Genomic DNA, 112,500 nt, shown 5'->3' with positions numbered 1-112,500 from the left:
GATGACAGAATTACAACAGAAGTATGTAAGCAATAATACACTCGCTTAAATACGATAAATTGTAATCGTAAAATCGCTTTCCGGCAGAGTCGCACACACTTTCACACTCAAAAATGACAAAAACAGTCATTGTTTTGATCAACTCAAAATGACGTATCTCAACAGTTTTATGATTATATGGCGTCTAAAAATCCAAAACTGAGGGTAGAACATTGTTTTGACGTCAAATCAATGAGAGCGTCAAAACTGCGTGGGCGAAATTCAATCGTTTTGTCCATATAACGACGGATGCACAAACACACACACACAAACACGCACACACGCACACAAACACACTCTTTTACCTACCCTACTTCCACCCATGTCAAGAAATCCTTCCTTGCCGGGTACTGGATATGGAAAGTATTTCCAGGGGCTCGCTTCTTTCCTGCCGACATCTTGGCACGTTGTTTCTATGTCAGCTTCTTCAACAACACTCGCTGACTGGCATCGTTATGAACACGTTCTAATCAACACTATTTGCTTTCGCTCATGTGTCATCTGATGTTATTGTGAAGCGTGATTGTTTAATATCCCAGGTTTTCAGTGCTGTAGTCACTGCTCGGGTTGTTTCACATACAGTCGATATCGCCGCTTCTGCAGAAGTTTGTAGCACAGTTGTCACAATGTCACACTTGAATCGTGATAACAGAAATATCAGAGCGTACGCTTGTTACAAGGGGTGTCCGAGCTGCCTTATACCAAAACATCCAACCCACACGGTCAATTGTGCCCGAAGAACTTTGAGGTTGAAAAACGAAAGGACGGTTGCCTTGTACAATGTGTAGGTACTCGTCCGTCAGGCTATGCGTCTGTTCGTCTGTTCGTCTTACAACAGCTTCGTACAACGCTGGTGGTAATTATCACAGTTTATCACAGATCTAACTGTCATAGTTGAATCTGGATGATAAAGACATTTAAGTGCAAATTTGTTTGAAATATTATTCTGCCTACTCTGAAAACCGCAGTCAATCTGGCTGTTCTATTAAAACTGTGATGTTGTAATACGAAATGGAATTTGTTTTCAGTGTGTGTATGGCGTGCGTCGGTCAGTCAGTCCGTCTTAAAACCGTGTTTGTAGAGCTGGTGATACTTTATTTCCGATTACTCTACCCTCTCTGAAATTCGCAGTCAATCCGACTGTTCTTTAAAAACTGTGAATCTGTAGTACGAAAGGGGCAATTGTTTTTAGTGTATTTTAGTGCATTGGTCCATCTTTTTGTTTTGTAGAGCTGGTGATATGTTATTTCTGTCGTCCTTATATATAATATGCGAGCTAAACGCAACTTCAATGAAGATAATTTTCTAGTGCGAGCTCAAAGCAACTTCGATCAATAAAGATAATTTTCTAGTGCGAGCTCAAAGCAACTTCGTTCAATGAAGATAATTTCCAAGTGCGAGCTCAAAGCAACTTCACTGAAAATAATTTTCAAGTTGGGATACAGTGTTGATGCTAACTTGGATTCCGTACATCAGTTTACAATGTCTGCGTAACTACATCTAGGTGCTGTTTCTGTGGTTCCAGACTTGATGAGACGGCATGGGGCTGCGTTCATGTGTTCCACCTCCGTCCTGGCATCCATTTTCTGCAATTCATTAATAAAAATGATTGACTAAATCTATGACTCGGAAAAGGAAGAGCAAAAAGGAAGAAGGAGGATGAGGAGAGAGAGAGAGAGAGAGAGAGAGAGAGAGAGAGAGAGAGAGAGAGAGAGAGAGAGAGAGAGAGAGAGAGAGAAAGAGAGAGAGAAAGAGAGAGAGAGACAGAGAGACAGAGAGAGACACACACACAGAGAGACACAGAGAGAGAGAGAGAGAGAGAGAGAGAGAGAGAGAGAGAGAGAGAAAGAGAGCGAAAGAGAGAGAAAGAGAGAGAGAGAGAGAGAGAGAGAGAGAAATAGAGAAATAGAGAGAGAGGTGATTTAGCGCTGCGGCAGTAAAGCAACAGCAACAACAATTTCCATAGCAACACCATCGGCAACATCCGTTAATTATCAAGAACATCACAGCTTCCTTTGCAGTCATCCCTTGGATCATACTCTGGTCATAAAACCATGAGTTTCTGATACCACACGTGTAGAAAATACCTCAAAGGCACAGTAAGCCTCCCGTAAACCATCACAGAGCTCCCCGAGCGTCTACATATAATACAAGCATACTTCCATTTGAACGCTCACCGAACGGGAACATCCTGGCTGTTTTCTGTCGAGCGTGAGAAATTTTCAAAGAATTTATTTTCGTGGACTTGGTCCTCAACAACAATGGCGCCTCGTTTTGGTGCTGGACGGCTGTTATGAATACCGGAATTCACGCCCGGACAGTAAGCCTCCCGTAAACCATCACAGATAATGTCAGGCTTTTACACACAGTACAAACACCCTTCCATTTGAACGCTCACCAAAACGGGAACATCCTAGGTGCCCTACGTAAAGAGTGAGCAATTGTTAAAGAATTAATTTTGCAGATTGTCTCGAACACTTTTTGGACCCATCTAGATCTATTGTGTGCTATTGTAAATAAGCTCACATCGAGTCGCATTCAAATGACTAACTGACGACTACATTGTGAAAAAGGGAAACTGGATCACACGGGTTCACGATGGCTCAGGGGTAAGATAAACCACGCAAAAATAAATTCTTTGAAAATTGTTCGCTCTTTACGGAGGGCACCTAGGATCTGGATGTTCTCAATCGGTGAGTGTTTAAATGAAAGGGTGTTTGTACTGTGTGTAAAAGCCTGACCGTATCAGTGATGGTTTACGGGAGGCTTACTGTGCCTTTAACAAACTCACGTCGACATTATTTGTTATAAGAGCCTGGTTTTGTCGTACTTATTGAACAGCCTTTATAATACGCTCGTCAATTAATTACTATTATTTTCCCAATGAATCTCGATCAGCAGCCTTGGTCACTATGCTTTAGCCACCAAGTTATATCATACTCGCTGAAGGAAATTGACCCGGTGTAACACCCCTTACTGCATGACCCTAACCCTAACCCATGGTTCTTTCGGTCAAAGGGTAGCATTTTTTAAGTCCAAGATTGGCGCATGCACATTGACCGCAATGAGAGGGATTGTTCAGCAGAGGTTTCAGTTCGTGACACCGGCACACAATTTCCAAGCGTGAAAATGGAAAGTTGAACTGCAAACATACATTACACGTGGGTTCCCGAGCATGTGTCGACACGTCGGTTTCCATCGCTAGAGTTCTTGTGAACTACAGCCGTTTGTTTCGTGCATAATCAGAGGTACATAATAACGTGCTATTGCAGATAAGCTCACATCGAGTCGCATTCAGATTACTAACTGACGACTACATTGTGAAAAGGGGAAACTAGATCACACGGGTTCGCGATGGCTCAGGGGTAAGATAAACCACGCAAAAATAAATTCTTTGATAATAGCTCGCTCTTTGCGGAGGGCACCTAGGATATTCTCAAGCGGTGAGTGTTTAAATGAAAGGGTGTTTGTACTGTGTGTAAAAGCCTGACAGTATCTGTGATGGTTTACGGGAGGCTTACTGTGACTTTAAGTTGATAACTGATCAACACTATGCTCCCGTTCACTTCGTATAAGTTTGGAAAGCAATGTCAAGTAGCGTTAATTTCAAGCGTGACCGACATTATGTTGTTGTCTGGCTCCGAAATGCATTGACCAAACGCCGAAAGGGGCTGTCGTCATTGCATAAAAGGATTTCCCTACCCAGAACGCAATATTTTTGATGACATAATGATACAATGGATTTAGTTCGGGACGACGACGCTCGCTATGGGCGGTTCATTATATAAAGGGAAGCAAGCGGTAAAAAACGGGCGTCGGCAGAGCCAATTGAAGGGGGAAACCAACTTGTAGTTGTCATTCACTTGTGCCTGTATATGTAATGGGTTTTTTAATGCGTCTTGAGTAGGAGCAATGGGACAAATACTGACAAACGTACAGGCTCGAGGCAAGGACAGATTGCTTTTTACATTTGAACTATAAATAGTGATCATGATCTCAAGTTCTTGTGAGTTAGGAAGTGACTGACTAAGTCTAAATGAGTACATTATGGTGTGTGCATAGGTATCTTTATGTCTATATGCGTAAGTGTATCAATGTGTGGGTCTGTCTGTCTGTCCGTCTGTCTGTCTGGCTGTCTGGCTGTCTGGCTGTCTGGTTGTCTGGCTGTCTTTCACTCTCTTTTCATCTCAATTTCTCTCTGTGTGTCTGTCTCAGTTTCTCTCTCAGTTTCTCTGTCTGTCTCTCTCGCTCTTTCTCTGTCTGTCTGTCTGTCTGTCTGTCTGTCTGTCTGTCTGTCTGTCTGTCCGTCTCTCTCTCTCTCTCTCTCGATCTCTCTCTCTCTCTCTCTCTCTCTCTCTCTCTCTCTCTCTCTGTTCATTTTATTTTATTTTATCAAATGTTGTCATTTTCAGCACGATTTGACAATGCGGTGGGGGCCAAATACAGTATGTGGGGTCCATCCGAGATGGTCCCTCTGGGGGTAATGAAAGCGGTCCCCGGGGGACACTTTCACATGAGGGTGAGAACAGGCTGTTACACCGGTAACTATAAAAATACCGCCAGACTGTACGATCGATTCGCACCGGGGTTTCATGACCAAGGCAAGACATAGTCGTAAGCTGGTAAAAAAAAAAACACCCCACCCACATCTGTAGAAAATAAAATAACATTCATGTTAAACATCAAAATGTGTGATTTTGTCATGTTACACAAAGCTGTTACATTTAGTCAAGTTATGACTAAATGTTTTAACATCGAGGGGGGAATCGAGACGAGGGTCGTGGTGTATGTGTGTGTGTCTGTGCGTGTGTGTGTGTGTGTGTAGAGCGATTCAGACTAAACTACTGGACCGATCTTTATGAAATTTGACATGAGAGTTTCTGGGTATGATATCCCCGGACATTTTTTCAGTTTTTCGATAAATTTCTTTGATGACGTCATATCCGGCTTTTCGTGAAAGTTGAGGCGGCACTGTCACGCCCTCATTTTTCAACCAAATTGGTTGAAATTTTGGTCAAGTAATCTCCGACAAAGCCCGGACTTCGGTATTGCATTTCAGCTTGGTGGCTTAAAAATTAATTAATGACTTTGGTCATTAAAAATCTGAAAATGGTAAAAAAAATATTTTTTTTATAAAACGATCCAAATTTACGTTCATCTTATTCTCCATCATTTTCTGATTTCAAAAACATATAAATATGTTATATTTGGATGAAAAACAAGCTCTGAAAATTAAATATATAAAAATTATGATCAAAATTTCTTTTTCGAAATCAATTTAAAAACACTTTCATCTTATTTCTTGTCGGTTCCTGATTCCAAAAACATATAGATATGATACGTTTGGATTAAAAACACGCACAGAAAGTTAAAACGAAGAGAGGTACAGAAAAGCGTGCTATCCTTCTCAGCGCAACGAATACCCCGCTCTTCTTGTCAATTTCACTGCCTTTGCCACGGGCGGTGGAGTGACGATGCTACGAGTATACGGTCTTGCTGCGTTGCGTTGCCTTCAGTTTCATTCTGTGAGTTCGACAGCTACTTGACTAAATGTTGTATTTTCGCCTTACGCGACTTGTTTTCTTTTTCTTTTTAAAACACCGTATTTTTTCAGTTTCTAGTTAATAATGACTCAATTCAGACCTCGTAAGTAATGGCAGTCATATATTTTCTTGACATTCTACCCATGATAATGACAGGTTTTATCGATCATGCAAGTATAGGGCCCATGTATGTTTCCCTTGCACAGACTCACCCAGAACAGTTTGTAGAGAAACACAATATACAAATAATCGGGCCGTGTGTCTGTGTGTGTGTTCAGCCATGCAGAAAGATGTCATTAGATGTAAACCGATGCCGTTTGCTCCGGCTGCTATGCCAGAGTCATTAAGTCATCATCAGAATCAGTGTCACAAGCCAGACATTATTTGAATCACTTTGAGTTTGTTACCATACATATTCAGCTGTATTTGTCTTTAATTTACTGGTCTGTTGTTGATTGCAATGTTAATATCGAGGTCGACTGATTGAAAGAAAAGCTCATATTGTTATCAGATATTACCCAATATTGACGGACTCCGGTCTCGATTTTGATATCACTGTCGAAACAGACCAATAGCAGAAGATATCATCACACAGTCAGTCAATGTTAGATATATTGCTAATTCTCTGGACATTTTGTATTTACTGTAAAGAAATTACAAAAGTATTTGTCTCAGTTTTGGCTGTTCCATATCCTTCCCTCTGATTATTATTTCTTTTTGTTCACTCTTTTCTTGTACTTTTCAGTATTTCAAAATGTCTTTTCTTTCAAAAAGTCTTTAGTCACTTGCTCAACTAAATTCTGGGATCATTACATTTTCATATATATTTGTTCTGTTTTTAAATTTAGGTGTTTTTGTTTTTGAAGTGGGGAAGCAATAAAGAGGTCGTCGATATCAAAACTGATATCGACGGAAATGTCGTCGATATCACTTTTGCACTGAGCTCAGTTTTGCCCAATTGACCAATGGAAATCCACGTAACATATGAAATAGCAATATTCAGCTATATTTTCACCCAACACAGATAGAAGTCGTCTTATCGAAAGAAACGGGTGTCTGGTTTGTGAGGTTTTACATTTCAAAAGTCACCCAATACATGTACTTATTCGAACATGTCACCAAACCAGACAGTTGCAGACTAACCCTACATATTTACATACTTTGTGCGCCTGTTTCGCTTCTTGTCAACTCTCTTTTGAATTATTTATTTTTCGTGCATGTGTGCATACGCGCTAGTACATTCAAACATAAAAGCTGTCTTGCAGAAATATACAGGTAAGGCAAATATAGAATTCCACGTACAGTCTGAAAGACTAACGCCCTCTATCTATCTCTCCCATTCTGTCTCAGTTTGTTCCTGTCTGTTTGCTTGTCTGTCTCTCTGTCTGTCTTTCGCTTTGTCTGTCTCTCCCTCTCTTTTCGATCGACCTCACACACACTTACGCACTCGCACACACACACACACACACACACACACACACACACACACACACACACACACACACACACTACCACACACAAATAAACTCTCCCTCCCTCTATCTCCCTCTCTCCACACACACACCCCCCCCCCCTCTCTCTCTCTCTCTCTCTTCACCACCACAATCCTTGAGCACCTTCCCCGTATACCAATCACCCATCAAAGAAAACAGCGAGCAAAGAGCCAACATCAGCGGATCGAACGTTGGCTTCGATTTCAGCTTACGGTATTGCCCCGCTCTCTTCCTATCCCAAATAATCTGACACTCGACGCTGTTGGTAAGCTCCTTGTGCATGCTGCCGATATAGCTAGATCATTGCTAAGCAAAGAATGGGATGATCGATTGGTTTCGACCAACACTGATTTTTGGTCAGTGACATATGCCTAGAATGATGTGGTCATCTGGTTATGCCGCTGACTGACTTTGGGCCAGTGCTATATGCTTCATGGTGAGGTGATCATCTGGTTATGCCGCTGACTGACTTTGGGCCAGTGTTATATGCTTAATGGTGAGGTGATCATCTGGTTATGCCGCTGACTGACTTTGGGCCAGTGCTATATGCTTAATGGTGAGGTGATCATCTGGTTATGCCGCTGACTGACTTTGGGCCAGTGATATGCTTAATGGTGAGGTGATCATCTGGTTATGCCGCTGACTGACTTTGGGCCAGTGCTATATGCTTAATGGTGAGGTGATCATCTGGTTATGCCGCTGACTGACTTTGGGCCAGTGCTATATGCTTAATTGTGAGGTGATCATCTGGTTATGCCGCTGACTGATTTTGGGTCAGTGCTATATGCAAAAACGTGTTATCATTTTGGCGAAGTCTACTTCACAAAGCTCGTTGCACAACGCTTTGGCACCGAATTATCGGTATAAAGACTTCGCGAGGTCAACTTCGGTTCAATTAAGGACAGTTTGAAAGATGCTGGTCCGTTCAGAGCAACGGTTTCTCGAGAAGTCCAGTTACGTTAACACTGAGTTGGGGCCAGTGCTATATAATTATGCTAAGAATGAGAGGATAGACTGTTTATGCAGCTCACGATCACTGATTTGAGTCAGTGCTATAATGTGCTAAGGTTGACATGGTAAACTGGTTATGCCGCACACTGATTTTAGGTCAGTGCTATAATGTGCTAAGGTTGACATTGTAAACTGGTTATGCCGCACACTAATTTTGGGTCAGTGCTATAATATGCTGAGGATGACATGGTAAACTGGTTATGCCGCACACTGATTTTGGGTCAGTGCTATAATATGCTGAGAATGACATGGTAAACTGGTTATGCCGCACACTGATTTTGGGTCAGTGCTATAATATGCTGAGGATGACATGGTAAACTGGTTATGCCGCACACTGATTTGGGGTCAGTGCTATAATATGCTGAGAATGACATGGTAAACTGGTTATGCCGCACACTGATTTTGGGTCATTGCTATAATATGCTGAGGATGACATGGTAAACTGGTTATGCAGCACAATGATTTTGGGTCAGTGCTATAATATGCTGAGGATGACATGGTAAATTGGTTATGCCGCACCATGATTTTGGGTCAGTGCTATAATATGCTGAGGATTACATGGTAAACTAATTATGCCCCCCCAACACACACACACACACACACACACACACACACACACAATTGACTCCGTGAATTATTTGATATTGCTTGTAGAATTAAGTGTATGTAAGCTGCTATACACTGGCGAATCGAAACTTCCAAAGGAAATGTGTCCGTGAATTTGTTTCTCAATGATCATGCTTCTGAAGCTTACATATTCATGTCAACCATTATGTCAGTCGTACCCGGGGAACACTGACCACCACATGTTTTGACAAGGTTTAAGTGGCAGAAAGAATTTACACAATACACTTGATGGTACATGGAAGAGTTTAGTTTAATAGAGACACTTTCAGTATAACATAATACTATGTGACTGTGAGAAGGTTGTCAAACTTGAGGTCCTGTGTGAGAACAGAATGAACTCCAATCAGTTTTACACTGAAGTAATGGTACCTTTGCATAAACTTCTAAAACATGGAGAAAAAAAATTAACCTACCTTTTTTTTCCAAACTATGACCCTAAACCATAATAGTCCCACGCCGTACACACACACACACACACACTTCCAATAACACTCTAGTATCCATGCCTCTGAGTTGTCACCCTACGGGACCACAGCATGAGCATTGTCAGAGCGCGATATAGTCAGTATACTCTTTCTGTATTGTGCCAGAATTTTCAGGGCTCTATACAAAGACTCTCCTCGCCTTTCTCTCTCTCATTCTTTGGGTAACGACATGGTGTTTTGACGGTGGCTGTACTCACAAAGCCTTTCGCTCCCAACACATTCGGGACACCTTGTCAACAAACGGTGGGGCCTGTACAGTAAACCTAACGCTCCACGCAACCAGTCAGGAAGCCAGATTATAAGTGTTATGTGCATGTGTGTAAACAGTTTTTACATGGAGGATTAACCAGCTGGTCACCTGAAATTGGGACATATCTAGACGATCAAGGCTGACATTCAGGGCCGGTGTAACGATGTGAGATTGGCCCCTCTGTCATCTTACCCCCTCAATATATACTCGAGACTGAAATGTTCTTTCCGCCTGGTAAAATTAAAGAAGTGAACTTATATAATGACGAAAAGCACGTCAGTTTCTTGCATGTGAAGAAAATTGGTTGTGAAATTTAATAGAATTCACCCCAAATTTCGATTTCTTCGGAAACGTGTACCGAGTGGTTACGTCCCTTGAATGAGAAGGGAAACATTTTCGGATTAATCAAATTTCTAAGTTTAAATTAAACAAAAATTGATTGCACAGATTTGACCCCACGAATGTAAGGTACCCAAGGTCGCTCGTCAGTACTATCGAAGGGTGTTTTTTTTGTTCAGTGTGGAGTTTACACAAGATCAAGGAGGCCGAGGGCGAAAGGTGACAGAGGGGCCAATCTCACATCACTACACCGGAATGCAAGAGTCGAGGATAGAGACTTTATTGTTGGGATAAACTGTACCCTCAATGGAGTTTATCCCGGACTAAAGTCTTTAAACTCTACTCCTGGAAACAGTCAATTTAGTGTAGTGAGGCTTGGCTAACCGAAACCAGAAGACCAAGAATGGTGGCTCTTGTCTCCGTGTAGCATGCGAAAATAAGCCCGGGATCTCTGACTTTTAAGCACATTTTCAGAGTAATCGTGGCATACCTGTATATTTTAGGATTCAAGAATTGATAAAGAATAGTATTCTTTCATTTTTGAATCTGGCACTACAATTTCAATTTTAAATAGATTGTTTGAATTTTAAAAAACAAATTGATTGATTTATGTTAAACTTCCAAGCAGGAATGCTTAATTTGCTTAAAAAATACGACCGCCACAGTGTCACTTCCACTTTTCTAAAAACAACAACAACACACACACACACACGCACATACACCCGACCACCTCGTCTCGATTTCCAGTCTATCTGAAAACATTTAGTGAACACTTGACTTAATCTATTGAGTACAGACTTGTATAACCCACAGACATAAAAGAAAAAAATCCATAGATATTTTCATAAAGTTCAATAAATGGAACATCATTAATCGAAAGCATCGTGTGTCCATTCGACCACCCTTCTTTACAGTCTTTCGTGTGCATGCTATGCACTTTCAATTTTTCCGCTCCAAAATCGTCAAACGACCGTATGTAAACCCCTATGGCTAACACCTTTCGACCTCCGAAAAAAACTGATCAACCCAGGGACAAAACAATAGCCCTGTGAGTTAGGTAAAGCAGTTTCTACTGCGCTATACCTGGTCATAAACTCGCTACCTGGTGAAGCCGTCAGGGAAAATTGGTTCTGCCAATTTATCGCATTAATGGGTATATAGCACCATAGGCGCATGGATATTGCCAGGTATATATTTAACGTCAGGCGAGAGAGAGAGAGAGAGAGAGAGAGAGAGAGAGAGAGAGAGAGAGAGAGAGAGAGAGAGAGTGTATGTGTGTGTGTGTCACGGTGTGTGTGTGTGTGTGTGTGTGTGTGTGTGTGTGTCACGGTGTGTATATGTCACAGTGTCACGCTGTGAGTGTGTGTCTCGCTGTGTGTATGTCATGGTGTGTAGGGGAAGGGCTCCTAATATGGACCCCTTTTTGCTTCATGCCGATAACTAGCTTGTTTTCTGCGAAGAAGTTTCATTTTGTGTTTGGTAGTCCTTCTCTCTTAGGTTAACCGTTGGGCCTAATTAGAGTGAACTAGCTCTGATAGACATTCAGCAACAATTAAATACAGAAACATTCACAAATGGTCCATATTAGGAGCCTGGGTGCCAAATATGGACCAGTGAAGCGGCCTTCGCGAATCACTGTAAAAAGCCCCCTATACTTCAAAATAGCATGATTCAACTTAGTGTGCAAGTCAGACTAATCAAAATATGCTTTAGATTTATCTGTTTCGGGTTGATGAGAGCATTATTTGAAGCACACCACGAAACTAAAGAAGCTTATCAAAAACAGAGTGAAAATAAGTGAAATTATCAACTTCCACGAAAAGAAGACTATTTGTTATATTTTTTGGAAATCTCGAGGGATAGTTATAGGTTATTTTCAGCAAGCTTCTTTATGAATTAATGAAAATAGCCTTTACCTTTTATTTTCTTCGATTTGTTGAAGGTGGTCCATATTAGGGGACTCACACATACTTTGAGATTTTGCTATTATTTTTTGTTTGCAGTAGAAAATCGGGGTCAACACGGTCTGAGCTGTCATATATAGCAAGTTTTGTGTGATAAAAGGTTTGGCTGTGGACAGAAACCAGTCCGTTTTAGGCGGCAAATTTAGAGTGAACGCTGCCAAAAGTGAAAAAAGAGAAAAAGCCTAACGGTTTTGAGGTTTGTGTATCTGCAACTGTTTTGACATTTGCAAGTTATCCAGAGAGGGTGAATACAGCGAAGGAAATTGTTTTGAGCGCTCTAGCGCCGTTAGTTTGTCAGAACAGGAGGTGGTCCATATTAGGAGCCGGTCCATATTAGGAGCCTTTCCCCTATGTGCGTGTGTTTGTCAGTAACGACGGAGAAAAATGAGACTTGGGAATTCAGGCAACGAAGGATTCATTCACGAGCACAAATACATTAGATAAGAGTCATTATACAGCCCTATGGTTACTGTTTGAAGCTCAGGGCACGAGGAACGAAGAAGCGAACGAACTGTCGCACGAACTGTCGAACGAACAAACGTTCTAACAAACGAACTGTCTAAAGAACGAACAAACGAACTATTGAACGAAGGAACTATTGAACGAACGAACTATCGAATTACCGAACGAACGAACGAACGAACGAACAAACGAACTGTTGTTTTAACTAAATAACTTACTTATATTAGGGGAAGGTTGCCAAATATGGATCACTTTTTGTTTCTTGCTGATAACTAGCTTGTTTTCTTGCGAAGAAGTTTCATTTTGTGTTTGTTAGTTCTTTGCTCTTAGGTTAACCGTTATGCCTAATTAGAGTCAATTAGCTTTGACAGACATTCAGCAAAAATTAAAAATTCACAAATGGTCTATAGTAACTAACTAACTAACTAACTAACTAACTAACCAATCAACCAACCAACCAACCAACCAACCAAGCAACTATCCAACCAACCAACCAACCAACCAACCAACTAACCAAGTAACTAACTAACAAACAAACAAACAAACAAACAAACAAACTAACTAACTAACTAACGAACTAACGAACGAACGAACGAACGAACGAACGAACGAACGAACGAACGAACGAACGAACGAACTAACGAAATAACTATACTGTTCAAAAAAAGAAACGCATAGTTGCTACTTGCCAAATTTGTTTTATTTTTCGAAAAAATTAACAGAAAATCCAATATTTAGATTATTTGTTTGAAATTTGGTATGGACACAGTTGAATGCACACACAGTTCATTTGCATCTTCAAATCAATCAGTCAATCAATACGATTGGGTGCCGAGGCTGTCAAGTCAGTAGGGGGTGTGACTGCCTTGAGCAGCAACAACTGCCCGGCACCTTCTGGGCATGGACTGGATCAGATGCCGGATATCTTGCTGTGGGATGGTGTCCCACTCCTCCTGAAGTGCCTGCAATAGATCGCGGTGATTTGCCGGCGCTTCTTCTCGCCTGCGCACACGTCTGTCCAATTCATCCCAGAGGTGTTCTATCGGGTTCATGTCTGGCGACATGGATGGCCAGGGAAGCACCTGGACATGGTGGTCGGTGAGGAACTGGGTGGTGAGTCGTGCTGTGTGCGGGCGAGCGTTGTCCTGCTGGAATATGGCATCCTGGTCAGCCAGAAGAGGAAGGGCGTGTGGGCGCAGAATTTCCTCCACGTATCGCTGGGCAGTTATGCGCCCTTGGACGTGCACCAGGGTGCTCCTTCCAGCGGTATTGATCGCCCCCCACACCATGACGCCTCCACCACCATGAACGGGTGCCTCATCCACACAGTTGGGCGCGTAACGTTCGTTTACTCTCCGGTAGACCCTCCTCCGACCATCATGTCGCTGGAGCAGGAAGTAGGACTCGTCGCTGAACCACACGTGTCTCCAGTGATTCCGGACGGTCCAGCGAAGGTGCTGGTTGCCCCACTGCACTCGGTTCTGGCGATGGCGGCGGGTGAGGACAGCTCCTGTGTGAGGTCTGCGAGCTCTCAAACCAGCTACATGCAGGCGGTTCCGCACGGTCTGGTCCGATAATCGGTGTGGCCCGGGGAGAGCCTGGACAGAAGATGAGGCCGACAGGAAACGATTCCGGAGGTGGCGGAGCCGTATGAAGCGGTCGTGAGCAGCAGTTGTCGCCCTTGGTCTTCCCGCTCGTGGCAAGTCAGCAACGGAGCCAGTGGCTTGAAACCTGACCCACAGTCTACTGATGGTGCTCTGGGACACGTGGAAGTGCCTGGCGATTGCACTTTGACTTTGGCCTGCTTGTAAACGACCCAATGCAATTTGGCGGTCTTCTCTGCTCAATCGGGCCATCTTTCGTCGCTGAATTGTCGTCTGATTTCTTTGTGGCGAACAATCCGCTTTTATGGGTTTTGGAAGACATGGTGAGAGCTCAATATTCCCCGAGTTTCACGAGATTACACTGAAGCATGACGAGTGGTCATGCCAAATGAGCAATTTTGACATTGTAGCCACTGATAACGCATGCGTCACGTGCAGAGCTCACTTGTGGCAATGGACGAAAGGTCGACGACCAGATAAACATTTTCTGCAGTTTGGTGGATATCCTTGTAGCCATATAACTAAATTAACCAAATATTACAAGCTATGCGTTTCTTTTTTTGAACAGTATAAATAACTAAATAACTTAATAACTAACTTAATAACTAACGTAATAACTAACTTAATAACTAACTTAATAACTAACTTGATAACTAACTAACTTAATAACTAACTAACTTAATAGCTAACTAACTAACTAACTAACTAACTACCTAACTAACTAAATAACTAACTAACTAACTTAATAACTAACTAACTTAATAACTAACCAACTAACTTAATAACTAAATAACTAACTACTTAATAACTAACTAACTTAATAACTAACTAACTTAATAACTTAATAACTAACTAAGTTGCTAACTAACTAACTTAATAACTAACTAACTTAATAACTAACTAACTTACTTACTTACTTAATAACTAAATAACTAACTAACTAACTTAATAACTAACTAACTTAATAACTAACTAACTTAATAACTAACTAACTAACTTAATAAGTAACTAACTAACTAACTTAATAACTAACTAACTAACTTAATAACTAACTAACTAACTTAATAACTAACTAACTAACTAACTTAATAACCAACCAACCAATTAACTAGGTTACTTAACTTAGGCTACTAATTAACTTACTAACGAACGAACTTTCTCATTGCCGGACTAACGTACTGTACTCAAGTGACCTCAATCCGAGTGTAACGTCCCGTTCCGTCCCCCTTCTAAAAATAGGGAAAACAAGTGTTTTGTGCAAGGGGAATCAAGGGAGATAATTTTGAAGCAAATTTTGTAAAACAATACAATTGCATGGTGATAACCTTCAAAAATAATCAAAAGAAGGAATTAAGATTTTTTACACACTGTGTCTTTCTATTCATTTCTATAGCATTGATTTGAGGGGGAAATCTTTTTTGCTCAGACATTTTCTAAAATGAAAGTTAAGGGAGGCAACTAACAGATAAATGATAGAAAAACATTACACATTCAGTGACGCTTATCTTTTAAATAACTTTAATAAGAAACGATTCACAGGAGATCATTTTTCTAAATCGTTTTTCTATACATGTGTTTTCTTTTTCTGGTAGTTGGAACAATATGTAAGTTTAACGAAACGATAACACCGAACGCCTTGGAGCCTAAGAATATAAGAGAGAGAGAGAGAGGGAGAGAGCGAGAGGGGGAGGGAGAGAGAGGGAGAGAGAGAGAGAGAGGGAGAGAGAGAGGGGGGAGGGAGAGAGAGAGGGAGAGAGAGAGAGAGGGGGAGGGAGAGAAAGAGAGGGGGAGAGAGCTTCGCGAGCGGCTAGCCGAAAGAATATCTCGCCTGAAAGAAACACGCGTCAGGTTCATGTTCCTGCGTGTTCGATCAAAATCAATGACAAAGTGACGTAACCACTCTTAGTAACATAGACAACAACAGTATGTGAAGGCTACGCGGAAACAGTCTGAAGAGAATGATTTATAAGCACTGATTTTAGAGATTGTTTTCGACAAAGGTCATGAGAGAATATGAACCTGAGTCGCAGTGACGTCGTTTTTAAAATGATGTAAGTGTTGCATGACGTCATGAATGACACAATTGTTTTGAAGGAACACAAGATGCAAATATGGAGTCGTGTGACAAGACTCGTTCCTCAACGAAGACGGTCGTCGGACTCCTAGTGGTCTTGGTAATGCTTATATCGAAAGGTAAGTATGAGACCGATCACTGACAAACTCTTTGCTTTTTTTCCATGTCAATATTGCCTATGATCTGCTCCTAAATCTTCGTTTAGGAACGTCTCCCCTAATAGTCATTTGCGTAGACACTCAAAAACCACGAAGAAAAAAACCCACCTGAAAAAACAACAACAACAACAGTCCCCATTAACTTGTGATCTTTTTCTTCTTCTTCTTCAACTCCGTGCGTTTTTGAATAAATCGAATCCGTTGGTAAAATCTGTCGAATTTCATCACAAATCTATTTTACTTGCAAGAACTTGACATGCTTATCTCCATCCAGATATGGGCTACATGTCAATACGTCCCAATACCATTACGTCCCAGTACCATTAATTACGTCCCAGTACCATTACGTCCCAGTACCATTGCGTCCCAGTACCATTGCGTCCCAATACCATTGGGTCCCAGTACCATTGCGTCCCAGTACCATTAGGTCCCAATACAATTACGTGCCATTGCGTCCCCGTACCATTAGGTCCCAATACTAGTGAATTTAATTTCTGAGATGTTACTGTAGCAGTGTAGCGACACGTTTTGTTATAAAAGTGCGTTTTGTAATAAATTTATTACAAATCGTGTTCGGATTACACAAAATTTATTACAAAACGCGTTCAACACGATTTGTAATAAAAAGTGTGTAAGCCGAACACGATTTGTAATAAATTTATTACAAAACGCACTTTTATTACAAAACGTGTCGGTACATTGCAGTATTTCACAAATAAAAATAAAATAAAAAGATGTGTACCGGTGATGTCGGACAAACTTGTGGACGGACATTGACCAAAAAGATGTATCGATAGGTTCCGGGTGCGTATCGCTAGCGCTCCCCCCCCCCCCCCCCCCCCCCCCCGCGGGTTAGGGGGAAGAATTTACCGATGCTCCCCAGCATGTCGTAAGAGGCGACTAACGGATTCTGTTTTTCCTTTTACCTACCCTTGTTAAGTGTTTCTTGTATAGAATATAGTCAATTTTTGTACAGATTTTAGTCAAGCAGTATGTAAGAAATGTTAAGTCCTTTGTACTGGAAACTTGCATTCTCCCAGTAAGGTCATATATTGTTCTTCGTTGCAAGCCCCTGGAGCAATTTTTTTATTAGTGCTTTTGTGAACAAGAAACAATTAACAAGTGGCTCTATCCCATCCCTCCCCCCCCCCCCCCCCCTTCCCCCGTCGCGATATAACCTTGAACGGTTGAAAACGACGTTAAACACCAAATAAAGAAAGAAAGAAAGATGAAACCCTCCCATGGACGAGGGCTGGATGTAAAAAACCCACCTGTTTGCTTATGCCATTACCCTCGTTAATAAAGAATTTGTCTTTGTCTTGTCTTGTCTTGTCTTGTCTTGTCTTGTCTCTCTCTCTCTCTCTCTCTCTCTCTCTCTCTCTCTCTCTCTCTCTCTCTCTCTCTCTCTCTCTCTCTCTCTCTCTGTGACTGGAGAACAATAATTGACAAACACGAATAATCATTGGAAACTGCACAATCAGACAGGGATTTCTTCTTTATGAAAAATCATGAAGGAAAAAAAGGGGTCATAATACTTGTTGCAATATGTTATCTTCTACCTGTCACTTAAAATCAAAATAAATTTTGACTCTTGAATTAAAGGTCTTGCTTAAAAAATGGACCTGTCATCTTTCATCAGATTATAAAATATAATGAATTAAAAATTGTCTGACCAACGAAATATCTCATAAATCAATGTGTTTAACAGATTGTGTGTATGTCTATTCATTTATTTATTTATCTCTTCTCCATCCTTAATCACTGTTCACACCCACCTATCCCTTCTCTCCCCTAGTCTGACCACGATGATCACGTACCCCATCCCCCCTTCCGCGGGTCCCCGCTTCCGCGGCCCACACCTCACTGTGCCCACCTCACCTCCCCATTCACCCCCCCACACACACACACCCACACACACTGCCCACCGCAGCGTTCAAACATTGCTCAAGTAACAATTGTGTTGGGACGTAATGGTACGGGGACGTAATGGGATTCCTTTATGGGACGTATCGAGATGCAATTTTCTTGGGACCTATCGACACGCAATTTTGTTGGGACGCAATGGTACGGGACGCAATGGCACTGGGACCCAATGGTGTTGGGACCCAATGGGATTGCTTAATGGGACGCAATGAGACGGCATTTTGGGGGGACGCAATGGTACTGGGACACAATGGTACTGGGACGTATTGGCATGACCCCCAGATATGTGTACCTGGCGGTTAACACTTTCTACCCCACCTATGTTGACCAAGCTTTTTTTTTTAGCCGAGACCAGCTGTGCTGCAGCAGGTCACTCAGAATTGTAGTAACTGTGTAGGAACTGTGTATCAACACGCTGGAATGCAAACGTTAGATCGACGTTACAGGAAGCGACTGAAGCTAACAGTCTGAGCGGATATATCCGTTCCTGGTCAGATAGAGCCATATGAGTGGGTACGGATATATCCGAACCTGGGAGACAATGAGTTAAACATTCACTGTTCAGCCTGTAGTTTATGTTGGCAGAAGCCCAACTGACGTCCTACATGTAGCCGCATGACTGGGCATGACTGTGTATGCTTGCAGCGTCCTCACACGACTCTGGCGACGAGATGTGGCATTCCGACTCTGCTGAAGAGTCGGATGCCATCCCGACGTGTCGTGGCATATATGTGTCCGGTTGTATGGCCGGTCTGTCTGTCCGGCCGAGGACAAAACACTTAACGTTGAGGTTATCTCGGAAGGTTTTCAAGCAGGACCTCTGAAACTTTGCACACTCTTAGAGTTTGATGATCTCACGAAGTGACCCCAGTTTAGTTGACCCTCGTCAAATTTTGGGGTCACAGCGGGGTCATAGACTGGGCATGACTGTGTATGCTTGCAGCGTCCTCACACGACTGGCGACGAGATGTGGCATTCTCTGCTGAAGAGTCGGGTGCCATCCCGACGTGTCGTGAAAACAAGACGTGCACGGACAAAAAGTTGGCCTGCATCGCTGGAGTATGCAGTGAGTCCAGAGATTCTATGTAGAATGTGTTCTATTTGTCCTGTTTTTACATTTAGTCAAGTTTTGACTAAATGTTTTAACATAGAGGGGGAATCGAGATGAAGGTCGTGGTGTATGTATGTATGTATATATATGTGTGTGTGTGTGTGTGTGTGTGTGTGTGTGTTATACTGTGTATACTTAATCACTTGCTCGGGCGCACGCGCGCGTGTGTGTGTGTGTGTGTGTGTGTGTGTGTGTGTGTGCGTGCGTGCGTGCGTGCGTGTGTGCGTGCGTGCGTGTGTGTGTGTCCCCTATTTAACAGAGGCCAAGAACGGCTATCCATGTAAAGGATCGACGTATGCCAACAACTGCGTGAAGAACCTGAAGTGTGCAGTGACCTGCACATGTTGCGAGGAACGAATCCGTAAATGTGGTGAGTTGACAAGCTGAAAACAATTTTGATTCCCAAGTGGTTGTGTGTGGGTTTTCTTTTATGTGCCCATGTTGCTACGACCGAACCCCCAATGTGGTGAATTGACAAGCTGAAAACAATTTTGGTTCCCAAGTGGTTGTGTTTTTTGTTTTGTTATGTGCCCATGTTGCTACCAATGTGGTGAATTGACGAGCTGAAACAATGTCGGTTCCCAATGGGCTTTGTTTTGTGTGATGATGTACCCATGTTGCGACGACCAACCCCCCCAATGTTGTAAGTTAACAAGCTGAAGGCAACCGTCGGTTTCCAATGGGCAATGTCGGTGATATTTTTGATCAAAATTGTTGACTTTCAATCTTTCAAGACGACAGATAGACTGTTTTGACATCGCTTTTCGCGAATTGTCTTTCTTGTCCATTTGCTTTGTGTATGTTCGTGGGGATGGAACATTGACTGATGCGGCGAGGGAGTGGGTTGCGGGGGGTGGGGTGCTGGGGGTGCTGGGTTGAGGAGTTGGTAGTTGTTCTCGGTGGTGGTGGTGGTGGTGGTATGAGTGTGTATCTGCGTGTCAGTGTGGTGTGTATGTGTGTGTGTGTGTGTGTGTGTGTGTATGCGTGCGCCGGTGCGTGTTGAGCGAGTGTTGTGTTTCGCGTTGGTATTGGTGGTGGCGGCGCGTGTGCGTTATGTGGGTTGGAGGGTGCGTGCGTGCATGTGCGTGTGTTATATTGGTGTGTGTGCTCAAACTGAACTTAATTTCTTTTTTCCTCAGATAAATACGTCAACGTTGGGTATTCTTGCCCAGTTACTGTTCTTCTGGTCATGACCGACTTTCTGGGAGCGCTTCTCCTCTCCGGGACCTCCTTTTACATCGTCTTGGAGTATTTCTAGCCAGCGACTGACCATTGCAACCTCTGCATACGACCCTTACTCAGTACTGTCATCCTACTGGTCCACTATTTACATACAGTACTCATTTTCCTGTGCCTGACTTATCACAGAATCTCAGTGTTTCATTGAACCGCCAACTTCACTGTAGCCTAAATTGAACCGCCAACTTCACTGTAAATTGAACCGCCAATGACGGGCGCAGTGGCGTGGTGGTAAGACGTCGGCCTCCTAATCGGAAGGTCTTGTGTTCGAATCCCGGTCGCTGCCGCCTGGTGGGTTAAGAGTGGAGATTTTTCCGATCTCCCAGGTCAACTTATGTGCAGACCTGCTAGTGACTTAACCCCCTTCGTGTGTACACGCAAGCACAAGACCAAGTGCGCACGGAAAAGATCCTGTAATTCATGTCAGAGTTCGGTGAGTTATGGAAACACGAAAATACCCAGCATGCCTACTCAACGAAAGCGGAGTGAGCTGACTATGCTCTCAGAGTATAGTGTGGGGAACCCAAATGGGCAAACGAGCTCACACGTAACCAGAAAATTCTGGAACGCTGAAGAAGAAGAAGAACCGCCAACTTCACTGTAAATTGAAGTGTTCCACTTTCGAACACATTTTTTGTAACCAGGTGTGAACATTCTTCGACATGCCATATAAATCTACTAAACAAATGTAGCACACATGGTAAACACTAGATAGTGTTTACAAAGTGTAGGGCCTACTACTGTCCCACACGTCTAGTTAAAAGGTGGTGGTGGTGGTGTGTTTGCGTGTGTGTTGAGCGATTCAGAGAAAACTGCTGGACTGATCTTCATGAAACTGTACATGAGAGTTCCTGCAAATGACGAGTCCCCAGACTGTTTCTTCATTTGTTCGATACATGTCTTTGATGACGTCACATCCGGCATTTTGTGAATGTTGAGGCTGGACTGTAACACCCTAATTTTCGATTGTAATTTTGGTCAAGCAATCTTTGACAAAGCCCAGACTTTGGGATTGTGTTTCCGCTTGGAAGCTTAAAAATGAATAATGAGTAAAGTCATTAAAAATCTGAAAATTCTAATTGACTTACTTCCCTTGATTGTGCACGTGATGCTGGTTACAAGGCCGCCGCGCAAATGACGGCGCTTTGCGTCTTGCCACCAGCCAGCGCGGCTGGACTACCATTGTAACCAGCACCGGAGAAAAGCAGCGCCCTGAAGCTCATTCATTCACTATGATTTATTGACAAACATGTCACAGTGGTGCGTTTCCGAGCATATCGTGCCATGTTCGTCTGGATTAAGGTATAGCTAGTGGATTTCACACATTCTTCAGATTCGTCAAATTCCCCAGACACTCCGCCCGCCCCCCCCCCCCCCCCCCCAAACGAACAGATTAATAGTATTCATTTCCTTTAACATACGCAGTACTCTCAGTGACATCTCGGTAGGAAGAGAATAGAACGATAGACAGCAGCTGTCCAAACAACACTTTCGCCGCGACTTTTTTCAGTGTAAACGCACCTGCAGTGCACAACCACACACACACACACGCACACACACACACACACTGACACACACACACCGGCACTGACACACACACTGATATATATATATGACTAAGTGCCAAAAGGTGCGCACGAAAAGCGGACAAAGGGGCTAAAAAATAACAGTTGACAAACACGACTGATATTGTGATTTTTGTTAAGACAACAGATGCTGGAACCCAATTACGAAAAGAAAAGATAAATTTACCCAAATGATTTTACAAATAACGATAATTTTGTTCGTTATATCATTCAAAACGGCACTGAGTCATAGCATTAAGGTTATCTCGCACGTTTTTAAAGCTAGGGCTTTGAAACTTGGCACACAACCAAAGTATAATGACCTCCAGGTATGGTGCACATCACATTAAACAACATTGAATTTCAAGGTCACAGCGAGGTTAAATTTCCTTTGCAAACTGGAAAATTGTCGTTGTCACGTCTTACATGTTTTAATACTAGATCAGTTAGACTTTACATACTTCACATACTTTCAGCATTTTTATAAAACCTCATTAAAAGTGACCTGCTGGTTAATCTTTGTCAAAGTTCAAGGTCACAGCGGGGTCACATCTGGTCCAAATGTGGAATATTTTCAATTTATTCAGCGCGTTTATAGCACGAGCTTTGAAAATACACACAGTTCTAGTGTATAATGTTCACACACGATTAAAGTCTGGTTGAAAAAGTCAAGGTCACAGCAGGGTCGCGTTGAGGTCAAACATATACATTTTTCAATGAGATTTTCTCATATGTTTTTGAAGCTAGGGCCTTGAAACTTGGCACACTACGCAAGTTAAATTAAACCTCATCAAATTCCAAGGTCACAGTAAGGTTAAAGATCCTTTAAGGATATTTTCTAAAAAAGGTGACCGCCTGGTTAATGTTTGTCAAATTTCAAGGTCACAGCAGTGCCATCTGGCTTAAACTTTGAAAAATTGTCAATTTCTTCAACTAGTTTTATAGTGTTTGAAGTCATTCACACATGATGAAAGTCTGGTTGATAAAATCAAACGTCAAGGTCGCAGCGGGGTCGCATTGAAGTCAGACACATACAATTGTCATTTTCACGAACGCCTTTTAAGCAACACCTTTGAAACTTCACACATTCCAAAGTTTTGATGTTGTTTGGTTATAATCAAAGTGTGGTCAATTTCCATGATTGAGAGCATTCAGAGGGGTCAAGTTGAGGTCACACAAAAAGTGATAATCTTTATAAGACTCACGTTTGCTGCTATTGCTCACTTGACATTGGTGAAAGTGCTTATTTTATAATTGTTGATCTTGATGTTTTGACCAATTAATATTACCAGGATCAACCATACCAGATTTCAAAGTCCAGAAGTTGTCAAACCTCAAACCTGTTGGAAGTTTCAAAGATTTAAGCATCAACAAATTTCTATTTGATTTGACCTTAAATAACAGATTTGACCTTAAATCTTAAAACAGATCAACCAGACTCTGGTTTTATATAAATTGAAGTTCAATACAATTTCCTTTTTTTTTTACCCACACGAGACCCTGCTATGACCTTCACATTTCTCAAGGATCAACCTTGAATTCTCCATGTTGAACAATCATTAAGCAAAAGCGTTGTTTGAAGTTTGAAGGTTCTAGCTTCAAAAATCTCTGAAAAAATATGTTTCATCCGTTTTCTGAACCACATGTGACCCAGCCGTGACCTTGAAATCTGACAAGGGTCAACAAGACTTTTACCATGCATGGGGGCGATTAAACCCCAAATGTGTGTGAAGTTTCAAGGTTTCAACTTAAAAATCGTCTGAGAAAAATATACATTTTCCTTTTTGGACAATGTGTTGCACGCAAGACAACACGACAAACGCTCGTGTTATCATTCTTTTACTTTAAGGTCGACTTGCGTGCCCGCTCTTTCGCTAATCTCAATTAAAATTCATCTTGGAAGTTCGGTTTTATTACGCTTTTAATTAAGAAGATTAAACTAAGACAACAAATAGTTAGTTTTACCCATTAAACTCGATAAGGTAGTGACATTTTATGTTGAACGCAAGATGGTGTCGCACGCAAGATCTGAAAAGATGTTGACGACATAATTTCAACACTTGATAGCGCATTCGTGGTTCGTGATTTCTTCACAAATTTTGAACACAGAATGTGTCACGTGGTTCCGTAGATGAAGTAGATCTTTGTACATGTAAATTTTGTTTTTAAAAGAAAATAACCGTTAATTACCGAACATTTTGTCGCACGCAAGATATGACGAAATTTTCAAATCGTTTTCAAAAATGCTGTTCAAAAGTTCTGCAGTCTTTGCTGGATTACTTGAAAGACAGCAGTTTGATACACCGTCATCGCTTGACGTGTCGACATCAATTCCAGAGTTTTTGAAAAAGAAATTTAATAAATATCTGCGATTGAAAAATGTATGCCGTGATGACGACACATCTTGCGTGCGACACCTTAAAATTCGGTTATCGAAAAAAAAAAAATTCTCTCGAGATTTAGATTTGACGTTTGGTCTCGTCTGTAAAGCGATGTTTCAGGCATTCAATCAAACTAAATGCAATTCATTTGTGCTTCTTGTTATTTTTCTGTGGCATATTCAAAACACGAGGTATCACGATGTCCGTTTTCAGATGGCCGGTTTTGGCGTTATTTTTGACTTTAAACAAAGATAACTTCAAAACCGTTCAAGTCAGACACACGAAATTATGTCCACTATCTTTTCGCACATTCATCCACACACACACCAATTTTCAGCAGACACACGTTTTTAGAAACATTTTTATTGTAAAACAAAGTCGTCTTCTGTTCTGTGAGCACCTTTTGGCACTTAGTCATATATATACACACACACACACACACTAACACAAACACACACACACCGTGCAGGCACACACACACACACACACACACACACACACACACACACACACACACACACACACAAACACACACACACACACACACACACACACACACACACGTACGTACAAACACTGACACACACACGTGCGTGCCTCGCGCACACACAGATTATATGTACTACAAACACACAGACACACACACACACACACACACACACACACACACACACACGATATGTACACACAAACTTGTGACAGACACAGACACACAGGTAAGCATACAGAGAGGAGCGAGACTGTGACACACCGTACCGTCACACACACTGGCCGCACACACACACACACACATACACCTCGCACACACCGCACACACACACACTGACACACACACACACACACACTTCACACACACATACAGATAAGCCTACATCGGAGAGAGAGAGAGAGAGCCAGAGGGAGAGAGAGAGAGACATACACACACACCGGCAGACACACACCAACGGCACACACACTTACACGCACACACACAGCCTGGTAAGCCTACAGAGAGAGAGAGAGAGAGAGAGAGAGAGAGAGAGAGAGAGAGAGAGAGAGAGAGAGAGAGACACACACACACACACACGCACGAACACATACACGCGCACACACACACACACACAGTGACACACCTAATTTCAATGACCCCGTATGGCCGTGTGCTATGATCAGGTCACAGTCACAGTGCGTCATACAAGGGCTTTGGATGGAAGTCTTTCGATCGCTTCCTCAGTCATCAACAGGCGCCAGCTTTCAGTGTAAAGAAATAACAAGTCGCGTAAGGCGAAATTACTACATTTAGTCAAGCTGTGGAACTCACAGAATGAAACTGAACGTAGTCCGCCGCTAGTGCAAAAGGCAGTGAAAGTGACGAGCCTGTTTGGCGCGGCAGCGGTTGCGCTGTGCTTCATAGCACGCTTTACTGTAGCTCTCTTCGTTTTAACTTTCTGAGCGTGTTTTTAATCCAAACATATCATATCTATATGTTTTTGGAATCAGGAACCGACAAGGAATAAGATGAAATAGTTTTTGAATCGATTTCGGAAATTTAATTTTGATCATAATTTTTATATTTTTAATTTTCAGAGATTGTTTTTAATCCAAATATAACATATGTATATGTTTTTGGAATCAGAAAATGACGAAGAATAAGATGAAATTGTTTTTGGATCGTTTAATAAAAAAAATAATTTTAATTACAAGTTTCCGATTTTTAATGACCAAACTCACTCATTAGTTTTTAAGCCACCAAGCTGAAATGCAATACCAAACCCCGGCCTTCGTCGAAGAATGCTTTGCCAAAATTTCAATCAATTTAATTGAAAAATGAGGGTGTGACAGTGCCGCCTCAACTTTTACAAAAAGCCGGATATGACGTCATCAAAGGTATTTATCGAAAAAATGAAAAAAAGTCCGGGGATATCATACCCAGGAACTCTCATGTCAAATTTCATAAAGATCGGTCCAGTAGTTTAGTCTGAATCGCTCTACACACACACACAGACAGACAGACAGACACACACACATACACCACGACCCTCGTCTCGATTCCCCCCTCTATGTTAAAACATTTAGTCAAAACTTGACTAAATGTAAAAATCACAGCTGGTGCAACACAATCAGTCACCGTCGTCACATCCTTGTGCAGCCAGAGAGGTGGCACAACGACTCGAAACACTAAGCAAAAAAAAGAATACAGCCGTTCTGGCCTACACTGATCTTCCTCACACACACACACACACGCACACACGCACGCTCGCCCATGCGCGCACACAAACGGTGCCGCACACACCGTCACTACCGTCGCGTGCCGCATTCAAACATGCACACACACAACTTCCCTCGCCCCGGTTTCGACGGTGTTACACCTGTATTCTTCTTTCTCTGATCAAATTCAGACCGAAGTTAATATACGTTATTTGCGTTTTTCAGAATTCTTGAGCGTCACATGGCTCAAAATGAACGAAAATCCAGTGTTCAATCGATACATCTACTGGGTTATGTGCATGTCGTTCCGGCTGTCATGGTGGCCGGTTTATTTGTTTTTTTCATTTTATTTTTTCATTTCAGTGTATCAAATTGTATATATTTATATTATATATATTCATTTGCATGCCGAGGCGTACATGCTTATTTATTGTGTGGGGTTCAAATGTCTCGTGCCGCTGTCCAATATCATGATTTTTGTTTTCAAGTCTTGGCCTCAAAAATGGTATCAAGTGCCTGTGCTTTTGCCGTGAAATACGTCTTTGAAGGGTAAAATGAAAGAAAGAAAAATGATTCGCGCGGTAGGCCTACATATTCCGCCGGAACGCTGCCCACATCATTTCGACCTACATCGGTGTGAGACCCCCCCCCCCCCCTCCCCCCCCCCCCCAAAAAAAAATGTAGAACTGAGTCTGTGACGACATTTGTTTTTCTCAGCCTTGACCTACTTTGAAATGTTTTGCAACGAATAACATCATTCTCCAGTCTCGTTCAGCGACTGGTTGATTTGAACATAAACTACTGCGAGTGCGTGATAGGCCAAGTTCAGTCGGTTCACTATGGCTTTCCCGACTTTGAGAGACAGTCGGTCATGAGGACAGCATTGTAGTATAATTTAGGTACTAGACCTTGCTCTCAGGGGAAAACTTTGACTTCAACATGACCTTCCCTTTCTAGCTACTGCCGGGTTAATTACACTGGCATGCCTATTTCATTCGAATCAGCGAGATGCATAGTAATTTACCGCAGTTTCCCAAGTTTTTCAATAAGAAAAAAACTTCCTAGCTGCCACTGCGATGCATCTTTGGATCCATACCTATTGAAATTATAGGGAATGCGAACATGTCAAACGGTTCGGCAGCTACCGTGCCGCGTTGGGCGACTGAACAACAAGTAGACACAAACATTACGGGAACCAGTACACCATGTGCAGTGTGCCGCAACTTGTGCGCGAGGAATGCGCAGGTGTAACGCGTTACCGTACTTATCACAATACATGCACCGTATGAATGTACGCTGTTTGCAGAGTTGCGTACCTTTGCAAACTTCTATTTCCCCCCCTTTCGCTCTGTAATTGGACACACATTCTGACGTGAGCGGGGGTGGGGGGGGGCGTCTAATGCACCCTAACCTTAGCGGACATGTGGTTTGCAGCCCACTCCCAGCCCCTTCACCTTCTTTCTTTAATTTGAAGCAACCTGCTGGACATTACGCTTCAGTGATTATCATTGAGGACCTGTGGATATATGCCATTATTCGCTTTGCCATGATGGCGTAGAATTCAAGGACCTAATGTTCCACTCTTTCCTTCCAAATTCTAATGCAAACCTATTGGGATAATTAAGGAGTGACGCGAGAATGAGTCTGCGCTGATTGATTATGTGCATCTGTGAAAATTGAGTGTGTGTTAATAGAACATTGCTGGATCCCGGCCCATAACGGTGCAGTGTTCCTACGTTGAGACACCAGTGTGTCACACATTATAATTTTTTTTTTAAAGCACATACGCACACAAACTCTCCACCCCAAGATATTCTTTTCCATCCGACTATATCCAACAAACTAAGCTAACGATCTCCAACAAAAACGTCAACATCATTTTCATTTGAAATACCGCAACAATAGATTCCGGAATAACACACCGTTCCTATATGTGTTTTTTGTCTGTATGTTTGTCTAGTGTTATGTCCCCCCCACATAACATATTAACCCTACCTGTCCCAAGATAGGCCAATGTGTCCCAATAGTCAGTCAGTCGAAGTCAGACCTGTGCGTACGTGCTACTTAAACAGACGTGGGTCCGGACAGCCCGCGAGTGCATACACGACATTCTTTTCCCTTTTTTTTTAAATTGTTTTTTTAATTATTTTTTTAATTATTATATCTTTACTCTCGGCGGGCAAAAGAGCGTAAAGGGGACAAACTCATATTGCGAATTGTCAGTGCATACGACCCATCGAGGTTCAGATGCCGAGTCTCTGCACTAGTAATTATTCAACATACACTTAGCCGAGCGGAACGGCCGTGGCCGGACAAAAAGCAAACAGGGCATATTTAAAGCCTGTTATGAACTTTTATGACACACTGCGGCCATCGGCACCATTTGATAATTCATGATTGTGTCGCGGTTTTGAATTTGATGTTATCGCGCTTGTTGGGGGGCCTCAGCGGGCCGAGTCCTTCATGAGCGTATAACTGAAACGATTTTGCCATCAGGGTAATAAAATACATAAGATGCGTCAGCTGCCTTGAGATGGGATTGTCGCTTGGTGGTCAGTGACCCGGAACGAACACAAGGATAAAGAGCAATCGCTTCCTTAGCCAGCGACTTAACTAGCGAACCAACAAATCAACTCCCTAATGGACCAAGTTCTGTGGGACAGAAGCATCATCGATCATCAGCCAGCGACTTAGTGTGTACAGAAGTTCAGAGGCAAGGGAACCCGATATTGAACAAGGCACATGAATGCCGGAAGAGAACAATTTCGATCTTTTAAGAGTAGGCCGGCACACACACACACCGGCACACACACACACACACACACACACACACCAAGACCCTCGTCTCCATTCCCCGTCTATGTTAACACATGTAATCTAAAATTGACTAAAAGTAAACAAAATAAGACAACATGCACAGACTGACAACAACAAGAACATACAAGCCAGAGCACAGGTGTTTTTCTTGACAGAGCACGACTTCAGTTAAGCAGTCTCGCTGTCTGGTTTGCGAGGAGCTGATGACCCAGTTTGAACACTGGCTGAGATTTTAAAAAATAAAATAAAAATCTGTGCACCACACCGGGCTGACACGTGCGGGGCGATCGAGGTCACTGGGCATGAACATGATTCACGGACTTTTTATTTAAATTTTTTTTCCCCCACGGACTCAGTTAACGCTCGTTTTCATATGAGACCGTTAAGGTTGAACTAGTAAAGTGTGTAACTGATATTCATGAATAGCACTCCAGCAGCGTTTCATGTTAGAGGGTCCAAACTCCCGACGCCCTAAAGTCCCGGGAGTGCTTTTTGCACGTAGTGAGACATTCAGTGAAGGGGTATCAGCGGCAAACACATTTTTAGCTACTGCGGTTTCATTTCTGATTTTAACTGACTGGTATGTTATACATGAGGCCATTATCGAGCCCCTTTCGATAATGAGTTTGTTACCTCGCTTCTTGCCCTGTTCGCACAAACACCCTTATTAAAGGAAATCACTGCCACTCGACGCTTCCGGCGACCGATTGCATCAGATATGCGGACGCAGCTATTAAAACATAAAAAACGCTCGCGCTGGACCCGAGGACTCTTCAGACTGGCTCGCTCCCCCAGTATGAAAGTTTTTGTCTTGTGCACGTTTAAGACCAAGTGATTGCTCTGTGTGAATTACAGGCATTCCCTTTGCTATATAAATACATTGCATGCGAGCCGAGGATGTGCGTGGTGACTGGCCTTTCTCTTTTATTTGATCACAATGAAAAATATACTGCCGACCCTCTTTCACAGACTTTCAAAGACATTAGTTACATTTGCCATTTTTCAAAGACTTTCACAGACTTTTTAGGTCTTTGAAAAAAAAATCATTTCTCAAAGAGGTTCAAAGATCTTCACTGACCGTACGAACCCTGTCAGACCCGAACATTTTTATGATAAGTTGTAACAAATGGAGCCAAAATATGCAAGTTAATAAATCATCGAAATCAGACAATAATCGGGCAGAAGCTCACGCCGGCCACGTATCATAACGTACATCCGATGCTCAGGACCTACAGATAGGTGACGCTTTGGCGGTTGAGGCTTCGTCTTCAGCTCTAACACGCACGCAGACACTGAGTCAGGCAGGTCTAATCTGCACCAGCGGTGTTGGAAGGTTTTGATTTAGAAACACTCGAATGTTACTTCGACGAGATAAACGAACCAAAAGTCAAAAGTGTGCCCCAAATTCGGAAAATATTCTTTCAAAACGGCACTGTAAAAACCATCAACATCACTGTGAGAAAATAAACAATACAAACACAACCAGTTCCCCTGTGGAACATTTCAGGTGGACTTTCCCACGACCTTTGTGTGTGCGTGTGATGATGCGGGAAATAACTAGCGCAGCGCAAAGCCTGGTGTCGCTGGCTGGCTGTTCTATCAGGCTGCCTGGCTGGCTGTTGCTCCGTGTGAATTCCTCCCACCGCCAAGTCGTTTTTGTGGTTTATTTCGCATTTAGGTCCCAGGTAACATTATGAAGTTTTAATACAATCAATCGGACCTATTATCAAGTTAGTGTATCAACTTTTGAACGAACTGCGCCCAGTAGTTTCCCAGCAATAAGCTGTTAAGTCGAGACAGACACACACACAATTAAAGTCTGTTGAGCCCAAGTACTAGCGTACTCGGGGATCAAAAGATTACCCGGCGGCATCATGCCGTTCGCGACTGTAGCGCCGAGAGTTTAAAACCGTCACGGGACTTTGGCGGGTCGAAACGGGGGGTTTCGTGAATGGCAATTTAATTAGTGCGACTTACAGAACAAACAGCGCCACCATGCGGTCAAGTGCCGCCAAAACTGTTACCTGTTTTCTACTCGCACTTCGCAGTTTAAACTGCTACGCTTATTAGAGAAAATACGGTAGAAACCATGACCCACTCGTATCCCAGAATGCCACTGATCTATTTTTATACACTGTGGTCTACAATCGATACCCGGCTAAGAAGTAGGCTAACTTTGTTTTTCAGCGTGTCTTCAGACATTCTGGCTTTACACCGTCATTCCAGACCGCACGGACAGATGGGGTAGGTACATCTTTTCACACTCGTGCTTTTCATCGCAAGGGATTCAGCTTCTAACGGCACAGTTCTGTCGCATTGCGAATGTCATTTTGCGCATCGTCTGCTACAGTCCTCGTCTTCGTCAGTCAAATGTAGGTCAGATACATGTCTTGTGCACATTTGTTTGCACGACAATTCATGTAGTCGGAATAAAATAGCACCTAACTCCTAAGCAGTAGAAGCGGGCAAGGTTGTTGTTTTTAATCACTTTAGTCAGAGTAGGAGCTGTGAATTTCGTTGAAGTTATTCTCATCTAACGTTATTCGATGATCGGACGGATGGGCAGCATACGATGTCGATGTAGGCCACTGATGTGTTTACAGTTGTCTGGAAACAAGTACGAAAAGGTCCGTGGCCGCGACTGACAGTTGTGCTATTTGTACGAGGGGAAAAACACAAATATAAATGGATTTTGCATCTGTCGCTCTCTCGTGATTATGAACTGGTTTGTGGCGGTTTTCTGAATAAATGGTTGTTATCACCTTGAATGGTCAATACATGACATCATTACATTTAGTCAAGTTATGACTAAATGTTTTAACATAGAGGGGGGAATCGAGACGAGGGTCATGGTGTATGTGTGTGTGTGTGTGTGTGTGTGCGTGCGTGCGTGTAGAGCGATTCAGACGGGTACATGACATAAGCTCGAACGACAAAAGCTCGAACGACAAAATCTCGAACGACAAATGCTCGAATGGACAAATGCTCGACGCGACAAAAGCTCGACGCGACATATGCTCGAACGACAAATGCTCGAATGGACAAATGCTCGACGCGACAAAAGCTCGACGCGACATATGCTCGAACGACAAATGCTCGAATGGACAAATGCTCGACGCGACAAAAGCTCGATGCGATAAAAGCTCGAATGGACATAAGCTCGACGCGACAAAAGATCGAACGTGTCTGTGCGTGTCCTTCTCGGTGTTATCTTGCCTGTCTGTTTATTTTGTGTTATTCTAAAATCTGTCTGCAAGAGAGAGAGAGAGAGAGAGAGAGAGAGAGAGAGAGAGAGAGAGAGAGAGAGAGAGAGAGAGAGAGAGAGAGAGAGAGAGAGAGAGAGAGAGAGAGAGAGAATAGAAGAAAAAAAAGAACGAAGAAAAAAAAGAAGGGGGAAGATCGTGTCGGGGTTTAGATTTGTCAATGTTATTATTTTGATTTGGCCCGGGATTGACTGTTTATCAGGAAAGGTTCAGGTAAGCGGCACGGGCAGATGGACGACTGTTTGTTTGCTTGCTGTGAGTTTGTTTGTTTGTTTGTTTGCTTAACGCCCAGCCGACCACGAAAGGCCATATCAGGGCGGTGCTGCTTTGACATATAACGTGCGCCACACACAAGACAGAAGTCGCAGCACAGGCTTCATGTCTCACCCAGTCACATTATTCTGACACCGGACCAACCAGTCCTTGCACTAACCCCATAATCGACGCCAGGCGGAGCAGCCACTAGATTGCCAATTTTAAAGTCTTAGGTATGACCCGGCCGGGGTTCGATTCGAACCCACGACCTCCCGATCACGGGGTGGACGCCTTACCACTAGGCCAACCGTGCCGGTCCCTTGCTGTGAGTATCAATTCAGAAATAAAGTTAAACTTGTTTAAACCAACAACGTGATATCAAACAAATTTAGTCAATTTGTCGCTCGAAATCCAGCAGCGTGCTAACAACAACAACAACAACAACAACAACAACAACAACAACAACGTGATATCAAACAAATTTAGTCAATTTGTCGCTCGAAATCCAGCAGCGTGCTTACAACAACAACAACAACAACAACAACAACAACAACAACAACAACAACAACAACAACAACAACAACAACAACAACAACAACAACAACAACGTGATATCAAACAAATTTAGTCAATTTGTCGCTCGAAACTAGAACAACATCACCGTGACAGTTTTAGATATGACGTTATCAAAATAGTTTTGACAGCATCATTCTACAGTCCGGTCGAGCTTCTGTCGTTCGAGCATATGTCGCGTCGAGCTTTTGTCGCGTCGAGCATTTGTCCGGTCGAGCTTCTGTCGTTAGAGCATATGTCGCGTCGAGCTTTTGTCGCGTCGAGCATTTGTCCATTCGAGCATTTGTCGTTCGAGCATATGTCGCGTCGAGCATTTGTCCATTCGAGCATTTGTCGTTCGAGCTTTTGTCGTTCGAGCTTTTGTCGTTCGAGCTTATGTCGGACACCGGATTCAGACCAAACTACTGGACCGATCTTTATGAAATTTGACATGAGAGTTCCTGGGTATGATATCCCCATACGTTTTTTTCATTTTTTTGATAAATGTCTTTGATGACGTCATATCCGGCTTTTCGTGAAAGTTCAGGCGGCACTGTCACGCCCTCATTTTTTAACCAAATTGGTTGAAATTTTGGTCAAGTAATGTTCGACGAAGCCTGGACTTCGGTATTGCATTTCAGCTTGGTGGCTTAAAATTTAATTAATGACTTTGGTCATTAAAAATCTGAAAATTGTAAAAAAAAAATTTTTTTTATAAAACTATCCAAATTTACGTTCATCTTATTCTCCATCATTTGCTGATTCCAAAAACATATAAATATGTTATATTTGGATTAAAAACAAGCTCTGAAAATTAAATATATAAAAATTATTATCAAAATTAAATTTTCGAAATCAATTTAAAAACACTTTCATCTTATTCCTTGTCGGTTCCTGATTCCAAAAACATATAGATATGATATGTTTGGATTGAAAACACGCTCAGAAAGTTAAAACGAAGAGAGGTACAGAAAAGCGTGCTATCCTTCTCAGCGCAACTACTACCCCGCTCTTCTTGTCAATTTCACTGCCTTTGCCATGAGCGGTGGACTGACGATGCTACGAGTATACGGTCTTGCTGCGTTGCATTGCGTTCAGTTTCATTCTGTGAGTTCGACAGCTACTTGACTAAATGTTGTATTTTCGCCTTACGCGACTTGTTTTCATAGTTGAGTAGGCTACATGATCTGTGTGCCACATGTTTCACATCAACTGATCATGGCATAAGAGAGAGAGAGAGAGAGAGAGAGAGAGAGAGAGAGAGAGAGAGAGAGAGAGAGAGAGAGAGAGAGAGAGAGAGAGAGAGAGAGAGAGAGAGAGAGAGAGAGAGAGAGAGAGAGAGAGAGAGAGAGAGAGAGAGAGAGAGAGAGATTGATTGATTGATTAAACAACAACACTGACCGAAATCTCAATACAAAGTCATGTATGTCAACACTTTTTTTGTAGATGTTATATCTTTCTGCATGTAGTTGAAGCATTTAAGATCATAAATATTATACTTACCTAGCTATCTTATCAGGCTGACCTAAAAGTAAAAGTAAAACTGTTACAAAAAAACAATATATTATATGTTATGACAGTTTGGTTTAGGAGGCTTTATTTATGTTGTAAAAGTAATTGTATACACTAATACAGATTTACTGATTTAAAGTTTAAAAAATGATTTGCTCATTTGTTGTCATATATAATAATATATATGTTCAATGACCCTGGCAATTCTCCCTTAGGATAGCAGAACTGCACAATTTTGCCAGTGTACGTATAATAGCAGGAGTTGACAATATGTAGTGTTTAACAAAAGAATTCATAATCTCGATTGTGACGTAGAACTTGCAATCTGCCAAATGATTTGACTATGTACACCACACTGTGCTGCCGAGTGTACTAATGTATACATTCAAGCAGAATCATTTGCTATCCCCCGAAAGCGCCATATGGTTGCCTAAATGGCGGGGTATAAACGGTCATACAGGTAAAAGCCTTGGGAGTTTCAGCCCATGAACGAACAAACAAACAGCGCATGTGCTGTGTTGCAAATAAAGCAGAACTAAAAATCTCCCAGAGTAGGAGAACATGTTTATATGGCAGTTATAGTGATTAACTATGTATACAGACTTGAACCTAGCTGCCCTGGCGACCACCTCTCCATAACTATGGAAAGCCGTTTGGCTCATAACCATTACACGTGTAAAAAATGATTAGTACACGTGTAATAAATAATTAATACACGTGTAATTAATGATTAATACACGTGTAATAAAAATGTCATACACGTGTACGAAATGATTAAATACACGCGTAATAAACATTTCTTACACGTGCATGAAATATTTATTACACGTGTATTTAATCATTTCTTACACGTGTATGAAATATTTATTACACGTGTATTTAATCATTATGCTATTCCATAGCATAAGAAAAAAGATAAATTACACGTGCAATAAGAAATAAATACACGTGTATTAATCATTTATTACACGTGTATTTCTGATTTATTACACGTGTAATGGTTATGAGCCAAACGGCTTTCCATACATAAACATCGGCATGTCCATTACTTTTGGTCGGTCCTTGGGTGATCATTAAAGACAGGTTCGACTGTATCGTAATTCATTGAAATAATGAAACTATAGTTTCATTCAATAGACAAGCCTTATTCATAGTTTCCACAAAAAAAAATGATTACCAGGAATTTTGGTTTATAGCCGGTGTCCTTTCTGTGTTCAAAGTTTTTTTTCCGTTTTTTTCCCCCCGATTCATTTACTTTGTTATACCAATACTGAGAAATTCGGGTCGCTTCCTTCCATTGGAAAGCTAGCAGCAACAATGTGCGTGTTAAGGTGTAATCAGCCACCTGCACTTATGGCAGAATGACCGAGGTCTTTTACGTGCCACGGGGGTGGGACATGGATATTGTCTCAGAGTCTGCACATAAAGTTGACCCGTGTCCGTCCTGACCCTAGGATCAGAAGTCGAGTGAGCTTGACCAATAGACGTTTTCCGGAAATAACTCTGTCAGGATTATCAGCGGTCTGGAGGAGTTAAGCCCTGTACCCCGGTCAGATTTTTCACAACATCCGAAACGTGTTCCACACTTCTGATCGGCTCTATCCTGCGATCGGGACAAGTGACTGACTGTGAAGCGTATGCTATGCGGCGTGCGCTAGATATGATGCCATTTTCTTTCAAAAATATAATAATCGGAGCCACTAATCGTCACGGATGGCTTGCTGATCACTGGAAGTGTTTGCTAAGCATGTGTGTTATCATAAACTCACGTGACCTCAAGCCAAACCTGCCTGACCTTGATCTCAAACACGTTGTGATACGTGCCAGCGATTTCCACAACAAATTCACAACAGGTGAATGCTGATTTTCGAAAGAAAAGGGTATCATATATTGCGCGCGCTGCATGGCATACACATGTATCGGAGTTGATAGTTCGTCCCGATGCGGGATACAGCCCGCCAGAGGAGTGGAGCATGACTACGTTACACTGGGGCTCCTACATTACAGAGTTATTTTCGAAAATCATCTATTGAGCTTACCCGGCCCATGCATAAAGATAACTGCTCGCAGGTTACTAAGACTGAAGTTCACACTTTTTTTTTATCCCGGTAGTCTAACTCTAATGGATCAGTCAGTGTAGGAACCTACCATTAAAGAAGTGGAATAGATTCAGCACGGGGCAAACATCAGCCTGTGTTCAGGGCAAAGCCTCATTGCCTGACTGAGTTATTTCTTACCTGCTTTTTGGCAACATGTTGATCCTTGAGACCAAGGAAAAGGCCTGAAATAGCTACAACACCCCCCCCCCTCCCTCTCCCTCCTTTTGGAGAGCAGTGAAGGGATGGAATTTTGGGGTGTTGTGGTACTGCAGCAGAAACACTCATTTATGTGCTTGTTTTAAGCATTTTATGGAAAAGAATAAAGTTAAGGCCAGTTACAACCAAATCTTGAGTTTCGATTCACACCGCTGATCAACGCTAAATGTGCAGTTGTGAATTACTACTAGCACACATCCAAACACAAACATGTACGCATAACACACACACACATACACACACAAACTCTTACATTCACTCACACACACACACACACACACACACACACACACACACACTTGCTTTATTTTTGAGTCGCATTATTTAGTTTGCATTTAACAAAGTCTGTTTTTATTGAGATTTCACCCAGCTCTCAGGGAAAATCCAATCATGTGGTCTGTGTCATCTGTGCGTGCAGGATAATATGTCATATTCTGAAGTTTGCCTCCAGTATTGATTTCACAGGCTAATTATAAATAGCTATTGTAGGTGCTAATGATGCATTGACAAGCAATTGTATAATACTGTTATACAGTGGAACCCCTTTTTACGACCTCCAAAAATCTGAGAAAATCAGGTCTTAAAAAGGAGGATTTAGTCTTAAAATGGGGATAAATTTACAGAGGTTATGAACAGAAAGTCTGAGAAAACAGGGTCTTAAAAGGGAGGGAGTCGGGGAGTCTTAATAGGGGGGTTCCACTGTACTGTAATACAGACAGCTCTCCCACATGGAATTGCGTTGAGTATTAATTACTACTATTAGGGATTGATTTCCTCTTCCTTAAAGATACTCGCTTCCAGTGTAATTTTTACCATCTAAACCACCATGAAACTCTCCAGACTTTCACAGTGGGACAAGAGTGTCGTTTGATCCCCGTCAACAGATACCAAAAATCAACGGCCTATTTACATTAATGTACTGCCTGCTTCCTCAGGGCAGAGCGCGCGTGAATAAAAATGTAAAACAAATTGCACATTAGGCACACACAAAAAAATAGGTGTGGTTACGGTAACATAGCCCAAAAAAAATAGGGTAGGAAGGTAGGCAATCACTTTTTTTTTTAAACTTTTTTTTTCTAATGTGTACAAATTAAACCTACTTGACAGGGAAATAAGTGTGCGACTCGGGCGCTTTCGCTTTCATTGCGTTTTCTGCACTCGTTTTCTTGGGTTTTTTGTTTGTTTGTTGACAAATCTAATAAAAAGTTATAGGGTCGGCCCCTAAAAATAGGGTAGGTCGGGTTACCGTAACCACACCTATTTTTTTTTAGGCCTTAACATTAGCATTATGTTTCAGGTGCGAAAATGAATAAGTTATAAATTTTCCCTCGGCCCATAAAACAGGCAAGCTGATGTTTGGTGTTTGCCCAAGGGTAAAGAATATGCTCTTGCCCCATGTAAAACCCTACAGATCCACGGTGGTGTACAACTACAAGATTGTTTACACAGTTGGTTCAAAGTTTTTCATGCCCCTTCAATTTGTTTGCCTACTTGGGACTGATTCCATTTTGTGTCCTTTCTCAGTTTACCTAGTGGTCTCCGTATTTGAAACTACATGTACAGTATTACATTTAGTCACAGTAAAGGGAAGAAGGTTCTAAATAAACTACATGTACAGTATTACATTTAGTCACAGTAAAGGGAAGAAGGTTCTGAATAAACTACATGTACAGTATTACATTTAGTCACAGTAAAGGGAAGAAGGTTCTAAATAAACTACATGTACAGTATTACATTTAGTCACAGTAAAGGGAAGAAGGTTCTAAATAAACTACATGTACAGTATTACATTTAGTCACAGTAAAGGGAAGAAGGTTCTAAATAAACTACATGTACAGTATTACATTTAGTCACAGTAAAGGGAAGAAGGTTCTAAATAAACTACATGTACAGTATTACATTTAGTCACAGTAAAGGGAAGAAGGTTCTAAATAAACTACATGTACAGTATTACATTTAGTCACAGTAAAGGGAAGAAGGTTCTAAATAAACTACATGTACAGTATTACATTTAGTCACAGTAAAGGGAAGAAGGTTCTAAATAAACTACATGTACAGTATTACATTTAGTCACAGTAAAGGGAAGAAGGTTCTAAATAAACTACATGTACAGTATTACATTTAGTCACAGTAAAGGGAAGAAGGTTCTAAATAAACTACATGTACAGTATTACATTTAGTCACAGTAAAGGGAAGAAGGTTCTAAATAAACTACATGTACAGTATTACATTTAGTCACAGTAAAGGGAAGAAGGTTCTAAATAAACTACATGTACAGTATTACATTTAGTCACAGTAAAGGGAAGAAGTTTCTAAATAAACTACATGTACAGTATTACATTTAGTCACAGTAAAGGGAAGAAGGTTCTAAATAAACTACATGTACAGTATTACATTTAGTCACAGTAAAGGGAAGAAGGTTCTAAATAAACTACATGTACAGTATTACATTTAGTCACAGTAAAGGGAAGAAGGTTCTAAATAAACTACATGTACAGTATTACATTTAGTCACAGTAAAGGGAAGAAGGTTCTAAATAAACTACATGTACAGTATTACATTTAGTCACAGTAAAGGGAAGAAGGTTCTAAATAAACTACATGTACAGTATTACATTTAGTCACAGTAAAGGGAAGAAGGTTCTAAATAAACTACATGTACAGTATTACATTTAGTCACAGTAAAGGGAAGAAGGTTCTAAATAAACTACATGTACAGTATTACATTTAGTCACAGTAAAGGGAAGAAGGTTCTAAATAAACTACATGTACAGTATTACATTTAGTCACAGTAAAGGGAAGAAGGTTCTAAATAAACTACATGTACAGTATTACATTTAGTCACAGTAAAGGGAAGAAGGTTCTGAATAAACTACATGTACAGTATTACATTTAGTCACAGTAAAGGGAAGAAGGTTCTAAATAAACTACATGTACAGTATTACATTTAGTCACAGTAAAGGGAAGAAGGTTCTAAATAAACTACATGTACAGTATTACATTTAGTCACAGTAAAGGGAAGAAGGTTCTAAATAAACTACATGTACAGTATTACATTTAGTCACAGTAAAGGGAAGAAGGTTCTAAATAAACTACATGTACAGTATTACATTTAGTCACAGTAAAGGGAAGAAGGTTCTAAATAAACTACATGTACAGTATTACATTTAGTCACAGTAAAGGGAAGAAGGTTCTAAATAAACTACATGTACAGTATTACATTTAGTCACAGTAAAGGGAAGAAGGTTCTAAATAAACTACATGTACAGTATTACATTTAGTCACAGTAAAGGGAAGAAGGTTCTGAATAAACTACATGTACAGTATTACATTTAGTCACAGCAAAGGGAAGAAGGTTCTAAATAAACTACATGTACAGTATTACATTTAGTCACAGTAAAGGGTAGAAGGTTCTAAATAAACTACATAACATACAGTATTACATTTAGTCACAGTAAAGGGAAGAAGGTTCTAAATAAACTCATTTCTTTTCACACCTGTTCCTTCAAATCTTGTTTAACTTAACAATCTTGATATCCTTGAGTTGAAAAACAAACTTGTCCGTTTGGGTTGCTCAGATTGTTTAATCTAGTCCCTCTTTAAGGCGAGGGCCAAATGTAAAAAAGCAGATCACTGCATACTTTATTACCCTCGTTAAATAAAGAATTGTTCTTTTTCTTGTTCTTTGTTCTACATGGGAAGGAAGGCTATAAAAGTTATAAATCTTCAGACAGGTGAGCTTGTCTGATTTTTTCTCCTGTAATCAGCAGTGAAGATTTGCGCTGCAGCTACATGGTGGGACAGATGTTCAAAAACGGCTAAGATAAGGATCAGAGGGGACAAAAAATCAGTTGGAAAATAGACCAAGAAGATATTGACCTACCTTCATGCAGAAAAAAGCATGTCTGAATCGAGGAGTTGCCGTAGCCTTCAGATGAAAAATAAATCAGGAGGTCATTGACTTTATTCCTTTACAGATTACCTGCACTATGGTGGTACATGGTCACATATGGTGTAAAGAATTTGATTTGCTTGTGCTAGGGGGCGGTGATATATGTAGCACAGTCGGTAGCATGCTGGCTAAATATAACACAGAATTATACATGTATATAAACATTTTTGAAGAAAAAACAAAACAAAAACAGAATTTTCTTCTCAGCTCCGGCTTAAGCCTTCACAAACATATCAGGTTTCCTGATGAGATCATAGCAGTTAATGGCCTAGATAGTCTTTAAAGAACTATAGAACTTGGGTTACTATTTATTCCAGCAGACATGAATTACAGGATCTTTTCCGTGCGCACTTAGTCTTGTGCTTGCATGTACACACAAAGGGGGATAAGGCACTAGCAGTAGCAGGTCTGCACATAAGTTGACCTCGTAGATTGGCAAAATCTCCACCCTTATCCCACCAGGCGCGGCCGGGATTCAAATCCGCGAACTTCCTCATGGGAGGATGGCGTCTTATCGGTTTATCCACTAGGCCACTTTACCAGTCTGATCTCAACACTATCCAGTGGCTTGTGGCTCCTTGTAGTTTTCTTGTCTAGCTGATAGCTGTTGGCGTCACGACTTTTAAAACTGTGAAAGACATGTTGAAACTGTGAAAAACATGAAGGGTGTTGCAATAGTTTTACTGGGAAGCCGGCATTAATAACTGTTTCATCTTGTATTATTTTTTCTTCCTTTTCAGTCAGATGTAGTAGCTGCCCAAAGGTTCTGACTTGCTGAAAAACTTCTCAGCTCTCCACTTCTTCAGCAGTGAATCAGCGGCGACCATTATCGTTCCAAAACCATGCCTCACGGTGCCATTCCCTTCCCCTTCGGCAAATGTCGCATCTGTTGTGACAAGGCCACCGGTGTGCATTATGGGGTGGCTACTTGCGAAGGATGTAAGGTAAATTAAAGTCTAAAGATTTTTGTTTTGTCTTTGTGAAGGATGTAAATGAAAATTAAAAATCTTTATAGACTGCCAGAGGTATGTATGCTTCTTGGAGGCTGTGTTCACCATTAATGGCAATTCTTTGGCAGTTCAGTCAGTGTAAGTGTAACCCCCTTTAAACCACCACCCCCCCCCCCCTACCCACCCTCCTGCTTTTATGGACTGCTGTATTTAAAAAAAAAAATCGCAACATCAACAGTGAATGTCACTTATCACAACAAATTACAAGTGCTTTCAACGTGCTTTCAGAGCTAATTTTAGCTCAGTTTCGTTGTGGATTGATGATGTGAAGGCTTTGACAGTTATAAATACCAATCTATTATATATTTGATCTGCTGAATATTGAAACAACAGAACAAAACAATCAGACTAACAAACACTGCGCGCACAGATATATGATACTGACAGTGTTAAATCTTTTTTTTATTACATTTAGTCAAGTTTTGACTAAATGTTTTAACATAGAGGGGGAATCGAGACGAGGGTCGTGGTGTCTGTGTGTGTGTCTGTCTGTCTGTGCGTGTGTGTGTGTAGGGCGATTCAGAGTAAACTACTGGACCGATCTTTATGAAATTTTACATGAGAGTTCCTGGGTATGATATCCCCGGATGTTTTTTTCATTTTTTCGATAAATGTCTTTGATGACGTCATATCCGGCTTTTTGTAAAAGTTGAGGCGGCACTGTCACACCCGCATTTTTCAATAAAATTGATTGAGATTTTGGCCAAGCAATCTTCGACAAAGGCCGGACTTTGGTATTGCATTTCAGCTTGGTGGCTTAAAAATTAATTAATGACTTTGGTCATTAAAAATCTGAAAATTGTAATTAAAATTATTTTTTTATAAAACGATCCAAAACTACGTTCATCTTATTCTTCATCATTTTCTGATTCCAAAAACATATAAATATGTTATATTCGGATTAAAAACAAGCTCTGAAAATTAAAAATATAAAAATTAGGATTAAAATTAAATTTCCGAAATCGATTTAAAAACAATTCCATCTTATTCCTTGTCGGTTCCTGATTCCAAAAACATATAGATATGATATGTTTGGATTAAAAACACGCTCAGAAAGTTCAAACGAAGAGAGGTGCAGTAAAACGTGCTATGTAGCACAGCGAAAACACTACCGCGCTAAACAGGCTCGTCAGTTTCACTGCGTTTTGCACGAGCGGCGGACTACGGTCATTGTTAAAAAATGCAGTGCGTTCAGTTTCATTCTGTGAGTTCCACAGCTTGACTAAATGTAGTATTTTCGCCTTACGCGACTTGTTGGAAGCTGTCTAAACAAAAATGAATACGTGATCAAAATAAGCAGGACATAATGGCATTCCCATGTAGTTTTCTTGCAAGTAGGAATTACGTTTTTTTGTCGTCAATTTTACTTTTTTTTTTTTTAGCTGTTCTTCTTATTTCTGCTGTCAGCTTGATTCTGGAATTTGTGGCTTCTCGTTTGAAGTATATTTCAGGGGTTTGAAGTCTGTTTCTATTATCTGCATTGACAGGGTTTCTACAAACGCAGTATCCCTAAGGGAGAGAAGTATCGATGCTACTTTGGCGGTACATGTGTTATCTCCCCTGAGAACCGCAACCGTTGCAAGTCCTGTCGTTTCCGGAAATGTCTGGAACAAGGAATGGCCATGGAAGGTAGGGGCTGTTTTTATTTAGTTTTAGTTTTGTTTTTCTTTTTCTTAGTTATCTGCATTACATTTACATGGAAGTATTTTAAAGACATCCCTACAGCCTGCCTATGATTTACAGCTGTAAGGTTTTTGAGACTGGATCAGTATGTGTTTATTTCATTGAAGTAGAAGCAGATATAATGTTAATGGGAACATTTCTGTATTTTATCAGCATGCCCACGCACCCCCCTAGAAAGGTTTCGCGCCGTCGACTTTGATATTATTTACAAATGTTCAGCCTTTTTTACTTTTTTCAATTCCCATGCCTGATGAGAGTACTGTGCCAGAAACGAAACGATATCCTTTGGATTGATATTTCTCTTGATCAGCTTATTTGTCTAGTTACTGTAAGTTTTAACACAGTTATCAGTTCTTTTGAGGGGTAGGAGTCTCACTTAAAAAGAGATAAGGGTTGGAAAATAATTTACAAGATCACTGTCACTGTGAAAGAGAAATTTGTTGATCCATTTCTCTTAACTCCTTGTAGTAAGTCTTTACGAAAGTATCATTCTACTGCCAGTGTTTTTTCTTTAAAGTTGCAATCTTCTATTATTCTGCAGTCTATGTTGCATATATATATTCAAGCCTTCATGCATGTTAAAAAAGTGTGTGTGTGTGTATGTGCATGTGTAAATGTGTATGCATGTTCCTCAAAGAAAATCTTGATCAGTGTTAACAAATGTTTAAGACAGGGAAAGATAAAGGAGAAAGAACTGAGAACATGTGTGTGCACTTACCATTCTGAGCAAGAGAGTGAATTACTGTTGCAGCTGTCAAGATGGGCCGCATCCCCAAAGTGGAGAAAGAAAGGGCACTAGAGGAGGTGGCAACCCTGAAAAGCGACGTCGACGACGTAAGCAGCATGTCTCCGCCAACCACCGCCGTCACAGGACCCCAGGCCAACACACAGACCACAGCCAATGGCAGCGCAGAGCGAGGGAAACGCCTTGCCAGCGGCGGTCATCCTTTTGACGAAGATCTGGGCTGTCCTCCCTGGGACCTGCCCCACGGGGACTCCGCCCATCGCTTCCCTCGCCCGCATAAAAAGTTCATCACCGAGTACCCCTTCAAAGAGGACAACATCAAAGTGGAAGCCTCGGATTCCTACTTTCCGGAGAAGGCCTACCATCCTCAGCATTTTCATGCGATGTCTCTCGGGCAGTCGATGGGTCCCTTTAACAATCTGCAGACAAGTTCAGCTGGCCAGGCGTTTGCGGACAGATCGACCATGAGCAGCCAAGTTGCGTTTGCCCATCCCGGCCAGGACAGCACCGGCCATCATCACAGCATGGCAGACCACGGGTTGGATGGCAAGAGGATGTTCCAGAGTGAAAACAGCTTTCACAACAGCAGTTTGTGCAGTGTGGATTCTGGGGTGTTCATGTCAAACATCAACTCCAGCTTTCCCAGCGCCCACAGCAGCAGCAGCAGCATGTACGGACATGATCCCAACAGGTTCTCTACCCCCATAGACGCCGCCTTCCACAGGACGGGCAGCAGCGGGCACTCCAGCGACACTTCTAGTGGTTTTTCCTCTCACAGCAGTTTTGGCACAGAAGAAAGCAGCATGTCTCTGGATTGGTACAAGAAGGACACAGCCGCCAACAGGGAGGAGAAACCTCTGATGCTGTCATCGGAGAGTGACCTGGGGCCCTTTGAAAAGCTGATGATGGCTTCAGAAGCTGCCAGAAATCAAAACATGGAATTGCACAACGGCCAGTTGTGGACAGAGGACAGGGATGGTAGCCCACACGGAAGAGAATTCAGCACGGCAGCGAGAACTTTTGATGGGGTGTCATCTGAAATGGATGCAAGCCAGCCAGGCACAGAGGATGGAGACTTCCAGGCAAATCCTGGAGCAAGCCCACAGCTCCTAGCGTTGGACAGAGAGTCACCAAAAAGCAGTGGGACGAGCAGCCCTGAGAGCTGGGTGAGAGGTCAGCGCAAGCTGTACAGCCCGGGGCTAATCAAGGTCCTCTTCAACCAGGTGATGCAGGGGGAGAATGGGCAGCAGCGGGACAAGCTCCTGAAGAAACTGGCCAGGACGTGCTCCCAGGAGGCGTTCGGCAGCTCTGGTCTCGAGCTTCTTCACTCTGTTGTCAGCAGCAGCATGGCTATCAACCGCGGTGGCTCTAAGACGGCGTCCGCGCCTGACATCAGATCGGCTTTCCTTCAGGCCTCCACCGGTCAAGCGTCCAGCTGTGCCAACACCACAGTCACAGCTAGTCCGTCTCCATCCTTTGCCGCAAGCAGCCCAGCTGTCTCCCACACATCCTACTCCATGTCTTCACACACAACTCACGGCCAGCTGAGCCTTGACAGCTTTGACGGAGGATCTTCATTGTTGTCTCAGAAGCATGGTTTCGGCTCATCAGGGAAAGGAGGAATGCATCAGGGAGGATCTTCGGAAGTGAGTCACCAGCCGTGGAGTCAGTCGCCACCCTACCACCATCAAGAGGAGCAAGGTTCCCATGCTGCACAATACTCTCAGTGTCATCCGCAGTCCAACTCTCTCTCTCAGTCCCACAATCAGCAGTACCATCCTCAGTCTGACTCTCTCTCTCAGTCCCAGAACCAGCAGTATCATCCTCAGTCCGACTCTCTCTCTCAGTCCCACAGTTCTCAGTTCTTCAAGGAGCTTTTTCCATCCAGTCACTCGTTCTCGGCCGGCGACATGCACAACATAGGTCACAGCCACTTAACGGGCGATAGCCAGCACCCTCCCTTGGCTACCCCCTCTCAACATTCCCCGCCCCTGGAGTTCCATCAGTCCCACCCGCAACAGACCTTCAGCGAGGGCATGGAAGGAAGCCACTTCCAGTCGGTGGAGAACCCCCTGGCAGTGCCACCTTCTGACGGTGGCGAGTGTGGCTTTGACCTCAACTACCTGTGCCAGGAGCAGCTCCGGGACATCCACGAGTCTCACATGCAGAGCGACGCCAACAGTCCTGTCTCCAGCCACGAGGGCTCGCTGGTCAACTTGGCGCCTGGATACAGTGAACACAACATGAAGGACTTTGCTACGGCCAAACAGTTGATCGAGGGACACATCAACGATGGGATGACCCCGCTTAGCTTCAGCGGTCCACAGGGTAAGGACACCGCGACCTCAGCATGTTACGACGACGAGCCCAAGGACAAAGAGTTTGCCGCTCCTACGTACTTCTCAGACCCTTTGATGAAGGAGGCAGCTGAGGTGCTCGGTAGCGGCATATGCAAGATCTTTGAGTGTGAGATGCGGAGAGCGTTCAGGGACCAGCATCTGAAGTTGATGGTTAGTATTTCGAAACGATCTTGTGACTGGGTTCTCTCTGTCTGTCTGTGTTCTGACGCCTGTCTACATTCTGATGTCTGTCTGTGTTTTGATGTCTATCTGTCTGTCTGTCTGTGTTCTGATGTCTATCTGTCTGTCTGTCTAGTCTGTCTGAGTTCTGATATCTGTTTGTCTGTCTGTGTTCTGATGTCTGTCTCCCTTCTTATTTATAAGTTCTCATGTCTGTTCTGTACCTGTAAGTGTAACTCTGACTCTGAGACATACTTTGTCAGTCTTGCAGTTACCTGTTGCTATTTCAGGTTGGCTTATCTACTTGATGCTTTTCGCTTTACCTGCAGCAAACATGAGGTTGTGAGTGGCGTAGTGATGTTGATTTCTTTAGTCCACCCACAGCCGCATTCACTTGAAAGGCACCTATGTATACAGCTAATCTGCTATCCGCATGATAGTTTTTATGCTCTTCCAAGAGCAGAATTAACACATACATTACACCAAAGGGTTAACAGAGTAGATTGCTGGGTGAATGTTTTGAAGCTTTGCAGTATTTGAAATAAGATTGCTGGTTGAATGAACCTCTGCGGTTTATAGTTCTTGTTTGCATGATTATGCCCTGTAGGAGAACTTTAACATTAAACATGTTACCCTTCTTTTTCAGCGTGAAGACCCAACGTTGACTATTCCCCCAACAGTGAAACACTTTGCTGATATTTATCCCCTTCTGATGAAGAGCTTACCTGTGGTGAACAAGAAAATCATCAGTAAGTATCTTGAGTGTTCAATATGTCCTCCAGGCTCCCACACACACACACACACACACACACACACACACACACACACACACACACACACACACACATACACACACACACACACACACACACACACACACACACACTTGATTTTCAGATGAAGTACACACAATCTCACAGAATATTCAGATTGGAAGATTAACATCAAGTTTGTGAAGAAAATAAATAAATTCAGATCCATCCAGATTTTTAAAAAAAGACAAAGATAGAGATGATAATATACGTTATTTGCGTTTTTGACCAAAATATGACATTTTACACAGATCGAGACTGTGAGTAATTGTTCTCCGATCGCGATCGAATTCCTTTCAGGTACTGACTTTGTTGTTGTTTTGACGATTGAACGAGCACACACACATGCAATCAAACACATAAGCTTCATATTTGGGCGTTTCAGGTTGACCGAAACTTCAAAGGAACTACAAAACACACGTCATGTAGTATGTACTGACTTTGTTGTTGTTTTGACGATTGAACGAGCACACACACATGCAATCAAACACATGACGTGTGTTCTGTAGTTCCTTTGAAGTTTCGGTCAACCTGAAACGCCCAAATATGAAGTTTTGTAGGCCTCTGACGTCACATGGCTCAAAGAAGGGAAATCCAATGTCCAATCGATACATAAGAAGTTATATTGTTGACATAGATAACCAAACTTTTGTTTAAACTTTCTACTATACTTCTGTGTCTTCTTAAAGTTACATTCTTGATTCAAGTTTGAATTTGAACACATTCTGAATTCCACAGATTCTGTGTGTACATGAAAAATCTGTTTGTTTCAGATTTCTGCCAGCTGGCCCCAGGGTTCTCTAAGCTTAACACCCCAGACCAAAAATCTCTGCTGAAAAGGGGGTATTATGACATCTGGATGGTGAGTATTCCACAATCATGTTAAATCAGTTCAGAAACAGTCTATGTTTAGTCCTCTTGGAGTTCACAAACATGTTTCAAAAACATTCTTATGTTTTACCTGAACTATTATGTGAATTTAATAAATGAGTTTTGAAACTGGAACATTCACCCACACCTCTTAACAACTTTCTTTGGTTTTTGCTTATCTTCAAAGCTGACTGATTTTCCAACATTTCAGCTGACAAACATGGAATACTTTGTGAACGGGAAGTCTTACGATTTTATCCCACATTTCAGCTAACCAACAGCGAATGCTTTGTGAACGGGAAATCTTACGATTTTATCCCACATTTCAGCTAACCAACAGCGAATGCTTTGTGAACGGGAAGTCTTACGATTTTATGCCACATTTCAGCTAACCAACAGCGAATGCTTTGTGAACGGGAAGTCTTACGATTTTATCCCACATTTCAGCTAACCAACAGTGAATGCTTTGTGAACGGGAAGTTTTACGATTTTATCCCACATTTCAGCTGACCAACAGCGAATACTTTGTGGATGGCGAGTCTTACCTGCTGGTCACCGAAGATCCCATATTCTACATCCGTCGTGACATGGAGTCGATCATCGGAAAGGAGAACGCCAAGACCCTCCACTGCTTCGCCCAACAGTTCAACGCACTGGGCCTGTCGGATCTGGAGGTGGCCATCCTATGCTGCATACAGCTCACAGCGCCAGGCCATGGTATGTACTTGATGCCTTTGGACTTTTTGTGTGTGTGTGTGTCTGTCTGTGTGTGTGTGTGTGTGTCTTTGTGTGTGTGTGTGTGTGTGTGTGTGTGTGTGTGTGTGTGGCTGCATACAGCTCTCAGCTCACAGCGCCAGGCCACGGTATGTACTTGATGCCTTTGGACTTTGTGTGTGTGTGTGTCTGTCTGTGTGTCTGTCTGTGTGTCTGTCTGTCTGTGTGTCTGTCTGCCTGCGTGTGTGTGTGTGTGTGTGTGTGTGTGTGCGTGTGTGTGTGTGTGTGTGCATACAGCTCACAGCGCCAGGCCACGGTGTGTACTTGATGCCTTTGGAATTTGTGTGTGTGTGTGTCTGTCTGCCTGTTTGCCTGTGTGTGTGTGTGTGTGTGTGTCTCTGTCTGTCTGTCTGTCTGTCTGCCTGCCTGCGTGTGTGCGTGTGTGTGTGTGTGGCTGCATACAGCTCACAGCGCCAGGCCACGGTGTGTACTCGATGCCTTTGGACTTTGTGTGTGTGTTGGGGAGGGGGGGGGAAGGGGGGGGGGGAGAGAAAGGCAGTTAGGTTTGATGGAGGAGGGGGGGGGGGGGTGGAAAGGCTATGGCATGAAAGAATGGTTCAGAAAATCGGAGGAGAGAACTTCTCCTGTAGTAGGACACCCGGGGTGGTGTGCGCAGAGGAAGTACCCAAACCGGTGGGAACCCAGCACTGAATCGGATTGGTTGAAATCTCAACAACAAAATCTCAGTTCACTTTCAACCAGTCCAAACCTGGGCATGGTTCGATCCCACCCAGTTGTGCACGTTCTTGTGCAAAACAACCCTTGTACCCTGGTCTTTATAAGCATGTTGTTGTTGTTGTTGTTAGTGAAAGGACACTTGTCATGAAGACACCTCCCACCATTGGGACGCCTTTTGCGTTTTGGTCATTGCACAGCTGTCCCTGTCGGGGAAGGACACTGCATGTCTTTAGGACTCTCTTAGGAGAGGACACCTGCCAACATAAAACACCTCATGTCCTGTGGTCCTCCTAACACAGAACACTGTTTATTTGATCTTTGCGTGACTGTTCGTGTTGCCGAAGATCACCTCCACTGAGGATCCTCCGAAGAGATCTGTCTTCATGTGACATCTTTTTCTTTTTTTAACCAATGGCTCTGTCCAGCACTTGAACTGTAAAATTAAAAGTTCAGCTCTCTCAAACGTCTCTTGTTTCCTGTCCAACAGATCAGCAGGCAGAGCTGAAAGATGTCAAAGAGATTCAGAAGCTCAACTCCTTTTACCTTGACCTTCTGGTTGCCGTGGTGACGGACATCCATGGGGATTCCTGCAGTCGCGTCCTGATTGACATTTTCCGCCTGGTCCCGCTGCTCGGGGAGATCAACCGCCTGCAGAGGGAGCTGATCGGCAACTTCAGCGTCCACGGACCCCCTGGCTTGATGGAGGCCCAAGGTAAAAAGAGAGAGAGACAGAGAGAGAGAGACAGAGAGAAAGAGAGAGACTGAGAGAGAGAGCGAGAGAGAGAGACTGAGAGAGAGAGACAGAGACAAACAAACAGAGTGTATGTTTGTGTGTGTGTGTGAGAGAGAGACAGAGAAAGAGAGAGACAGAGAGAGAGAAAAAGACAGAGAGAAAGAGAGACTGAGAGAGAGAGCGAGAGATAGACTGAGAGAGACTGAGAGAGACAGACAGACAGACAAACAGAGTGTATGTTTGTGTGTGTGTGTCTCTGTGTGTATGTGTGTGTGACTGAACTAATATTCGAGAGAGAAAGAGCACACATGCACACTTACACACTAACACGCACGCACACACAGACATACAGTGCCTTTTTACATTTAGTCAAGTTTTGACTAAATGTTTTTACATAGAGGGGGAATCGAGACGAGGGTTGTGGTGTGTGTGTGTCTGTGTGTGTGTGTGTGTGTGTAGAGCGATTCAGAGTAAACTACTGGAGCGATCTTTATGAAATTTTACATGAGCTGGGTATGATATCCCCAGACGTTTTTTTCATTTTTTGGATAAATGTCTTTGATGACGTCATATCCGGCTTTTTGTAAAAGTTGAGGCGGCACAGTCACACCCTCATTTTTCAATCAAATTGATTGAAATTTTGGCCAAGCAATCTTCGACGAAGGCCGGACTTTGGTATTGCATTTCAGCTTGGTGGCTAAAAAATTAATTAATGACTTTGGTCATTAAACATCTGAAAATTGTAATTACATTTTTTTTTTATAAAACGATCCAAAATTACGTTCATCTTATTCTTCATCATTTTCTGATTCCAAAAACATATAAATATGAAATGTTTGGATTTATAACACGCTCAGAAAGTTAAAATGAAGTGAGGTACAAAAAAGCGTGCTATCCCGCTCAGCGCGACCACTACCGCACTATTCTGGCTTGTCGATTTCACTGCCTTTGCCACGAGCGGTGGACTGACGAAACTACGAGTATGCGGTCTTGGTGAAACTATTCAGTGCGTTCAGTTTCATTCTGTGAGTTTGACAGCTTGACTAAATGTAGTAATTTCGCCTTACGCAACTTGTTTTTCTTTCTCCAAAGCATTTTTCCAAGCTCAAAGGCTAGATCACTGTGTTTAGATCAGAAACATCTGCCAGCCTCTTGTCTTGTGGTGTGTGTGTGTGTGTGTGTGTGTGTGTGTGTGTGTGTGTGTGTGTGTGTGTGTGCATTTGCCCATTGTATTCTCCCTCATCAATTCCTTTCCCTGCCCCTTAAGTCTTATAAAAGCTTTGCTGTTAACATCTGTTTCAAAAGGATTGTTTCATTTTTCTTGCAGATGCCGAAACAGCAGTGAAAGAGGAGTCTGTATGACTTGTCCAGTCACAACTTCAATGGGATGGGGGAGGAGGATGAAGAGGAAGGGGAGGAAAACGCATCAGCAGACAGAGGATCTAGGAGGAGGAGGAGGAAAAATGAAGTGAAAGAGGAGGAGGGAATCAAAATGATGACTTGGAATTAACAGAATTTTATGTTACAAGTGCCATAGCGTTTTTAATATTACAAACTCATATAGAGGCAGCTTGTTTGTTTTGGATTTCATTATATATACGGCAGCTTAAATAGGCCATGAATAAATTAAGTTACATGCGCAATAAACTACAAGTATCATCCCGAATGTATTTGCACATTCATGTCTCGGGTATCATCTGGACTAACTGTAACATGTTTTTATTATCCCCCAAGGGGAAGTGAGTAATGAATGGTGAGACTCTACAGCTGTTGCCAAGCAGGTCAGTTCAGTGTGCTTTGTGAACTGCGGAAAGCTGGGTCAACTTTAATGTGAAGTGTTTACTTCATAGGGCGCACTGTCCTTGACATCAGTTTTTGAGCACAGAGAAAGAAAGAGAGAGAGAGCAAGAGAGCACACATGCACAATTCTGTCAGTCATTGTGGTGATGTGGAAGACAAAAACTAAAAATATTGTCAACTCTTTCCTGTCCAACCATATGAACAAATGCAAAAGGAGACTCGATCTCACTCCAACAAGGAACCTGCATATTTCAGACCAGAAACAGACCAGGTTATGGTGACCCGAGTTATTGATGCCCCAAAACAGCCGACAAGATGGAACAGTTCTTCTCTTCTTCTTCTTCCAGTTGCTGTATGATCCAGCGTCACAAATGAACTGCTTGCTAAAGTGCTCACTTCCGGATGAATTTAATTCCAGGTGCCTGAAACGACCTCTTTGAATGTTTTCAAGGAGCTTTGTGGAATTTTGTTTTGTACAGAATGTGTCTGAACAACAGCCATGTTGTTATGTGATAGGCCAGAAAAGTGCTACTGAGTGCCATACTACAGATCACTTAGCAGATCAATATTTGATGTATTTTCCAGCAAAATGAGACTAATATAATGGGACTGGCATTCAGTTATTGTAATTACTTTCTGGGATGCTTGAAAAGTGCCATGAAACATGCCGACTTGTGCATAATTGTGGGAGAAAAGTGTTTCTGTTAGCAGATCAATATTGGATGTATTTTCCAGCAAAATGAGACGAATATAATAGGGCTGGCATTCAGTTATTGTAATTACTTTCTGGGATGCTTGAACAGTGCCATGAAACATGCCGACTTGTGCATAATTGTGGGAGAAAAGTGTTTTTGAAAGCGCTCTTCTCCTTCGCTACATTTTAGTCCAGTTGATTGATTATGATGTCAGAAAGGGTATAACGCAGTTCGTCTCTTGTGTTTCTGTTTCTTTTCCAACAGTGTTTCATGAGCCTGTGTGAGGGGACACTTCCATGAAGTATACCCTACACATTGGTTTATACTGTCTCTGTGTTTTTGTTACTATCTGTTGACAGCACAGTTTCATTTTGTTACGTTACAGCCATGTGAAATACCTCTGCAACAATGTTGTTTATGTTGTCAACTTATTCATATTGTACAACTTTACCAATCAGCGATATCACATTGATATTTTTCTGAAGCCATATATATATAATTCGATCATGGTCACTAAAGTAGATATATGTGGTCTCAAACAAACAAAAGTTAGACTGAATAAAAAGAATGGAGACATTTGTTTTACTTGTGGGCTAGACTCGCAAAAAAATTTTGATGTTGCTTTTGTGTTTAGTTGGGTAATTACTGGAATTTTGTTACTGACAGATGCATGTACATACAGTACACACCGCTCGGACATTTCAAATACAGGTATCAGTCATCGGGTATTTTAAGACTTCCCCCATTTTTGAAGACATTGATTTTTCACATTTTCTGTTCATGACCTCTGTGAATTAATACCTCCATTTTAAGGTTCCCTCCTTTTTAAGACCTAGTATTTTCGTTTTTTTTTTAGGTTTGGCTTGTTAAAGCACATGCAGGAATCCCTTGAAAGACAAGGTGCTCACCTTCGTGGTTGAAAACGACGTTAAACACCAAATAAAGAAAGAAAGAAAGAAAGAAAGAACAAGGTGCTCACATTTCCCTAAAAGGGAAGCCATCTCAAACACCGAATGGTTTGTGTAATTGGAAAGTAAGTTATCGGCCGTCACTGCCAAAACTAAATTAAGATGTATTAATGGAAATAGAACCAGCCAGCCATACCCAAAGTTTGGAGCAAAAACTGGACATGCTGACAATGAAATATAGCGGAACCCCACTTTTCAGCCCCCACCCCAATCTAAGATTCCCTCCCTTTTAAGACCAGTTGGTTTGTACTGCTGTGGCTGCTGAGCCAATGACACCGTGCATAATTTGCAGTTTGTGGTAACATTTGTATGCTGAAGCTCTTGATGGGGTATAAACTGGACTGGGTGGCCGAGTGGTAACGCACTTGCGCTCGGAAGCGAGAGGTTGCGAGTTCGACCCTGGGTCAGGGCGTTAGCAATTTTCTCCCCCCTTTCCTAACCTTGGTGGTGGGTTCAAGTGCTAGTCTTTCGGATGAGACGAAAAACCGAGGTCCCTTCGTGTACACTACATTGGGGTGTGCACGTTAAAGATCCCACGATTGACAAAAGGGTCTTTCCTGGCAAAATTGTATAGGCATAGATAAAAATGTCCACCAAAATACCCGTGTGACTTGGAATAATAGGCCGTGAAAAGTAGGATATGCGCCGAAATGGCTGCGATCTGCTGGCCGATGTGAATGCATGATGTATTGTGTAAACAAAATTCCATCTCACACGGCATTGAATATGTGCGCGATATAAATTGCATAACATTTTTATTTTTTTTAAATCCCTGCGCTTAGAACTGTACCCACGGAATACGCGCGATATAAGCCTCATATTGATTGATTAAACCAGCGGTTTTATTACTATTACTTAAGCTCAGACCAGAGCATGAGAAACGTTTGAATTCATGAAATAACTAATGTTATGTCATAATCTGGTGTGTACTGCACATCATTTGCCTGGAACTAATATTGATGGAAGTGAATTTTTTGCTTCAGAATTATTCTGCTGCCTTTGAATGATAGATGACTCACTAATATAGATTTAGTGAATCAGCCAGATTCAGTGGTCTGGACCTCTTGCCATTTCAACACATTTTGAATTTCAACATTTTAATAATGATCAATTTTAATTGTTAGTAAAATTTACTGTGTACAAATTGTTAGTAAAATGTACTGTGTACATATGTATCTTTGTACCTGGGCTATGGAAGGGTTTAGAACTAGAATTGTACTGCCCTGTTCTTTCATGACTTTGCATTGTGTGAACAACAGAAAAGCTTAATTTATACAACAGTCCTGAAATATTAATTAGCCGCTGCTTTTCAATGAATGTAAGTAAGTTAAAATCAACGCGATGATGATTAACACAAACTAACATGCCAGTTTAGCTACTTAGCTCATACTTCCCTGTCACTTATTTAGAAGACATGTACTTGTAAAGTTGTGAACATAATGTAACATGATGGTCTACATACATTTTAATGTGAATTAGAAATAATCAGATGAAGTGCCATGAAAATATATCGCTGTTTGCTTTTCACTGTATCAGCTAGTGTATGTTTACACCTATGAAAGATCTTCTGTCTTGTGTGTGGCGCACGTTATATGTCAAAGCAGCACCGCCCTGATATGGCCCTTCGTGGTCGGCTGGGCGTTAAGCAAACAAACAAACAAACAAACCTATGAAAGATAATATTTTATTAGGCTCGACTTCATGTACATAATAGTTAATACACACAATGGTCACATTGCTAGATTGAAACGGTCCCTTGAATGTGTTTGAAAGTTATATTTCTCACAGGGCCTCTTTGTAAATTATTCATGCCATCTTCTGCCTAAAATTACACTTTAATATATATATATATAGATTGACACCTATGCTTATGCTGAATGTTTCACGTCTGCACAGATGTTCTTTGCACCGTGAAACCACTGACTGCTTATTGCTAATGAAAGCAAGTCAGAAACAGATTTGGTTATTTGATGACTGAATACATTATGACTGACACTGGCCTTACCTGTTGGCTGTTGTGAATCCTGGTACTAGAACGGAAATAAAAAGGCCCAACATGATTAATAATGTCCCTTTTTCTGCACTGACTTGAACACATTTAATTCATTGCTCCAAGAGAAAGTCTGTATCGTGAACTAGACTTCATTGCTCACAAAAATGGCTAGATGTGTTCTGCAGGATTTGGATTTCTGCACTGACCGTGTGTGTTGTATATATAATATATTTTAAGCTGTTTCTTCACCTGTTTTGGTCTGTGATAACACTGTTCTTGCTCATATGGATTATGAAAGGTTGTCTGTGCATTTCATTCCATGGTGGTGTTTCTTTGCAAACTTCTATTTGAGTGATATCAGATTTACTTCTGTCCTTACTTTCGTTGAAAGTCTAGCTGTTGCGTGCAATTTCTTTCTTGCACTTTGTTACCTACATTAATTTATTTTTTGTTTTGTTTAAAGGCATATGTACTCGATGACTATACACGCTAATTGCTTTACCAACAGCTGGAGACATGCTAAATTAAGTTCCCTGCAAAATATTGTGGTCTAGGACCCCTTCAATGTTGAGATATGTTAATTTTCATTTTGATCTGGATCGTCCTATTTATAGATTTGGCAACACATGTAACGTTGATGCAAGGGAGCTAACACCGCGGCTTTGTTGACATCCTCACTTTTTCAGAGGCTAGAACAAGCTGTAATGCATGTATTATGGTCCGCGCATGGTGACATATCGTCATTATATGGTCTTATGGTGCGTTTGACATCGATTATGGGCAAACTACACTTTGTAAACACGGGAGCGCGTACATATGCCTTTAATCACGTTGTGTTTTTGTGTTCAATCTCAAGGCTTTGATCTGCATCATTGTTTAGTGTTTTCTTGTGCCTTTTTGTTTCACTGCGCATCAAAGTGGCTTTAACATGTGCAAGAAGCAATATGGTGATCATTGAGAATAAAATATAAATACTTTCCTGCTATTATCATGTAGGAAAGAGCGTCATAATGTGTTCATTATCACTGTTTCACCGGTGACATTATAATTGTTACTGAGTTAAACTTAAAGTAAGTGTTACTTGCTCATCAGTAGAAATGCCTTTCTTGATTGTATTCTGTGACTGTTACGTGTGCTTTACTTCTATAACTTGAACATTTTCCCCCCTAACAGGTGCGCACAATATTTCGGAAATTTATGCCAGTATTTTGTTTGTAGTTTATGGTTGTTTCATAGTTTTTGTTGAAATGTGGTAGTGACTGATATTTACCAATTTCATCATTAGTTGAAATGATGATTAATCTGAAAGGATAGGGTATTTTTGCTGTCCAGAACAAGAAAATAACATTTAGTTGATTTATGTGTACGTCCATAGCTAATACAGTTAAAAAAAGAAAAAAAAAGAAAAGAACATTTGAAAAAATAATTCGGCAAGTCGAGACCAAAACTAAGCTATAGCACTGAACGACTCTCGCGCATGTTCTCAAAAACGTGGTGACGCCTTGCACATCCAGTCTTACAGGTACATTTGCTTTTGGAATGTCAAGGACGACAAAAAGTAGAGCCAGCTATGATGTATTTCGTGCACCCTTATTTATCCACTATTTTATGTGTTATAAGAGTGCAATAGTTACATCATGGATTTGACAAGAGTACAATGGAAATACAAGAAATATACCTAGAGTACATTTACAGAGACAAAGAAGGGAGGTCATGGGATATATATCTATATCTATATACGGCTTGTGTCTGTCTGTCTGTCTGTCTGTCTGTCTGTCTCTCTTCGCGATGCACGGCCAAAGTTCTCGATGGATCTGCTTCAAATTTGGTGGGCATATTCAGGTAGACCCCGGACACAATCTGGTCGATGAAAATTTTCAACCTGTGCTCTCAGCGCGCAGCGCTGAACCGATTTTGGTTTTTCTGTAGATCCATTTCCAGTAACTCTTCCTTATCTTCTCCAGTGTTTTACGCGTTTATCTCCCTTCCTTCGTGTGGCGTCAATCGCGGGTACCCGACGAAGCCGGCGTACGGTGCGCAAAGCCGGGTATTCGGTTCTACTTCTTCCCGGCGAAGCCGGGTATTCATACTCCGTCTCGCGATCATCCCGGCGAAGCGGGTAATCATCTAGTATATATATATATATATATATATATATATGTATAACATAAAAGTATTTGTTGAATATGTAAATATGTTCAACATTTTTTGTGAAAGATTTAAGATACAGATTTTATTTGTTATGCTGGCAATGTTGAAATTTTCTACTTAAGGAAAAATAAGGAACCTGCTTGTGACTGTTTTAACATTCTTGAGGGCCCCAAAGGGGGGGTATCATCACGATCACGGGAAGGGAAATTTTAGCTTTCACGATCACAGTTACCTTGATTTTTGTTTTCACGATCACAAACACCTTGACGAATAGAGGATCATAGAGTGATACAGCTGTGAAAAATGTACGTTGAAAATAAAATGCTTTGCAATAATTCCCATCACGATCACGAAAACAAATGACGATCACGATCACGAGACTTGATTTTTTTTGTCATCACGGATCACGGGCAAAGTCTCATCACGATCACAGAAATGGAAATTTCGGCAATCACGGTCACAGAAAGGTCAAAAAACGCCAATCACGATCACGATTTTAAACCCTTTGGGGCCCTCATTCTTATCCGTTTTAGTGCTGAAGTTTGAATTGTTTTGTGTGTGTGTGTGTGTGTGTGTGTGTGTGTGTGTATGTGTGTGCGAATGCATGCATATAAAAGGACAGAGCTTTTTTTTGTTTGCATTTGTTTGTAACAAATGTGTTACGAATGACAGATCAAATTTAAGCATAACCCCCCGCGGGTTAGGGAGTCCCATATTGGTTGGGACGAGAAAGAATTTACCCGATGCTACCCAGCATGTCGTAAGAGGCGACTAACGGTTCTGTTTCTCCTTTTACCCTTGTTAAGTGTTTCTTGTATAGAATATAGTCAATGTTTGTAAAGATTTTAGTCAAGCAGAAAACGACGTTAAACACCAAATAAAGAAAGAAAGAAAGAAAGCTATCCCTGAGGACAGTATCATCCATCATGCTCAATGAATAATTGCTTGACATGTTGATTTGTACATTTATTGCCATAATATATACAATATTATCCAAGACGTGTGATGGTTATTTGATTGTTGATGCATATGGCCTTGAAAGTCAGCGGGTGCCTCCTGGAATAATAATAACATATGATACAAAGACAGTTTTGCTGATAATGCTGGCAATATGAAGCGCGTTGTGATGCACGTCATCCTTGGAACAGGTTTTTATTTTGAGTACATGTATTTTGTTTTGTACTTGTTTGTGTTACTGATTCTAAATCCGGTGCAGAAGAGGAATAGGAAGAAATGTCTACTTAGCTACACAAAAGAAACATTGCTTGATTGCTACACAAAGGTCCAAAGAAATTGTTCACAAATTAGTGGTAGAATTGAAATTTGATTAAGTGTTGAAATTTGATGAAGTGTTATTCGTAGTATTTCTACAGTGCAGAACAGTGGAGAGAGCATAGCATTATTATGGGATTCTAGACTTAAAAATTTCATAATTATTAAACTAAGATGATTTTTGATTTTTTTTGCACTCTTGATTTATGAATGTATTGTCCTGGTTCATTTTTCATGGAGGTATGTTGAAGCGTTGTCTAGTAAGATGAAATTGCGTTTGTTGTTGAACGAATTAATTAATATTGTGGTCATATTGCCTGTTACAATTATAATCATCAGACTGAATGTGGGCTTTTGCTAATGCTGAGGATTTAGCCTCCTGGCTGGTACCAGACTTGCCATACTTCTGTTCAACTTGTGAATAAGAGTGCTTCAATATTATGCTGTTGATTCTGAAATGAAAATGTGCCATTCATGTAAGTTATATTACAAGTATGTACATTTGTGGTTGTTGAAAATGGCTTCCCCGTTTGCTGCTTGTCTTGTATGAATTAAGTGTATGTCTGTCAGTATTCACGTTTGATTCGGACCACCACTTCTCCGTTATTATATCACTCTGAATCATTTTAATTTAGTTATTTATAAAAAGAGTTAATGTTTTTGTTTTTTTAATTAATTTATTTTTTATCTGTTACTTTGCATCTGCATATGCACAATGGATTGGACATGTTCACACAGATGTAGTTAGTTTTTAATAACTGTTGCCAAAAGTTTCTATATATGTTTTATTGATTTCCATTTAATAATATTCACAGATTTTGTTGTTGATATCATTTAATTTTTTTTTTCCATCTGTCTGTCATAGACCTCTCCCATGTCAGCAATAGTAACAGTAATGAAGTTTAACAAATATGCAAGAAAGCAAAATAATTTTTTAAAAATCAAAAAAATCCAGCTTAAACACAGCACAAAAAAGAATAGAAATGAAGAAAAGAAAGACCGAACAAGTTAACCCCCACCCCCTCTCCTAAAATTATGTTTAGATAAGTACACAGGCAGATATCCTCAAGAAGTATACCCACATAATTATGTTGTTACACTTTTAAAGCACTGGGATCATTGTATTTTAGTAACTCAATTGCTGTCAGTTAATTGCCTGTGGTAAATACTCGCATTGGCAAGAATACAGTTAAGACATTCTTGTGTTGTTGTTTTTGTTGTTGTTGTTGTTGTTGTTGTTGTTGTTGTTTACAACTAGGGAGAGGTTTATGGACAGAAATGTTTTTGGTGACATGTCTGTTTACTGGTCTGTCTCTGTCTTGTGGCCTCAAGTTGTCATGTATGTCTAGTGCCGGCCCCGTGTTACTGATGAAATAAAGCCATTCCACTTAAATCGCTCGTTTTGTTGAACTGATTTTCTGAACTCTTAAGTTTTTTCCTCTCAACCTGTTCTTTTCCTGTACAACTTTATATTCCTACAGACAGACACACACATACACACGCACACTCACACACAAACACACACACACACACACACAAACATACACACGCAAACATACACACACGGCCAGTCGTGTGCATAGACTAAACAAGGCAGACAGGAAAGTCTAGCCCAATTTTTTGTCTGCCCCTATACACGTTCATTGAAGCACGACAGTAACTCAACTCGGCTAGTGTCAGGTTGCAGGTCGATTTGTACAGCTAGGATGAGATATACAGGTGTAATCATATCAAATGAAGTGTGTGTGTGTGTGTGTGTATATATTATATATATACTAGAGGAATACCCGGCTTCGCCGGGGTGAATCGCGAGACAGAGACAGACAGCGTGGCGGTTCACCACAATCACCTTTGAAGGCGAAGTCCTGTCAAACGGGTTTGAGAATTTTAGAGCTTATTTCTTTGCCCTATATTATCTGTTGTGGCTTCTCAAATGCCAGAACATACAGACAGACAAAAGCCGCTAGACCCCATCACAAACAGAACTCTACAATCCACAGGTTTTTGCCCACACACACACACAAACACACACACACACACACACACACACACACAGAAGCCGTATATATATTTTATATGTACTAGAGGAATAATAATAATAATAATAATAATAATGCAAACTTTTATAGCGCTATTCTAGAAAAATGTCTACTCTTAGCGCTTTACAATACATACATCGACCAAGCATACTATACACGCACAGGCAAAGAAACCGACCACACATAACCAACAAACTATACCTGCACAGGCAAAGAAAACGGCGACCAAACATACAATACACGCACAGGCAAAAATAACGACCAAACATAAACAAACATACTATGACCAAACATAACCAACATACTATACGCGCGCAGGCAAAGAGAACAATCAGCACATGTAATAATTACTGACAACTAATAATGCAGGCATACAGTGACAGTCCAATACACAGCCTAAGCACAAAAACCACAATATGCTTCTATATAAAAACGTGTCAACAGTACTATTTACACACACACAAACAGTGCTGACACAAAGCGCAGAAAATATATATACACGTTATTTTAGGCACTAGGTAGGGGGTGAGGTGGGGCGGGATGGGGTGGGTGGGGAGATGCTGGAGGGGAAAATCACTTGCGCTGAAAGAGGTGTGTTTTGAGATTTGTCTTGAATGTAGTGAGAGAATCTGTGTGTCTGAGAGGCAGAGGTAATCTATTCCAGGTCACAGGGGCTTGATAGGCGAAGGACCTCTCGCCACATGTCTTTGTTTGCACTGTGGGGAGTCGGAAGAGTCGAGTGTCGGCGGCGGAGCGAAGCTGACGAGAGGGGGTGTAGAGATTGAGGAGTTCTGACAAGTATTCTGGGGCAGAACCAGAAACGACGGCAAAAGAAAGAGAGGAGAGTTTGTATTCGATCCTTTTAGTGATAGACAGCCAGTGTAGAGAGTGAAGAAGGGGTGTGGCGTGTTCATACTTGGAAGATTTGAAGACCAGGCGGGCAGCGTTATTTTGGATCATTTGAAGTCTATCTAAAAGGTACTTAGGGAGACCGGCCAGAAGAGAATTGCAATAATCTATCTTTGAGAGGACTAAAGAACACACTAACGTTTTGGTTGCATCAGTGGTGAGGTAGTGACGGACTGAACTAATCTTGCGCAGCTCTAGATAGGCGGACTTGCAGATGTTAGAGATGTGTTTTTGGAAAGAGAGAGTTGGATCGAGAGTGACGCCAAGGCTGCAAGGAATACCCGGCTTCGCCGGGGTGAATCGCGAGACAGAGACAGACAGCGTGGCGGTTCACCACAATCACCTTTGAAGGCGTCGGAAGTCCTGTCAAACGGGTTTGAGAATTTTAGAGCTTATTTCTTAGCCCTATATTATCTGTTGTGGCTTCTCAAATGCCAGAACAAACAGACAGACAAAAGCCGCTAGACCCCATCACAAACAGAATTCTACAATCCACAGGTTTTTGCCCACACACACACACAAACACACACACACACACAGAAGCCGTATATATATATATATCCCATGACCTCCCTTCTTTGTCTCTGTTACTTCAGTATGGGTATATATGTTGTATTTTTATAGCTCAATAAATACATCATGGACTCAAAAAAATATATGATAGTGCAGATTCCGATTTGGGCGAAGAACTACTCTGCTCCCGACCTTTGACCTCGCGCCGAACAATGTGACACATTTGTATGAAGTTCCAAAATCGTATTGCACGGCTCAGAAAACCATATCAGTTGCACGCAAAAATGAATCTCAGAACTGATCTGATGTATGAGATGCAATAAGCAAACGTTTCTTTCATTATGAAAGCAATGCAGGTCGAAAAAAACGAACATTCAACTTACAAGATAACCAGATGCTAGCGAACCAAAACAGAAACACGAGTACCCTCCCCTTGCTTCGTTAGCAGACGACTTTTGAGAATCTGTCAGACCGTCCTTACCTGGCACGGTTGGGCTTCGCTATCATCAGCTGTTTCACGTGTTTTGCGAGCAAGTCTACTCTTTTGCCTGGCTCTGCAGTAAGTCCACATTGGCGATGAAGGTATCCGAGAACTTAACATGTGTGTATTTTTCCGTAATCCAGTCATATTCCTTCAAAATGCAATCAATCGGCGGTGACAGACGTGTCGGTCGCGTTTTCCTCATACCCATACCAGTTTAAGTTCATCCATGCAAACACACTCGCAAAACGTAGATACATTTCAAATAGGGAGCAAATGGTTAAATCTAAACCTACATATTTGTTCCCTAAAATTTGCTTCTCTGTCAATAAGCCTAATTACACACGTTCGAGAAAAACAACGTGGAATCGATTCTGAATCGAGTAAGCCAAATGGGTCCCAAACCCGTTTTGCCCGTTCTGCCGACCTGAAACGCAAAAAAAAAAAAGAATTGTGCGCTTCAACTAAAGTTAATTTCTATACGACTTCATTACTTTCTTGCATCTTATGAACCTTTACTTAAAGCTTTTAAATGGTCTGAAAGTAGTGTTACCGCGTACTTATCGATGCACTCATTCGTTTTATTTTTTCAGCGACGGTCACTTAGTTTAAGGTTGCAAAAGGGCTAAGTCTCGCTGGCACCACAGTTTTACAGTCCACAGATCGCAACAGTGCCGCTAGTAGTCTACACTTTGTGTTTGATGGTAGAATGGGATATACAGATTACAACACTCGTGGTTTTTTATATGGCTTGTATTTCAGTCAAGACCCAGCGGGAATATCAATCGAGAGCCACTCGCCAAAGGCTCGTGTCTCCCGATGATATTCATCCGCTGGGTCTTGACTGAAATACAAGCCATATAAAAAACCACTCGTGTTGTAACCTATACATATGTATATCTATATCTATAAATATATAGAGATAGGTGAGAGTGTATTTTTCGCGTGGCTATAAATTGATTCGACCTTTTCACTTTGACAGTAAGAACAACTTACGGGTGCAAGGGAAGCGTTCTGGACAGCGCAGTGACATTCTAAAAATAGTAACTTAGAAACGGGAATATGGATTGAAGCCACACGAAGGCGCAAAACACTGGAGAAGATAAGGAAGAGTTACTGGGAATGGTGAATTCGCCGGGGTGAATCGCGAGACAGAGACAGACAGCGTGGCGGTTCACCACAATCACCTTTGAAGGCGAAGTCCTGTCAAACGGGTTTGAGATTTTTAGAGCTTATTTCTTAGCCCTATATTATCTGTTGTGGCTTCTCAAATGCCAGAACATACAGACAGACAAAAGCCGCTAGACCACATCACAAACAGAACTCTACAATACACAGGTTTTTGCCCACACACACAAACACACACACACACACAGAAGCCGTATATATATATGTATATCTATATCTATAAATATGTAGAGATAGGTGACAGTGTATTTTTCGCGTGGCTATAAATTGATACGACCTTTTCACTTTGACAGTAAGAACAACTTGAGATTTTTAGAGCTTATTTCTTAGCCCTATATTATCTGTTGTGGCTTCTCAAATGCCAGCACATTCAGACAGACAAAAGCCGCTAGACCACATCACAAACAGAACTCTACAATACACAGGTTTTTGCCCCCACACACACACAAACACACACACACAGAGAAGCCGTATATATATATATGTATATCTATATCTATAAATATATAGAGATAGGTGAGAGTGTATTTTTCGCGTGGCTATAAATTGATTCGACCTTTTCACTTTGACAGTAAGAACAACTTACGGGTGCAAGGGAAGCGTTCTGGACAGCGCAGTGACATTCTAAAAATAGTAACTTAGAAACGGGAATATGGATTGAAGCCACACGAAGGAAGGGAGATAAACGCAAAACACTGGAGAAGATAAGGAAGAGTTACTTGTAATGGTGAAATGAACACAAAAACCAAAATCGGTTCAGCGCTGCGCGCTGAGAGCACGTGTTGAAATATCTCATCGATGATATTGTGTCCGGGGTGTAGCTGAATACGGTGTCCAAATTTGAAAAAGATCCACCGAGAACTTTGGCGTTGTGATGTGGTCTAGCGGCTTTGGTGTGTCGGTATGGGGGCCCGGGTAGCTCAGGTGGAACCAAAATCGGTTCAGCGCTGCGCGCTGAGAGCACGTGTTGAAATATCGACCAGGTTGTGTCCTGTCCCGGGTGTACCTGAATATGCCCACCAAATTTGAAGCAGATCGATCGAGAACTTTGGCCGTGCATCGTGCACACACACACACACACACAGACAGACAGACAGACAGACAGACAGACAGACAGACACTAGTCGTATATATATATATATAGATATGCGTTCAGTCAGTCTGCATGTTTCCTTTCAAAAAATAAGACACAACATCAAAAATGAATACAGATTTGATCTGCAAGGAGGAAATATCAAACCAACCCACACCCTAAACAGCCCCTAAAGCAGCTCATGACAAACTTTTGGTATACACACTTTGCAAAATAATACTCTAATTTCTAACCAGCTGCATTACACGCTGCCAACAGAGAGAGAACAAGTCGCGTAAGGCGAAAATACAACATTTAGTTAAAGGCATATGTACGCGCTCCCGTGTTTACAAAGTGTAGTTTGCCCATAATCGATGTCAAACGCACCATAAGACCATATAATGACGATATGTCACCATGCGCGGACCATAATACATGCATTACAGCTTGTTCTAGCCTCTGAAAAAGTGAGGATGTCAACAAAGCCGCGGTGTTAGCTCCCTTGCATCAACGTTACATGTGTTGCCAAATCTATAAATAGGACGATCCAGATCAAAATGAAAATTAACATATCTCAACATTGAAGGGGTCCTAGACCACAATATTTTGCAGGGAACTTAATTTAGCATGTCTCCAGCTGTTGGTAAAGCAATTAGCGTGTATAGTCATCGAGTACATATGCCTTTAAGTAGCTGTCGAACTCACAGAATGAAACTGAACGCAATGCAACGCAGCAAGACCGCATAAAAAACATATTTTTTTTACAATTTTCAGATTTTTAATGACCAAAGTCATCAAAGTAGCATCGTCAGTCCACCGCTCACGGCATAGGCAGTGAAATTGACAAGAAGAGCGGGGTAGTAGTTGCGCTGGGAAGGATAGCACGCTTTTCTGTACCTCTCTTCGTTTTAACTTTCTGAGCGTGTTTTTAATCCAAACATATCATATCTATATGTTTTTGGAATCAGGAACCGACAAGGAATAAGATAAAAGTGTTTTTAAATTGATTTCGAAAATTTAATTTTGATAATAATTTTTATTGTGACCCTCTACCACGGAATGAGTCGCATGTCACCTTTGCATGATTTTCATATTTTTACATTTTCCTAAAGAGTTTTTTTATGCTCTATCCAGTGGTGAAAACCGATTTAGAAAAGAGCGAAAACTGTTTGAGTTATAAGCCTGTGACTAAGGTGACCCTCACACTGTTACCATACACTATCCGGACTTATATCAAGCCTAGCGCAGAACCGCGCGAGGTGACATGCGACTCATTTCGTGGTGGAGGGTCACATATTTAATTTTCAGAGCTTGTTTTTAATCCGAATATAACATATTTATATGTTTTTGGAATTAGCAAATGATGGAGAATAAGATAAATGTAAATTTGGATCGTTTTATAAAAAACATATTTTTTTTACAATTTTCAGATTTTTAATGACCAAAGTCATCAATTAATTTTTAAGCCACCACGCTGAAATGCAATACCGAAGTCCGGGCTTCGTCGAACATTACCTGACCAAAATTTCAACCAATTTGGTTGAAAAATGAGGGCGTGACAGTGCCGCCTCAACTTTCACGAAAAGCCGGATATGACGTCATCAAAGACATTTATAAAAAAAATGAAAAAAACGTTCGGGGATTTCATACCCAGGAACTCTCATGTCAAATTTCATAAAGATCGGTCCAGTAGTTTAGTCTGAATCGCTCTACACACACACACACACAGACAGACAGACAGACACACACACACGCACATACACCACGACCCTCGTCTCGATTCCCCCCCCTCTACGTTAAAACATTTAGTCAAAACTTGACTAAATGTAACAAGTCGCGTAAGGCGAAAATACAACATTTAGTCAAGTAGCTGTCGAACTCACAGAATGAAACTGAACGCAATGCCATTTTTCAGCAAGACCGTATACTCGTAGCATCGTCAGTCCACCGCTCATGACAAAGGCAGCCACGGTGAAATTGACAAGAAGAGCGGGGTAGTAGTTGCGCTAAGAAGGATAGCACGCTTTTCTGTACCTCTCTTTGTTTTAACTTTCTGAGCGTGTTTTTAATCCAAACATATCATATCTATATGTTTTTGGAATCAGGAACCGACAAGGAATAAGATAAAAGTGTTTTTAAATTGATTTCGACAATTTAATTTTGATAATAATTTTTATATATTTAATTTTCAGAGCTTGTTTTTAATCCAAATATAACATATTTATATGTTTTTGGAATCAGAAAATGATGGAGAATAAGATGAACGTAAATTTGGATCGTTTTACAAATTTTTTTTTTTTTTTTACAATTTTCAGATTTTTAATGACCAAAGTCATTAATTAATTTTTAAGCCACCAAGCTGAAATGCAATACCGAAGTCCGGGCTTCGTCGAAGATTACTTGACCAAAATTTCAACCAATTTGGTTGAAAAATGAGGGCGTGACAGTGCCGCCTCAACTTTCACGAAAAGCCCGATATGACGTCATCAAAGACATTTATCAAAAAAATGAAAAAAATGTTCGGGGATTTCATACCCAGGAACTCTCATGTCAAATTTCATAAAGATCGGTCCAGTAGTTTAGTCTGAATCGCTCTACACACACACACACACGCACATACACCACGACCCTCGTCTCGATTCCCCCCTCTACGTTAAAACATTTAGTCAAAACTTGACTAAATGTAAAGAGTCCAACTCTGCGCAGAAAGCCCCCAGGCTGTTGGTATTTGGTATGTGTCCAGGTGGATGTGTGGTCTTATCCCAAGCAAAGGCTGTACTGATTGTTTACACGGGAAGAACTGTGCCTTTAATAAAAAAAATTAAAAAAAGAGTAGACAGAAGGAGATTGATTGTTGCTTTTTGGGTCCAGCGGGCCATATAGGCCAAATCAGGACCCCACAAGTTTAACATTACACATATTTAAATTAAACCAATTTCAATAAACAAAAGACAGAAGGAGAAGGAGGAGAAGTAAAAGAAGAATTAGAATCAATCAATCAATATGAGGCTTATATCGCGCGTATTCCGTGGGTACAGTTCTAAGCGCAGGGATTTATTTATTAAAAAAAAAAAAAAAAAAAAATTATGCAATTTATATCGCGCACATATTCAAGGCGCAGGGATTTATCTTTGCCGTGTGAGATGGAATTTTTTTTACACAATACATCACGCATTCACATCGGCCAGCAGATCGCAGCCATTTCGGCACATATCCTACTTTTCACGGCCTATTATTCCAAGTCACACGGGTACTTTGGTGGACATTTTTTTTATCTATGCCTATACAATTTTGCCAGGAAAGACCCTTTTGTCAATCGTGGGATCTTTAACGTGCACACCCAAATGTAGTGTAGAAGAAGACGAATTAAGAAATAAAAAGGGAAAAAAAGAGCAAAAGAGGAATCAAAGCACGAAACAAAACATACATGTCTTTCTATAACAAGGTTGCAGGTAAAAATATTAAATTTTTCATTTCATGTATAAAGAAAATCTCAGAGAGTGTGAGTATTTAACAAGCCCAAAATGTATGCTTTTTATGAAGCGTACCTAAAGGGATGCCATTGATCTGATAAAAAATAATCAATAAGTCTATCAAACAACCTCTTTGTCTCTGTCTTTCTGTCTGTCTGTCTATTCGTCTGTGTCTCGGTCTCTCTCTCTCTCTCATACCTCTTTGCCTCTCTCTCTCTCTCTCTCTCTCTCTCTCTCTCTCTCTCTCTCTCTCTCTCGGTCTCTCTTGCTCATTATCTCCCTCTCTCATTTTTTGGCATTGCCATTAAAGAAAACAGTTTAAATGGACACGCAACATGCAAAGCTAGTTTAAAACTTACCTTCAGCGATCTCTTCATGGTAAATAGACTCAACAGGATGGGCGAGACATCCTCTCAGCGACGCAGTCACTTCGCAAACAGATTTGCTGGTTGTTCCCTCACCGGCATAGACTAAAACTGGCTTGACTTTAGTGTGTGCTAGTCTCTGCAATCAACGTAACCTTAACTTTTGAAAGGAAAAAACGACCAAAGAAACAAAAAATCAAACTCCGTCACAAAGAAAGAAACCAGAAAACCCAGAACCAAATTGACAGAATAATACTGACGGATTAATACTGACTCAAGTGTGCGAAACATTCCAATTTCATTTCGAAGTAAAGAAAATCAGAGTAGTTTAACGTAAAGTAACGTAAAGTTAAAGTGAAGGTTGCTAAGCGAAAGAAACGCCCTAACTTCGTTTCGAAATTGAGTAAAATAAATCAAAGAAAAGAAAAGATAGGCCCTATTCACCAAGAGCAGGAAAAATATTCTAGTTTCGTTACAAAGTAAAGTAAAGTGAAGTAAGAACAAGAAGGGCAAAGCCCATACGACTCACATGCTTGACCTTGACATGACCTTGACCTTCAGGGTCAAGGTCAAATAACTAAACCTAGCAATGACATCATACACTAAGAACTGCTTTACACATTTTTCCTACCAAAATACATGTGACCTTGACCCAAGGTCAAGGTCATCCAAGGTCATGCAACACAAAGCTGTTAATTCAAGACATAGGAAGTACAATGGTGCTTATTGGCTCTTTCTACCATGAGATATGGTCACTTTTAGTGGTTCACTACCTTATTTTGGTCACATTTCATAAGGGTCAAAGTGACCTTGATCTTGATCATATGTGACCAAATGTGTCTCATGATGAAAGCATAACATGTGCCCCACATAATTTTTAAGTTTGAAACAGTTATCTTCCATAGTTCAGGGTCAAGGTCACTTCAAAATATGTATACAATCCAACTTTGAAGAGCTACTGTGACCTTGACCTTGAAGCAAGGTAAACCAAACTGGTATCAAAAGATGGGGCTTACTTTGCCCTATATATCATATATAGGTGAGGTATTCAATCTCAAAAACTTCAGAGAAAATGGGGAAAATGTGAAAAATAGCTGTTTTTAGACAACATTTATGGCCCCTGCGACCTTGACCTTGAAGCAAAGTCAAGATGCTATGTATGTTTTTGGGGCCTTGTCATCATACACCATCTTGCCAAATTTGGTACTGATAGACTGAATAGTGTCCAAGAAATATCCAACGTTAAAGTTTTCCGGACGGACGGACGTCCGGACGGACGGACGGACGACTCGGGTGAGTACATAGACTCACTTTTGCTTCGCATGTGAGTCAAAAAGTAGAATAAAGTTCAAGTTACAAAGGGAACGAAACGCTCAAACTGCGTTTTGAAGTAAAGTTAAATAGATTTAAAGTAAAGAAAAGTAAACATGACTAAGTGAGCAAAACATTCTAATTTGGTTTCAAAGTAAAAAGTCAAGTCCAAGTCCCAAGTCCAAGTCCAAGTCCAAGTCAAGGAATTGAACGGAAAGGAATTGAACGGAAAGGAATTGAACGGAAAGGAACTGAACGGAAAGGAACTGAACGGAAAGGAACTGAACGGAAAGGAACTGAACGGAAAGGAACTGAACGGAAAGGAACGGAACGGAAAGGAACGGAACGGAAAGGAACGGAACGGAAAAGAACGGAACGGAACGGAAAGGAACGGAACAGAAAGGAACGGAACGTAAAGGAACGGAACGGAACGGAACGGAAAGGAAGGAACGGAACGGAACGGAACGGAACGGAACGGAAAGGAACGGAACGGAAAGGAAAGGAATTGAACGGAAAAGAATTGAAATGAAAGAAGTTAAAACGAAAGCCGGGAAAGGAATCAAAAGGAAAGGAAAGGAATTGAAAGGAAAGGAAAGGAATTGAAAGGAAAGGAAAGGAATTTAAAGGAAAGAATTGAAATGAAAGGAGTTAAAACGAAAGTAAAGGAATTGAAAGGAAGGGAATTGAAAGGAAAGAAAAGGAATTACAAGGAAAACAAGAAGAGCAAACGCTCGATCGAGTCACTTTCGCAGTTCTGAATATTATATGAGGCATCAGATGGACAGGAAGAAATTGCTATTCACAACACAATGAGTCACGTTCACATAAAATTTGAGCCCGGTCACTTTTATAGTTTCCGAGAAAAGCCCAACGTTAAGTTGTGTGTTGCCGAACAGAAAAGGCTAGTTATCTCCCTTGTTTTTCTGATAACGTTCGTAAAAGGCTACAGATGTAAATACTTTGATGTAAAGAATAATCCTACAAAGTTTCAATCACATCCGATGAACTTTGTCAAAGATATAAAATGTCTAATTTTTCCTTTGACGCTGACCTGTGACCTTGAAAAAGGTCAAAGGTCAACGAAACCATCGTTAAAGTGTAGAGGTCATTGGAGGTCACGACTAAACAAAATATGAGCCCGATCGCTTTGATAGTTTCCGAGAAAAGTTTGTCAAAGATATAAAATGTCTAATTTTTCCTTTGACGCTGACCTGTGACCTTGAAAAAGGTCAAAGGTCAACGAAACCATCGTTAAAGTGTAGAGGTCATTGGAGGTCACGACTAAACAAAATATGAGCCCGATCGCTTTGATAGTTTCCGAGAAAAGTCCAACGTTAAGGTGGTGTCTACGGCCGGCCGGCCGGACGGCTGGCCGGCCGGACAGACTAACACTGACCGATTACATAGAGTCACTTTTTCTCAAGTGACTCAAAAATGAAAGGAATTGACAGGAAAAAAAGGAAAGGAAAAGAAAGGAAACAAACATGGTGTAAATAAGTTCCCTTACAAACCTGCTGATAGAAAAACCATGTTGGAAAACTGCGATCAGCCAGGCCGCTACCGGAAGCCCTGAACCAAATAGCAGCAGGTCCAGTCATCTTCAGTGCCTGCCTATACATGTCTCTGGTGTAACGGAGATCCTGCTGCTGCTGCTCCTGTCGCTGTTGTTGTGGCAGTTGTTCCGGTGCTGGTCCTAGCTAAGGATGAGCCGGGTACTACTCGTGATCTTCGGAACTGGTGGTGCTTCTTCTCAATGTTGTTTTGGGATGACGGGGATGTTGATGTCGTCGTCGTCGTCGTCCTTGTTATTGTTTTCGATGTTGTCCTTCGCTTTGTTTGTCTTCTTTCTGACTATATCGCTGCTTAATTTTCGATTGATAACAGTTCCGGGTAACTGTAAAACCAGGGACCTATATATTTAGAAGCATACTTTCTTGGCTTCTGATCAGCATGGAGACGATGCGAAGTGCGGTGAGCCGAGGTGAATTGCACAACTCAAGTGAAGTGAGGATGCACATTTTATATAATGGGAGTACGCGCAACAATCGCTTGGAAAATCCAGACTGTTATTTTTAAAACTGACTACTTAGCCTAACTTTGGAAGAATTCCAAGACCAGATTAAGGTGGGAATGTAATTCTTTGTTGCGGGTACCATGATATGTTGTAGGTCTAATCATTTAAGCAATTAACAGATCAAATGACTCGATTATTATGGTACTTCGGTTACTGACGCAGGCTTACGCCCGAAACTTTTGTCAGGGCACAGTAAACTATATTTGATGGCTGACGGTACGAATGGATGTGTTGGTACATGTCCGTTTTCAAATTTCATAGAAAACAAGAAGGGCAAAGCCCATACGACTCACATGCTTTACACATTTTTCCTACCAAAATACATGTGACCTTGACCCAAGGTCAAGGTCATCCAAGGTCATGCAACACAAAGTTGTTAATTCAAGACATAGTAATTACAATGGTGCTTATTGGCTCTTTCTACCATGAGATATGGTCACTTTTAGTGGTTCACTACCTTATTTTGGTCACATTTCATAAGGGTCAAAGTGACCTTGACCTTGATCATATGTGACCAAATGTGTCTCATGATGAAAGCATAACATGTGCCCCACATAATTTTTAAGTTTGAAACAGTTATCTTCCATAGTTCAGGGTCAAGGTCACTTCAAAATATGTATACAATCCAACTTTGAAGAGCTCCTGTGACCTTGACCTTGAAGCAAGGTAAACCAAACTAGTATCAAAAGATGGGGCTTACTTTGCCCTATATATCAGATATAGGTGAGGTATTGAATCTCAAAAACTTCAGAGAAAATGGGAAAAATGTTAAAAATAGCTGTTTTTTAGGCAACATTTATGGCCCCTGCGACCTTGACCTTGAAGCAAGGTCAAGATGCTATGTATGTTTTTTGGGGCCTTGTCATCATACACCATCTTGCCAAATTTGGTACTGATAGACTGAATAGTTAACAAAAGAAACTCTGTCTGTCTGTCTGTCTGTCTGTCTCCCTCTCTCTCTCTCGCTCTCCCTCCCTGTCACACATGTCAGATTTTGCTTATACTATCGCCTTCATCATCTCCCAATTATATCCTGTTTTCCCTCCGGCTACCCACCTGTCATGCAACCCCCCCCCCCCCCCCTGACCTTCATCACCACACACCCAGCTCACCTTGTTTCAGTTCTGACGGTGAACTTGAATGCGGAAGCCCTGTGCAGTGTCAAACCAGCGGGTCACTATGCCAAGTTAGTGCTGCCTTAATTAAAGAGGCATACTAAAATAAGGACAATGACGGAAACTTGACTGAATCAGAGTGACGTGCTTGTGTGTGGTTGCTTGTTTCTATGGTTGTGGTGGGCATAATGTCTATGCGTGGTTTTGGGTTTTTTTCGTGAAGATTTGTATACGTTTTTATTTTGTACCACCGTTTGCTTGTTTCAGGTTTTTTTTCTCCGGATTTTAGTGTCTAACTGTATTACTTTCGATACAAACATAACAACCAACTCAAAAAGTTATTTTGGTATAGAGGTCTCAGCTTTTGTGAGTGTGGCGCGATTCGGTGTTGATGTGTGTGTGTGTGTGTGTGTGTGTGTGTGTGTGTGTGTTTGTGTGTGTGGGTGTGTGTGTGTGTGACGGTGTGGGTGATTACGAGGCTGTACTGTGTGCCTATACGTTTGTCTGTCTTTGTTTGTGTTCTTGTTAGTTGCTGTGTGCCTGCTTATGGCTAGACTAATGCAGTGATAAAATCAGTCTGGGAAGTCCCGTATATTAGTAAGTAAATGTCAGATCAGCCATGACGTGACAGCTATTAAACCGAGATCACATACATACACACATCACACAACACACACAAACATATATATGTTTTCCTCGTAAACTTTGTGCCTCAAACCTGACTAAGAGGATACAACTCTACATTAATCCCCGATTATCAACCCAGATAGATGGGACACTTCCGTCTCAACTCGGACGCCGCAGTAAGAACGATCTCCAGCAACAGACGCTGATACGGTACAGTTATACCTGCTCGCTCCTAAGCCACTCCCCCAGCCTGTATGTCTACACACTGACACCAATTAAACCTCCTACTGAGCTGTTAACCCGTGATTTGTAAAAATGTAAAAATATTTTACAAATTACGTCGAACCTAACACCGCGATTTGCAAAAATGTAAAAAAAATTAAACAAGGGCAAAGCCCATACGACTCACATGCTTGACCTTGACCTTTACATGACCTTGACCTTCAGCTAAACCTAGCAATGACATCATACACTAAGAACTGCTTTACACATTTTTCCTACCAAAATACATGTGACCTTGACCCAAGGACAAGGTCATGCAACACAAAGCTGTTAATTAAAGACATAGGAAGTACAATGGTGCTTATTGGCTCTTTCTACCATGAGATATGGTCACTTTTAGTGGTTCACTACCTTATTTTGGTCACATTTCATAAGGGTCAAAGTGACCTTGACCTTGATCATATGTGACCAAATGTGTCTCATGATGAAAGCATAACATGTGCCCCACATAATTTTTAAGTTTGAAACAGTTATCTTCCATAGTTCAGGGTCAAGGTCACTTCAAAATATGTATACAATCCAACTTTGAAGAGCTCCTGTGACCTTGTGATCGACAATTAAAACACATGGAGCCGAACTGACGCTTTATGCGGATGATATTGCTCTATGCAAAGAGTATCAAAACAAAACCTATAAAACAGAACACAAATTCTCTAAAGAGTGGCAAACAGCTATAGATAACATTGCGAACTATATGCGGGAGAATGGCTTCACTCTCTCTGCCGAGAAAACTGTATTCGTTGTCTTTACAAACCGAAAACTGGAAGATCGAGAAAAGATACAGTTCTCCCTAGATAAATCTGTTGTTTCACCCAGTCAGCAGGTGAAATATCTGGGCGTACTTTTCACCTCAAATGGACTATGGACTGCTCACTTAAAGTATCTTTTAAGCAAAGCAAATAAGACCATCAACCTTCTTAAAATACTAGCTGCCCAACCATGGGCAAAGTGCCCAGTTATTCTAACAAACATCACCAGAGCTCTTATAAGATCAAGACTATCATATGGACAGGAGGCCTACTTCTCGTCGGCTCGAAAATGGCTTGATAAGCTACAGTCAGCGGAATGTCGTGCCCTTCGGCTTGCCCTTGGACACCCAAGGCATTCAAAGCAGGCCATTGTATACCACCAAGCAGGATTCCTCCCTCTTGACATGTGGCGACGTAAGTGCTGCGCAGATTACAATGTTCGAGCCAACACAGTGCAAAACTCAACAAAAGAGGAGCTACAACCGCATTACAACCATGTCCAAAACAAAAAGGCCCACTTTGGCACTACTTTCACCTCACTGGCTCAATTCAATGCTTCACTCTTTAGTGAAATCAGTGTCGACCCAAATGATGTGGCCCAAAACCCCATATCTCGTGATCCCTCATGGACAATGAAAGAAATGAATTTTGACACAGAATATTGCACAGCTACAAAGGATGATCAGTTATTACTCAGGATACAAGCCCTTGAGCACATTGATATTGTATACAAAGGCCATGTTCATGTTTACACAGACGGGTCAGTGTTGGATGACAAGAAGGCTGGCGCAGCTTTTGTAATCCCCAGCGATGACATGACTGGGAAATTTAAACTGTGCAACAGAAACTCGATCTTCTCAGCTGAGCTCCTTGCCATCTGCATGTCGCTTGTTCATCTCAATCTCAGGAACACTCCTCCTCAAAAGATAGCTATATTCTCTGACTCCAAAGCAGCCATTGAAGCATTAAGATCTAACAAAAGATCAAAAAGACATGATCTTGTCATTGCCATAAAGGAGCTGGCAAATAAAATTATAAAAAAAGGAAGCGAGATTAACCTGGTCTGGTGTCCAGCACACGTGAACGTGCCTGGCAACGAGAAAGCGGACAAAGCCGCTAAAGAAGCTGCCCAAGGCATAGGCGCCTCCGAGGTAGACCTGCCATTGTCTGCTTCTGAGATCAGTAGCCTTACAGACTCTCTTCTCTGGAGAGAATGGAGGAACAAATATATGCACAAGGCTATAAGCTCTGGCTGGCTCATTCGGGAAGCCCCATCAAAACAGATGAACACCTATAATGCATGCCCACGTGTAATAAAAAGGATTAACCGCCTAAGGGCAGAACCTGGGAATTACCAATTTCTAGAGCTTAAATGCACCTGTCAATCCGACCTCACCATTGCTCATTTGACTTTGGAGTGTGATTTGAACTCATGCCACTTTCAACCCCTGACTCAGTTTATAAACTCAAATAGAAATACTCTGCCAAATACCTCAAAGGAAAAATTAAGCTATCTTTTAAGTTTTAATAAAGACCTTGGGTGGCAAGGTCCCAAACTTATCGCTGCACTTATGCACACGCACCCACTTGGTCCCTGGATATGAAGAGACATTGCTGCGGCTAACGCCATTGCTTCTCATACAGCTACTATATATTTTTATCAGAACTTTTAAAAATACCATTTTATATCCAAGTATCTCTTAACACCATTTTTAATTAGATGAGCGAGAGTGTGCGGGGGGCGGGAGGGTGGTGAACCACTGTACATAAAGGGAAAGTTTGTGTGCGTGCCTGTGTGTGTTCTTAATCTAAGACAAATGTCGCCAATGTTTTTACAGAATGACGTTAAATAAACGATTTTATCATTTATTTATTCACACCGGTGACACTGTGACGGTTCCCCTACGCTTTGTGTTCGGTGCCCTGACCCTTTGTGTTCGGTTCCCACTCGGTTCCCACACGCCAAAATTCACGGACAAGATCGAGGTACTGTCACCCAAAACATCCATTTATGGTAGTATTACGCAATGTTGCTCTCTGAGAATGGTCTTGTTAGATCTGTGAGTGTTTACACTACATGCCTAGGTGCTGTTGGATTGAAGGTTTTTGATATTTTAGCCGTTATTAGGTAGAATGCCTTCCACTTTACTGCAAAACTGCATAATTCGTAGCATCGGCAAGAAATATCCTACCAAAAAATGCCTGCTTGGAACTGTCGTTGGTCCAGCAAAAAGTTCAACATGTCTGTAGCAGACAGCCCAAGTTTCAAGATTGTAGGGCCATCCAAACAGCCGTAATAATAAAAACAACAAAAGTAGTCAGTGAAATTGGCTGTGTTCGGTCCCCCCACACTTTTGTGACGTAGGCGTGACGGTTCCCATAATTCATTGTGTCGGTCCCCACTTTCTGTGTCGGACCCCACTTTCGACCTAATTTCTCTGTGACGGACCCCACAACCAGCCTATTTTGTGTCGGTCCCCACACCTTCTTGGATTTATGACTTGCCGGTTACTTGTATCATTGTATTCATTGAATCTAATTGTCTCGGAGTTATTTTTCAGCAAAAACCGGCAAGGCAGCACCTTTTGTGATACCAAGTAAGTCAGATGACATCAGTATGTGTGTGTGTGTGTGTGTGTGTGTGTGTGTGTGTGTGTGTGTGAGAGAGAGAGAGAGAGAGAGAGAGAGACTCAGAGAGAGAGAGAGAGAGAGAGAGAGAGAGAGAGAGAGAGAGAGAGAGAGAGAGAGAGATTGACACCTTTCCAGATCACTCCGGTTATGCGACACTACCGCGAGCGTCACTACCGCGTGTCACACTACCGCGAGTACGACACTACCGCGTGTAACACTACCGCGAGTACGACACTACCGCGAGTATAACACTGCCGCGTGTCACACTACCGCGCGTACCACAACCGCGAGTACCATAACCGTAGAGAGAACGCATGCAAACTTACTTCTTGTGAGTTTGTGCTCTAACTTTGATTGGAAGCAACCCATTCTATATGTATTATGATAGTGTGTTCTGATCGTTTTGAGTTCTTGGTTAGCATGACAAACATTGAATTAGTGTTCAGAGAACAGACCAGGCCTTTTTGTTTTATCTCTCTCTCTCTCTCTCTCTCTCTCTCTCTCTCTCTCTCACACACACACACACACACACACACACACACATACTGATGTCATCTGACTTACTTGGTATCACAAAAGGTGCTGCCTTGCCGGTTTTTGCTGAAAAATAACTCCGAGACAATTAGATTCAATGAATACAATGATACAAGTAACCGGCAAGTCATAAATCCAAGAAGGTGTGGGGACCGACACAAAATAGGCTGGTTGTGGGGTCCGTCACAGAAAGTGGGGACCGACACAGAAAGTGGGGACCGACACAATGAATTATGGGAAACGTCACGCCTACGTCACAAAAGTGTGGGGGGACCGAACACAGCCAATTTCACTGACTACTTTTGTTGTTTTTATTATTACGGCTGTTTGGATGGCCCTACAATCTTGAAACTTGGGCTGTCTGCTACAGACATGTTGAACATTTTGCTGGACCAACGACAGTTCCAAGCAGGCATTTTTTGGTAGGATATTTCTTGCCGATGCTACGAATTATGCAGTTTTGCAGTAAAGTGGAAGGCATTCTACCTAATAACGGCTAAAATATCAAAAACCTTCAATCCAACAGCACCTAGGCATGTAGTGTAAACACTCACAGATCTAACAAGACCATTCTCAGGGAGCAACATTGCGTAATACTACCATAAATGGATGTTTTGGGTGACAGTACCTCGATCTTGTCCGCGAATTTTGGCGTGTGGGAACCGAACACAAAGGGTCAGGGCACCGAACACAAAGCGTAGGGGAACCGTCACAGTGTCACCGGTGTGTTATTGTCTGTATGTTCATGGAAACCTTCGGGTTTGCATAACAGTTTTTATAGGGCTAAGAAATTAGCCCTAACATTTTCAAACCTGTTTGATTGCACTTCGCTTCCCGAGGTGATCGTAGTGTTTCGGCACACGGTTACATCTGGCGCTTGCGAGCAGGGATGGGACTCAGCATGATATGTTCAGGTAATGGCATAATATGACCACTGAACATTTTCGTGCTGTTCCCATTCTGCGAACTTGGGATGGACAGTGGTCTCCCGGTTCGGAACTTCGGGACGAAGTTCATTTCAAACGGGGGCGATTGTGACAGGGGAGGCTACCGCTCCTTTCACAACGGACTCTGCACCCGGGTTGTTGGCCTTTAAGGTCAACACCTGTGGTTTGTAGAGTTCTGTTTGTGATGGGGTCTGGTGGTTTCCGATTGTCTGTATGTTCATGGAAACCTTCGGGTTTGCATAACAGTTTTTATAGGGCTAAGAAATTAGCCCTAACATTTTCAAACCTGTTTGATTGCACTTCGCTTCCCGAGGTGATCGTAGTGTTTCGGCACACGGTTACACTCAATAATAATACGTGTGGCGAAGGTGAGTCATATAAGCATTTGCGGTTCTTGTTAGATCTGTTCACTATAATGGATCTACTCAAGGCCGCGTCGCAGAAACAAAAAATCATTTCCACAGCCGGAAGGCTCGGTTATTCTTTTTAAAGATGTTGCTAGTTCGTTGATCTAACTTTGGTGGGGAGTTGAAAAACCTAAAAATAATTGTAACGTATTTGCATGTGACATTTTCACGGCATGCCTTGATTTAGCCTTCGGCGGTGAAACAGTTGAAAAGCGTTTTAATTCAATCGCAAGGCAAAGTCAAACACATTTACATCAGTATGAGAACAGACTTCCGGATAGATCTGTTGCAGAGATCTTTCACTACACAATATATTTTTCTGTTTTAAATAAGTTTTCTTTGCGAGCTCGTGGAAAATAAGCGATAATATCGAATTTCGGCTTGTCGCGACGTCAAGTTTTTCACTGTGCATACTCTGATACTGAACACTGCGTAACAAACTGTACTGATTCAGCTTTTGCATGACTGCGAGAGTTGATCAGCTTTTGGTTTTTCACTTCAATCGCTTGTCAAGGTCAAGCCAAAGCACATACTGATGAGAAAAATGTTACTGAACTTACTGGTAGATGTATCTCTTGAGATCAATGAGAAGAAAGATCGAGCGACTTCCTAAAACGCCTGTGTTTAAAAGAAAACACTGTGTTCAGAATTAACCCTTTCAACAACGTAATGATATTTTTGTAAGTTGCTCTTTTAAACATATAATAACAGAAAGTTGATTGTATCGCACGCAAAATTACATGAATCTGGTTAGAATATCTTTCCTTTGCGTGTCTTTGGAACTGGGGCGATAATTTCGAGTGTTTCAGCTTGCCGCGGCGTCATGCAAATAGCTGTATCACTCTGTAAATGACTAGATTCAGCCTTCGGCGGCGCAACCGTTGGATAATCGCTTCACTTCAATCGATTAGCCCGGTCAAAGTATAGCCCGTATTGATGAGAAAAGATGTTCTTCTTGTAGATTAGCCTTTTAAGATTACTGAGAGAAATGAGCGATTTCCAAAAACGCCTGTGTCAAAACAAAAACACTGTGTTCAGAATCAACTATATTCACAACATGTTAATAGTAATTATGAGTCGCTCTGCGGAATACATAATTACAAAGGATTGATCTGATGGTATGCAAAATGTCATTAAACTGCATCTAATACTTTTTCCTTGCGAGATCTCAGAACATACGCGATTCGCCCTTGGACGGCTCAAAAGTTGAAATATTGCTTCACTTCAATCGGTTGGCCCGGTTAAAGTAATGCACACATTGATTTAGATAAGACATTGTCCTGGTAGATTGGCCTTTTGAAATTATTGACAGAAATGAGCGATTTCCAGAAACATCTGTGTAAAAAGTAAAACACTGTGTTCAGAACCCATCCTTTTTCAAGACGTCAATAAAATTTTGATAAGTCGCTCTTTCACATACATCATAACAAAGGGTTGATCTTATGCCACACTAAATTTCAGTATTATACTTTAAATAGTTTTTCTTCGCGCGCTCTTGGAACTTGGGTGACGATTTCGAGTGTTTCGCTTGCCGCGACGTCAAATAGCTTTTTCCCTGTACACCGCGTCTGCGGCTAAGTCCGAAGCGGAAGATAGCGTTTTGGGGCAAGTTCGGGACTTGTTTTACTCATGAACCAAAAACAGCACGTTCACATACCAACAATCATTCAAAAGAACAACAACTGGAGAAACCCTTGCAAGTTGTTTGACGTTTTCAAAATATTTATTTAGCCTTTTAAATCTTCAGAGAAAAGTAAAAAATAATCACGGCTGTGGCCGCCATTTTGGATTTTCTCTGTGGGCCTCCCTAGCAAAGCCCATACGACTCACATGCTTGACCTTGACCTTTACATGACCTTGACCTTCAGGGTCAAGGTCAAATAACTAAACCTAGCAATGACATCATACACTAAAAACCCAAGGTCAAGGTCATCCAAGGTCATGCAACACAAAGCTGTTAATTCAAGACATAGGAAGTACAATGGTGCTTATAGACCTTTTTCGTATAACCTTTGCCCCCAGCGTTTCGACCAATCAGATTGTAGGGCACGGCAGCCTCTCTCTGATAACCGGAAATAAGGGGCAGCCTGAAATACCTCTTTCACTGTCGGTGCTCGAAGTACTATTGCCAGAGGATTACTTTGAGAAATTCTGCAAGAAAACGGATTATCTTGTTCAAAATCATGAACTAAAAGTCAAGGACATGCACGAAGGTATGGTTTGAAACGGCTATTGGTGGTATATGGACGAAAGACTTGGCGAACTTCCCCTGCATAAGCGAAGCAGAGGTGATCGACCACAGATCTATCTCTGGATCAACTTTCTTACTGATACTACTGCGTCGATGTTCGACAAGTTATACGACGCATCCAGCGCAAAGAATGCAAAACCTTGGTGTAAACGATAGACATACTGTGTGCATAAAATGTCTTTCTGCATGGCACAACAGCTAGTAAGCAACTGTGGTGATCAGACTCAGAGCGAGTGTGCTGACGTCAATGAAGCAGACTCGCAACGAAGTGTACGGTATGCTGTTGTGGGGGGACGCTGACCGGACAGGCACTTAAGGGGTTACTTGTGTGTTCAAATCGCGTGAAAGAAACATTACACATTTTGTGCACAGGTTCCTTTAAGCAATATGGACACATCTGTGCAAAGAAAAAAGGGGGTCGACGTATTAACTTTTTTTTTAGAATTTTTTTACTGGGGGTTGTCAAGTACGATTTTGCGAAAAACACTGCGATTTTTAACATGATCCCAACTGACATATTTAGCTCTACAAATAATAAATGAGACATTAGTTTGTGTATATAAATTAATGGAGAGTATAACTTTATCATAAAACGGTACTTATCAACGTGCATTTTCAGAAAATGATCGAGGTTTCTCGAGGGCGTACACATAAAATTATCACTCCTTTAGTAGTAAAAACGTATTTAAAAAAAATTCGCGTGAAAGAAACATTACACATTTTGTGCACATGTTCCTCTAAGCAATATAGACACATCTGTGCAAAGAAAAAAGGTGGTCGACGTATTAATTTTTTTTTTAGAATTTTTTTACCGGGGGTTGTCAAGTACGATTTTGCGAAAAACACTGCGATTCTTAAGGGGTTACTTGTGTGTTCAAATCGCGTGAAAGAAACATTACACATTTTGTGCACAGGTTCCTCTAAGCAATATGGACACATCTGTGCAAAGAAAACAAGTCGCGTAAGGCGAAAATACAACATTTAGTCAAGTAGCTGTCGAACTCACAGAATGAAACTGAACGCAATGCCATTTTTCAGCAAGACCGTATACTCGTAGCATCGTCAGTCCACCGCTCATGGCAAAGGCAGTGAAATTGACAAGAAGAGCGGGGTAGTAGTTGCGCTAAGAAGGATAGCACGCTTTTCTGTACCTCTCTTTGTTTTAACTTTCTGAGCGTGTTTTTAATCCAAACATATCATATCTATATGTTTTTGGAATCAGGAACCGACAAGGAATAAGATGAAAGTGTTTTTAAATTGATTTCGACAATTTAATTTTGATAATAGTTTTTATATATTTAATTTTCAGAGCTTGTTTTTAATCCAAATATAACATATTTATATGTTTTTGGAATCAGAAAATGATGGAGAATAAGATGAACGTAAATGTGGATCGTTTTATAAATTTTTATTTTTTTTTTACAATTTTCAGATTTTTAATGACCAAAGTCATTAATTAATTTTAAGCCACCAAGCTGAAATGCAATACCGAAGTCCGGGCTTCGTCGAAGATTACTTGACCAAAATTTCAACCAATTTGGTTGAAAAATGAGGGCGTGACAGTGCCGCCTCAACTTTCACGAAAAGCCGGATATGACATCCTCAAAGACATTTATCAACAAGAAGGGCAAAGCCCATACGAATCACATGCTTGACCTTGACCTTTACATGACCTTGACAACCTAGCAATGACATCATACACTAAGAACTGCTTTACACATTTTTCCTACCAAAATACATGTGACCTTGACCCAAGGTCAAGGTCATCCAAGGTCATGCAACACAAAGCTGTTAATTCAAGACATAGGAAGTACAATGGTGCGTATTGGCTCTTTCTACCATGAGATATGGTCACTTTTAGTGGTTCACTACCTTATTTTGGTCACATTTCATAAGGGTCAAAGTGACCTTGACCTTGATCATATGTGACCAAATGTGTCTCATGATGAAAGCATAACATGTGCCCCACATAATTTTTAAGTTTGAAACAGTTATCTTCCATAGTTCAGGGTCAAGGTCACTTCAAAATATGTATACAATCCAACTTTGAAGAGCTCCTGTGACCTTGACCTTGAAGCAAGGTAAACCAAACTGGTATCAAAAGATGGGGCTTACTTTGCCCTATATATCATGTATAGGTGAGGTATTGAATCTCAAAAACTTCAGAGAAAATGGGAAAAATGTGAAAAATAGCTGTTTTTTAGACAACATTTATGGCCCCTGCGACCTTGACCTTGAAGCAAGGTCAAGATGCTATGTATGTTTTTTGGGGCCTTGTCATCATACACCATCTTGCCAAATTTGGTACTGATAGACTGAATAGTGTCCAAGAAATATCCAACGTTAAAGTTTTCCGGACGGACGTCCGGACGTCCGGACGGACGGACGGACGGACGGACGGACGACTCGGGTGAGTACATAGACTCACTTTTGCTTCGCATGTGAGTCAAAAAAATGAAAAAAACGTTCGGGGATTTCATACCCAGGAACTCTCATGTCAAATTTCATAAAGATCGGTCCAGTAGTTTAGTCTGAATCGCTCTACACACACACACACACACACACACACACACACACACACACACACACACACACACAGACACACACACGCACATACACCACGACCCTCGTCTTGATTCCCCCCTCTACGTTAAAACATTTAGTCAAAACTTGACTAAATGTAAAAAGAGGTTGACGTATTAACTTTTTTTTAAAATTTTTTTACTGGGGGTTGTCAAGTACGATTTTGCGAAAAACACTGCGATTCTTAACATGATCCCAACTGACATATTTAGCTCTACAAATAATAAATAATGAAACATTAGTTTGTGTATATAAATGAATGGAGAGTATAACTTTATCATAAAACGGTACTTATCAACGTGCATTTTCAGAAAATGATCGAGGTTTCTCGAGGGCGTACACATAAAATTATCACTCCTTTAGTAGTAAAAACGTATTTAAAAAAAATTCGCTCGACAGAAACATAACTAAACTTGAACACAGCTAAGTTCACTGTATACATATACAATACCTGTAAACAAAATAATTTGTTGCCTTATTGTCTGCTTCACAATTATTCCCGTACCAACCCCACCCCCATTATCTTGACTGACAAAAATGATAAAAAGAAATAATTTGGGAGCGCTGTAGGTCAGTTGGTAGAGCGCTGGACTTGTGATACATGAGTTTGAATCAGGGTGAAGGGTTGGGGGTCGGAACATTTGTGTGCAAAGTTTCATGAAGATCTGTCCAGTAAATTTCTATGAATCGCACACCACACACACACATATATATACACCAGGGTAGATCAGTTAGTTTGTAAGGGGGGTGTTTTTAGAATTCAATAGTGTAAATCGAGGTCGCAGAGCGCCCGAGACTGATCAAGGGGCATACACCCACCCCACCCACCCCACCCCCTCTCCTCAACCCAAGAAAAACAAATCGCACGTGAAATCCATTACACATTTTGAGCACATGTTTCTCTAAGCTATATGTCCACAACTGCAGACAGACAAAAAACGTTGTTTTCTTATTCATTTTTTTTTTATAAGAGTTTTGTCAGTTTTGGGGGGTACCGGGTGGACACATAATTATGACCTAACAGAAAACACTGTAATTCGTAACGTCATCGTAACTGACATTTTTATCTTTAGAAAAGATCAATAAAACATGACTTTGTGTAGTTAAAAGAATGGAGAGTATCACTTTATTATAATACGGTACTTATCAATGTGCATGCCGAAAATTATCCAGGATTGGCGAGAGCGTACACAACAATTATCACTCAAAAACGCTGTAACACAAAATTGGCTCGACAGATCATAAACAAATTTGAACACAGCTAACTTCACTATATACCGTTTCAATACCGAAGAAAACCATAACGTGTTTCCTTATTGCTTACTCCACAATTATCCCCGCACCACCCCCACCCCCATATCTTGACTGACAAAAATTGATGAAAACATTCATTTGGGAGCCCAGTAGGTCAGGTGGTAGGGAGAAGTGTGCAGAGTTTCATAAAAATCTGTATAGTAGTTTTCTCTGAATCGCAATACAAACACAAACACCCAAACACTTGGTGCCTTTAGTGCACCGATACCCCCTGCCAACCCCTCCCCCCCCCCCCCCCGATCCAATACCACCCCCCTCCACCACCCGCCCACCCCACTAATCACAAATACACACACACACACACACACACACACACACACACACACACACACACACATACACACACACACCAGGGTGGATCAAACAGTTTGTAAGATGAGTGTCAGTATTTATATATCAAGAGTGTACATCGAAAACGCGAAGAAAACCAGACTGTTTTAATTTAGTGGTAAAAACATTATAACACAAAATGTCATCACAAATTAAACCACATTTGAATACAGATATGTTCACTGTTCACAATACCTTTAAAAAAAATTTTTTTTAAAGCGTTTCCTTTTTTCTTACTCAAAAATGTTTCCCGCCCCACCCCATATCTTGGCTGAAAAAAGGTGAAGATACAAATCATTTGTGAGCCTAGCAGGTCAGTTGGAAGAGCACTGACCCAAGTGTTTGAATGCGGGTGAAGGGGTGGGGGTCAGAACACTTGTTTGCAAGGTTACATAAACATCTGTCCCGTAGTTTTGCCTGAATCGCACTACAAACAATTAGTGTCCTTAGTGCCCCGGCGCAATCCCAACCCACCAACCACCCCCCCCCCCCCTTCCCCGCCCGCCCTCGTCAACTTTTGATCACACACACACACACACACACACACACAGACACACACACACACCCACACACATACACTTACTCTCACACACACACACATACACACACACACACACACACACACACACATTGACACACACAAACACGCGCGCGCTTTCAAGCGCACACACAAATTGAGTGAGTCTTTGCTAGCCACTAAAACGCTGAAATCCACCTAACAATTAACAAGAAGAGCAAACGCTCGATCGAGTCACTTTCGCAGTTCTGAATATGATATGAGGCATCAGATGGACAGGAAGAAATTGCTATTCACAACACAATGCATACCTGAAGAATGAGATTGCATGGATCGAGCAACAAAATATTTACCTTGGCATTAAAAATACTCTCATTAATCTCACATAAACAAACCCCATCAATAACTTAATTCACATAAACTAGCATCATTAATTTTTTTTCGAAGCAATCATATTAACAGTAGACACACTAACATTTGTTACTCTTAGAGCTGTGTCACTTTTATAGTTTACGAGAAAAGCCCAACGTTAAGTTGTGTGTTGACGAACAGGAAAGGCTAGTTATCTCCCCTGTGTTTCCGATAACGTTTGTAAAAAGCTACAGATGTAAATAATTTGATGTAAAGAATAATCCTATAAAGTTTGAATCAAATCCGATGAATAGTTTCAGAGATATGATATTTCAATTTTTTTCCTTCAAGACATACCTGTGACCTTGAAAAAGGTCAAAGGTCACCAAAGCAGACGTCAAAGTGTAGAGGTCACTAGGAGTCACGTTCACATAAAATTTGAGCCCGGTCACTTTTATAGTTTCCGAGAAAAGCCCAACGTTAAGTTGTGTGTTGCCGAACAGAAAAGGCTAGTTATCTCCCTTGTTTTTCTGATAACGTTCGTAAAAGGCTACAGATGTAAATACTTTGATGTAAAGAATAATCCTACAAAGTTTCAATCACATCCGAAGAACTTTGTTAAAGATATAAAATGTCTAATTTTTCCTTTGACGCTGACCTGTGACCTTGAAAAAGGTCAAAGGTCAACGAAACCATCGTTAAAGTGTAGAGGTCATTGGAGGTCACGACTAAACAAAATATGAGCCCGATCGCTTTGATAGTTTCCGAGAAAAGTCCAACGTTAAGGTGGTGTCTACGGACGGCCGGATGGCCGGCCGGCCGGCCGGACGGCCGGACAGACTAACACTGACCGATTACATAGAGTCACTTTTTCTCAAGTGACTCAAAAATAGAAAAGAAAACACTTTTCTATAACGCAAGTCATGATTTACAGCTCAAAGCGATTTACAATTCCAACAAGAAAATTGGTTGATTAAAATCAACATGGCCGAAGCAATGTTTTCATAAAAGAAGCGGTATTGTACGGGCACATGTTGAATTTGGGTTACATGTGTTGCAGAGTATTTGAAAATCCGTAGGCATAAAAACATGCAAAGCAGAGTGATAGGTCCCTGTTGTGAATATAGTCAAGTGGATAAATTGATTACTTATGTTTCACACTAGTTTTGCTGTTACAGCAGTCACTCTCATGAACGGCCGTTTGCGCAGCGTTCCATTGTTGTGGCAGCAGCCCTTGGTTGGTACGGGAACGGGACAAAGAACGGTTGTGTGGACTTTTGACACCGACAAACTGAAGAATGAACAGATCTGTGAGGTAACCGTCTCAATGGTCCAGGCTCAGGAAACAAATAGTATATATGGCCTGGGGTGATTGTAGCTTCCCTTCTTCGTGTCCAGCTCTCTCTCTCTCTCTCTCTCTCTCTCTCCCTCTCTCTCTCTCTCTCTCTCTTTGCGAATATGATTTTGAAGCGCATTACATAAAGTCGGTATCTGTTATCTAAAGTCCTGATATTTTGAATGCGGAGGAATTTTTCCTGGTGATGATCTGAGGTAACGGAATTGTTCATGCATTCTGAGGGAATTTGACAGGTATCGGGGTGTGTGTGTGTGTGTGTGTGTGGGTGTGGGGGGGGGGGGGGGGGGTTGGTGGGGTGGGGGGGGACTTTTTGTGTGGGGTAAATGATCAAAACGCTTGCACCCTAACTATGAAAGCAGCCACACGCATACTCACAGAGGCACAGAGGCACGCATGTTTGTGTGACGGTTTGCACGAATGACCATTGAAAATTAGTTTTGATAAAAACAAGCGACATTTCCTTTGAGCACACAGGTGCTCAGCCAATGTGTATTGAAACTCGTTCAATTATCCCAAAATGTCATAACGTTTGGCAATATAATTATTTAACAACAACAAAAAGACTACCGGATTCCGTACATAAAAAAAGTCAGGGGCTGTAACAACAATTCGCGGCATTGGACTGTGGGAGCACGGACCTAACATTCTAATGGATGGCTGGCTTTGGATCTAGGTCACTTTAGTGGGAATATCGGTCAACTTCGAAACCTGAGGACCAGCCACTTCCGGTTCCCCTTTCAGAGTAATGAGATTGCTGGGGCCGTAGAATTTTTCATCCAGTTTTGTCCTTTTTTTTCCAAAATTGATATTAGTCGGAAGAAACAAGCACACGTGTGACCACGTGTGGTGGGGGTATTTCCCGGCGAGTTTTCAGTGTTGTTGTTGCGAAGCGAAGCGGCTTCCCAGTGCGGAAGGCAGGCAGTTTGTGCATCAAACAGTGTTGTTGTGATGGATGGATGAGTGAGTGATGAGGGTGAATGAGTTAGTTAAACTGTGACTGGATATCTATTGATTGATTGATATTAAAGTGAACATTAGGGGGGGGGGGGGGGGGGTTCGAAATGCACCATTGTGCACTCGCCTTGATGTTAGGAACACTACTGCAGCCTCCAACAGCTTCAAAGTGGGTTAGACAGGCTCTTGATAAAGACTGAGGCAAAATGTGCCAAATCACACATTGTCTTGAAAGAAGAAAAAATCTTCATTTGTCATCTTTCTGCACTTTTTTGACTTTGAGTGCATAGCCACAATGGTCACAGACAAGATGCATCAAACAGATTTGAAAAAGACCCCAAACTGAACTTGTTATGACTATTTGTAACCCCTCTCACCTTTTTGACTTGGCCGTACCCAAGCAAAAAGGAAAAAAAAAAATCATAACTAATTCCATGTTGACTTTTTGGTGGGGTGGACCTATTGTTCCAGACTCGCCTTGATTAGAGCAACACTAGTGCAGTGTCCAACAGCTTTTAAAATTTGTTTTGACCTCTTGACAATGTACATGTCAACAATCCCTGACTATCCCTGACTGTTGTGTAGTAAGAAACAAATCTTCATTTTTCCCCTTTCTCCACTTTTTTGAGTGTCAGTGCATAGCCACAATGGTCACAGAAAAGATCCAGCAAACAGATTTGAAAAAGACCCAAAAGTGAACTTGTTATGACTATTTCTAACCTTTCCTACCTTGTTCACTTGGCCGTACCCAAGCCAAAAGGCTAAAAAAATTCATAACTAATTCCATGTTCACTTTTTGGTGGGGTGGACCTATTGTTCCAGACTCGCCTTGATTAGAGAAACACTAGTGCAGTGTTCAACAGCTTTTAAAATTTGTTTTGACCTCTTGACAATGTACATGTAAACATGTAACCCTAATCCCTGACTGTTGTGTAGTAAGAAAAAATCTTCATTTCTCCCTTTTCTCCATTTTTGTGTGTGTCAGTGCATAGCCACAATGGTCACAGAAAAGATGCATCAAACAGATTTGAAAAAGACCCAAAACTGAATTTGTTATGAATATTTCTCATCTTTTTTGGACTTAGAAAAATTTGTCCAAAAAAAACAACACCCAAAATCTTCATTTTTCACTTTTTTGACTGTCAGTGCATAGCCAGAATGGTCACAGAAAAGATGCATCAAACAGATTTGAAAAAGACCCCAAACTGAACTTGTTATGACTATTTGTAACCCCTCTCACCTTTTTGACTTGGCCGTACCCAAGCAAAAAGGCAAAAAAAAAATCATAACTAATTCCATGTTGACTTTTTGGTGGGGTGGACCTATTGTTCCAGACTCGCCTTGATTAGAGCAACACTAGTGCAGTGTCCAACAGCTTTTAAAATTTGTTTTGACCTCTTGACAATGTACATGTCAACAATCCCTGACTATCCCTGACTGTTGTGTTGTTAGAAAAAATCTTCATTTTTCCCCTTTCTCCACTTTCTCTTTCATGAGGAAGGGATAATCACACATAGTGCGCCAGTGAGGTTAGAATGGTGAGGTGGGGTCTGAGGCTGGTAAGGGATTTGGGGGTAGGACCGACGAGAGGGCACGGATTCGGCGGTTCGCCGTGTCGAGTCAACTTCATATAGATCTGTGTAGGCGATCAACAGCCCCAGCCGATCTGGATCTGTTCAAGTCAAAAGTAAAGTCAAGGATACGAAGAAATTTACCGAAAAACATCGATCCCAAGGACTCATGTTGTAACTTTTCAAAGCAGTTACATTCAATCAAAGTTCTATCCACATTAAACCGAACGGGAATCGTCGAAGATCCACGCAACTACACTGCAATGTCGAAAACGAACTCATAATGTCACCGCAGATCTATAGTTGGTTTTGGTTTTGTGTCGCAGCAAAGAAACGAAGCAAATCTCCGGCTTTTATTTCACACTAAAAAAAACCCGTTCATTTAGCGGGTTATTAAAATATATTTCTTTGAGGTTGCAAGGCATGGCATCGCTGAGATGTACTCCTTCGAACACACGACACAGGTTAGAAATTGACTTCATTTGGGCGCTTTTTACGGCCAAAACAGAGTGAGCTTTTTGACGGGTTTATGGAAAAATCACTTCGGGGGCAGGTCTAAAATCCTGTGTACAGTGCCAAATCATACATCATTCAAAAGAGCAAAGTATGTTCTTTATTCTAACATATGGGCTAGGGTAAGTCATAGATATAAATAGACAGTGTCTGTCTATTATATCTGTAGGCAAGTGTATTCCATTTCTTCGATAGTCTCGTCATCTACACTTGCGTGAAAAATGCAATTTTGAGTCTGTTTTGCATAAAAGACCTGCGAGATTTGTAGAAGTCAAAACAACAACTTACAGTCCAGCCTCTCAACTTTCGTTCCATGCAATTTGTTTGTCTGTACGTATAGACTGAGGGGTGCCCCGAAATGATTTGTAATCACAACATTCACAGACTTCAAATACGCCATTGAAAACTCGTCCACGTGCGTTTTAGATATAGACTATACTTGGGTGACTAAAACTGTCGTACCTACCAAAGGCCGCTTCGCGTAAGAAAATGACTACCAGAGTCGCAAGGCTCGGGATTTTTTTTACAAGAAATTTATATTTCGTTGTTCTAGTCCGAATGAATATGAAGATATAGCGAGTTGAAAACGCCGATTCTTTCGCCAGAAACACGTCTGTTTCCACACCGGAAAGAAGGAATGGACTGAGCTACTAGAAGCACGGCGCCGTGCGTACAATCGATCGAATGATGTTATTCACACAATACCATTTGGCGATCTCTAAAAAATTATTTAAAAACGAACTAGTTGACATGTAATGAAACTATTTACTGAAATCAAGAAGTATCTTAGTTCTAGCCGTGCATATGACACACCCTTTCGCGAAAGCACACTGAACCGTGCGAATACGCATTCGCACCCGCAAACCACCAACCCAGGCGGGTTATCCAGATCCAGATCCAGATCCAAGGGAAGTAACTCAGTGAGTATAAACATGAGCAAGAACCGCAACCCGAACACACTCGTAACACCTTAATTGGAGCCTACTGCGAGTGTATTGCTGGGTAAGTGTTGTTGGCCTTGTATGTTTTGTGGGATTAACTTGATGGCTGCGTTACTTGGTATCTTGCACAATCAGTTTTCATACTCAGTCATATAATGCATGGCACACAAAGTGACAAACACACACAGAGATTCATAATTCTCTACTGAAAATGTCTGCATGCAAAAGCTGTCTTTTTTGACAAAGTTATGAGCAGTATGTTAATGTAATTTCAATCAGTATCTCCAGGAGACCATGCCATGTTGGCTAGGCATGTTCAATAGAATACCAGGTACCTGAGTGCGGAGTTTTATTTAAATGTGTACGTACACATGTGTTTGTGAATCCTCTTGTCAATGAAGGTTATCACTGCAGTAAGATCAAATTCCATTCTGAGCCGGTATATATTTTATATAGATATCAACAGCATGCGCTTACAAGCTCTCTGTAGGAATTCCTAGGAAAGATAAAGTTAATTGTTATTAGCAGGCTAAGGAAAATCAAGATGACACAAACGGAATTTGATTGTGTGTTGTTGTTTTTACCCAGAAAGGACAGTCTTGCAACCATGTGGCTGCCACACTTTTTGCTGCTTCACACTACATGGCTGAAGGAATCGACACTGTGCCAGCAGACAAAACTTGTACACACTACAAATGTATGTGGAAGGGGCATGCTGCCAAGAAAACTGCACCAGCTGCTCTCGATGACATACAAATTGTTAAATAAGTGTGTATAATAATTAATATTAAGGAAATTAGGGTTGCGTTACCTGGAGGTCTACATCAGAGTGTGATCTATTTTTTTCAGAACATAAGTCTTAAAGTTAAAATATAGAGCTTGTTAACTACAACAGCTACAAGACTGGGGAAAGAGAAACAGTGATATTTATAAAGTGCATCATCAAAAAACTATGCATTTTACATTTAGTCAAGAGACGAGGGCGGTGGTGTATGTTTGTGTGTAGAGCAATTTCTGGAAAACTACAACATTATGTTTAGGTTAAAAACAAACCAGCCCTGAAAGTGGCAAGTATTTTACTCGCCATAGTGAGTAGAAGCATGCAACTGGTGAGTAGAAGTGTTCATCTACTCGCCAAATGCGAGTGAAGATGCTGAATCAAGTTGTTGGTTTGGTTCGTAAAATTTGCTCTCTGGCTGGTACGTTTTCAGAATCACTAGCCAGAGGCTATAAATTATGCATAATTTTTTGACTTTCAGGGCTACAAGCTTAGAAAGTTAAACAGATTTTTTTTAAACACAGGGAAGCGTGATTTCCTGTGGGACAGTTTTGCTACTGCGCTATGCTGGGTTGCCATTTACCTTATTCGACGTGGATGCTGGTTTTCAGCTAAGCATTGTCCTTGTGAAATGTACTGCGTTCAGTATCGTTATACATGTTTGACAGACTGGTGCAACTTGTTTTAGCATTTGTACCCAGCATAAGATTTGCTTTAGTGTCAAGTAAAAAAAAATATTTCATTTTCAGGTATGCTTCAAGACAAGACAAGTTTCCCCGGACGACTCTTCAAGGCCTCAATTTTGACCCAAGAAGTCCGGATGCCAGGAAGCGCGACTAAGAGATCTTCAACAACCGGTACCAACCGTTTGAAGGCTGCATATAGTTATGATATACTGAACTAGGGTTTTCAAGGTGTGATATTTTTTTCCAATACCAGTTAATTAAGTTGGTAGCAACAGTTAACTGTTCTGTCAAGTGAAAAATGTATGTAGTTTCAATATGGACAGGTAAAATCAGCGAGGGAGGGTACGTAGTGCTGTCACCTCTGTGTGTGAGTTCAGGTTTAATTTTTTAAATGCCTGCAGTTAAGACAGAAGATTGTGGAAGCTGATAAGAACTTGTGTCAGAGGATAGTAAGAAGTGTTTTGGCTTCGTACGGACTATACCATCATCCAGGACTTGTGTGTATTATTCGGAGAACGTATCAGAGCCGAGGACATGTGTTGTGAACAGCGATTCTCAGTGATGAAAGTGTAGTGTATGGTGATCTTTCGGTATGCATGTACCTACTTCGTAAAAAAGGCAGGTCTACATTACTGGGTTGATGAGCTGCCAAAGGCCACATCACTCCAAAGAGCAAGAAGTTTATTTTGTCATGTAATGGTTTATATAATTTAGTACAGGAGATACGCGGATTTTCATCAGATGTGATTGTCACACTTCTAAATAGGCTGTATTCAATAAATGGGAGGTCCATAATCTGAGAAAGGAAACAATGAATCAAGAAACTAAAACCCAGGTGCACATCTGCGGCACCTAGGGAGTGTACGTGCACACTATCTTGTTCCTGCCTCTTGCCATCTCAGTGGTATGGCGACCACAGACAGACAGACACACAGACAGACAGACACTCTCTTTTATTTATATGTATAGATAGATCAACAGAAAAAGAGCGTATGTTCTCCTTCACCTTCATGTTGTCTTTCTTCAAGCCAGAAACATCTTCAGTCAGACGATTAATCACAGAGGCCTGTTATGTAATTGTCATCTGCAGCTCTGCCAACTTGAGGTAGTCTGTGTTCCAATAACAAATTCAATACCCTCACATGTAGTCGTGTCCCTCTTTGCAAAGGCATGATCTGGCCCTGGTCCTAAGCTCTCACTAGATGCGGAGGGCAAAGGAATGGCTGCTTCTGTAAATACAAAATCAAATGTATACATTAGCAATAGAATTAGCATCAATGATCTTGTTATCAGATTACACATGCATCACACTCACAGCATTTAAGCATGAAAATACATGAGGGAAATAACTCCTGAAATTGAAAAAAAAAACTTAGGGGTGCGGGAGATGCTCCCCGGAAATTATTTTGGAGTGTTCTATGCAAAATCAAAATTGTAGAAATCTAGTGCTATTTTTGTTGTTGCATCAATTCAATTGTAATGGTGAAAAAGGCAACTATGTATAAATTGAACCACATTATCTTAATCGGAAAGATGTGCGTTAGTATATATAAAAAAACAAATTCGTTTTTACCGTTGGAAAGTATTTTTAATAGGCAGTTACAGATAAGAAGCATTTTTGTGTGAGTGTTCGAAGAACAAAACGTTAAAAAAAGTTAGCTTGTTGTACTCGATAAGATGTATTTAATTCATTGTATGAGATATTGTTGATTGTTGTTATTTATTTGAATAAAATTGTAAAAGAAAAATAAAATAAAAAAATTAAAAAAAAAAAAAATAAAAAAAAAAATAAAAAAAATGGAACAGCCGTATTAATTAATACGCTTTAATTGCAGAGTGGACGATTTATGTTGTGTTAAAGGCACACTCCTTCTCGTGAAAACAGTAAGGATCATGATCTCAGATCTAGATGTGGCCAGGCATTAACATGGGACAAGACCATCTCCTCTCTCTCTCTCTCTAACAGACTGTACTAACAAACGCCTCGGCGTCGAGCATGCAAGAAGTAAAATACGGTGTACCACAAGGATCGGTTTTAGGACCCCTCCTCTTCTCTATATACATTAATGACCTCCCCCTACATATTCAAAATGTATGTGAACTTTTTGCAGATGACACCACAATTCACTCCAGCAACACAAATGTAACTCGCTTATCAGAATCACTTCAAAGGAGTTTAAACCAGTTGACAGAGTGGACTGAACTAAACCATATGTCTCTTAACCCAAAGAAAACCAAATATATGGTCATAACAACAAGACAAAAACGCCAGAATATTTGTTCAGCTGGTCCTGCTTTAATGATAGATGGTGAAATAGTGGAAAAAGTCGACCATCACAAACTGCTGGGTGTTAATATCGATAACAACTTGTCTTGGTCAACCCACATAGAGCAACTTAGTAAAGTGGTGTCTAAGAAAGTGTATCTCTTATCTAGAATTAAACACTTCCTGAACTGCCAAACCAGAAAGTTATTCTTCATTGCTCATATTCAATCTGTTATTGATTACGCATCCACTCTATGGGACTCCGCAAGTGAAAATTCCTTAAAACCACTCAGCAGATTACATAAAAGAGCACTAAAAGTAGTATTACTAAAGCACACTACCCTCACAGAGTTAGACTACATACATTTAGGGATCTTACCTCTAAAGTCAAGACTGCTTTTTAACAAAGGAATCTTTATGCATAAAATCATATCCGAAACTCTACCCCAAACCATTTGTTCAAAGTTCTCTTTGAAGAATTCACACCACCTTATGAAATTTAACACTCCTCTTCCTAGGATAGACTTATTTAAGTCTAGTCTAGTTTATTCAGGTGGCCGTCTCTGGAACGCTCTTCCGAATGCCTTACGGGAAGCTACCAGCACAGATTCTTTCAAAAACAAATATATATCCCATTTAATGAAAATAGTATATTCTTGATTGTTATGTCCTTTGGGACACAGTCACTCACTTTTGATTTATTGTTTTGTTCACGAAATTATGATGTTCTGCATAATATCCATTGTCTTACAGAGTTGATGTACTATTGCATATAGTATTCTGACTCTAATTGACTTGCAAATTTTTACTTTGCACCTTGTCATGAACATTTATAAACTACAATGTTTCATATAATGCACTTATGTACATAAACTTATACTGTTTTACTAATTATGTAAGTATGTAGTAGTAGTTATTATAGTAGATTTAGTCCCTCTTTAGGGCGAGGGCCAGATGCAAAAAAGTATACCAATGCTTATTCTGTTACCCTCGTAAAATAAAGAATTGTCATTGTCATTGTCATTGTCAAGAATTGTCTCTCTCTCTCTCTCTCTCTCTCTCTCTCTCTCTCTTTCTCTCTCTCTCTTTCTCTCTCTTTCTCTCTCTCTCTCTCTCCCTCTCTCCCACTCTCTCTCTCTCCCTCTCTCCCACTCTCTCTTTCCCTCTCTCCCACTCTCTCTCTCCCACTCTCTCTCTCTCTCTCTCTCTCTCTCTCTCTCTCTCTCTCTCTCTCTCTCTCTCTCTCTCTCTCTCTCTCTAGAATTGACCTTTACAAATCAAGTCTTTCTTATTCTGGCGCCTTATTGTGGAACTCCATTCCTGATTTAATTAAAATGCAATTCAGTGAAACTTCATTCAAAGAAATGTATATGCTGTTTCTCTTGGAAACAAGTAAATAATTATGTGATATTACATCATTGCTTGGTATTCATAATGCATTTTGAATGTCTTTTTAATTGTTTGACATGTTAATTATATACATTGTATTGTAATTAACTTAACTTCTATTTCTTCTTGTTATTAATCGAGTTACTCTCAATGGGCGAGGACCGGACGAAAAAAAGCATGTATACTTTGCTTATTCTGTTACCCTCGATAAATAAATAAAGTTCAAAGTTCAAAAAAAAAAAAAAAAAAAAAAAATTCAATGGTACATTTCTGGGAATAAAAAAATGATTCAGCATGAGCTTTAATATCGATGTCTTGAAAACTGCATCACTATCTGTATCAAGTAACCTCCTTAATCTTCTCGATTCAAGAGTCGGTTGATTCAGAGATACTGTAGCAACAGATCTCTGGTTGATTGCATGTGTTCTGCGCGAACTTAGAATCCGGTTTCATTCTAGAATGGACCGGGTCCAGGTTGGAATTCTAACCCTGCGCAAGTACAGGGGTGCCATTCTAGAATGAAACCCTTGAATAAAGGGGGCCGTAATGTTTGTAGGTAAGACAGAGTTGTCTTCCCTTGAATTATCTCCACCTGCACCTTCCCTTTGATAAAATGGGGCTGATTTGTCTACCCCTGAAAAAAATCCTTTGGCGATCTTGCGATGTCATGTCATGTCAAGAAAGTTGACACTCCTGAGTACGCAATAAACAAAGGCAGACCATAGCAAGGGGGACTACCAGGGCGGTATTGTTTGCAGGGCAGTTGTTTTTGTGATGAGAGCCGGTTGCGGCCGCTTGCAATGTCAGCGCTGTCTCCCTCTCGGAAATGTCCGGTTTTTTGACAATTTTTTTGACAGACAGACGGTCAGACCGACTAACCGACAGACAGACCAAGAGAAGGACAGAGTGAGTTATAGAGCTGTTGTCACAGGTTTAAAAAAAAGTTGACATTATATCTTCACAATTCAGAAGACCAACTTCATGCATATGAATAAGATTAAAAGTTACAAGCGAGATCGGCAAAACACTGTCAGTCCGGAAATTTCCGTTCGTAGCGATCAGTGCTGAGTGTCTCTCAAAATCGTAATCACTTTCAGAACATCACAATCCCAATTCACGATGTCTTTGAGTAAAGTGTAAAAAACCCGAGAAAAAAAAACCAACCAAACACACAAAAAACAAAAACAAACAGAAAATCGACATTTGTGGCTTTGGTTGTGTGATAGTCTAACTGAAATGACTATTCCAACTTGGACCCAAATTCCAACCTTGCGCACGGCCCATTCTAGAATGGACCAGCAACAAGGGTTTCATTCTCAGGCATGGGAATTGAAAATTGTAAAAAAGGCGGAAAATTCATAACTGAAGACGCGAAGCGTCAAGTCGACGGCGCGAAGCGCCAAGCCTTACTAGGGGGGTCCGGGGGCATGCTCCCCAGGAAAAAAAATTTCTCCAAAGAACCCAGATGGTGCAATCTGGTGTCATCTGAGCTCCAAGTTTGCCATTAAATTCTGTTTTTAGAATCAGAGTTTTTAGTACAAAAATGTACATGTACCAATTTTTGCTTTTTTCAAGAACAAAAATATATACATGTATTATATGGTTTAAATTTGTAAAAAAAATTTGATCTGTTGAGACAAACAGGAAAATGTAACTTGTAACACAATCTGTGCAATCTGGTTTACTTTCAAACATAAAAGTTCAATAACTGAGGCGGGCGGTAGCAGTGCGTGAACAAAGTACGGAAAGTTTTCGCGGGCTTTTGCGCAAAGGCCAAAGTAACCGGTTCCTATTTTTGTGTGCCTCCCCCCTTTATTTCTTCGGCGGACACTTTTGCATTTTCGGCGGAACAAAAACAAAATTCGGCGGAAATCCGCCGTTCGGCGGACAATTCCCATGCCTGCATTCTAGAATGGCACCCCTGTACTTGCGCAGGGTTAGAATTCCAACCTGGACCCGGTCCATTCTAGAATGAAACCGGATTCTAAGTTCGCGCAGAACACATGCACGCGGCTTGTCGACATATGTCTAGATCTTGTTTGTTTGTTTTCTAAAAATCTTGCATTTGTTTCGTGACCTTCCTATGCATCCATTTTGGGCTGCCGATTCATTTTAAATGTCTTATACACTGATGTAGGAAGACAATTTGAAGTCAGCAGATCATAAATTAATAAAAACAAACAAAGCTTACTTGGCTCTGAGTCTCTTCCAGATCCGATGATATTTTCAGCGTTGACACTTCAACTGCAGCTCTTCGTGTAAATAGTTTTATACTTTTAACCATCTTCTCGGAGTTATTGGGTCACCCACCACCAGTAACCAATCACTCAGTACTCCGCCGCTGGACTACAGACGTTCGGATGAACCCAGTCCACATCAAGAAAGAAGAAGAAGAAGAAGAAGACACTGGGGGTGGAAGCAAAACCGCTTGCTTGTCGTCGGTCTTCAGCGGACAAAGTCACGTCTCCGACCAGTACCTTGTCCTTCTGCTAGAGTCACTTGTTCTTGATGTTCTCTCAAATCCAAGATTAAGGGTGGGTACGAAGTCAAAGGAGTTGGCATCGTTGAAAGCCGTGCCATTGCCAGACACGAAGTGACGCGAGCAGACTTTTCAATGGCACGACAAACCCCTGTCGTTGGATTGCTTGCACCCATCGCGTCCTTCGCTGTTGCGCCTTCGCACTCAGCTTGCACCCATCGGAAAGCCATACAATGACAAATTCTGTTCACCGTATTGCTCTTTCTTCATTCCACTGTTGCACTTGCAGTTGTAAACACAACAGTTTGTCTCGTCGTCTCCGGACTTTACTTTGCACCAAGCCTCGTTGTCGATTTTTCCTTTTGCCCCTTAGTTCCGGTAGATCTGACAATAAACTTCACAGCGCATGCGCCAAAATTTAAGTGAAAAAGGTCTATACACCAGTTAACAGTTTCGGCACTTACATGGTACAAAGAAGGAAAACTCACGTGATACCCAAAGCGATTCTGGTTGGACGAGAAATTTCGGTCGAGCAACCGCTGCATCGTCTGCTCAACGTGATGGCAGCAATTGAACGGGACGGTGTGTTTTCCTCTACGTTATAACAAAAACCTCACGTTACATCCAAATTAGCGATGGCGTCAACATGCTGTGTTATTGGTTGCAGTAATGGGAGTAACCGACTTAAACAATGGTGGTCGGAAGATTGCAAAATTCATTACGTGCCTCGACGGTCGTTAGTGTGTGGTTGCGAATCACCATTCAGGTGGGCATTTGTTATCGTCTGTGTGTCGTGTTTTGACAAACTTTTAGTACGACTGATGTGAGCCGAATTTATTGGGGAAAGTTCAATGAATGCAAAAATGTATGCCAAATAGCAGTTTGTCATGTTTCCTTTGCGTTGGGTTGTGGTGAAATACACAGCGGTTATCTGTTTGCGAGTTGCCTGGAACACGGTTTTTTAATAACATCTCTCGATCTTCACATATTTTGTCATGTGAATAAGAACAGAACAAGTTCGTCAAACATATTTCTTATTTTATCTGCATTGAATGAATTTACAACGTCCTTCTTGTTAATTGTTTATTCATAAAGACCTTGTACTGAAGAAAATGTTTCCCCCTTTCAACGGGTGGAGTAGTGCGCCGGAGTAGTGTCCCTTGCGTAGAAACGTGGGCGAATAACACGATCTGCGCATGCGGTGAAATCAACCGGAAAAGGAAAGAGACATAAACATGCCAAAAAACGATGTGCGCATCACCCGGAACTCGCAATAAGAGAAGTGCGCATGTGCGAGATTTAAAATGGCCGCGGAACTGTTAACTGGTGTATTGGCTCTTTCTACCATGAGATATGGTCACTTTTAGTGGTTCACTACCTTATTTTGGTCACATTTCATAAGGGTCAAAGTGACCTTGACCTTGATCATATGTGACCAAATGTGTCTCTTGATAAAAGCATAACATGTGCCCCACAACATTTTTAAGTTTGAAACAGTTATCTTCCATAGTTCAGGGTCAAGGTCACTTCAAAATATGTATACAATCCAACTTTGAAGAGCTCCTGTGACCTTGACCTTGAAGCAAGGTAAACCAAACTGGTATCAAAAGATGGGGCTTAGTTTGCCATATCCTATATAGGTGAGGTATTGAATCTCAAAAACTTCAGAGAAAATGGGAAAAATGTGAAAAATAGCTGTTATTTAGACAACATTTATGGCCTCTGCGACCTTGACGCAAGGTCAAGATGCTATGTATGTTTTTTGGGGCCTTGTCATCATACACCTTTCTTTATTTGGTGTTTAACGTCGTTTTCAACCACGAAGGTTATATCGCGACGAGTCATCATACACCATCTTGCCAAATTTGGTACTGATAGACTGAATAGTGTCCAAGAAATATCCAACGTTAAAGTTTTCCGGACGGCCGGCCGGACGGACGGCCGGGGGGGACGGACGACTCGGGTGAGTACATAGACTCACTTTTGCTTCGCATGTGAGTCAAAAACGCTCGCGCTGGACCCGAGTACTCTTCAGATTGGCTCGCTCCCCCAGTATGAAAGTTTTTGTCTTGTGCACGTTTAAGACCAAGTGATTGATCTGTGTGAATTACAGGCATTCCCTTTGCTATATAAATACATTGCATGCGAGCCGAGGATGTGCGTGGTGACTGGCCTTTCTCTTTTATTTGTAATTTGATCACAGTGAAAATGCACACACACACATTCACACACACACACACACACTCTCTCTCTCCCTCTCTCTCTTACACACACACACACACACACATACAGACTCATGCACGCACACACACACACACACACACACACACACACACACACACACACACACAGTAACACTGATACAATATTCACCGATTGCTTTCAACATGGAGGGGTGTGCCAAAATTGTCTCACCTGTGAATTGTAAATGGAATCCCGAAGGCCGTAGGATTCCATGTACAAATCACAGGTGAGACAATTTAGGCACACCCCGACATGTTGAAAGCAGCAGGTCGATATTGTAATTGTAAATCTATCCATTCAAAGGATCTTTCTTTTTGGATGTGAATTCATCAATTTTATTCATGACTGTAGCATAGCAGACGACATGTTAGTGATGTGATTGGGGAATTGTCTCCCTTACATGTGTGGAGAAAAGTGCAGTACACATACGTTTGGTTTGATATCCGTCATTTTCCCTATAAGAGTCTTGTAATAGTACAAAAGGGCATCCAGTACAAATCGCCAGTGCATAAATAGGTCACTTTAACCCGACAACTTGTGTGCACCAGAATTGGGTTTTTCCTCTTTCTCTTAGCAAGACTTTGGTGCCAAGCGGTTAATCGCTTGCATCTGTAGCACTGGCCCCGACCTGACCGGACCTGAACAGGGCAAGCTGACCCCGAGAGGCAGTTGCTCTGGGCCCCAAACACCCCCCCTCTCCCCCCCCCCCCTCTTTCCGCCCCTCCCCAAGAGAAAGGACCGAAATGGCTGAACTTGCAACTCTCCTAGTTGTACAGTACATAGTGACAAACGTTTGAGTTCTGGAATATCTCTACCCTTTTTATATTTAGTCAAGTTTTGACTAAATATTTTAACATCGAGGGGGAATCGAAACGAGGGTCGTGGTGTATGTGCGTGTGTCTGTCTGTCTGTGTGTGTGTGTGTGTAGAGCGATTCAGACTAAACTACTGGACCGATCTTTATGAAATTTGACATGAGAGTTCCTGGGTATGAAATCCCCGAACGTTTTTTTCATTTTTTTGATAAATGTCTTTGATGACGTCATATCCGGCTTTTCGTGAAAGTTGAGGCGGCACTGTCACGCCCTCATTTTTCAACCAAATTGGTTGAAATTTTGGTCAAGTAATCTTCGACGAAGCCCGGACTTCGGTATTGCATTTCAGCTTGGTGGCTTAAAAATTAATTAATGACTTTGGTCATTAAACATCTGAAAATTGTTAAAAAAAATAAAAATTTATAAAACGATCCAAATTTACGTTTGTCTTATTCTCCATCATTTGCTGATTCCAAAAACATATAAATATGTTATATTCGGATTAAAAACAAGCTCTGAAAATTAAATATATAAAAATTATTATCAAAATTAAATTGTCCAAATCAATTTAAAAACACTTCCATCTTATTCCTTGTCGGTTCCTGATTCCAAAAAAATATAGATATGATATGTTTGGATTAAAAACACGCTCAGAAAGTTAAAACGAAGAGAGGTACAGAAAAGCGTGCTATGCAGCATAGCGTAACCACTACCGCGCTAAAGTAGGCTTGCACTGTTTAACCCCTCACTCTATCACTTTTGATTTCACAGCAGGCGGACAAAGACACACACATGTGAGCGAGCGGAGAGAGAGAGAGACAGAGAGAGAGAGAGAGAGAGAGAGAGAGAGAGAGAGAGATAGCCGGGGGTGGGGTGGGGGTGACAGAAGTCGCATTCGCTCTTTCACAGTGAAATGTGTGTGTGTGTGTGTGGGAGAGTGTGTGTATGTGTGTGTGTCTGTGTCTGTGTATGTGTGTGTGTGTGTTTGAGTGTGTGTGTGTGTGTGTGTGCGTGTGTGCGAGTGTACTTCCCAAATTCAGCAGTTCTTTCGTTCTTCGCTCCACGATAAAAACGTGCGAAACGGAGAGTACAGTGTCAACAACTTACGCGTCATGCCAATTTCATAATCAAGTCTCACGATACAGGCGTCTTAAATATAATTCAAAATGGCTCTTGAAAAGAAACAAACTACATACAAACACAATCTGCATTGATACATTGTCAAAACAATCGCTTTGCGTCTTATCTGCGTGTTCCATTATAGACATCAAACATGCATGGAATAGCTTCTTCATCAACTGATGAATGGGTTTCCATGCTTTTAATATATGCTTGAATTGTGATTGCTGATGTAGCACACACACACACAAACACACACACACACACACACACACACACACACACACACACACACACACACACACACACACACACACACACACACTAATCACTTGGTGGCCTAAAAAACAAAAAAACAAACGTATAGCATGTCTCTAATTCTAACCTGAAGTATCCGGAACTCGTTCGGTTTCAAGCCCCTGTGGCCAAAATTGGTAAACCGCACGGTTTTTTTTTTCTCAATCAAACTATCTCAACGTTTGCCAGTTTTATTACCTACGACACGTTGCGAGAGAAGGGCAGTTTTAAATCGCCGTACTCTTTACAAATGAAGGACAGGATTTGAAGTAAGTAGGCGACTGTGGATCAACGTGCAAAGTATCTGTAAGTATTGTCAATACAGACGGTACGTGCCCACATTTCGTTATTCTTCATCAGGGTACTGTACAAAATAGTACGTGTAGGCCTAACCCATAGTATCTGTAAACAAGCAAGCAAGCAGTCAAACACACAAACATGCCCAGGCTAAAGAAAAAATCTAGCCTAGTGAGAAAATCTGAAAAGAGAAAAAGAGATCAACAGTCACAGTCAGCGGATGAATCTCAGTCAAAAGGAAACAATATTGACGAGACCGATCACAGTCATTGTGTCAACGCTGTCTCCGAAATTATGTCTGACAATGAGAGTGTCTCGCCGACACCAACTTTAAGCCTATGTACGGGTGTTTCATTTACGACAAGTGCTTCAAAACGTACAACACAAAAAATGAAAAACCAAGCAAACATGTGCAGAAACAGAAACAACAACCCATCTGCCGAATTAGAGCGTACACACAATAGGCAGAGAATGTCCTCAGTAAGACACGAACAAGAATGTTCCGCCCAAGAACATAAAAGAAATAGGCAAAGAATGGCATCCAGCAGAGAAAACACCGAATATTGCGAACGCGAGAAAGACATAAATCGGCAGAGAATGACAGTCACAAGACAACACGCCCAATATTGCGAACGCGAGAAAGACACAAATCGGCAGAGAAAGGCAGTCACAAGACAACACGCCCAATATTGCGAACGCGAGAAAGACACAAATCGGCAGAGAATGACAGTCACAAGACAAGAAGCCGACTATTCGCAACGCGAGAAAGACATAAATCGGCAGAGAAAGACAGTCACAAGACAAAACGCCGAATATTGCGAACGCGAGAAAGACACAAATCGGCAGAGAATGACAGTCACAAGACAAGAAGCCGACTATTCGCAACGCGAGAAAGACACAAATCGGCAGAGAATGACAGTCACAAGACAAGAAGCCGACTATTCGCAACGCGAGAAAGACACAAATCGGCAGAGAATGACAGTCACAAGACAAGAAGCCGACTATTTGCAACGCGAGAAAGACACAAATCGGCAGAGAATGACAGTCACAAGACAAGAAGCCGACTATTCGCAACGCGAGAAAGACACAAATCGGCAGAGAATGACAGTCACAAGACAAGAAGCCGACTATTCGCAACGCGAGAAAGACACAAATCGGCAGAGAATGACAGTCACAAGACAAGAAGCCGACTATTTGCAACGCGAGAAAGACACAAATCGACAGAGAATGACAGTCACAAGACAAGAAGCCGACTATTCGCAACGCGAGAAAGACACAAATCGGCAGAGAATGACAGTCACAAGACAAGAAGCCGACTATTCCCAACGCGAGAAAGAACAAACTCGGCAGAGAATGACATCGGTCAGATTAGAGATTCAGTACACGGATCGTGAACACCACGCGAACAAAGAACGACTACGTGTTTACCGACAAGATTCAGATTATGCCCAGAAAGAGCGCGGACAGAAACGACAACGGCGATCTGTAACATGTCCTGATAAAAGCCTTGCAGAAACTGATGAATCAGTGAACAGGAAAAGGCAACCACAACAAGCACAAAGAAAACCAGAACAGCGCAAAAGAAAGGCTGGTGATAATTGTGATGTTCCGGTTCCCAACAAACGAGCAGCGTTTGAGAATCAACGGACTGATGAAGGGCAACCTGAGATCGAAATGGCTGTTTGTGAAAATGAACAAAACGTTGAAGGGAACAATCCCAATTTGGCTCAGAATGACCGCGCAAACAAAGACAAACACCTGAATGATTACCAGCGTATCATTACGGAAGGACCAACTTATGTGTGCACATGCTGTGGCAGTCTTTGGTTTCGAAAATCAGTCAGGGATTACAATGAAGAAGATTTGATTAGGCAGGGTGTTTCCCACGACTTTCTCAAAACGTACTGTCATTGTGTGCCTACTTCTCAGGGAAAGCAATGGCTCTGCGGGACATGTTACAAGTCGGTCCGACACGGAAAGGTTCCGCGATTGTCTTTGGCAAACGGTCTTGCGTTTCCGGAGCTACCGCCACAACTGCGAGGTCTGACGCAACTGGAAGAAAGGCTCGTTTCGCCAAGAATTCCGTTCATGCAAATTCGGCCGTTGGGTGTAGATCGCCAGCATGGTTTGAAGGGAAATGTTGTCAATGTTCCGGTTGAGGTCAGTACTACGGTTTCGGTTCTACCACGATCGTTTTCCGACGCACAAACGATCCAAATCAAACTCATGCGAAAGATGTGCTATCGGGGACACTACATTTTCGAGACAGTACGACCACGTGTTGTTTACGAAGCTGCTCGGTGTCTGGCTAACACACCACTCTTCCGAGAACATGGAGTGACCACTCTGACAGATGATTGGCTTCAAGAGCATCCGTTAGTTGAAGAGCCGTTTGTTGTAGACCCGGCCGACAGATGTGCGGATATTGACAGAGTCGAGCAGGATAACCAGCCTGTTGCAGCAAGAGAAACGTCACCTACGCCCGCTGCAAACGAAAATGATCCAAATGCTGAGAAACCGCAGGAAGAAGAAGAATGGGACGAGACCGTGAACGATGACCCGGTCAACCCAGGGGTGGATGAAACCTTGCTTGATTGCGATGAGGCAATACGGTTTGCCCCTGGAGAGGGACAGAGACCTCTTTCAGTGGTGTTAGATGCAGATTGTGAGGAACTGTCTTTCCCCACAATTTACGCCGGTCACAGAAGGGGGCAGCCAGAATCAGTATCTTACGCCGAAATTGCAAAGTCCGAAGCGCGTCGGTATGACAGACGAGCGACAAAAGTTCCGAAACTTTTCTTTTCATACAAGAAAATGGAGATGATTCGAATTGCGAGCTCCGTCCAAACGTGTCTTAGGAAGAAAACTCAGGACAGGTCTTACACTGCTCGCGATATTCTCGAACACGGAGCCGTTGAGAATATGGTGAGCACTGACCAAGGCTTCCATGTTCTCAGACCGGTCAGAGGTTCTCCCCCGTTCTGGGAGGAAAAGAAGAAAGAACTCCTGGCCATGGTTCGGCAGCTTGGTTGCCCAACATTTTTCTTCACTGTGTCTGCTGCTGAGACTAAGTGGAAAGAATTGTTGGCCATCCTCTTCCGAATCGAGATGAACGATGACCCTGAGCCAGAAGAAATCGAACAGTGGACTTTCCTAGAGAAAGCTGAACTCATTCGTGATGATCCTGTCACGTGTGCGCGATACTTTGACCACAGGTTCCGTGCTCTATTCAACACTGTCATGAGATCAGCTGATGGACCTCTCGGGGAAATTACTGATTTCTTCTACCGTGTTGAGTTTCAGCACCGAGGCTCGCCGCATATCCATGGTCTTCTCTGGATCAAAGATGCGCCTGTGTATGACCCAGAGAAGGAAGACGGTGAAAGTGAAGTGACGAGTTTCATTGACCGACACATCACTTGTCACGTGCCCCAGGAAAATGAACCGTTGCATGAAGAAGTTAAGCTTCAGCAGCACAAACACAGCCACACCTGCTTGAAGCAGTCTGGCAAAGAAAAAATATGCAGGTTCAAGATTCCGAAATTCCCCATGTCTGAAACTAGGATTCTAGCTCCTCTGACACTAGATGAGGTTTCTGACAAGGAGAAAGAACGGTTGAGAAAACTTGCACAGTCAGTGAAAGATCGTTTGAAAGACCTACCAAAGCACACGACCATTACCCATGCTCAGTTTCTGCAGGAGCTTGGATGCACAGAAGATGATTATCTCCTGTGTATCCGAACAACTCTGAAACGAGCAGAGTTGTTCTTGAAAAGAGGGTTGGGAGAAACAAGGAGCAATGCTTACAACCCGGACATACTGGCCTTGTGGAGAGCAAACATGGACATCCAGTTTGTTCTTGACCCCTACGCATGTGTAATGTACATCATAAACTATGTTGGCAAATCACAGCGTGGTATGTCAGCTCTCCTGCGCAACGCAGTGGCTGACGTGAGAAAGGGAAACGGCAGTGTCCGGGAAAAGCTTCGTGCTGTCGCCAACTGTTTCCTGAACAGCAGTGAAATATCTGCTCAGGAAACATGTTACTATCTCCTACGTATGCCCGTCAGTCAGGCTAGCCGTGCGTGTGTCTTTATCAATACTAGCCGTCCGGAAAAGCGAGTTCGTATGTTGAAAGCCCAGCAGATTCTGAAAGAAATGAACCCTGAGAGCACTGACGTGATGAGTCCTGGACTCCTTGACAAGTACGTCTCTCGCCCTGAGAGTATGGACGGCGTGTCGTTGGCGGAGTTTGTGGCTGATTACAACATCAACAGCAAAGACCCCGTTGATGATCAACCGCATGACGACGAAGAGCACAGAGCGGACCGTGATGTGAACACAGACCAGCGCGTGAAGCTCAACAATGGACATGGATTTGTCACGAAGCGCCGGTGGTCAAAAGTCATCCGTTACTGCAACTTCAACAAGCTGAAGGATGAAGATGACTACTACAGAGAGCAACTGATGCTTTTCCATCCCTGGCGAAACGAAGAGCAGGATCTGATCAGCATCAACCGTGAAACCAAGTTCAAAACCCACGAAGACTCCATCAGTCGAGTACGCTGCAAGTATGTATCCACCTGTGACACAGCTGTGCGTGAGGCGTTAGACCAACAGGACGCTGGAGGTGCAGATGATGAAGTCATCGAGGAGGTCGTTCCCACAGCAGATCTTGACGCGGAAGAGATGGGACCGGAAGAGGAAGACTTCCAGGCCATGGAGGACGAACAGGGACGGCAGGTTGATGCCATGGAGCAAGTGAGGCAACCCGCTCGACGAGAAGATGCCGATCGTTTCCTAGCGCCAGGTCGTATCCCTGAAGACGAGTTTGAACAGCTGCTGTCGACCCTAAACAAAACTCAAAGTAAGTATGTAATGCACTGTGTCCATGCGTTCAAACCCGGTCAACTGCCTCTCTATGAGTTTCTCAGTGGAGGTGCTGGTGTTCGGAAGAGCCGTTTATTTAAAGTTCTTCACCAAGCATTAATCCAGTACTTCGGTTCCATTCCAGGGGCTCAGCCGGATGATCTCGTAGTGTTGTTGTGTGCGCCCACCGGAAAGGCTGCCTTCAACATCGGCGGAATGACTCTTCACTCCGCGTTGAGTCTTCCACTAACTCAGTACAGCGGTACTCTGCCTGCACTTGGTTCTGATGTTTCAAACACACTAGCTACCAAGCTGCACAGTTTGAAACTCATCATCATCGACGAGATTTTTATGGTTGGTGCAAAGATGTTAAACACAATCAGCGCTAGACTGTGTCAAATTTTTCGGTCAAAAGATCCGTTTGGGGGGATTTCTGTTCTAGTCGTCGGGGACTTGAATCAGCTGCCGCCTGTGGGAGACAGTTTTCCTTTTGCAAGTCCACGTGCGAGGGATGCGTACGCCGAGCTGGTTGGTCCAGTTTTGTGGGAAAAGTTTAGGCTGTTGGAGCTCACGGAAATCATGAGGCAGCGGAACGACCTTCTTTTTGCAAGAGCACTTGGAAATCTCGTAAAGGGCAAACTGACAGAAGAGGAGAAGAATCTGTTGAAAAGCCGGCAGGTTCAGCCAGAGGACGTTCCAGAAGACGTGCTTCACTTGTTCCAGACCAACGAAGCAGTGGACAAGTTTAACGAAGACGCTCTCAGGAAGCTGGATACCCAGGGAGCAACATTCCACGCTCTTGACACGTGCCAAGGCGACGCATCGGAATCCATGAAACAAAAGTTCAAGGAATACGTCAGCAGTCTACGAACCAATGAGACGTACGGCTTGCCCTATAAGCTAACACTGAAGGTGAGTGGCAGGTACATGATGACCAACAATGTCGATACTGCAGACGGTCTTGTCAATGGAGCCACTGGAAGACTTCGACTGATACAGTTGTCAAAGTCTGGTACTGAACGGAAACCTGTCAGAGTGTGGATTGAATTTGACGATCATGATGTTGGGCGGACAATGCGAGGAAACAACAAACGGGCGGCAAAGAATCTGAATGTTTCGAACACGTGGACACCTGTAGACTATGTCTGTCGTGTGGCCCGACGCAAACAAGGTGGAGGAAACCTGCAGATTCTGAGAAAACAGTTTCCTCTTGTACCGGCGATGGCCATCACGATTCACAAGAGCCAGGGTGACACGTACTCTCGTGTTGCCGTTCACCTCACTCGCAGCATGAAACGAGCATCGCTGTACGTGGCCTGTAGCAGGGCAAAGACTGCCGAAGGCCTGTACCTCGTTGGTGAACTCCACCCGCCCAGCGAGCCAAGTGCAACAGACAAGGTCGTGTTGGAAATGGCCAGACTCCGCAAGCATCGTCCGATTATTCCATGCATACAGTTCCTTGACGAACACGATGGGCCGGAGCTGAAAATTGGTTTTCATAACGTGCAGTCGTTGCCAAAACACCACATGACAATGTGCGGCGATGCAAGCCTCATGACAGCAGATATCCTTTGCTTTGTTGAGACACGGGTTTTGATCCCAGGCGGTGTTCAGTTTTCTGGATTTGATTGTGTCTTTGAACGCTCATGCTCTCCGTATGGCACTGCCGTGTATGTTAAATCTGGGGTTCAGTGTTCAGTGGTGGTTGATACCCTAGTAAAGAACCAAGGTCATGTTGAAGTCACCACTGTCTCCGTTGAGAAGGAACATAAACAGACCCTCGTGACCGCGGTGTATAAATCACCGCGGACTCCAAGGGGAGTACTGCAACAGGTTCTGACTGAAACGCTCGACAGCCTGCCCTCCACTGTTCGCCATGTGTGCCTCGGAGACTTTAACGTTGACAGAAAGAAACCTGAAGGTGACTCACTGACGACGTTCATGCTTAGCAAGACGCTTCATCCCCTGCTGCCACCTGACTGTTCCACCACCAATCAGGGAACACAAATAGACCAGTGTTTCACGAACATACCAACAGCC

The 112,500-nt window shown here is 41.8% G+C and overlaps 4 protein-coding genes and 2 long non-coding RNA genes across 7 annotated transcripts in view; 3 read left to right on the top strand and 3 right to left on the bottom strand.

Annotated features, from left to right (window-relative positions):
* The window catches only part of LOC138971525 (uncharacterized), an 88,873-nt gene extending 79,583 nt beyond the window's left edge, over nt 1-9,290 (bottom strand). The window contains exons 1-2 of the mRNA XM_070344269.1: nt 9,127-9,290; nt 349-1,625 (exon numbers count right to left, since the gene is read on the bottom strand). Coding sequence (XP_070200370.1) covers nt 349-437 — 89 coding nt within the window. The 5' untranslated portion in view covers nt 438-1,625; nt 9,127-9,290. The remainder of the gene's footprint in view (nt 1-348; nt 1,626-9,126) is intronic.
* Nucleotides 9,291-15,854: 6,564 nt separating this feature from the next.
* On the top strand, nt 15,855-21,401 carry LOC138970359 (uncharacterized). 2 transcript variants are annotated; one of them, XM_070342819.1, is made up of 4 exons: nt 15,871-16,010; nt 18,916-19,038; nt 19,343-19,453; nt 20,223-21,401. In XM_070342819.1, the coding sequence occupies exons 1-4, from the start codon at nt 15,929-15,931 to the stop codon at nt 20,339-20,341; spliced, it is 435 nt and encodes a 144-aa protein (XP_070198920.1). In that variant the 5' UTR covers nt 15,871-15,928; the 3' UTR covers nt 20,342-21,401. The 2 variants fall into 2 exon arrangements, with proteins under 2 accessions (XP_070198922.1, XP_070198920.1); XM_070342821.1 differs by lacking the exon at nt 19,343-19,453 and having other exon boundaries at nt 15,855-16,010.
* Nucleotides 21,402-31,348: 9,947 nt separating this feature from the next.
* On the top strand, nt 31,349-55,157 carry LOC138971520 (uncharacterized). Its single transcript, XM_070344267.1, has 9 exons — nt 31,349-31,516; nt 41,861-42,064; nt 43,618-43,759; nt 44,565-47,068; nt 47,724-47,826; nt 48,663-48,751; nt 49,266-49,476; nt 50,699-50,923; nt 52,272-55,157. The coding sequence occupies exons 2-9, from the start codon at nt 41,963-41,965 to the stop codon at nt 52,304-52,306; spliced, it is 3,411 nt and encodes a 1,136-aa protein (XP_070200368.1). The 5' UTR covers nt 31,349-31,516; nt 41,861-41,962; the 3' UTR covers nt 52,307-55,157.
* A 5,869-nt stretch (nt 55,158-61,026) lies between these two features.
* On the bottom strand, nt 61,027-67,968 carry LOC138971521 (uncharacterized). Its single transcript, XR_011457278.1, has 2 exons — nt 62,103-67,968; nt 61,027-62,063 (listed from the first exon to the last, which is right to left on the bottom strand). It is a non-coding gene; the product is annotated as an uncharacterized lncRNA (long non-coding RNA).
* Nucleotides 67,969-68,000: 32 nt separating this feature from the next.
* LOC138971519 (uncharacterized) lies at nt 68,001-74,304 on the bottom strand. The gene is made up of 3 exons (XR_011457277.1): nt 72,686-74,304; nt 69,858-70,002; nt 68,001-68,831 (listed from the first exon to the last, which is right to left on the bottom strand). It is a non-coding gene; the product is annotated as an uncharacterized lncRNA (long non-coding RNA).
* A 33,522-nt stretch (nt 74,305-107,826) lies between these two features.
* LOC138970210 (uncharacterized) overlaps nt 107,827-112,500 on the top strand; it is a 5,053-nt gene continuing 379 nt past the window's right edge. Inside the window, exons 1-2 of the mRNA XM_070342704.1 lie at nt 107,827-110,458; nt 110,903-112,500. The exon at nt 110,903-112,500 is cut by the window's right edge and continues 13 nt beyond it. Coding sequence (XP_070198805.1) covers nt 107,827-110,458; nt 110,903-112,500 — 4,230 coding nt within the window. The remainder of the gene's footprint in view (nt 110,459-110,902) is intronic.

This window comes from Littorina saxatilis, linkage group LG7 (genome assembly GCF_037325665.1).
Source record: "Littorina saxatilis isolate snail1 linkage group LG7, US_GU_Lsax_2.0, whole genome shotgun sequence".
In the NCBI taxonomy this organism is placed as follows: Eukaryota; Metazoa; Mollusca; class Gastropoda; order Littorinimorpha; family Littorinidae; genus Littorina; species Littorina saxatilis.
The sequence above is the reverse complement of the archived record's forward strand: the minus strand, read 5'-3'. Positions and strand labels throughout refer to the sequence as shown.

What these genes read in the sequence shown, in the direction of transcription:
- LOC138971520 (XM_070344267.1), top strand. Translation starts at nt 41,963, where the DNA reads ATGCCTCACGGTGCCATTCCCTTCCCCTTCGGCAAATGTCGCATCTGT. An exon ending in ACAAGGAATGGCCATGGAAG is followed by an intron (nt 43,760 to 44,564) that starts GTAGGGGCTGTT and finishes TTACTGTTGCAG; the next exon opens with CTGTCAAGATGGGCCGCATC. An exon ending in TGGCTTGATGGAGGCCCAAG is followed by an intron (nt 50,924 to 52,271) that starts GTAAAAAGAGAG and finishes TTTTTCTTGCAG; the next exon opens with ATGCCGAAACAGCAGTGAAA.
- LOC138970359 (XM_070342819.1), top strand. Translation starts at nt 15,929, where the DNA reads ATGGAGTCGTGTGACAAGACTCGTTCCTCAACGAAGACGGTCGTCGGA. An exon ending in CTGCATCGCTGGAGTATGCA is followed by an intron (nt 19,039 to 19,342) that starts GTGAGTCCAGAG and finishes CCTATTTAACAG; the next exon opens with AGGCCAAGAACGGCTATCCA. An exon ending in GGAACGAATCCGTAAATGTG is followed by an intron (nt 19,454 to 20,222) that starts GTGAGTTGACAA and finishes TTTTTTCCTCAG; the next exon opens with ATAAATACGTCAACGTTGGG.